Here is a 144,179-nt window from a genome sequence, read left to right on the forward strand (position 1 = left end):
GGTACGCACACATGTCACCACAAAGTTGTACTCCTGCTCTCTTGGAAATCTGAAGACTACTTCTTTCTTATAGCAGTCAATACTGGCATAGCTGGTAGCTAACCAGTCCATTCCCAGGATCATGTCTAACCTATGCATATTGAGAACCACCAAATTAGCAAGCAGTGACCTCCCCTGAGTACTAATCGAAAAATTCCAAAGTACCCTCCTACACACTACTATGGTCCCCATCGGTACCGGCACTAATAGACTAACATCCCGTGATTAAGTTTCTATCCCACATAACCTTACAAACTCCCGGGCCACAAATGAATGTGTCACCCCTGAATAAAAAAAAATAGTAGTTTTATATGACATAATATAAATGATACCTATCACCATGTCACTTGCTACCTCTGCGTTTTCCAGGATCAGTGCATCAACTAGTGTTGGAGCGGTATTTCTTTGCTGGTAACCTCGGGGTGTTGGATAGTTTTCTAGGTATGGTCTAAGAATAGGTGCATTGCTCGGAGGTGCACGACAATCTCGCGCTATATGGCTTGGCCGCCCGCATTAGTAGCAAGTGACTACCCTAATATGGCACTCTCGTAAGTGCCTCCTCTAACATCGAGGGCAAGTAGGAGGTGTTGGATTGCCCTGAGGAACTCAATATCCCCCTACCTATCACTGGCCCACATCATGCCTCCTCTGTTGGCCCTGACTAGTGCTCACCTAAAAATTAGGAGGCGCAGGCCTCTTCCTTTGACTTTGTCCTCCTATACCCCTCTATCGACTGGCTTCAGCTACAGTGACTTTATCTACCAGTTCATAAAAATCTCTTATATGCAACAATGTCACCTGCTCATTAATTTCCTACCTCAGCCCTCTTTCAAATCTTTGAGCCTTCTTGAATTCATCTGGTCTCATGAAGGGGGCAAATCGTGACAGCTCCACGAATTTAGCAGCATACTGTGTACTGTCAAATGACCCTGTGTCAAATTCAGTAACTCTTCCATCTTGCCGTCTCTAAGGGAGGAGAGGAAATAGTGATCGAAAAATATCTTTTTAAATCTTCCCCAAGTCAGGGCTACTAGTACCGGCCTCTGCTCCTTCAGAAGCCTTATAGCAGACCACCAACGCTCATCCTCCCCTCTCAGTCTGAATGTGGCATTAAGAACTCTTTGCTCATCGGTGCAATGCAATACAATTAGGATCTTTTCAATCTCCTGTATCCAGTTTTCTACCATAATCGGGTCTGTACTCCCTGAAAAGGCTGGAGGATTCATCCTGGTGAACCACTCTATAGTGCAGCCCTAGTCCACTGGCCGACATCCCTACTCCCTAGAATTTCGCACTATCTCAGCCATGACTTACTGAGCAATATTACACAGGACTGCGTTAGAATCGTTGTCGCTCCTACTAGAGGGACCCACATTGTCACCACCAGTATGAGCATTACTATTTCCAAGGTCCTTCCTAAAAATAGAATAAAAACAACTTTAGAATCTTATCATTATAACACGTCTAATGTGTTTATCTATCTAAGAACCAAAACATATGCTCATTTCTAATTTAAGATTCAATCTTACCACTATGAAATAAGAATCGGCGATAGTTTACCATGACTTTCCTGAAATTGTCACCCCAGAAAAATCACGAAAACCACCATTGAATTTTTTACCTCCAAGATGCAAGACAAAACCCTAAATTCCAATCTTAATCCTCACCAAAACTCATTCCTATACTCTGGTATTGTTATCCATTGCACCCTAGAATCTGCAAAACTTAGAAACCTAGGCTCTGTTACCAAACTGTGACGCTCTGGTTCTTTTTTTTTTTTAAATCAAATACCTCTGATACTATAATAAATATAAGGTCAACCAAGTCAACCCGAACCTAGGATGGGGTACCAGGGGTACACCTGTCCACATTCATATATTGTTACACACCGGAAAACACAACACATCCAAGTTCCAGGTACAATACCAGAGTACTACATTCTCCCAAAAATATACAGACCAACACCCGAAAGTCATCACACCCCCAAAGTCTATACGAACATATATCTAGTCCCAAAATAAAAACATACCCTGACTAATTGAAATTTGCTCCTCCTCTAGCACGGAGCTTGATTCGCCTGATGCCCCAAATTTCCTGAAATGTTTAAGATCTATGAGACGGGACACCTCTCAGTAAGTGGGAATAAATTATTATCAGTATGTGGCAATGAGTTTCGGGGTATCATATCATGTTTATAAAAATTTTAATTTAACTAAGGTATCATAGGAATCTGTACTCGTATTCAAAAACATATTTGTATATTTGTAACCATATACTTTCCTCGAAAATATAATTATACTCAATAAATATTTTTATATACAAAGTATCATATTTGTCAATGTACAATCATATGAGTATATCGCGTCTGCAATGAGGAGACCTATTCATATCATCGTCATGTAATAACCTCACATGACTGGATTGTGCGGCCCGAAGGTGGGACTTAACCCTAGTTGGCCTACTAGGCTAATTCAAAATACCTCGTCTGTAGTACAATTGGCCCACTGCAACCTGATCTGGACCCAGGGATAGTCAACATCTCTCCGAAGGCCCAATCGACTTCCAATACCTACACGTTCCCCGAGCTGTGTAGTTACACTAATACAATATCTAGCAACGGTACCGTACTCTCATATCATTAATCAATCAGATTCTCATTTTCATCGTTCATTTTATATAAAAATCTATTTTCCCAAAAGCTTTCATTTCTTATAAACATGCCCAAGCACATGAGTATCCATGTGTAACACATCTTGTCTGTAACTCATTACGCTCAAGCTCATGAGTATCCATGTGCATGCAACACATCTCATCTGTAACTCATGGCTATTCATCATATCTATCAGTATAAAACTATTTTGACTGTGTATATCACATATTATCATATCATGTCTGATAAAAACATGTTTGTACAAATCCCATTTCAACAAATCTGTCCCAAACATATCAGTATATTACTCATATCATCATATCTGTTTATATTCCCACATAAACTCCATTCCCTCATATAAAATATTCATAGATTTATTTTCAGCAATCAAAATTATTTCTCATGCCACACAGATTTCCAATAATATTTAACCACATCATAATTATCCAATAAAACATTGGATATTTCCACAACTACCATTTTACATATATATATATATATATATATATATATATATATATATATACCCAATAAGTTATAAAATTCACATATATTATTTTCATATCATACTTTAATTTAATCCTTTAATTTCTAGAAACTTCTGACATAATTTAATTCCCCTTACCTAACTTACTAAGAGACCTGCTAAAATTCCTAATTCCTTGCCCGTGACGTTCAGAACTCAAAACTGTGATATCATTTTTCCCTAGTTCAATCAATTCAACCCCAAAATAATAATTATTTTAATATTTCCTAAGCCCACACATTCCCAATAACTAATTAAACTTTAAAAATAATTAATGAATATAATTTCATTATTCTTACCCTAGTCTTGAAATAGTGCCTAGGAAACCTAAATTAATAATCTGCTCCGCTTAAAATGACGAGGATCGACACTAGGACCCCGTGGAGGTGCCCGATCGTCGATTTGGCTAAAGATTTGAGAATAATTGAGGAGAGAGAGAGAGAGAGAGAGAGAGAGAGAGAGATTACCTTATCCAGGAGTGGTGCGTACAACGCTCCTATGACAAATCCACTCTAGTTAAAATGTTGGTGGCGGAGAATGAAACCGAGGGGTATTTTTCGTTCTCCGATCGGTGCACGTTTGGCCGAGGAAATTAAGAGAGAGAGAGAGAGAGAGAGAGAGAGAGAGAGAGAGAGAGAGAGAGAGAGAGAGATGTTTTTGAAGGATTCAGATACTTTAAGTAATGTTTATATAAATATATATATTATTTAATTAATAATATTATTTATTTATTTATTTACTTTATTAATTAATTAATTTTTTTTTAAATCACTACAATGGTGATGCTTAATAAATTGATATGGACTACCTCGAAAATGCTTATTGCAATTCTCTTTCGTTAGTATTTACTTAAAATATAAGTCTAATTTGGCAAAAAATTAAAACCTACAATAGGGAGTTGACTACTCACTTATATCAGCCTTAAAAAGAATTTCATACTTCATATTTAGATTTGTATAGACCATTTTCCCTAGTGAAAATAAAATAAAATAAAATTTCATGTTTAGAACCTGAAATTCATATTCCAACCTTATATTTTGAGAGGTATTAGATTTAAATTTGTATTGAATTTAGCTAAGATGCAATATAAAATTGTATAGATATTTATCCAAGTCCATCCAAATTCAAATCCAAAATCTAAAATCTACACTCTCTTATAGAAATCTCAACAACCTCATCACATGTTTTAAAAATTAAAAAGCTTTTATTTGCTTAAAAACATTATTATGCTTTAATTTTTTGAGCTAAGTGTAACTATCTTTGCCCCAATTCCGATGAGTTATTGTCCGCTTTGGCTCACTAGCCTCACATATTTGTCTTATGAAAGGCACCTCACATTATTGGAGCTCAAATCATACTTATAAGCCTATGATTTCCCTAATACACATTCAATATTGGATCGCGACATGTTTTTTCATCCGATCTTTGACGCCCTTGTCAAAGTAACCTACACTTCTGTGCAAGGTCCGCCTAGATGATAGTACCTTCAAAATAGTTATAATACCAAATATAATTGTCTTAGACCCAATTCCGGTGATATATTTTCCACTTTGAATTGTTGGCCTCATAGATTTGTCTTATAAAAGACACCTTACATAATTGAAAGCTCAAACCTTCCTAATAAGTCCAAGATCTTTGTAATACACATCCGATGTTGCACCGTGACACTAAGCATTATGTGAACTCAGATTAAGAAATCCTAGACCAATCTTGCCCTAATATAGATACAACTTCATAAACCAAAGCCCAACCTGTTCCTAAAAATTCTTATATTTGTTAAATACATTAAGATTATGTTTATTAGGCATGATAATCTCATATACCTGTGCTTATTAGGCACCAATTCAATTACCATAAGCTCTATTGGTCAAGATCTAATCCTATACTCCTAGCTCTTGTGCTACTGTATGCGCCTTTAGATTTATCCCATGCCCACATTCAAACTCAAACTCAAATACTCAATTTTCTCATAATCAAAACAAAAACCTCTAAATTCATGTCCTAAAAAATAAAATGAAAATATATAATTTTGTGATTTATCATTAAATGTTTTAACAATTGCCAAATTATAATTTTTAAAATAATTTCAATTATTATGTTAGGAAATAAATTATTTATCAGATGGTAAAAAAAAAATTATGGGAGGAATGGGAACAATAGATTATCAGCCACCCACCAAAAATTATCCGATCCGACCTGCCATAAATTCTCAACTTAACTGAATCGAATATAAACTATAATATCCTCACCCACTAATCACGTTCAATATTTAAAATAAATAATTATTACCAAGAATATGTTAAAAAATTAAGAGTATACATCGTTATTATAGTTATCACGGTGCATCTTTTCTTCCTATTTTTTTTATTCTTTCTTATTTTTTATGTGTTATAAGGATCCTTTTAGAATAAAATTTTTCTTGGAAAAAATAAAGAAAAGGAAAATAAATTTTTTTTTAAAAAACTCATTTTCTTATGTATTTTTCTTCTCTATTAAATACAATCAAAAATAAAATTTTTATTTTAATATGACTAAAAATTAAGAAAAACTAAATATTAATAATGTGTTAAATAAAAAATTTATTGAATGACTTAATATTTTTTTTCTTTCTTATTTTTTTTTTAATAACCAAACATTAAAATATAAATTTCTTAATATTTTTCTTTCCTTTTCCTAATATTTTCTAATTTGCACATAAAGCCTAAATAATCACTCACACCAAGAAACAGAATTTTAATTATTAAAGGTGGGGTCGTAGTCGTCACGGGAATAAGCCACAATGGAATAAAATTTGTTTGCAAATATAAAATTTTACTCTATTCTATTATATCAAATGCTAAGCGTTAATGAGTTCGATCACAACTTGGAAATTGTCTTTCTCTGAGTTTTTGGATTACCAAAGATTTTCAATCATGCGTATAGAACACACGTTTTAAAAGGAAAATCACATATCAATGGAATATATTATAAAAATGACATATATCTACCTACTTCTCTTCATTTCTTTCCATGGTCCAAAAAATAACTGACACGAAATTTAAATAAATTAAACGTATGGAATAGATGAAAGACTTAAAGTGGCTATGGAAGAATTAATTTAGAGTTTTAGATTTGAAAACGTATAATTAATTTTGAATAAAATGTAATTTAAATTATATTAACCTTATTAAATTTAGGACAAAACCTAAAATCAAAGAGTCATAATTCATGTTCTTAAATACAGCATAGAACCTTTATAATTATTCATCTATTGATGGAGAGGAACAGTGATGCTTAATAAATTGATATTGACTAACTCCGAAATGCTTATTGCAATTCTCTTTCATGGGTGTTTACTTAAAATATAAGTTTAATTTGGTGTAAAAAAAAAAAATGTAAACCTACAATATCGAAGCGGACTACTCACTTATATCAACCTTAAAAAGAATTTCATACTTCATATTTAGATTGTATAGACTATTTTTCCAGGTAAAAATAATAAAAAAAAATTTCATGTTTAGAGCATGAAATTCATACTCTAACCTTATATTTTGAGAAATTTGAAATTTAAATTTGTGTTAAATTTATGTAATATAAAATTATATTAATATTTATCCAAATTCATGTAAATTCAAATTCAAAATCTAAAATTCACACCCCCTTATAGAAATCTTGACGACCTTATCATGTGTTTTAAAAATTCAAAAAGTTTTATTTGCTTAAAATCATTGTCACACTTTAATTTTTTGAGCTAAGTGTAACGATATTAACCCCAATTCCAGTATTGTCCACTTTGCCTCATTGGCCTCATGACTTCGACTTATAAAAAAGACACCTCACATAATTGAAACTCCTTCTGAGTCCACGATCTCCCTATTACACATCCCAAGTCTACAATCTCCCTATTACACATCCGTCATTGAACTACAATATGTCCGTCATTGAACTACAATATGTTTTCCTTGACGCCTTCATCAAAATGGCTTATACCACTATGCAAAATCCACCTAGATGGTACTACCTTCGGAATTGTTCTAATACTAAATATAATAGTCTTAGACCCAATTTCGAGCATATCCGCTTTGACTCATTGACTTCTCGAATTCATCTTATAAAAGACACCTAACATAATTGACCTCTTGAAGTTGCACCATGACACTAAGCATTATGTGAACTCAAATCAAGAAAATTGGCCTGCATTTTTCCTCAGCCAGGCTTGCCCTAATATGGACACAACTTCATTAACCAAAGCCCAGCCCAAAATGTGTTCCCAAAAATTATTATATTTGTTAAATACATTACGTTTGCAACCTTAAGATTTTGAAATTTTATTTAAATTTATGAATATTTCAACAAAACCTATTGTTTTATATTGCATTGTATTCAAAACTATACAAATCTTAATTTAAAATATGAGCTCCAACTATTCAAATATCGTGTGTGTGTGTGTGTGTGTGTGTATTACATTCATAATTTTCTTAAAAAATTATTTCATATGAATCTTGGAGATTTGAAAGCCCACATAATAATTTGTGATTTTTTTAAAAAACTGTTAGCATTGAAAAGTACTAATAACTCTGAAAAGTTTAAATCATCTACTCCTGAACTCATCCATTATATAACCCACTCATTTTCGGCACAATTTTTTAATGAAACAAAATTCTCACTTGATATTTCCACAATCTCTTCAATCAAAAGCACTCTCACGCCTTCAACCAATCATATTAATCCATCCAGCCTGAATAATCTTTATTGTCCTTAATCATACACTTGGTCTTCCTCCAATTGTAAACATGTTAATAAAACCAAGCACTCCTCCACGACTTGCTCCTTACAAGTTGGCGATATTTACAGTAAGAACAAGAGCTCTTGAAAGGGAAATGCTAGAGGCAATCTTATCTTCATTTCTTCATCCAAACACAGTAACGTAAAGAAATGAAACGAGAAACACTAGGAACATCGCATACCTTCAAATGGGCACTTGCACCACCACAGGAAAATAAATGGCAGAAAAATAACAAGGAAATTTCGGACACGGGTAAAAAGCTTCTTCAGCCTACACTCCAGAAGATGTAAGCACCTCCAACGTATAACACCATTGCTTCTTCAGCTGAGCCTTGCTGAATGCTGCTGCTGCTTCTGCTTCTGCTTCTTCCGCCTCCCATATTACCAGAGATTTCACCATAAAAGTGCTTTCCAATAACCTCATGATTCGCTGTCTATCTATTCAACACTAGAGTCAATACATAAATGACTAAACTTGCCTTCGATGGGTTGCCTTCACCCATTCGCAAATAATGAATCTAAGAGTCGAAATGCTAGCAATAGATTAGTCATAGGATGAGACGTTATGGCCAGATGACACCTTCTGCTTCCTGCCATTTCTCTGCCTACTGCCACCACACGCTCTCGAGTTCCCTCTTGCCCCTTTCCCCTTATTAGAATCTTCCCCATGTTCAACCTGTACATGTTAGCTCCATAACATTATTCATCCATGAGATACTAGGAAAATATAGTCACAGCCTTCCTTAATAAGCTTCATTTCAGATTTTTTTTTTCCCTGATCCCCCACCCTTTTTCACTCCAGGTCTTATAAATTACATGCTTCCCATATTAATACTTTTTCTCTGTAATGGGAAAAATTTTTCCCATTAAAGTGGTTCTCATATTCAATAATCATTTGCAAGATACTCAAAACTTCCCGCGAGGAAAATCAGTTCCCTCTATTGAGAACTGCTAAAGCAGTCATACTCAAGTCTCTCAGAATATATATATATATATAACACCTTAATGGAATCTACCGTTTTAGAGGTTCTAAATTTGTTTTTAATACAAAGCAGACCTACTTATAGGCAGGGGCTATCTATCACATGGCGAGCAGGTACAGAAGTACATATTTGTTTGAAAAGGGAATGTAGCCCCACATCCAATAACTTGAAATTTTTTAATAATTAGGGTCCACCAGGCCTTTTTAAAATACAATCGCATGTCTATCATCAAATATAATTTGGAAAAAAATTTATAGCTTATCCTTTAATTCTTAAATGACAAGGTCTAGAAATTGCTTCATTCTTTTATTGAACGGGCCACTCACTCTTAAGTCCAATTCAGCACCTTTAACAAGACAGCAAATTGGCGTTTGTTTTGGGGGGGGGGGGGGGGGGGGGGGTGGGGGTGGTGTAGAGAGAGAGAGAGAGAGATGTTACCAACCCCTAAAGAGAAAGTCTGGAAGTGACCATCAAAATTAGAGGAGCCCCCCACCTTAGTCCTTCCAGAATTCATTTCAGAAGAATTTCGCTTGTTGGCACTGGAGTTCGCACTGCAAGAAACAAACGAGGACGACGAAGAACATGAAGAAGAAGAAGATACTGTGTTAGAGGCAGACCCAAATCCCCCTATGTCCCTCTGAAACAACTCTTCAAACAGCTCCTGCAAGTCCTCAAAGCTCTCTTCTCCATTGCCCTGTCAATTCCACAGTCACTCCAATTATTATAATTACTACTACATTCATTTTATAGGCAAAAAAAAACAAAATAGATTTTGGGATCCTATCTCCGCACAACTGAATTCACACATTATTTTCTCTCATCACATTTTATGGATCCAACCGTCCAGAGTCCACAGTTTAAACAAGCTGTAAAAAGATTGTAAAACCAGCATGGTACAATCTCATACGGCAAGATATCCATCTCAATATAAAGGTCACTTTTGGTTCACAAAATAGCTTAAAGTAGGGATGGAATACAAATTGTATAGGAAAATAATAATTTACAAAAGTGTGTTTGGCACCCATTTGAATGGTCATTTGCTTTATGATGACATTTTTCGCAACTTATTATATCCCCCCATACTACAACCATTCAATTACAAATTTATTCCACCATTTCGAGAATTAAACTTGATCAATTGTTCAAATATCACTTTTTTTCCCGTCATTTTAAAGGAAGAAGCTCCTCAATTCCAAAATATTATTATTACCTGAGATGTATAGAAAATACGAAGTGCAAGTTGCAGAGGATAAGGGCAAGAGCTCCCAGCCAAGGCCCAGCAGAGGGCAAATGACACAGGCCACACAGCCCATGCAGCCATTTGTGCTAGCTGCATGCCTCATGAGAAATCATGAATTGGAATCCAAGATGTACCCCACCCATGGGGTCTCCCAGGACCCCAGACTTTCCAAGCAACCAGCTCCTGTTTCTTTGAAATGACAGATCAATCATATTGCATATCAAGGACAACAGCATTTGTCCCACTATTTTTAATTGGCATATCCAGTTCAGGCCTACCATTGGGTCCACACCGATATGAAGTTCCCCCCACATCAAACAACTTTTTCTAGTATTTGAATGCATGCACGATCACATAATTAACAAAAATATTGAAGGCAAAAAGGTACAAAAGGCTTAAAGCTTACATAAATATATACCAAATCTAACAGTCCTACTAAACACAGTTAGAAAACTATGGAGTATGGTCAGAAGATAGTAGATTAAAGGCACACAGTGTGTTCGAGGGGAGGACACCACCTGCGCTGAGTTTTCAGAAAATTTTACAGCCTTTAGGTAAAAACGAAAAACTGCTTCTAAATAATGTGCATTAGTGCCCCCACAACCCCACATCAATACCAATATTGCCAATACTATGTAAATTAACGCAAAATAATACTAAAAAAAGCCTCTATATAGTTATTTTTTACTCTAAACAATGCCTCTTCCGGTCTCTCTGACACCCTTTTTATCAATTCCTTCCCATCCCAAGCCTCTAGAGAATTTTTCCAACGTGTTGGGTACATGTACCTGACAAACAACCACCATTCATTTGGTGGGTCAAATGTGTCTTGCACGACTAAAAGTTTCCCAAGCTACAAATAATCTATCTTTCAAAACAATAATGACCAAATTATTAAACTTTATGATAGATGTAAAATGTCAAAGAAACTACATATATATTAGATCCATCGTCTCTTCGTAAAGAACCCAACACCATACAAGTATACAAAACCATGTAGAAATATGTACTTGTGTTTCAACTTATGCAAGCACATAAATTAGTGTGTACAACTTGTCACTATTCAAGAAATTTTCTGTGTTCTTTTGTTAGAGGACACAACACCATACAAGTATACAAAACCATGTAGAAATCTGTACTTGTGCTTCAACTTATGCAAGCACATAAATTAATGTGTACAACTTGTCACCATTCAAGAAATTTTCTGTGTTCTTTTGTGACAATACAACTCCTTGAAGCAAGAATTTTCAAATTTGGAGATTACAGATTCAAATCAATTAGGATGGGATAAGCACGAGGAGGGTCTATAAAGGGCTAATCCCACTAATGTTGCCAGCCTCTCAGCTAACCATAAAACCAAAATCACACCCAGGTTTAGGGGTTTAGGGTTTCATCCTGTGATTTAATCCTCCTACTTGTGCCAGAAAATGAAATATAATAATAAAACACATAAGGTGCATGCAACGCATGACAAGTACCAAAGCAAACAGAAATGACGAAGACACGCAGAGAGCTTACGCTTGGCTTCGTATCGCACATCATAGCTGCCATCTCGTTCAAGAAATCTCCCATCCCCTGAACCCAAATAAAACCCATGACCAAATTCAATCTCCAAACGAAAAATAAAGAAATCTTCAATCTTAGTATTCATTTCAACATAAAACAGTTTTGAGCTTCCAAACAGCTCAAAATTGCCTTTAAGATTCAGTAAACAAAGCAAGATTGATTCCAAATTCAAAGGAAGATTCTAAAATGAGTTCCCGTCATCTGACAGCTACACCAGCACTGCTTTTAAGTTTCTGAATGTTGCTTTCACCCATCACAGTTCATGCAAGGTGATAGTAAAGATAAAAACAAAACATGCCCCAGTAAACAGCATCAAGAGGAATTAGACTATACATACACATTCCTACGAGATGTATATATGAGGATCAAAATGTGGTTTATCATTACTTACCATTTGACATGGTACTTACGGAAACGTATGCAGAGGTGGCCGAGGGGCCAAATTCTAAAAGTGCACAAACCCAAAGCAAGGAAAAGACAAAATGAGTGAGAGAACAGTCAGGAGAAGACGAGAGTTGCTATTTATAACCAATCCAGAGTAGGCATGATGAGGTTGAGCACTGACGTGGGCTGGAGCCCATGCGCCGGTACCCAGATTCATTTCACTGTGAAATTTATGACCATCAAGCGGAGTCAGGACTTACGTTTTCGTCATCATCACTATCGTAGATTCCTACGTCGTACAGAAATCTTTTGTTGGCGTCAGATAGAACTGTGTCCAAACATCGAGAATGCATCTCGTGAATCCCATTATTCATCATTCTTTAAAAACCAAAAGATTAGGAAAACTAAAAAATAACTCTTCACCGGCGAGAATCTCCCCGGGAAAACAGATTAAAATATTAGACAAGTTGTGCAATTTGGAATTACCAGAATAGGCTTCTTGTATGGATTGGAATTTCTCCTTCGCTTCTTCCACGAACTTTGAATTCCCCGGCGCTGAACAACGATCTGGGTGCCATCTCTTAAACCCCCAGATAAAAATAAATAAAGAAAGTCAAGAATAAAACTATAGTTACATTTCTACGGGGGAAGAAAAAAACATTCAACAGATAATTTCAGGCTAGAATTCCATATTCCCCCACAGAAAACACTCCTAGTGCTTAAACTTTTTTTTTTAAATTAGCAGGAAAATTCAATTTGAAATTCACTTCTGTATCAAAAAAAGAGAGACCGCAAGATCCACACGATCAGTTTGAGATTCAGAGGGGCGAGGAAGATGGGCCATACGACTAAACTTCAATTTTATGCATCCAGACGGGTCTCAAAAGGGATAAATAAATTAACTCTCTCCTTCAATAGTTACAGTTACCAGAAACCCATTAAATATTTTTAATCAACCAACTGATCTTTGAACATGTCGATTTTTATGAACAGGGTATCCTCACAATCAAGTAATCGAATCAAAGAACTGCGTTCTAACCAGTGCTAGTTTCTTGTAAGCATTCCTGAGCTCCGTGGCAGTGCATTCCTTCTTCAAACCCAGAACAGCATACAAGTCGCTGCTCTTGTCTTCCTCGGCCGCCATTGTTAAATTAATCCCAGCAGATCAAGCCCAGAGGAAAAACAGAGAAAGAACCGAGGAAGAACAGTTCCCCCTCCTCAGATTATCGTATTTAATGTCGACGAATTTCCCGAAATCTCTAAAAATAGACGAAACCCAGATGGGGAAACATCAAATTCTGGAATCGACGCGGACTACATCTTTGCTTTGACGAGTAGAACACGGAACCAGGCCAAGTTTTCCCGAGAATCGAAAGTGGGGGTAGGAGAAAGACAGAAAACAGAGGATGGGACGAAGGAGTCTCGGGAGAGATCGGCTCTCTCCTAAGACGCAGAGGCCCATGGAAGACTCCAGAACCCGGCAGTTTTAAATTGCTCAGGATTATTTTGGTTTTATAATGAAGGGTTTAGATAAGGTCGCGATGGACGGCTGGGATTGAAGATGGGGGCGCTGATATTTTGGGTGCGTCCACTGTCCAGAAAGTTCTCTTTTTTTTTTAGTTTTTAATAACTGTAGAGTCTATTTTGACGACAGTGGAGTACCTGGGCCCACCGGCAACAGCCGGGCTTTCTCTGTAATGGGCTGCGTTACAGCCCAAATCTCATTAACTATGAAAAGACGGGGAATAGGGCCCACTTAGTCAGTTAGGGAAGTGAAGAAAACTTTCTAAATTAAATTTGAGATATGGTCTAACAAAATAACATTAATTTATTATTATATGTTATGATGAAGTAAAAGGAACAAGTTGGTGGAGGCTGATCTTTGGTGCAAACCAGTAGGCATTTGTGAACATTGAACTTCCAAGCTTGGGAGATTGAGCTGTCTGTCTCTGCCAAGTTGTTGCTTTGTTTTGGGTTTTTTTTTTTTTTAACTTTCTTATTATGCCTTTAGTCCATCAAGCCAATAGGAGGCACTGACCATCTCCAGCTCATGTGAATGAGTCAAGTAGTTAACTGTATTGAACATGAGTAGAGAATGGTTAACCAAATTTAGTCTCTCTCAACTAACTAAAAGTTACATGCTTGACGAATTTTATGTCTACGTTGAGGTGCATAACCAGAAAGTTTTTAGGAAATAATTTGTTATTTTCAGCTTATCCTTTTATGTACTTCTACTTAATTATGATAATATAAATTTTTAACTATGTACTTATGCTAAATGCCTTCATTAAAATGATGCCCTCATACAAACAAACCTTGCCAAGAATATATGTACGAGCTTGATTGAAAAGGGATGAAAGGTGGAGAACAAATTCAAAAAGAATTGCCATGAACCTCCCTAATAATCTTGAGATCACTAGGGTTAAGAATCATGCATAGATTTGGCCAATTCAAGTCTTGGATAAATACATACTCATATAAAAACATTCAACTTCATGATAACATGCTTTAAATTAGGGCACAAAGCAAATAATGCTACAAAATCCAATAAAAACACTACCACTCGTTGACCACTCTATGGGTCATTCTTTTACTACTATCAGTGATTTTAAATAGGGGTCAGTTTCATGCTCAGCCTTGTGCATGGAAAAACAAGTTGAATAAGAAGAAATCTTGTGTATTCCTCCTTATAATCATAAGATAAAACTAATTTTTATGGTGACCCATGAAAGCTATAAAATACTTCAAGATAAGGCAAATTGAAAGAAAACGGTTGACTAAGAATAAAAAAGAATTAGAAACTAATAAACCTAGTTAGGTGAGTGAGGAAGATTAGCAAAGCAGATACTTGGTTGAAGAAAACTGATGAAGACTAGAGAAGCTTCAATAACATTTGAATAAGCCTTGAAGCAAGAAGTCACGGGTAACTTAAATGTGGCTTAAATGTGATGGCATTTAATATTTAATATTAAATGTGTTAACATTTTATTCCCTTTATCAAAGTAACCTATCAAAAAGATATTGAGGGGCTATTGTCCTTGAAATGCAAAGGGGTGTAATAAATGAATGTGGATCTTTCTGTGCATGACATGGCTAATAGACGAGGTGAAGACCTTAGTATTCAACTTACTAGTTTAAGTACATTGGCGAAAAGAATTGGCATAATTGACAAACAACCTATAGTAGCGTCTTCAATCTTTCATAAGTGAAAATTAGACAATCTTTTTAAAGGGAAGAAGTACACAAGATAATATTTATTAGTTCAGAGCTACTACTTGGCTGTCATTTGGATAATAATTAAATCACCAAGTTTAGTCCTCAAAATTGATTTGATGAAGGCTTTGTTAAAATATGTCCCACATGAAAGGGTAATATGGACATTATTTGGACTTAATGAAATCAGGTAGTTATTAGCTTTGGAAAAGAGATGCACGGTTACTTGATTAGTGAGGAATAATAAGGGAAGTTATTTTCCTATACTTAGTTAATGAGAAATAATAGGGGAAGTTATTTTCCTATTTACCTACTTTTATGGGGAGTAGGATAATGGTTTATTTTAAAAACGTAGGAATTGTCCTCTCTCTACCCACATCTTCCTTTTCATCAAATTTTCCCATAGGTTATGATGAGGCAAAAGAAAAGGGGTTAAGTGAGAGAAATAATTTGTACAAGCTTTCTTCGAGAAGGAGATTTCATTATGGCTTTATTTCTGCATAAAAGATGATTATGTGGTTTTCATGATAGTTGAAGATTCCTATTTCAGTAAATTAAAGTTTTACACATGGTATCAGAGCATGGTTGAAACTATCATGATTTTCCTTTTAATATAGAGATTGATTTCATTAATATTTTTCGATCTCGCTATTGTTTTATGTGCAATGTTTTGTGTTCATAATGTTTGGAACTCATTGTTCACTGATTTCAAAAATTCCTATAATTTTTGCTGAATTTAATGAAATCTTGATAAAAGCATGTAGTGGCCGAATTTATTGGGATTTTACATTATTGGAATATCATGATTCCATGTGGATATTTATTAGCATGTGTCGGTTTGATTTCATATGAGTTGATTTCGAATTTGTTGGCTACATAATGGTTTTATTTACTCACAATTCAAACTATTGATTTATTGGCTTAAGTCTTGACATCCGTTGGTCATCTTCTTTGTTTTATTGGTCTCACTATTTTGTTGAAATGATTACTTTTTGGTGAGCTTTTGTAACGACCCAGAAAATATTCATATTCAAATATTAAAGAGAGAGGAAAATAGATACAGAAACAGAAGGAGACCGTAGATTTCGTCGACGACATTGCATTTTGGAGATAATATTAAATAAAAATAATTTCAAAAAAATTGTCAAGTTTCGTCGACGAACACAGGGTCTCGTCGACAAAGGTCTTCAAAATTTCGTCAACGAACACAGGGCTTTGTCGACAAGAAAATACCAAGAGGGGTTCTGAGACAGCCTAAATTTAGTCGACGAATACAGGGTCTCGTCGACGAAATCCCCTGTTATATATATATAAACGGAATCCGGGATTCATTTCATTTTAAAAAGTCTCTCTCTCCTCTCTCTCTCTCCCTACGACTTTCTCTCCCTTCTCTCTTCGTTTCCGGCCACACCGGTCGCCGGATCGACGATCCGAGGCTACCATGACGCTCCTGGTGAAATTCCTTACAAGTTTGCTGGAGCAGATCGTCGAGAAAATGAAGTTAGATTTCATCCCAAATTCTGGGTAAAGTCTTTTATTGAGTTTTTGGCTTTATGGTAGTTATAAGAAATGACGTAGGCAGAAAAATAATAATATTTTGTTCTGAGATATTGTGTTTTCAGGAGGTTAATCTAGGAATCCTGCGAGTATAAAGCCAGATTTTTATAGAAGCTTTTCAAAGTTGAGGTAAGGGAAATATGCTATGCTAGGAGTTTTAATAAAGTTAATAGAAATTTTTATAGCATATTTTTATGTCAGTCTATTATACTGTTTTTATAGAAAATGAGCATAAATGTTTGTGTGGCCTAAGTAGACTTTTCATGTGAAGAATGAATTTATACAGTTGTTATGAAACATCATACTATACTAAATACAAAGATATAGATAGTATATACATTTGATATGGTTTTCCAGCATATGAGATTATACAGAGATAGATTTATATTCGTAGAGAAATGTACATGCATATACAGTTTTATATGAATAGTTCATGAAACGGTTATGTACATATATCCAAATACATGTATACAGATGCTCAGATCAGTATTTTATATTACAGTTTATTACAGAATGGTATATACATATATGCAGTGTTATAACATGCCATGTTTTTCCTATTACCATAACATACAGAACACAGACAGAGTATATATATATAGAATACACAGATAGATATACAGAGGTAGCATCAAGATACTACAGATACAGTGTTTACAGTATAGAAAGACAGAGTTATGGTAATTTTGGGAACACGATGAAAATAGTAAAAGAGTATATAGAATATATATATATATATATATATATGTATATAGTATCAGATCTTTAAGGAAAGTTACACAGATAGATACAGATTACAGAGTATGGTACCGTTGCTAGATACAGATAGAGTGCAACCACATAACTCAGATCGTATGTGGGTACCGTCAGCCGTGCTCAGAGAGTATGTAGCTCCCCAGTACACTAGGTTGAGGGGGCCGGTTTGACGAGGTAGTAGCCAGTCCCGAGCTTAAGAGAGGATGCAGTTTGGCCGGGCTGAGGTAGTGTAGAGTATGATGACCTACTGGAGGGCCGACCAAACAGAGTCCCGCCTATGGGCCGCACAATCCTATCATGAGGGGTCAAATCATGACGTACAGAGTCCCAAGGATAAAGTACAGATATTTATATATTTACAGTTTTACAGTATAGTATGATATTACCAGTACGAAAAGTAGAAAAACAGATGATATAATATGTTTTAAATTGTGAAATAAAGATATGTTTTACAGATGATTTATTACATTGCAGTTCAGTTATTATTTTAAAAGTATCCTTAACTTAGTTGTCACACACTAGTAATAGCATATTTCCACTTACTGAGCGTCGACTCACCCCTTTATTCTAACATTTTTCAGGTGAGCCAAATAGGCGAGCAGATCAGGCTCGCGGATAGAGAGAGTGTTTGGTCACCCTGGTTATAGGATGAGTTTTTAACAGAATTGTGTATGTTTTTGGGATAGATGATTCTGGAGTGGCATTTTTGTATGGTCTGTATATTATAAAATCTGGTATTGTACAATTTATGTATAAATGATTTCATGATATATGTTTCCGCTACGAGGAATGTTTACTGTATATATATATATAAAATAAAATAAATGATGATAAGAATTTTGAGGTCGTTACAGCTTTTGTTAGGCCATATAGTTTAATGCATGCAGACCATTTTTTTATTGTTTGATTTCATATGGGCCACTTACATGTTCTATGATAGTAAATTAGTAATGGTGACCATGTTATGGGCTCACTTGTATTGGGTTAATAATTGCATTTATGCATGCATGGGCTTAACTGTTATGGACCGGATTTTACTTGTAATTGAGAAAATTAAAAGATAATGCTAGTATAGGGTTTTGAACTCAGAACATAGTGTTCAAAACAATGCATGCTTACTAATTGAGTTACTTTCTTTCATGATAAAATTTTTATTTTGGGATATTATTTTTCTGTTTTGAAAGTGGACAGATTTTTTCTTGGTTATTTATCAATCAATATTTATATTATGATTAACATGTTGTCACCAAAGTGATCTTACTGGGAAAATTTATAAATATTGAAATGAATTATGACTTTGCAAAATTATTATGGAATGATTATTTGATTATTATGGTTTGACCCAAAAGTGCACCAACTTTCAAGTAGTCATTAAATTAATTAGGATAACTGATAGAATGATAGTGAGATTGGAATGGATGCCCAAAAGGTAACAAACCAATCAAACTTTGAAGGGTTATCAATTATGCCTAGGTGAGTGAAAATCACCATTAAATTTGAATATTAGTATATTACATTAGTTAATCCAAAGATTAAACGCAATATAACTAATGGAAGTAATTTTATCAAAGCATTAATGTTGTGATGATTTTATTACAGTGTCAGTTCCTATTTTGCTTCATTTGCTAGCTTCTCTGTTCCGATTTTTAATAAAACTAATTTCTCTAACTGGAAGGAACAAATCTAGTTTCACCTTGGTGTTATGGATCTTGATTTAGCACTGCTAATTGACAAATCGGATGCTATTATTGAAAACAAGCAATTCGAAGCAACAAGCTTTGTTTAAGTTGTGGGAAAGATCTAACAGATTGAGCATCATGTTTATGCGAATGTGTATGGCGAACAATATTAAGTCAACACTTCTTCAAATTGAAAATGCAAAGGAATATTTCAAGGTTGTGGAAGATCAATTTCGTTTAGCGGACAAGTCCCTTAGATGGAGATTAATGGCTGAACTTACCTATAACGCCCCGACCCGCCACGTGGGCTCGGGGTGTTATTTGTGAAATAAAATAAATAAAATGCTCTGATACCACTTGTAACACCCCCAAACCCAAGAGTGGGGCCTGGAGTGCTGGTTAAAATAAAAACTCCTTGATACCATAATTACTGCAACTCGCCCTAAGAAGGGAATCTCGGGTGCACTTGTCATTACTGATAATAAGTCATACATCGAAAGAAAAACACCTCAATCACATTATCAGAGTTCTAACTGTCCCCAGATACATATATATAAAACTACCTGTCAATATTTTACAACCCAAAAGTAACAAGCATACTAACGGGTGGCTCACCAGCTCAGTCTACCACTCCCAAAAGTCTAATCTCAGCCCCATAGTAATCCTGGAATGGAGCATTGGAAAGCTGTAAAGAAGGTTTTAAGATAACTGAAGGGAACAAGACACTATGTGCTCACTTATCGAAGGTCTGATCAATTAGAGATGGTTGGCTACTCCGACTTAGATTTTTGTGGTTGTGTTGATAGTCGGAAATCAAATTTTGGTTACTTATTTCTATTAGAAAAAGTATCAAACATACTATTATAGTAGCATCTACTATGGAAGCTGAATTTGTGGCATGCTTGGAGGCCACAGTTCATGTTTTATGGTTGCGAAATTTTATCTCGGGACTTGGAATTGTCGACAGCATTGTCAAGCCGCTAAGAATGTATTGTGATAATTCTGCAACAGTCTTTCTCTCCAAGAATGACAAATATTCTAATGGCGCTAAGCACATGAAGCTCAAATATTTGGTCGTTAAGGAGGAAGTTCAGAAACAAACAATGTTTATCAAACATATTAAGACTAAACTCATGATTGCAGCTCCTTTGACTGAAGGGTTAGCACCAAAGACATTTAAAGAACATGTTAATTATGTAACGCCCTAAACCCTTAAACTCGAGTCTGATGCATTATACTTGATATAATCCTGATAATCCATAATTCATAATATATGCAGCGAAAAACATAAACATAATCTCTATAATCCATAATACAGTACTACCACAATACCGTAATACTAGAGTTTACTATCTCTATCTAAATTCCATGTAATTCATCTGACACTTGCATTTCCACAAATACATATATCTCCAAAATCATTTCAGTATTTTCAAAATCATTCATCCCTTAACATCCTTAGACATAAAACGACATAAAACATAAAACATATATATCTACATCCAAAACGTCATCAACATATACCTTGTTTTCTTTATATTCCTAAAAAAGACTCAATACCCTCGAGCTCCCTAAGCTCGATCTCGAGGATGTCCTGAAAAAGAAATAATCATATTCGGGTGAGATACATCTCAGTATGGGAAGAAACATATATATTAAAATAGCGTGTGGCTAATATGAGGTATAAAGATATCATTTTAAATACATTTACAAGTCATTATCATAATATTGAAATCGTTTTCTAAACCTAAACAATCACATGCAAATATTTAACCCATGAGATTACCCAAGGATAGGGGTGATTACCCGCCCATACAAGTAGCACCCATCTGCCCTGATACTTAAGTAACCTTAAGGTCACAACTAAAGCATATCAGGGCGCTCACCTTACTCAGTAAGCCCTCAAGTATTAGATTAATCTCGTACTCACACAGTTTAACAATAATTTACCTGCAAAGGTCCTAAAGATAGGGAAATCTACCCACTCATACAAGTAGGTTCCCTCTGCCCTAGTACGTTATGCAACTACTACCACATCTGAAGCTACTAGTGCACTCGCCTTTCTCAGTAAGCCCTTAGTCGATGAGTATGCCCCACTCAATCATAACATGTTCTACATACATAGATATTTTTAATATCATAATACTTTATTCCTTTTTGTCATTATACATTCATACACATTCATTCATGTTCATAACTTAACATTGCATTGCATTTCACTTTAAGTGACTCTTTCCTATTTGTATCGTTCATGCTTCACATTTCATTTCATTGCATTGTCATTCCATTGTCATTTCATTACATAACATTTTCATTTCATTCCTTCGCACTATAGCTGGTCTTTAGCTATCATCAGTTAGTTCACAAAAAAATACGCTAGAATCTGCTAACAGTTAGTCCACATAGAAATGAGCTAGAATCTGCTAATATGGCTGTCTTTTAGCTGTCTTACATTTACATGGTTGTATTTAATATACACAGGCAACATTGTCTATATCATATTTTATTCTCAATACTTTACTTGCTTAGCATATATATATATATATATATATATATATATATATATATATATATATATATATATGCACAGAATCTCATGCCACACAATTTAATAGTAAATTCATACATATTGATGTAAAGTAGGTCAACCCACATTTAATATTTATATGCTGAAAATACATTCATTTCTTACATAATTCCTAATAAAATACCTTTCACTTTTCATTCTTTTACTTTCACATATACATAGCATATAAACATTCCTACGCTCAGAAAACGTATTTTTACATGGTTAGCATTTTATACCCACATGAAAACATATATATACTTAAATAAAACATAATCCATTTTAATTCATGAAAAATCTGATTTAATACATAAATTTCCCCCTTACATAACTTTCGAATTACACTGGTAGGATCCCTGAACCGATACCCACAGTATTCACTTGGATCCTGAATCCAAAAACCCCAATTTAATTAAAATAAATTTCAACTAACTCAAATCTTAAGAAAAACATTTATTTACTACTTCTTAGGCTCTAAATAACATTATTCATTAAGAAAATCCTAAGATAACTTCCTTACCCTGATTTTGGGATGTTTTCCAAACCTCTCAATCCAATGATCAACTCTTACAGCCTTGCAGAGAATGATCCTACGAACCCCGTGGTGGTTCCGGATCATTAAACTGGGTCAAATTCGGCCCAAAATCAAAGAGAGAAGACTAGGAGACCGTTTTAGAGAGAGAGTTTGCAAGTTCACGCTAAAAATGAAGAACAACCTATTTATAGATAGGGCTTCGTTGACGAGACACGTGGATTCGTCGACGAGGCACTGTAGAGACTTCGTCGACGAGAAGATACCTTCGTCACCGAAATTCAAAGTTCCAAAAAAACTCTCGCGGGATTCCTTCATCGATGAGGAACTGGTGTTCGTCGACGATCTTAGAAGGGAACTCGTTGATAAAGACAGGACATTCGTTGACGAGGCCTGCTTTTCTTTTAAAAATCCCTTCCTTTTTCCTTATTATCCATTGATCCATTTCATTTATTATATTTCCTAATTATTTAATTTTCAGGTCATTACAGATCGCATGGGTCTTTGTTGCAATCCCTGAGGTATGTTTGTTGATCTTTATGTTTTTGTTCTATAACATCTATAGAGATATCACTAATTGTGTTTCTGACATTTTTCCTACTTATCATCAATTATGTAATTATGAAGATGGATTATTGATGACAGGGATCATCTTTGACAAAAAAAATTATGGTTTTATGGATTATAATTAAGTGATTTGCTGGCATTGTAGTGTATGGAAGGGAAGATGTCGCTTTATTGATATTTGCCGTCATGACTCATATTGGTAAATTATTTAATTATGATATTATTGTAATCTCACTAAAATGCGAATAAGCTAATGTTATACGCATATTATGTTTACCTTGTCAATCCAAATAAGTGTCATTCATATGGGTCAAGTGAAAAAATGTTAAAATATGTCCCACGTGAAAGGGTAATAGGAACATTATTTGGACTTAATGAAATTAGGTGGTTATTGGCTTTGGAAAAAAAATGCACGATTACTTAATTAGTGAAGATAAAAAAGGAAGTTATTTTCCTATACTTAGTGAGAAATAATAGGGGAAGTTATTTTCCTATTTACCTACTTTTATGGGGAGTAGGATAACGGTTTATTTTAAAAACGTAGGAATTGTCCTCTCTCTACCCAGATCTTCCTTTTCATCAGATTTTCTCATAGGTTCTGGTGAAGCAGAGAAAATGGGTTAAGTGAGAAAAATAATTTTTACAAGTTTTCTTCGAGAAGGAGATTTCATTATGGTTGATTCCGATATGCTTTATGAAACATTTATTTTCACATAAAAGATGATTATGTGATTTTCATGATAGTTGAAGATTCTTATTTCAGTAAATTAAAGTTTTACGGGCTTTTAATTTAACTCACTAGGGCTTTTGAATTCAACTATTGGAATGTATTTACAAGCTTTGTAGGTTGGACAAGATGGTGTATTTCTACACCTTTATATAATGTCATTATTAATGCTTCAGTTGAGGGTTTTTTCAAAGGAAGAAGGGGAATAAGACAAGGTGACCCAATCTCACCCTGCCTATTTATAATGACCATGGAAGTACTGATAAGATTGCTTCATATACTGCTCTACATGGTAAACTATCCTGCCATTCTAGATATAAGGAGATCAACTTTGTAAATCTATGTTTTGTTGATGATGAGTTACTAATTCAATCTAAATTTTTGTTTCACTTGGAAATATTGGAAGTGTCCTTTATGTTTTTCATATGATCATTGATATGAAATGCAATCTTTTGAAGTCTTGAGTTATTTTGTACTGCTTTAACTAATGAAAAGATGCAGGAAGTTGCCTTTGTCAATATTTTTCTTTAAAAGCAGATTTGGTTTTAAATCCTAACAAAGCAATTGAAGATAGTTGGTGCTAAAAATATTCTCACTCTGGTAAATTCTCTTCTTAGATAGTATGGGATAACATTAGAGAAAAAAAGAAACTAGTTACTTGGTCAATAATCTTATGGCCTAACAAAGCGTGCCTAAACATTGCTTTATGTCATGGTTTGTCATTCTAAATAGACTTATCACAATGAATAGAACTGCTAAATGGGGAAAAAAGTATTGATTGTATTTGTGAGATCTACGATTTATATTATGAAACTAAATACCATATGTCCATGGATTGCCAAAATTTGCGGCAAACATATTTAGCAGCATTATCAAATATGAATTCGTAGATGATGTCTTTTCAGTTGAAATGATAATTTAAACTAATTGTTGGTATGAGAAATAATATTCAAGAGGATAAGTATAAATTGGTTTTGTCTTCTGCTAAATATTATTCAAGGAGAGTTAGAAATGAATTATTCTTTGAAAGAAAAGAGTTCAATTACATAATCTTAATTAGACAAATTAAATGTTTAATTAACATTAATTTGGAACAACATATAGGTTGTTGATGATGATCCTATGATTTAATATATATATATATATATATATATATATATATATATATATATATTGAAGGCATATCTATTAGGCTTAGATTGCACAACAATAGATAGCTCATCTCCAATTTGCATACCTTCCAACATAGAAATGCAAACAATAATTATTGAATTATTGAAATGTCTGCTAGAACATTCCAATTATTTAATACTTTTTAAATCCAATGGAGGGATCATCAACATCCAAAAATAGAAAAGGAAGAAAACAAAAGAACCATAATAACTAGACATCATGTGTCAAGTATTCGTCCCACTAATCACTTTGGCTCAAAGTAATGTTTATGATTTTAATTGGACATAGTTTAGGAATTGATGTGAGAGAGTAAGGTGTCGGACAAACTCTGATTAGTGGGACAAATACCACTAATCATAAATGTAATTTTTATAATTTTTTTTCTTCTAAAAATTTGTAATTGTGCTTTTGATGTGAGAGGGAGAGAGAGAAATTACCCTGAAGTATTCTAATTTTCACAATTTTTTTTCAAAATTTTGGATCTTGGTAAGGAAAAAAAAAAGGACTTGAACATAAAAAGGCACTTGAGGAATTATGTGAGAAAAAAATTAAAGAAAAAAACATTTTGAAAAATATTAATCTTAAAAATAGTTTATTTTTGAAAATAAAGAAATGATCTATATAGGTGTTTTAGGGGAGGTCAGTGGTGAGTAGCGATGGAGCAAACTGCAAAAGCAGGAGCTGCAGCCGCAGTCCGGGTGCGTGACGTGTCACGCGCGATACAAACAACTCTGACAAACGCAAAGTTTGGGGGGTGGGACCGCCCACGTGATTTGCAGCTAATTCGCATTTGAAGCCACGTGAAAATCATGTGCCCCATCCATGCAGATGCAGACCCCCTAGTAACGTGCCAACCACGTGCCTAACTCCCTCGCCACTTCGGACTCCCACATTTTCCTATAAACGAACTCGAAGTTAAAAAATACAAAGATGGATGGGGGAACAAAAAATAGAGTGAAGAAGATAGAGTGATGGCTCGTTTGGTTTGTCCAATAGTTGTAATTAGATGGAATATGTTTAAATTTTTAAAATTAAGAATATAATTATTATTATATATTTTTAATTATTTCATTAAATATATAATAAAAAATGAATAGACATTGTAAGATGAAATTTGGGAATAGTTATTTTTTATTTATTTCTTATTATGGACTCCTAAAATACTTACATTATTATTATTATTTTGTCCTAATAACATAATTTCTTGTATAATTAGTTAATCATAATTAATCTACTAAAATTAATATATTCTTGAAAACAAGCATTCGTAAACCAAACATTACATAAGTGACAATGATGTGAGAAAAATGTAATGCCTAAAATAAGTTGTTAGGGGTCTGAAAGAGTATTCTACAGTCCATTCAAATATTACCATAAATACTATAATTCCATTACAAGAATCAATTAAAATAGCAAGAATTAGAAAAGTAAAATGATCCTAAAATTGCTGTCATAAATCTATTTTAAAAATTATAAAAAAATTATTTAAGCATTCCGGGACATCTACTCCTTACTTAAATGATTCAAATGATAATTGTGATGCATTGTAATTATTGAATTTCAAATTGTGTAAGAAGGGTACCTTACAGATATTTTTTTAGCGACAGGGCCTCATGGGTCCATCGTAGTCAGTTGTGTCGGCATTGAGTGTGAGGGCCGACATAGCCGCCAGAGGCTGGGATGCCGCCTTGCACTTGCAGCTACCGCCACCACTGCCCCGCCCCCTCTTCATTCTTGAATGAACTCCTACCGAGCATAACTATCCCATACATACAAATTTTTCTTCAATCCATGTTTAGATTTAATAGCAATAATGGTAATGAGTGTGAGGGCATCGAGTGTGAGGGCCGACATAGCCACCAGGGCGGCAGGTTGAGGACGAAAATGGTAATGTGTGGTGGTGGCGGCCTCAACTATGGAGTGTTTTCACGTTTTAACCATTTATTTTTTAAATATATTAAATAATACTTTTTCTGGAAAAATATTTTTCGGAATAATCTTGACGTAATCTCGCCACGTGTCATTTCCATAAAAAATATATTATTTAATATATTTTTTAAAAAAATGATAAATCGAGAAATAAATTATTTTGCGTAATAAATTATTTCTCGATTTATTACGCAGAAATTTTTTTTTAAAATATATATTTTCATATTAAATATAAAGATAAATATATATATTTTTGAACAAATCTCAAAATTTTAAAATATATATTTTTATATTTTTCACTAAATCTCAAAAGTACTATCTTCTATTTAAAATTTTAAATTAAAGTGATTCACATATTATTTTGGATACCACAATTTAATTTTTAAAAATTGCTAACAAATGATCATAATTTAAATGTCTTGTTGATAATTAGGCGGAATTATATTTAATAAATAATAAATTAACAAAATGTAAAGAGAATTATTTAGAGTTTGAAATGGTTTTTATTTACCGTCCCGCGACAAATCTCCAAAATTGTCACCGATTTTCTCTCCTCTCTAGAAAATCGTCACCTATTTTTCTCCTTTCTCAGCCAAAAATCTATTTTTTTCAATTTCTTTTATTTATTATATTTTCTGGGTATTCACACCTAATTCTATACCTTTTTTATATGTATATTCAAAATATTTTTTAAAAAAAGCTAAATTTTATAACTTTTTAAAATTTTAAATATTAAAAAATAAAAAATATCTTCCACAACTAAGCAAGTCTTTAACATTTTTTTTTCTCATCTCTTATAATAAAAATAATTCATCTTTACTTTGTATAATAAATGTATACATAATTATCATATCTTAATCTTCTCTCATTTTTTTTAATTAATTGAACAAAACAATAAGTGAAAATACCTAAAAAGTAGTCTTAGAAAGAGTATCCCACATAATTAGAATTCACAAATAAATACATTAATTATACAAATCTTTGACTTAAGAATATTTAACCTCAAAAAAGGCAACACACTTTTTCTTTTTTCTTTTTTTTTGTTTCTTAAAAAGAATCAACTTTTTACTTTGATTTTTTTTATTCATCGATCATAAAAAATCAGTTAATAATTAAAATAAAAAATTATATTTGAGAATTTGAATTTGAGAGTCAAATTTAAATTTGTAAAATTATAAAAAAAATATTTATTTTTTACACAAATACATAAAAATCATATTCATAATTTAAATTTCAAACTCTAAATATATATTATTATTTTTAAATATTTTTTAAAAATGAATAATATTTTTGAATTTTATATTTTCTGTCCCTTTAACAAACTGTAGTGTATATATACATATATATATATATATATATATATATATATTAATTTCAGGTATAATTAAAATTGGTATTTTAAAATAAAGTTCAAATTTTCAATTTATTATACAATAAATTTTTTTAATATATATTTTTAAAAATGATAAATCGAGAAATAAATTATTCTACGTAATAAATTATTTCCTAATTTTTATTTTTAAAAAAATATATTAAATTAATTTTTTATGGAAATGACACGTGGCAAATCTCGCTACTCCAAGTAGCGAGATTAAGTCAGGTTATTCTGAGAAATATTTTCCCAGAAAAGGTATTATTTAATATATTTAAAAAAGAAAGGGATAAAAAAAGGAAAAAACTCCTCAACTATGACTATAGTGTTAGGAACGAGGACTCCATGCGTGGACTTGATACATATGAGTGAATACCAACTTGACCCAAAAGTTTAAATCTATTGGGTCTTAATTCCAACCATGTATATAAGCAGCCATCATCCACTCAATTTTTTCAATGTGAGACAAACTCACAAGTGGAATTCTGAATAATCTCCCCCTCACTTTTGTGTTCCAAATGCTCCAACTTAGATAATCCTTATTGGTCTCGGTCACACACTTGGTCCTCCAATTTTTAGCACGTCAGGAGAATTAGTTTTATATTTCAACTTTTTTACGATGATACTCATCCAGAGTTACGAACCAAACCGTCGGCTTTGATACTACTTGTTAGGACCGAAGGAGTCCATGAGTGGGCTCGATACACATGAGTGAATACCAATTTGACCCAAAAGCTTAAGCCTATTGGGTCTTAATCTCAATCATATATATAAACACCCATCATCCACTCAATTTTTTCAATGTGAGGCAAACTCACAAGTGGAATTTTCAACATATAGTAGGTAGTAACCGTACAGTAGTAACAATTATAACAAAGATGACATATCGATAGTGGCAATGATGATGACGATGAATAAGCTTGAAAAATGAACTTTAAAAATGTGAAAAACATTAAAAATATATTTTTCAAAACCTAGCATAAAATTGAAAGTGAAGATTTAAACATGAATTTGATTTTAATTTTTATAGAATTATTCTCTAATTTTTTCATAAAAATAATGTGTGTATGTGTGTGTGTTTTGAACATGGCCTTGTAAGATTAGTTGAGCCAAACAACTAGTAAGTAGGGGTGAGCATTTGGTTCGAAATTTTTTGGCTAAAAAATCTCATTAATCGAATCGATCAAAATTTTAGATTTAATCAAACTCAAAACCGACCGAATCGAATTTCGATTAAATCGGTTAGCTGATTTAATATTCTAATATATATATATATATATATAATATAAATTATATATATAATAAATATTTTAATATATAATATATATAATTTTTTATTATTAACTAAACCAAAAAATCAAATCAAAAATCGAAAATCGAAAATAGTAATTTAACAAAAATGAAAACCAAACTAATCTGAATAATTTTTTACTGAATCAAATTGATCGAATTTACTCGATTAATTTGATTTTAACTGAATCATGCTGACCTAATAAGTAGAATTATAGAATAAGCTTGGGCTTTGGCTCCATGGAGTCCTTCAAGTGGAGGCTTTGATGGTAGGAGAAGGGGCAGTTATGGGCAGGATTTGTAACTTGAATATCCCTCTTAGGCTAATGGAGAAAAAACAGTTGGACGTGGTAAAAAAAAGATTTTTTAATTGAATTATTTTATATTTTTTAATGAGTGTTGAATGTGAATTAAATAAAACTTGATCACTAAAAGATGACATATTTATATAATTTTAGAAGGAGCGTACTAAAAATTTTGTTGCACGGAAACTTTTTCTAGTAAAAATAAATAAAAATTAAAAAATTTTATTGAAGAAATTACTTTTCTTCTTAAAAATAAAATAAAATAAATAAAAGAATAAATACGATGCTGCTTTGTCTCCTAAAAGATATCTCATCTCCCTGGTTTAAATTTGAGGTTCAAATTTGAAATTTTATTTTTTCATACTTGAAAGGAAAGTGGTGTTGGAAATATAATAGAAGGAAGAATATTTACTAATAAAAATAATATTAAATAAAAACACAAATATTTATTGGAAGCTTAGGTGTAGAAGGACCACTGTCCTTGAATTGAAATTTGTGTCTACGAAAAACATCTCTTGATGCATATAGCCATTGCATGCATGACCTCTAGGATTACTTAGGTGGCTCGATTGTGTGTATACTCACAAATACCAAAACTATATGAGATGTAGTGTCATTTAATTGTCAAACAAAATATAAATCTCGAAAAAGAGTGAAAATAGAGTTGTTTTGAAGAAGAAATATCTTAAAATGAAGTTTGATCACAATTTATATGGATAAAATGAAGTATAACTTTCGGTATCATAAATACGAAACAGTTAAAATAATAGTTTATCTTTTAAAAATATTAGAATTAATATATTAAATTTAATATATAATTAATTCAAATAAGATCGCGACTATTACGTAAAATTTAGTAAAAAAAAATATTTTTAAAAAATTTAAAACATTGAACATTAATACAATAATACTAAGAATAGGGACGAGGTTTGATCCATATAATATGGAAAAAAAACAAACTGTCTCCTTGTTACTTTAAGCTCACTCTGTTGGGAATATCTTTAATTCATAAAATCTAATAATTCAAGATCATCATGTTATTCAATTAAGAAAACTAAATGTGGAATAAATACTTGGATTCTTACAAAATGTGGAATAAATACCTGAATTCATAGATGTGTCTGATTTGATTGTCCAACAGTTTTTAGCGGAGAGTTTTGATCTTCCACAGTCAAATCCCTAAGGATTTCCCTTGTGTTCTTATCTTTTGATAAGAAAAAGAATGAACGTGAAAACTATTTTTGATCTAACTTTCGGGGACCATAACCCTATTATATTTTTTTTTTATATACTAGGTCAATTTTAGAAGTTCATCAGTCCGAAATTAACTCAGTATTTGGTTTCTACACATTGCAAAAGTCATACCCAATAGATGTTAAAATAACCCAATAAAATAATTGTTCTTAAATATGTGAGCCCATAATAGAAAATTAAAATTTCCTAATAATCTCCCACTTGAGCGACACATAAATATCGAAAATAATTATATTACCCAATCCTTAAATGTACACAATATGACTATTATCCTTATAACATCTCCTTAATTCAATCTTGTTCATCTCATATATTAGCATGGGATCAAAGCGGCATTCGTTACACTCATATTCGCAACTAAACCCATCAATGGTCACCACACGAATACACTCAGTGGCATAAATCGAGTATAGATGTGTAGCGTGGTAATATGCATACTCATTAACCTTAACATGCATATCTCAACTGGTTTTACCTTATTCCTTATTATTAGCAGATAATATATCCTACAGCCTTCATCACACAATGTTGCATTTACCAGAAACAACATTCAGCAGAGCACCAGAGCAGTAGCTTCCATCTCTTCATCATACAATGCTGCAACAACCTTTTAGTTACCAGCAAAACCAATTACCAATTACTGCAGCAGGCAGAAACCAATTACTAGTTACTGTAGCAGCCTGCAAGAGCATTTTTTCAGTTAGCAAAACAAAGTTCCCGCATTCAACCTGCTACATATATATTCAGTTGAAGATTTGTTATTATGTTAATATTTTATTCTTTCAGTTAAACATTTTGTTATTATCATGTGTATATAAACATCTTTTGTAATACTCTTCGTGATATAGAATTTGAAATTCATTTACACTTTCAATATGGTATCAGAGCAGATCTGAAGTTCTTCCGCATTTTATTCCTGAAGCTTTCTTGAAATTCTCATGGCTCCTACCAATTCTTCTTCATCCAATACTTCCTCGAATTCATCAACTGTAGAAGATTCCCTCAATCCTTATTTTCTGCATCATGGAGATAGTCCTGGTGTTGCTCTCATTACAACACCGCTCATTGAAACAAACTACCATACATGGAGTCATTCCATGATTACATCTCTTCATGCTAAAAATAAACTCTCATTCATTGATGGCTCTCTTCCACAACCTGCCATTAATGATCCTCTTCATTTTGCATGGGGGCACTGCAATTCAATGGTTGTTGCTTGGATTACAAATTCGTTATCAAAAGACATTGCATCCAGTGTTTTATTTTCTGATAATGCAAGAAACATATGGCTAGATCTGCAACAAAGGTTTTCCATGAGCAGTGCACCACGAGTTTTTCAGTTAAAGAAATCAATCTCAGATCTTTCTCAAGGTCAATTGTCTATCACTCAGTATTACACTCAGCTGAAGACTCTATGGGATGAACTCCAGACTTATCACCCTGCTCCTTGTTGTTCTTGTTCACCATCTTGTTCTTGTGGAGCACTTCAGAAAGTATTTGAACGTGAGCAATTTAATTATACTATTCAATTTCTTATGGGATTAAATGATTCTTTCTCAGCTATACGAGGTCATTTGTTAATGATGGATCCTCTTCCAACAATTAACAAAGCATTCTCATTACTGCTTCAAGACGAAGGCCAGCGACAGCTTACTTCAATTTTAGCTCCGATCTTTGATTCAGCTGCTATGGCTACAATTAAACCTTCATTCAATGCTGCAAAATCTTTCAAGAAAGACAAGATTATTTGTTCTCATTGTGGAATTTTAGGTCATACTATTGCAAAATGCTACCGTCTTCATGGTTTTCCACCTGGTTTTAAATTCACCAAGTCAAAGAAAGAAAATATTTCTGCAAATCAGGTTATCTTGGACAATCCTTCTTTACCATTTACCCAAGAATAGTGTACTCAATTGTTGGCTCTTCTTCAACCTTCACCTCCATTATCTTCAGCTTTAGCAGCCTCCACTATTCCCAATGGTAGCTCCTTCTTAACCTCAATGCATATGACAAGTATGTCTTCATCAGCTTCATCTTCCATTTTTGCTTCTAGTTGTTTTTCTTCCTTGTCTTCTTCTACTCCTTGGATCATAGACACGGGTGCAACTGATCATATGGTTAGTAGTGTCAATTTTTTAACTTCCATTACATCTTCTGTAAAAGCTTCTGTAAATTTGCCAAACGGAAATTCAGTTTCTGTTACTCACATTGGTACTGTTTTTCTCTCTTCTTCTTTAATCTTACATGATGTTCTTTGTGTTCCCTCTTTCAAATTCAATCTTATTTCTGCTAGTAAACTATCATCTTCACTAGCATGTTGTCTAATTTTTTCTTCATCTTTTTGTTTCATCCAGGACCTGCGGCTGTGGAAGACGATTGGACTGGGCAGATTATCTAATGGTCTTTATCATCTGTTTTCTTTTCCCAATAATAATTGTTCTTCTGCAAATACTGTCAATAACAGCTTTTCTTCAAACAATACACATAAGTCATTTGATATTTGGCATCAAAGACTAGGCCATCTTTCTTCTGAACGATTGTATTTGTTACGTGATCATATTTCATTTTCTACTTCAAACAAACATACATGTAATGTTTGTCCACTTGCAAAACAACATAGACTTCCATTTCATCATAGTAAATCTGTATCCACTTTTATTTTTTAATTAATTCATGCAGACATTTGGGGTCCATTTGCAACTCCTTCATTACAAGGTTTTCATTATTTTTTGTCCATTGTTGATGATTATTCCAAATGCACATGGATTTTTCTTATGAAATCAAAATCTGAGACTCATATTTTACTTCAATCTTTTTTTGCCTTCGTTCACAATCAATTTCAGTCAACTGTTAAAATAATAAGAACTGATAATGGTTCAGAATTTAATATGACTGAATTTTATCATTCAAATGGGATTATCCATCAAAAATCCTGCATCAATACTCCTCAACAAAATTCTGTAGTGGAACAAAAACATCAACATTTGCTTAACGTTGCAAGATCAATTCGTTTCCAAGCTCATCTTCCATTAGCCTTCTGGTCTGACTGTATTCTAGCAGCAGCATATATCATCAATCGTACACCGACTCCTCTATTATCAAATAAAACTCCTTATGAACTTTTATTTGGTAAATCTCCTGATTATTCTCACATAAGAGTTATTGGTGCACTCTATTTTGCTTCCACTCTTCCTTTTAATCATCATAAATTTGATGCTCATTCTCGTCGTTGCATCTTTCTTGGTTATCCATTCGGCATCAAAGGCTACAAACTGTTTGATTTACAATCTCATCAAACATTGTTTCTCGTGATGTTATTTTTCATGAAAATGAATTACCTTTTGCTTCCTTACCTTCAGATTTTCTTATGTCACCATCAATTTCTGATATTGTTCTACGTACTCCTCAAACAAATTGTTCTCCTGATATTTCACATTTTTCACCAAACACTCCATCTGCATCAAACAGTATGCCATCTTCTTCATCTCAATCATCTGATTCTAATTCTCTTCCTCTTCGAAGAACAACACGTCCTAGCCATCCACCTTCTTATCTTCGTGATTACCATTGTTCTCTGGCCAATAATTTTACATCAATCCCTTCTTCTCTTCACAGTTCAGACCTGCCATCTTCAGGTAATCAGTATCCTCTATCTTCGGTTTTATCATATTGTAATCTCTCTTCAGCCTATCATTCTTTTATATTGAATGTTTCTGTTCATACTGAACCACAATATTATCATCAAGCTGTTAAAATTGTTGAATGGCGCGATGCCATGGATAAGGAAATATGTGCACTCAAGGAAAACCAGACTTAGTCTCTTGCTAAGTTACCTCATGGCTACAAAACCATTTGATGCAAGTGGGTCTATCGCATTAAGTATAATTCAGATGGATCCATTGAACGATATAAGGCCCGATTAGTAGCCAAAGGCTACACTCAACAGGAAGGCATTGATTATTTTGAAACATTTTCTCCAGTAGCCAAAATGGTTTCAATACGATGTGTATTAGCTGTTGCTGCAATCAATAACTGGTTTATTCATCAACTTGATGTTAACAATGCTTTCTTACATGGTGATTTATCAGAAGAGGTCTATATGAAACTTCCTCCAGGTTATGGACCAAAGGACAAAACTGATTTGGTTTGCAAACTTCATAAGAGTCTTTATGGGTTGAAGCAGGCTTCCAGACAATGGTTCTCTAAGCTTGTCAGCACATTACTTACTTATGGATTTTTTCAATCCAAATCTGATTCCTGTCTTTTTACCAAGACTTCTTCTTCGGATTTTACTGTACTTCTAGTGTATGTCGATGATATTATAATTGCCAGTTCCAGCATTGCTTCTATCACTACCATCAAACATTTTCTTCATCCCACTTTTCAAATCAAGGATCTTGGTTGCTTACTGTATTTCTTGGGACTTGAAGTTACTCGATCTTCCAACGGTGTATATCTTTGTCAACGTAAGTATACGTTGGATGTTTTGCAAGATACAGGTTTTCTTGGTTCTAAACCTGTTGCTTTCCCCATGACTCAATATCTTAAACTTTCTCGATTTGAGGGTGATTTGCTTTCGGATCCTTTACAATATCGCCGTCTTATTGGAAGATGATTATATCTCACAATTACAAGACCAGATATTGCTTCTTTACAATATCGCCGTCTTATTGGAAGATGATTATATCTCACAATTACAAGACCAGATATTGCTTCTTTACAATATCGCCGTCTTATTGGAAGATGATTATATCTCACAATTACAAGACCAGATATTGCTTTCTCTGTTCAAATTCTTGCTCAATTCATGGATACCCCACGGTTACCTTATCTTCATGCTGCTCATCGTGTGCTTCGTTATCTTAAATCTTCTCCTGGTCGAGGAATATTTTTTCCTACTCATTCATCCCTTAAACTTACTGGTTTTACTGATTCAGACTGGGCTAGTTGTCCTAATTCTCGTCGATCAGTTACTGGATTTTGTATTTTTCTTGGTAATTCTCTTATCTCGGGGCGATCTAAGAAACAAACCACTGTCTCTCGGTCTTCTGCTGAAGCTGAATACCAAGCTATGGCAACTACTGCTTGTGAATTAACATGGCTTGTCACCTTACTCAAAGATCTTGGTGTTTCAATTTCCTAACCTATTTCTTTATTCTGTGATAATCAAGCTGCAATGCACATCGCCTCTAATCCTATTTTTCATGAGCAAACAAAGCATATAGATATTGATTGTCATTTAGTTCGTGATAAAGTTCAAGCTAGATTTCTTCATCTTCTTCACATTCCAACACATCATCAGTTAGCTGATATTTTTACAAAAGCATTGGGTTCTGATGCATTTCATTATCTCTTGTGCAAGATGGGTATGTTGAATATCCATTCCCCATCTCCATCTTGAGGGGGCATATTAGTAGATAATATATCCTGCAGCCTTCATCACACAATGTTGCATTTACCATAAGCACCATTCAGCAGAGCACCAGAGCAGTAGTTTCCATCTCTTCATCATACAATGTTGCAACAACCTTTTAGTTACCAGCAAAACCAATTACCAGTTACTGCAGCATGCAGAAACCAATTACCAGTTACTGTAGCAGCCTGCAAGAGCATTTTTTCAGTTAGCAAAACAGAGTTCCTGCATTCAACCTGCTACATATATATTCAGTTGAAGATTTGTTATTATGTTAATATTTTATTCTTTCAGTTAAACATTTTGTTATTATCATGTGTATATAAACATCTTTTGTAATACTCTTCGTGATATAGAATTTGAAATTCATTTACACTTTCAATACTTATGAGATCAACCTTAGTTCCTTAATCCTTAACTCTTCCAAAATGAAGATAACTATAACGTAAGTGTATTAAAATAATAATAATAATAATAATAATAATAATAATATTATTATTATTATTATTATTATTATTATTATTATCATTATATTAATTAAATAAATAAACAAATAAAATGAATAGTATTATAATGTTAATAAAAACTTATTGGAATAAGATATATATATATATATATATATATATATATATATATATGTGTGTGTGTGTGTGTGTGTGTGTGTGTGTGTGTGTGTGTGTAAACTAATGAATCTTCTTCAAGAAGATTCAATTTCAATCCAAATTCATTCCCCCACCCGCACGGTTTTCTCTCTCTCTCTTTCCTCAAGCTCTCTCTCTCTCTCTCTCTCTCTCTCTCTCTCTCTCTCTCTCTCTCTCTCTTCAATTTCTCAGCAGTTCTCCACCGAATTGAAAAACGAACACCATATCCAGGTCCCAACTCCGCTCCTGAACGTTTTAATCAGAGTGAATTCGTCGTTTAGACGTCATAGACACCACTCCATGGCCAAGGTAAGGAAAATAGATTATGTCAGGTTTACTTTAAAAATATTTCCGATTAAATTTGAGTACTTGAATTTAATTAAATTTATGTTAAGTAAAATATGTCTGATTTAAATTGAGTATGTGAAATTAATTATATTTATGTTTAGATTGTATTTTAAAAATATGCCTGAATTAAAATAAATTGCAAGGATTTGATTAAATAAGATTTTTGGAAATATTTTGGAATTAAATTAAGCTGCAGAGATGTGATTAAATTAAATTTTTGGGAATATTATGGAATCAAATTAAATTGCAGAGATTTGATTATATAATATTTTTGGAAATATTTTGGAATTAAATTAAACTGCAAAGATTTGATTAAATTAGATTTTTGGGAATATTTTGGAATTAAATCAAACTATAGGGATTTGATTATATTAAGTTTTCTTGGAATATAATGGAATTAAATTAAATAGGTGAAATTAATCATACCCTTATTTTCAGCAAAAAATATTTTTCCCCAAACAGATTATTAGATGATTATACCATTATTTTTCAGTAGAAAAATATAGTTATCCCAGACAGATTATTATATTATGAATTATCACTCAAATTGTGTGACATGAGGAATAATTATGATATGAAAGTTTTATTCTAAGATACGATATGACAGTTATATTCTGAGACACGATATGACAGTTATGATATGACAATATTACACTGATCTATGAATATGACAGGTTTTATACTGATTATAAAAATGACGGTTTTATACCGAATTATAGGAATGATATCATATTATTATTTTTATTATATAAATTATATTATGTGGTATTATATGATGACAGTTGTGATATTATATTGGTTTCTTGAATGATTGGGAATACTATGGTAATTGCGTTGTGAAGTTCTTACTGATGTCAATGGAGAGATATGCTCAGTATGGAAACTATGTTGTGAAATTCTTACTGATGCCGATGAGGAGAGATGCTCAGTATGTATTTCACAATTAAATGTATGGAAACTTTGGAAATTCTGTCGTATTATGTAAGATACATATATGTAGATTTATGTAAAGAAAGAAAATTTATTGAACCAAAGCTTGTTTTGAGAAGGAAATATGTGTTTTCAAATATATAGGTGTGAGTACAGTTTTATATGATTTCACAGTTAAATTAATTAATTAACTTGTTTTTACTATACTAAAACTCATTTGTCACACACTGATAATAATCTATTTTGTCTTAGTGAAAGGTGTCTTACCCCATCAATTATCTAATATTTTTTAGATGCCATGAGGAGTAAAACAATAATCAGAGTAGTGCAATGGAAGCGTGGGTGGGATAGAAGTTTTTATTTAAAATATATTTTTATTAAATTATGTTTTTGATGTATTTAGAATTTTAGAGGTGTTAATTGTAATGTTGGAAACGATATTATTATATTGAGATAATTTCGTACTCTGATAATTATTATTAAGGTCTTCCGCTGTATGAAATATTCAGGTCATTACAGGTAGTATCAGAGAATTTTAAACGAAATTTTCCGGATCGTCACAATAACATTCTGAGTCACAAATACATAAAAATGCATTCCTTTATTACTTTATTTCTTCAGAAAATAATCCGAAACAAGTGTCTACAAGAAGGAACATAAAAATAAATAAATAAATACAAGCTCCCACTAAACTGCAACATTGCCAAACAAGACGACACTCATACGAGTAGTGTGCTCATGAAACACCTAGGGCAGTAAACCCTTGGTGAGTGGATCTATAACTATGGAGTTTGTCCCAATATGTTCTATCGACACTTGGCGACTCTGAATCCTTTCCTTAACCACTAGAAACTTGATGTCAATATGCTTTGACTTGGTGGAGCTTCTGTTGTTATTTGAATACAACACCACAGACTTATTGTCACAATAAATCTTGAGCAATTTTTCAACCCCGTCCAAGATATGCAGCCCCGTGACAAAATTCTGCAACCCAATTCCTTGATTAGATGTCTCGTAACATGTTATAAATTCTGCTGCCATGGTTGAAGGAGCTATGAGAGTCTACTTAACACTCTTCCAGAAAATAGCACCTCTAGCCAGCAGATAGATATAACTCGAAGGGGATCTCTTGCGGTCTTAGCATCCAGCGAAATCATAATTAGAATACCCAATGACCTCAAGTTGATCTAATTTCCTATAGGTGAGCATGTAGTCTTTTGTTCTCTCAAGATACCTCGTAACCAAGGTCTTAAATTTCGATTTCAACTCAAATTTCGAAGCTCCAAAAGTACAAAAATTTCAATTTCGATGTCGATTTGAAAAAATAACAGAAACTAGTAGTAAAGCATGAAATTCTTTGTGAAGCTTTAGAAATGATTAACAAACATAAAAATATAAGTTTTAAGTATAAAGACCCGAAAAATTTAAATGATTAAAATAATTAGGAAAAAATAATAAATAAAATTAATTAATTAATTAAAATTATTAATCAACTAATTAGTTAAATATTATTAATTGATGTATTAAATAAAAATAAAAATAAAAAGAAGTGGTATGAAAGAAATAAAAAAAAAAAACTAATTGAAGTAAGATATATATATATGTAAAGGGGTTAACTTCCTGGAGCAAAAGCTTAAGGAAGAATTCACTTTCTGTAGAGACGCACGTTGCACGCCAACCCCCCCCCCCCCCCCGGAATTGTTTTTCCTACATCAAATTGCTTCTCCGTCTCCATCTCTCTCTCTTTCTCTCTCTCTCTCTCTCTCTCAATTTCTCGATGAGTTTGTGGCAGATCGCAAAACGGAATGTATCGTTGGGTTCCTAACTTCGCCACCGACATTTCTACTGGAACAGATTTGTCGTGGAAACGACTTAGGTACTACTCCTGGGAAAAGGTAATTTTTTTCCATTTTCCTAATTTCTTTGTAAATATGTTGTTAAATCGACGATGAGGCACTACCACGTAATCCTAATCGCGGTTGTCGTCATTTTGACGTGATTAAATTTTCAATTGGGGTTTTTTAGGTCCCACTCCAAAGGAAGAGTGGGATTTGAGAAATTTGATAATTTGGTTATATTTAAGGGTATATTTATTTATTTAGAATTTATGGGTTTAGGAAATATTAAAATAATATTTTATTCAGGATTAATTACATGAAATTAGAATTTTTTATTCAGGATCCGGATGAGTGCCACAGGTATTTTTCCGGAGTCCCTGTTGGCGTAGTTCAAGAAACCAGGTAAGGGAAAAAATATATATTATATCAAAAATTTTTATGAATTTAATGTAAAATAAATTGTACTATATGTACGTGTATATATTTCGGTATGGGTAAAATGCCAACAATTTAAATTATATATTTTTTTTTAGTTTAGGGTTGTTTATTAGATACGTATATGCGAAAATGAACTGATAAAAGTGGGAAATATTTTCAAGATAAATATGTAAGAAATGAAAGGTATTTTCAGTATATAAACATTAAATGTTGGTTGGCTTATTTTACAGAAATTGTATGAATTTTATTACTGAATTGCGTGACATGAGTAAATGTAAATTTTGTACAAATATACGTTAAATGTACGAGATGCAGGTTAAGTAAGTAATGCATTGTGAATAAAACATGATATGGACTATGTTGCTTGTGTGTGTTAATGCAACCATGTAAACAGCTGAAAAATCTTGGGTAAAACAGTTGAAAGATGTTGAGTAAAATAGTTGAAAGATGTTAGGTAAATGTGTAACAGTTGAAAAATGCTGGGTAAAACAGCTGAAAGATGCTGGGTAAATATATGACAGCTGAAAAATATTGGATAAAACAACTGAAAGATGTTGGGTAAAATAGTTAAAAGATGCTCGATATGAAATGAAATAAAATGAAAAGAGAAATGAATGAAATGGAAATGAAATGTGAAATGTGAACAATGTAAAATGGGAAAGAGTCACTTAAAGTGAAATGAAATGCAATGTTTAAGTTATGAACATGAACAGATGTGTATGATTGAATAATGATAAAAAAAGAATAATGTATTATGATATTAGAAGTATTTATGTATGTAGAGCATGTTACGTTTGGGCGGGGCGCATTCTTCGCCTGAGGGCTTGCTGAGTAAGGCAAGTGCACTAGTAGGTTTAGATGTGGCAATAACTGCATAACGTATTAGCGCAGAGGGAATGTAACGACCCAAAAAATATTGATATTTAAATATTAAAAGAGAGGAAAATGGAAATAGGAACAGAAGGAGGCAGTAGACTTCGCGTTCGTCGATGACATCGCATTCTAGAGATAATAATAATAATAATAATAATAATTTTAAGAAATTTCCAGGACTCGTCGACGAATACATGGGTTCGTCGACGAATACAGGGGTTCGTCGACGAGCGCATAAGGAAATTCGTCGACGAATACAGGGTTTCGTCAACGAAGGTCTTCAGGACTTCGTTGACGAAGGCAAGATTTTGTCGACGAGAAATTACCGAGCGAGGAATGGGCTACTCTGAATTTCGTTGACAAATACAGGGTTTCTTCGACGAATTTAATGAAGGACTCATTGACGAGATGACGTGTCTCATCGACGAATTTGGCCTTATAAATAAGGAAAAACCAAATTTTTATCTCATTTCAACGCCCCTCTCTCTCCCCTATGACTCTCTCTCCTTCTCTCTTCATTTCCGGGCCTGTTTTTCACCGGATCGAAGATCTAAGGCTACCATGACGCTCCTGGCGAAGTTCTTTGCAAGTCTGCCGGAGCTGATCATTGGAAAAGTTGGGTTGGATTTTGTCCCAATCTCAGGGTAAGACATTTTATTCAGTATTTGTTTTTCCCTCAATTATAAGAAATGATGTAGGTAAGAAAATACTGATATTTTATTCTGAAAAATTTCGTTTTCAGGATATTGAGTTAGGAACCCTACGGGTATAGAGTCAGAGTTTTATAGAGGCTTTTCAGAGTTAAAGTAAGGGAAATATGTTATGTTAGGACTTTTCATAATGCTATCAGAGATTTCATAGACACATATTTATACGAGTTTATTATGCAGAATTTACAGAATATGAATTTAAATGCTTGTGTGGCCTGAGTAGATTTTCATGTGATGAAGGAATTTATATAGCTTATATAAAGTATCATACTATACTAAATACACAGATATAGACAGTATATACAATTTATATAGTTTTTCCAGTATATGAGATTACACAGAATATACAAATATAGATTTATATTCACAGAGAGTATACAGAGAAATGTACATGCATATACAACTTTTATATGAATAGTTTCATGAAACAGATATATATATATATATATATATATATATATATACATACACATATACATGCATACAGTTTTACTCAGATCAGTATTTATATTACAATTTTATACAGAATATTATATACAGAGTTATAACATGCCATGTTTCCTATTACCATAACAGACAGAGTATATAAACAGAGTATACAAATAGAGATACAGGGATAGCATTAAGATGCTACAGATACAGTATACAGAGATTACAGTATTTACAGTACAGAAAGATAGAGTTATGGTAATTTTGGAAACATGATGAAAACAGTAAAAGAGTATATATGAATATATATATATATATATATATATATATATATATATAGTATCAGATCCCTGAGGAAAGATTACAGACAGATACAGATAAAGATTACAGAGCACGGTACCGTTGCTAGATACAGATAGAGTGCAACCACATATCTCAGATAGTGTGTGGGTACCGTCAACCGTGCTCGGAGAGTATGCAGCTCCCCAGTTCGCTAGGTGGAGGGGGCCGATTTGACAAGGTAGTAGTCAGTCCCGAGCTTAGGAGTGGATGCCGTTTGGCCGGACTGAGGTAGTGTAGAGTATATTGACTTATGTGGAGGGCTGACCAGATGAAGTCCCGCCTACGGGCCACACAACCCTATCATGAGGGGTCAAATCATGATGTACAGAGTCCCAGGGATAAAGCACAGTTATGTATATGTATACAGTTTTACAATACATGATAAGTATAGTATGATATTAGCAGTATGAAAAGTAGAAAATACAGATGATACAGTTATATTTTAAATTGTGAAAAGAAAGATATGCTTTATAGATTGTTTATTGCATTACAATTTAGTTGCTATTTAAAAAAAAAAAAGTATTCTTAACTTAGTTGCCACACACTAGTAATAGCGTATTTTCACTTACTGAGCATCGACTCACCCCATTACTTTAACATTTTTCAGGTGAGCCAGTTAGGCGAGTAGATCAGGCTCGCGAATAGAGAGTAGTTTAATTACCCTAGCTATAGGGTGAGTTTTTGACAGAGTTGTGTATATTTTTGAGTAGATGCTGCTGGGGGGGTATTTTGTATGGCTATGGTCTGTATATACTGGATTCTGATATTGTATAGTATATATATGTGAATGGTTTTATATTATGTGTTCCCGCTGCTTAGGTATGGATGTAGATACACAGATATATAATAATAATAATAATAATAATAATAATAATAATAATAATAATAATAAATGGCAAGAATTTTGAGGTTGTCACAGGGGACCTACTTGTATGGGCGGGTAGATTTCCCTATCCTTAAGGCCTTTGCCGGTAAGCTATTATTGAACGGTGTAAGTACGAAATCAATCTAACACTTGAGAACTTACTGAGTAAGGTGAGTACCCTGGTATGCTTTATTAGTGATCTTAGGGTTACCTAAATATCAGAGCAAAGGGGTGCTACTTGTATGGGCGGGTAATCACCCCTATCCTTAAGTAATCTCGTGGGTTAAATCTTTTGCATGTAATTGATTAGGTTTAGAAAATGATTTCAGAAATTATGTTAACAATTTTCAAATGTTAAATATTATGTTGTTATAAACTCATGTTGGCCACACACTCTTTTAATATATTGTTTCTTCCCTTACGGAGATGTGTCTCACTCGAATATGAACTAATCTTTTTCAAGACCTCCACGAGATCGAGCTTAGAGAGCTCGAGCAGTTATAACACTCTTGAGGGAAAAGGGTATAATTTTGATAATATTTTGAGATGTAAATATTTTATGTTTTATGTTTTCTGTTTTAAGGTCGTTGAGTAAGGAATGATTGTGAAAATACTGAAATGTTTTGGGAGTTATGTAGATTTATGGAATGCAGATGATGGATGATTACTATGGATTATAGATAGATTTAGAAAAATTCTGGTATTATATTTGTTGAAAGATTGTAGTTATGTTTTCCACTGCATAAATGATATTAGAATGTGGATTATCAGGTAACTGAGTGGATTAGTAGCACTCTGGGCCCACTTAGGGGGTTCGGGGTGTTACATTAAGATTAATATATTACAAATAAAATACATCTATGTTTTGTATGAGGTGGAAAAGTTGTAAAATAGTATGTGAATCAAACATGTTTATAAGATACTGTACATTAAACATATTTAGTTAATGCAAATGAAATTCATAAATCATTTAAATATTATTCATTATAGAAATATTGATAATTTAGACATGAATGGTTAAATAAAATATTACTATAAGTTTATTTTTTCATATAATTTCAAAAGCACTTGTGATAACCTTTTGTTTCAATAAAATAAATTAAAAGAGAAATTTCACTTCACTCGCAAGGTTTCGATAAATTTTGACAAATTTCACTAAAATTTCGAGGTTTCGATAAATTTCGGATGATTCGTTGAGTTTTGACAAAAATTATGTACGACGAAAATCGACTGCCATTTCGATTTCGAAGGTAACGGAAATTGAAAATTTCGACGGAAATTTTGACAGTTTTGGGGAAGTTTAAGACCATGCTCATAGCCCTTTTAGCTGCCTTCTAATGGTCCAATCTTGGGTTACTCAAATATCTACATAAAATTTCAACTATGTATGCCAAATTCGAACGCGTACATACCTAAGCATACATAAGACTCCCTACAGCTGATGTATAAGGAATCTTCTGCATTTCTTCTTTTCAACCTCGGTCTTGGGGCATTGACTAAGATTAAATCTTTCTACCTTAGTTGTGGGTGTATCTCCTGGGTGACAATCTTTCATGCCAAATCTAGCAAGTGCCCTTTCGATATAGCTCTTTTGTGATAACCCAAGTATAGCTCGAGAGCGATCTCGATGTATCTAAATTCCTAATACAAAATAGGCGTCCCTAAGATCTTTCATCTCAAATTTTTTGGTCAGAAATCTCTTGGTTTCATGCAATAAGCCTATATCACTACTCGCCGGCAATATGTCATTGACATACAAAACCAAGAATATAACCTTACTCCCACTGACCTTATGGTATACACAATCATCAACCAAATTTACCTTAAAATCATACGAGATGATTACTTGACGAAACTTGTGATACCATTGACGGGAAGCCTGCTTGAGCTCATAGATGAATTTATTTAATTTACAGACTATGTTTTCTGGATTTCCAAAAATAAAATTTTTCGGCTGCACCATATAAATCGTTTCATTAATGTCCCATTGAGAAACGTTGTCTTTATATCCATCTGATGAAACTCTAAGTCCAAATGAGCCACCAATGCCATTATAATCCTGAAAGAGTCTTTCGATAAAACCAGAGAGAAATTCTTTTTATAATCAATGTCTTCCTTCTGAGTGAATCCCTTGGCAACTAGACATGCCTTATATCTCTCAATATTACCCTGTAACGTCCCTCAATAAAATACAACAAAATACATCAATGGTCAACCCGAACCCGTGGGTAACGGGGACACCTGTTATACACAGCGGAAAATCTAGCAGCAGTAAACATAAAAATCCATACATCCATCCATAAAACATAATACCAGAGCTTTTATAACATTATAACACTGTACTTCTATACATCCTCATATACATCAAAATATCTCTAGGGTTAAACACAAAATAATTCCAACCCTGGTACCAAAATCTTACCCTCCTCACGGGGTAATCTCACTAATCTCAACGGCGGCCTTAACCCGCCGGTCTCTCTGGGGCTCCTGAAAAATTTAATAATATTGGGAGTGAGACACTTCTCAGTAAGGGAAAGTAAACTAAATACAGTTGTGTGGCAATATGAATATTTAGTGCAATTATACATATACTGTACATTTCATAAGTCGGAAAACATTCGTCATATCATTCGAAATAATCATACATTTTCATATATGCTAATAATTCGTAACGTACATAAACATCTGCTATAACTATAATACTGAAAATCAACCCAGGATGAATACCTAGCTAATGTCATGTATTACCCCCCATGACGGGTTGTGCAGCCCGAAGGCGGGACCCGACAATGGCTGGCCGACCACTGCCAAATCGAATATGTCTGTAAGTACGATGGGCCCTCCACACCTTGGTCCGGACGTCTACACTCTACTGAAAGCCACATCGATTATCCATCTCCCATCCCTTCATGGAATGGTTAGCACTAATACGGCCTGGTGCCAAATCTGAACTACCCATAGCTACGGTACCGAGCTCCTGGTCTGAACTAAACTAACATCCTGGTTGCAATAACATATAATACATGAACATACGTAACATCCACATAGCCTCGTGCCGAAAACATAGATACGGCCTCGCGCCAAAATCGTACGTATGGCCTCGTGCCAAAATCATAGTAAATATATATATATGGCATCGCGCCAATAACATCAATACGGCCTCGTGTCGATAGCATAATAAATACGGCCTCGCGCCGATAACATAATAATACGGCCTTGTGCCGATAGCATAAACATGGCCTCGCGCCAAATACATTTCAGGTATTTACATTTGAAAATAACTTATTTATCATATATTCATCAACTCAATATAACATAACCCATCTTTCCAAAATACCTAAAAATGTGTTTTACTCGTAAAAGCATTCATATCTTATCTCATTTCACGTAAAATAATATTCATGCCACACATGCTCTATTAAAAGTCATACTTCATATTTTAAAATCATGATTTTCTGACATCTCATACATACATATACTTTTTAAGCATCATAGCCGTATTTTCCCAATCGTACATTTCATTCATAATAAACAAATATATCATATGTTCTTCTGAAAATAAAACTACTCATAATCAATAATAATTTGCATGGAAAAGAACTGCTTTAGTTTACTCCCTTACCTGGCTACTGAGAAAGCCCCCCTAAAATCCTAGCCTGACTCCCGTAGGATTTCCTACTCAATATCCTGAAACTCAAAAACTCCCAGTATTAACCATTAGTATTTTCATGTGTACATCAATTCTTATAACTATCACAAAGTCTAATTTGGCTTAAAAAGCCTTACCTCAACTCTGGGATGATTTCCAACTCCATTTTCCCTACGATCCGCTCCGGCAAACTTGCAGGAAACTTCGCTAGGAGCATCATGGTAGCTTCAGATCTTCGATCCGGCGTAAAACCAGCCCAAAATCGAAGAGAGAGAGTGAGAGGGCCGAAGGGGAGAGAGAGGAGAGAGAGTAAAGCATGAAAAGTCATTAAAAATTGGGTTTTTACATATTTATACAGGGGATTTCGTCGACGAGCCCGACCTTCGTCTACGAGTCCTTCACAAATTTCGTCGACAAAATCTACTCCTCGTCGACGAAATTCAATCAGCTCAAAAACCCCTCTCGGCATTTCTTCGTCAACGAAGCCCTGTGTTCGTCGACGAAATCCTCTAAGCCTTCGTCGATGAAACCCTGTGTTCGTCGACGAATTCAGGCAATCTCTTTAAAATTATTTTATTCCCCAAATGCATTGTCGTCGACGAAGTCTACGGCCTCCTTATGTTTTTGTCTCTATTTCCCTCTCTCTTTATTACTCAAATTTCCAATTTAAATTCGGGTCGTTACATACCCCTTGAATCCCTCTTGGTGTAATGTCCCAGAAAATGATATGCTTGAAAGTGTAAAAAAAATTAAAATTAAAAATAAAATAATTAATTAATTAATTAAATTATTATTGATTATATAATATAATATAATATATTAGTATATTAATATAATATAATATTATTATTTTATATATATATAAAACAATTCTGAAGCTTCTTTAGGAATCAAAATTTCCTAGGAAGCTCAGGCTCTTTTCTGCGCCAGAGAGAGCTCTCTCTCTCTCTTTCTCTCTCGTCATCTCTCTCTCAGTCTCCTCAATTTCTCGAAGAATTTTGGGCTAATTCAAGAAAAGAAAATACCACCGAGTTCCATTCTCGGCCACCAACATTTTCACTGGAGTGGATTCGTGACTAGGGCGTCATAGGCACCACTCCCGGGATAAGGTAATCTCTCTCTCTCTCTCTCTCTCCCCTCAAATTTTTCCTTAAATCTTTATCCAAATCGACAATCGGACACCACTACGGGGTCCTAGCTCCGATCCTCGTCATTTTAATCGAAGCAGATTTTTAATTTGGGTTTCTTAGGCACCACTCCAAGGCTAGGGTAAGGATGGTGGAATTATATCCATTAATTATTTTTAAATTTTAATTAGTATTGGGAGTGTGTAGGACTAGGAAATGTTAAAATAATTGTAATTCTGGGGTTGAGTTAATTGAATTAGAGAAAATGTGATTTTAGGGTTTTGAGTTCTAAAAGTCGCGAGCGTGGATTTAGGGATTTTAGCAAGCCTCTCAGTAAGCAGGTAAGGGGAATAAATTATAACAGTTATTTTTGAAAACTACTGGTTGAGTAAATATGTGAAAATGACCTTATGATATATTAACTGTGATAATTATAATATGAATATCAAGTGAAAAATTGTGTGGCATGAGGAATTTTGAAATAATAAATTTATACTGGGAAAGTGTTAGAAATTGAGAAATGTGTTTTGTACTGAGAAATGATACTATGTTATAATATGGAAATGTTTTACTCAGATGTGAAAATATGAGAAACCCAGTATTGTGTTATATATATATACATGTGTATTTTACTGAGAAATGATGAAAGTGATATATTGATGAGTATTTTCTGAGAAATGATGAATTATGAAATAGAGGTGTATATATATATAAATATATATATATATATATATATGTGTGTGTGTGTGTGTGTGTGTTTAAATGAAATGATGAGAGATGTGTTATATAGATTTGTGAAATGAAATATACCAGTATGAGATGAGAATTGTGTAGAAATGATGAAAATTACACAGGAATGATAGAATGATATTGAAATGATGTGAACTATACTAACATGTTAAGATATATTGATATAAGGGATTGAGAATATTGAAATGTGTAAATGAGAACCTTGATAGACCAGAGTAATTATGAGAGGACGGTACCGTTGCTAGCATTGTGTTAGTGCAACCACACGACTTATATAGCATGTGGCATGGTTGTCGATTGGTCCAGTGTGAAGGGTTGTGTTGTCCCCTGGAGTCCGGACTAGGTGTGGGCAGACCAATCGTACTACAGACATGTTCACTATTTTGATCTAACAGGGTAGGCCAACCGCGGTTAGATCCAGCCTTTGGGTCGTACAACCTGGTCATGTGGGGTGAATACATGATGATGTGAATATCCTCAGGGCAGTCATGAGCTAGAGACATGACGTGTAAAATATATTGGTGGATGCTCATGAGCTAGGGAATGTTATGAAAGTGAAAAGTGGAATGAACAGTCATGGGTTACAGACATGACGTGCTATATGCTGGTGGACACCCATGGGCTAGAAAATGTGAATAAGAATATGAGAAATGAAAGAATGTGAATTGATATGAGAAATGTATAGTCGTGGGTTACAGACATGACGTGCTATATGCTATTGGACACCCACAGGCTAGGAAATGTGAAAATGAATATGGGAAATAAAAGAATATAAATATGAATATGATTATGAAGAATGAGAAAGTACGTAAATAGTATGAGAATGAATAAGTACGTATATAATATAAGAAAGAAAGAGTATGTATATGACATGCGATGTGAAAGTATACAAATAAGAAATGAGAAATGAAAGTATATGTATATGATTATGAAAATGATATGAAAACTAATGAAACTATGCTTTACATATGTATATGATTATGAGTACATATCTGTATATGTTTTCCCAGCTAGTATATTTATAAAAATGGAATGTAATATGATATAATTGAACTCATATGCCACACACTATAAATAATTTATTCCGACTTACTAAGAGATGTCTCACCCAAATATCTAAACTTTTCAGGGAATCATGACAGACCAGTAGATAAAGCTCCAAGATAGAAGGGGAGATCGTACCCTAATAGACAGGATAAGTGTTTGAGTTGGGAAATGAGTTTTTTGAAATCTATTGGGATATTTTGGTGGAGTTGTAGAGATGTATATATGTATGATAGATATATAGTACTCTGGTATTTGTATTTAGAAAGGTACGTTAATATCGACTTCCACTGTTAGGTATGGTTGTATGAAATAAACTAAATACCCGGTACCCCACTTCAGGTCGGGTTATGTTAATACGGTATCAGAGTTTGTGATGTGGCAGATGCTTGTTTATTATTGTTTATTGTGAAAAAAATGGTATAAAAAAAAATCAGGGCGTTACAATCTTAAATATCCATTTGCAACCAATGAGCTTCAGTGACCCGGAGAATAATGGTATTTAAATAATAAAGGGGGAGGAAAATAGAAATAGAAACAGAAGGAGCCAGCACGCTTCGTCAATAAACGTTTTGCGTTTGTCAACAACATTGCACTTTGGGTGTAATAACCCAGGAATTTAATCAAGGACTCATTGACGAGGGTATGTTTCGTTGATGAGAAGATACTGAGAGGCTGTTTTCTAAATTCTGAAATTCATCGATGAGGAGATAGTGTTCGTCGATGAAACTTCTTCGTGACCTTGTCGACGAGATGACGTGGCTTGTCGACGAAGGCCGCAGTATAAATAGTGTTAAACTTAGTTTTTACGCAGAAATTTCACCTAGAATCTCTTTTTCTTCTCCCCTACAGCTCCTTCTCTCTCTCTCCTCAATTTCAGCCCCGTCCACCGCTAGATTGATGATCTGAGGCTACCACAACACTCTTGGGGAAGTTCTCCCTAAGTCTGCTAGAGCGGATCATCGGTGGGACGAAGTTGGATTTCATCCCAAATTCAGGGTAAGATTTTTTTATTGAAATTTGGCTTTCCAACAGTTGTAGGAAATGCAGTAGACGTAGAAATAGTAATATTTTGTTTTGGGATATATAGTTTTCAAGGTGTTGAGTAGGAAGCCTCGCGGGTGTAGGACCCGATACAGTAGGGGGTTTAACCAGAATCAGGTAAGAGAAATATGTTATGTTAGGAAAACCTGCTTTGATTCAGTATAAATTATATGTTTTTCAGCAAATTATTATTCAGATTATTTATGCAATTTTATAGCCTGACAATATTATTGTTTAATTGTGTGGCATGAGTTTATTATTTCCAGTACACCGTTTCCATAATTTTCAGAATACGATAATTTTCAGTATACGTACAGAAACATGAAATTTACAGTATTTTTTAGAATATGATGATGTACCTATTTCAAAACCATAACATTTAATTTATACGGTTAATCAGGAAAGTCAATTATCCAGTTATGCAGACATTTCAGATATCCAATTATTACAATTTATTCAGCTCAGAATATATAATGTTATGGTTATTTCAGTTATTGCCAAATCATGGTAAAAAACAATATTTTAGAAATATCAATTATTTATATATAGTATCAGACCCTGATGGACCATATTCAGCAGCAGAGCACGGTATTTAGTTCAGAGTGCAACCCCTATTCACATAATAGGTGGTATTTAGAAGTCGATCCTGCCTATGTTGTGGACAGGCTCCCCATCAGATATGGGTTGAGGGGACCGATCTGACTATAAGAGTTCAATTGACTTACTCTAGTCGGCCAGCCAGGTTGGGTCCCGCCTACGAGCCGCACAACCCTGTCATGAGGGGTTAATTCATTACTTCAGTTATCCATCCAGAGAATTTTCTCAGTTTTATTATATATGTATGATCAGATTTTCATAAATTAGTCCTACCTAGATATTTTAGAAGTATTATGAACAGATTGTTCAGAAAAACTAGATTATGTTAAACAACCTAGGTGTATGTTATACTGTAATAGACATGTGAGTTTTCTACTTCTATTAATTATGATATTTACTTAGATCAGATTCTCCAAGTATATGACTCACTTGCTACACCCTAGTAATAACATGTGTTCTTCTTACTGAGCGTCACATCATCCTATTTAACTTATGTTTTTCAGGTGATCTAACGAGGCGTGCAGATCAGGCTCGCAGATAGAGGGATTTCAGTGCTACTTGTAGTTAGAGTGAGTTATTTTTTGGAAAGGTTTTCCTTGTATAGTTCTAGTCTCATATGAGGTTTATTTTGGGAGATACAACTGTGTATTTATACCGCGGGAGCATGTTAGCACTCTGGTATTGTATTATATATGTATGTGGTTGTGATTATATGATTTCAGCTTCTCGTTGCTTAGGTTGATTGTTACATTAATTATATAAAATATAGCAGGTCTTTACATTCACACCTTTGGGTAATTTTACAAGATCCCAAACATCATTTGCTTTCATAGAATTCATCTCATCATTCATGGCATCAATCCACTTCTAAGAATTAGAACTTTGCTTGATTTGATGGAAGTTGATTGGATCATCTTCCACCACACCTATTTCAAACTCATGTTCTTGGAGAAAGACAATATAATCATCTAAAATTGCACTTCTTCTTTCTCTAGTGGATCTCCTTAATGGCATCACTTCTTGGGGTTGTTGAGTTTGCTTTTCTAAAGCAATATCCTCATTTTGTGAAGGGAGTACAATGATATTGTCTTTTATTGTTTTTTGAACAAGTTCAATAGCAATACTAGGAAGAGAAATAAATTCCTCCTCAAAGACAATATCTCTAACCTTATCTCCCCCCATAAACTCAACTTCCTCAAGAAACCTAGCGTTTCTCGTCTCAAAGAAGGTCCTTGTCGAGGAATCATAAAATTTATAACCCCTTGACCTTTCAGCGTACCTAACAAAGTAGCAGCTGATTGTAATTAGGTCTAGTTTCTTGTCATTAGGCCTATAAGGCCTAGCCTCGATCAGACAACCCCAAATGTGTAAATGCTTAATATTTGGCTTTTTGCCAGTCCAAAGTTCATAAGGAGTTTTAGCTACCGCCTTGCTTGGCACCCTATTCAATATATATGCTGCAGTCTTTAGTGCTTCTCCCCAGAGAGATTCTAGTAAATAAGAATGACTAATCATACTTCTTACCATGTCCTTAAGCGTCCTATTTTGTCTCTCAGCAACACCATTCATGCTAGGTTTCCCTAGCATGGTGTACTGTGGGACGATACCGCATTCCTCTAGGAATTTAGCAAAGGGTCGTGGACGTTGTTCTCTTGATCCATTATATCTACCATAGCATTCACCACCACGGTCAGATTAAACAGCCTTAATTTTCTTGCTTAGTTGGTTCTCGACTTCGGCTTTGAAAGCCTTGAACACGTCCAGAGATTGTGACTTCTCATGTATCAAATAAAGGCACCCATAGCGCGAGTAATCATCTATGAACGTGATAAAATACTGTTGTCCATTCCAAGAAGCCGTAGGGAATGGACCACATATATCAGTATGTGTCAATTCTAAGACACCTGAGCCTCTATTGGCACCTAAATTTCTTTTGTTTGTCAGTTTCCCCTTAATACATTCCACACAAACTTTAAAGTCTGTTAAGTTAAGGGATCCCAGGATTCCGTCTGACGCGACTTTTCCATTCTCTATTTAGAGATATGTTATAACCGCTTATGCCATAAGGTAGCAGAATCCTCCTCAATTAATTTGCATTTAGTACCTCGTGAACTAACATGCAAGGACTCATTATTAAAGGCAATAGTAGCCAACATATATAAATTGTCAACCAAAGATCCCGTTGCAACCATATTGGAATATTGAAAAATACAAAATTTATTATTTCTGAAAGAACAAGAATAACCAAATTTGTCCAATATAAAAATTGAAACCAAATTCCGCCTAAAAGATGGTACCACATATGTCTCTTCCAAATTCAAAATACAACCAGATCTAAATAACAATCTAAATGTCCCAATTGCCTCAACCTCAACTTTATTACCGTCGCCTACATAGATGAATCTTTCAGTATCAATCGGCTTTCAGCTTCTTAGGCAGCCTTGCATTGACACATTTATGTGAGTAATAGCACCCGAATCTACTCACCAAGTATGTAGAGGTACTATAGCCAAATAAACTTCAGAACAAACTAAAGTTAGAAGCGTACCTTTTTTTTCCCTCTAAGCGGCGTAATTGGGAAAGTCCCTCTTTAGGTGTCCTCCCTTCCTGCAGAAGTAGTAGACAAATTCTTGATTTGATTTCTTTTACAGTTTTCCTTGGGATGTCCCAACTGCATCATCCTTATCCTTCTTCCTTTTGTTATCCTTAGAGGAAGTTTCTAAGTAAGCACTTTTTGTCTTCTCTTGCTTAACCCTTTCATTTTATTGCACACAATGAGCAATGAGCTTATTTAAAGTCTACTTATCCTTCTGAGTGTTATAACTTACAATGAATTAACTGTATTGTGCAACAAGGGAAATCAAAACTAAATGCATGAGCAAGTCATCAGGCAACTCTAACTTAAGTGCCTTTAGCTTTGAAGCGATGTTAGACATTTCCATAATATATTCCCTGATATGACCTTTTCTTTTATACCTCATTGAAAATTGACTAGCCAAAATGTTGCATGTTTCAGCATTTTCATTTTTTACAAAATGTTTCTATAGTTCCTTAAGGAATATCTTAGCATTATCCTCATCGAACATTGCTCCCCTAAATGCTTCTGGAATAGAGTGTTTCATATTCATTAGGCTCATGCGATTAGAATGCTCCCAGCTCTCCAAGTCCCTCTTCATTTCAGAGGTACTTGTATGCGTAAGGGCGGGAGGTCGTTCTGTCCGTAGCGCAAGATCCAGATCCATACAACCTAGAACAATCATGACGTTCTCCTTCTAGTTCTTAAAGTTGGAGTCATTAAGCACTGAAATGGAATTTATGTTGGCAAAAATTGTAGTAGCTGATGTAGTAACTGAATGCAGAACAAAAACCCAAACAACATGCTCGGTCATAATATACAAGTTATATTAAATTCCTAAATCAGTTCCATATATACATGACAAGTATATTAACAAATAAAAGTGGGTTCCATCTAAAGATACCTAGTACAACATTAATGTTTTATCTTTGGATAGAAATATTAACTTGTTAGTGGTATCCTTCATGTAAAGATTAGATACTTACAATAAGTCCTATCAAACAATAAGACTTTCTTTGGACCGACTTATTATTCACATGGATAACTTACCAATTGTAATGTATTTATCACCACAAGTATACAAGTTGTTTGGCATAGCAATGACCTTCCTTTGGGCCGATTATTACTCATACAAACTGTTAGCTTTGGTGCAATCCCAAGAGGGGGGTGAATTGGGTATTTAAAAATTTATCTCCTAAGTCTAATTAACCAGAAATAGTATTACACAAACCTAGGATCTTTCTATATAATTATAAAGTCAATCAACACATGTACAACATATAATGAATTAAACGTAAAACATACATGTGCTAAAAATAAAAGTGCGAAAAATAAATTATGAAAATATAAAGTACACGCACGATATGTTATCGGGGTTCGTCTAATACTGCCTACATCCTTGCCTTGGCTCACCAGCACAAAGATTCCACTAATGTTCACTTAACAGGTGGAGTGGCACTGGTTACAATGAGGTTAATTAACAGGGCTGACCTTAACCTACAACTGCACCTTACCAGGATGGTGCACCTAACTTTCCTAACCGGGTCTAAGTCAATCCGAGATTATTCAACAGGGCTAATCTCCCACTTCAGGCCCGCGCCTAGAATACAAAAATCAATATAATTTGGCATACAAATAAATGCTTCTTAACTAAGCAAACTATGTACCGATTCAACACAAGCATAATCAATGCACATCAATAGATAGGAACTATAAGCTCAGTGCAATACGTGTGCAATAACACTCAATCTAATATCAATGTTCAATCAAGCACAAGAGTGCATTAACAAGCTAATCTTTGGAACTAAGTAAAGATAAATCTCAATCAAGGTTTAGGGTTTCAAAGATTCAAGCCAATGGAAATTTAGAATATCTTAAAAATTATTTTTTCTCAATATCAAAGCACAAATAAATATTCAAATATGATTTTGTAAAAATATTTTTGCACACACAAAATGCAAGCCCTAATGAGTCTTGCAATGATAATGCAAAGACCCACTTAGCTTTAAGAATTTTCCCAACCAAAGATTTATCAAATAAAATCATGGGGAAAACTCATTTGCTTAACTCTCAAATAAAAATCACGAGCACAAGAGCAAGTGAGGGTTTCTAGAAATATAGAATAATCAATAAAACACTCACAAGGCTTTGATTTTCCAAGAGATTGGAAGTATTAAAGTGTAATGCCCCGAACCCTTAAACTCGGGTTCGGTGCGTTATACTTGATAAAATCCTGATAATCCATAATCCATAATATACGCAACGGAAAATATAAATATAATCTTCATATATAATACCATAATACAGTAATACTAGAGTTTACTATTCCTATCTAAATTCCATATAATTCATCCATCACCTACATTTTCATAAATCTACATAACTCCCAAAACATTTCAGTATTTTCACAACCCTTTCTTATTCAACATCCTTAAAACATAACGACATAAAACATAAAATATTTACATCCCCAAAATATTATCATGATATACCCTTTCTTTTATAGTCCTCAAAAATGCTAAAAATCCTCGAGCTCTCTAAGCCCGACCTCGAGGATGTCCTAAAAAGGAAATAATCATATTCGGATGAGACACGTCTTAGTAAGGGAAGAAATAATATATTAAAACAGCGTGTGGCTAACATGAGGATATAAATATCATTTCAATAATATTTGCAAAACAATATCGTATACACTAAAATCATTCTCTGAACCTAATCAATCACATGCAAAAGATTTACCCCATGAGATTACCTCAGGATAGGGGAGATTACCCGCCCATACCCTTTGCTCTGATACATTTGGTAACCCGAAGGTCACTACTGAAGCATATCAAGGCACTCACCTTACTCAGTAAGCCCTCAAGCATTAAATTGATCTCGTACTCACACAGTTCAACAAAAGTTTACCAGTGAAAGCTCTAAGGATAGGGAAATCTATCCGCTCATACAAGTAGATTCCCTTTGCCCTAGTACGTTATGCAGCTACTGTCACATCTAAAGTTACTAGTGCACTCGCCTTACTCAGTAAGCCCTCAGGCGAAGAGTACGCCCCACCCAATCATAACATGTTCTACATACATATATACTTCTAATATCACAATACATTATTCTTTCTGTCATTATTCAATCATACACATTTGTTCATGTTTATAGCTTAAACATTGCATTGCATTTCACTTTACGTAATCTTCAACATTACATTGTTCACATTTGTCATTTCATTCCATTGTCATTCATTTGTCATTTCATTGCATTTTCTTTTCTTTCATCCGTACTACATCCGGTCTTTAGTTATCATCAATTAGTCTATAACTCCTTTTAGTTGTTATCAGTTAGTCTACATAGAATGTGCTAGATCTGCTAACATGACTCTTTTCAGCTGTCTTACATTTACATGGTTGCATTTAACATACACAAGCAACATAGTCCATATCATATTTTATTCTCAATGCTTTACTTACTTAGCCTGTATCTCATACATTTAACATATATTTGCACATAATTTACATTTACTCATGCCATACAATTTAGCAGTAAAATTCATACATATTCTTGTAAAATAGGTCAACCCACATTTAACATTTATATGCTGAAATACATTTCATTTCTCACATAATTCCTCAGAAATTACTTTTCACTTTCATTCGTTTGCTTTCACATATACATAACTATATAAGCAGTCCTAGGCTCAGAAAACATAATTTTACATTGTTGGCATTTTATAATTCACACCAAAACATACATATAAAGTAACATAATTTATTACCTTTAATTTCATAAAATCTGATTTAATATATAATTTCCCCTTACCTGACTTCTGAACTACACTGGTAGGATCCCCGAATAGATACTCACAGCATTCACTTGGACCCTGAACCAAAAATCCTATTTTAATTAAAATAAATTCCAACTAACTCAAATCTTAAGAAAAACACTTATTTACTACTTCTTAGGCTCCAAATAACATTATTCATTAAGAAAATCCCAAAATAATTCACTTACCCAGATTTTGGGATGTTTCCCAAACCCCTCAAACCAACGATCAGCTCCTACAGTCTTGCATAGAACGATCCTACGAACCTCGTGGTGGTTTTGGATTGTCAAACCGGGTCAAATCCGACCCAAAATTGAAGAGAGAAGGCTGATGGAGCCATTTAAGAGAGAGAGAGAGAGAGAGAGTGTGTGAAGGTTCCCGAATTTCTCGCTGAAAATGAAAGAAAACTCAACTTAAAGGCAGGGCTTCATCAATGAGACACGAGTGTTCGTCGACGAGGCACTGTAGATACTTCATCGACAAGAAGATACTTTCGTCGGCGAATTTCAGAGTTTCAAATATACTCTCTCGGGATTCTTTTGTCGACGAGGGACTGACTTTGTCGACAATCTTAGAAGGACACTCGTCGACGAAGGCAGGACATTCATCGAAGAAGCCTGTTATTTGTTCTAAAAATCCTTCCTTTTTCCCTTATTACCCATTAATCCATTTTATTTATTGTATTTCCTAATTATTTAAAATTTATGGGTCATTACATAAAGTGTATGAGGTTTGTATAGGAAAATAGGGCTTAGGATTTTTCAGAGAATTTTTCTTAATCTATTTTGCTAATTCTTGAAAAGTAACCCATATATATAGAAGAGGGCTAAATTATGACCGTCGAGGACATATGGGTCATTATTAAATTTGTTTTAAACTTGTTTAGTAAAATTAACCTTATTTAACCCTATTTACCTCGTTCAAAAATTGGACCAATCTGAGAGTTTCGGGCGCCCGACTTAAAGTTCGGTTGCCCTAACAGATACAATCAGAAAAGTTATTTTTGAAGCTCGGGTACTCGAATATGGACTCGATTTTCTGAACCGAAGGCGATTTCCAAAATACCACGGTTCGATCGCCCAGTCCTGAGTTCTGTTTGCCGAACTCATGTGTTCAGTAGCTCGAGGCCTTTTTGAACGTATAAGTTCGGGCTGCCGAGTTGGTGGGAAAAGTCAGAGTAATGGTTCAGTCGCCCGTGGACGCTACGGTCAAAATGGTTCAGTTGCCCGAAACCAAGTCAACCTTCTGACTGGTCAAGGGTTTGGTCGCCTGAGGTGTTTTGAACACTAGGGTTTCAATCGCCCGAATCCTCATAATTTTACCCTATAAGTCCAGTTTTACTTCAATTAATTCCCCTAATATTATAAGTGATTATGGGGACTGTCCTAAGTGTAAGGGCAAGGACTTAGGGTCATTCTAAGGTCTTTGAGTTAGTCCCAAAAACCTAACATCGGTCGACCGAATCCCTAAGGTCACTCTATGGTCTTGAGCTTATTAGTTCCTATCATGCATGATGCACGTCAATTATTACAGACCATTTCCTATATTACTATTACAGACCCAAATTAAGATAAATATATAAAAATACAACTTAAAAACAAATATCGGTCTTCATGCACTGCTCCTTTGCAATTTCATGGAAAATGTCGGGGTATGCTCGTTTAAGTGCTTTTCAGCTTCCATTTCTCATATGTCATCCATGTTTTATAAAAATAAACCTGTTTAAATACTCAAAGTACACAGATGAGATATTGTGGTTTGTCATAATCAAAATAGGAGACGGACTCAAAAAGTCATCACAAACAACACACATACGTTCCTAATGTTTCAATATAAATGCATCTAGATAATAAAGGTTACTTTAGCAACTTATTACTTCAATATACTTATACTGAAACAGTAGGCATACACAAATTACCTTAGAATTTTTTTTTTTTATATGCTAGACCATGGATAATTTATCAATATTTCAAAAATGACGTTTTTACTTTCTAAAACTTATGTCAATGCACTTTATATGTAGCACCCCAAATCCGGTGGGGCCCGGAGTACTATCCTACTTACGTATATCTCTAATACCATAGTTATACTGACCTGTACCCAGAGTGGGGTACCGAGACACTTGTCCATAAACTCATATAAAGCAACATGGTGGACGCATGCATATATATATATATAATCCCAAAACACATACCAGAGTTCTAATGTCATCATAATTACGTACTTAAATCCCCAAAATCCATAATACATCCCATGATACACAAAACATATTCATGTTTCACCAATACTTACTCTGAACTACAATATCTAAGCCCTGCCCTAGAGCTCTCTAGGTTTGGTTCCTTGGATTTCTTGAAATGTTAAAGTTATTGGAGTGAGACACCTCTTAGTAAGACAGAATGGATTATCGTTAGTGTGTGGCAACATGAGTTTTAGTATATCATAAACATATCCTATAAATAATTAACTTTAACTGATAAATCATGTAAAACTGTACTCATATATGTATGTATATATATATATATATATATATATATACATACATATATATATATATATGTTTGGAAAATACATACTTTTCAACAGAAGCATACTTTATCGTAATAAGTTTCTCTGTATATGTAAATCATCTGTTATATCTATGTATAAAAGAATTTTCCCCTGAATAGACAATCATATAATATCATATAATAACCCCACATGATTGGGTTGTGCGGCCCGTAGGTAGGACTTAGTAATGACTGGCCTACCACGCTAAGCTAGACATAATGCGTCTGTAAGTACAATTGGCTACCCAGCCTGGTCCGAACTACCAAGGGGGTACTCTACTCTTCTCTGACTCAATCAACTATTCATACACCAACACTTCCTGAATAGTGTGGTAGCACTAACTATATCATATTAACTACGGTATTGTGCTCTAAACATAATTGGTCCATCAGGGTTCTTATACCATATAATCTTGTTCATATATATATATATATATATATATATATATATATATATATAATAAAACTGTAACTTGATCTCATTTTCATAAATCTGACTGAATACTGTCATATCATAAATATGGCTGAATACTGTCATATCATATTTCTATCTGAGTACTGTCATATCATAAATCTGGCTGAATACTATCATATCATAAATCTGGCTAAATATTGTCATATCATAATTTTATAATATTCATAACACTTTCAGAAATCATTATAAAATCATACTTGTTCTATATCATCATAAAATATTCTAATAGGTTTATTTATGTCGTAACATATTCATTACTCATGCCATACAATTTGAATGATAATTCATAATATAATAATCTGCCTAAGAAAAATATATTTTGTTAAGAAATAAACGTATAATCATTTTTAGGATTTACTTAAACCCAAAATACATGTTTTTCCAAAAACATACATATAATATTAATTCAAAATTTCCATTTTCATATGTCTGAATATTCAGAAAAACATATATATTATATTCCTGTAATCACATCCTACAATTTAATCAGTTAATTTTTTCAAAACTAACTGACATTATCTATTCTCCTTATCTTATCCCTGGAATGGTGCCTAGGAAGTTCAAACCACGAATCTACTCTGATTAAAATTTTAAGGATCGAAGCTGGGACCCTGTAATGGTGTCTGATCATCAATTTGGCTAAAAATTGGGAAGAAATTGGAGAGAGAGAGAGAGAGAGAGAGAGAGAGAGAGAGAGAGAGAGAGAGAGAGAGTTATAATTTTCCTTAAAAAAATGAACTAGGGTCTATTTATAGGCTACTGCTCTCAAACAAAATCGTCGACGGTTTTCCTGAAACCGTCGACGGTTTGGTTTTTCGTCAACCCAATTTTCACCATTTTACCTTTACTGAGACTCAGTAATTCAAAATCATCGACAGTTTTCTCTGAGCTTACCAAACCATCGACGGTTTCGTCCTACACCAAACCAATTTCTCTTTTTTATTATTATTATTATTATTATTCTGAGTCTCTACATTATACCCCTCACAAGCAGCAAAAGTGCTTCAAAAAATGCTAAGCGATCATTACTAACTAAAAAATGCTAAGCAATTAATTATCCATATCTTCATTTTTTATTTTCTTTCCATAGGACGTGTGAGAAATTTGTTGCCCACCTGTTGTTTATCCCTTTCATAAACACTTCACAAACACTAGTTTCCCAAAGAAACATTACACAAAATAGGCCAATTCACCAGCGTGCAATCTAGCATATTTGCCACTTTTAGCCTCAAATCATTATCAATAGCTTGAAATTCGAGAAATGCAAAAGTTCAATGACACAACAATCATAAAATCCAAAACCCTAACCAAGAAATTTCCTTTTCAAATTGTAATTTTGCTGTCCATACCCAGCACGTCTCCCTAATTTAGCACCGACCCAATTTTCGCGAGAGTGAAGATCCAAAAGTTCACTCAGTTTAGTCACTGTCCCATCGGAAATCAAATCATACCAATACAATCAATATCAAGATTTTCTTTAAATTTTATCATTCTTAGATCAAATCATGCACAGTTTCTTAATCAACAACATGATTAGGTTCTAATACTACTTGTTGGGAATATCTTTAATCTATAAAATCCAATAACCCAAGATTATCATATTATTCAATTAAGAAAACTAAACGCGAAATAAATATTTGGATTCATACTAAACGTAGAATAAATACATGGATCCATAGATGTGTTTGATTTGATTGTCCAACAGAGTTTTGATTTTCTACAGTCAAATCCTTAAGTGTATCACTTGTATTCTTCCCTTTAGATGGAAAAAAAAAAAAACGTGAAAACTATTTTTGATCTGACTTTTAGGGACCATAACTCTATTATGTTTTTTTTATATAATAGGTTAATTTTAGAAGTTCATCAATCCTAAATTAACTCAGTATTGGGTTTTTACACATTACAAAGCTCATACCCAATAAATATTAAAATAACCCAGTAAAATAATTGTTATTAAATATGTGAGTCCATAATACCCTGGTCCATCTATATATATATAGATAAAAATATAATATCATGCCCATCACATAGGGAAGAGAGAAGAATAATAGAATTCTAACTATGTTATCTTCTCTTCTTTCATGACATGGGCCCTCATCTTCGCGACGAACACTATGACAGTGTCATTAAGAAAAATAAAAAGGCAATAGAGAAGTGTCTTACAGTATTTGATTATACGAAATGCTCCATTTGACAAGACGCACTCTTCATAGAAAAGTTCAACATCGACGCTTCATCTAAAAAAGAAAGAGGAGAAATGAAGTATAATTTGGTGGGGCTTAAACAAAAGCATGTCGCCCACAGAAAGTGCTATGCTAATTAACAGTAATCCCAACCGTCCTATGCCTGTAATGAGTGGATCACACGACTCACAAGCAGGCAGCTGCAGTTGATAAGGAAAGCCTCATTTCTATTTCCTGATTTGGTGATTTCAAAGAACGGGCAATTTGAAAGGTCCTCGTCTGTAGTGCTGAGTGCTGCTGTTGATCACTATCCCAAGTCCTTTTTTCTTCTTTTTTTTTTTGTTGGGTTGAAGTCATAATCCTGGCTAGCTCCAACCACAAGCTGCGACGTAGTCTTCAGATGAAGATAAAAAAGGGAAGATGGTCACTTTTATTTGACATCCACTTGTTGGTGATGTGGTTTCTCCTGCTTTTGACTGCTTTCTATGGGGAAGGAGAGAAGATTTTGCTGCAACCTATAGCTAAGCAAGTGGGTGAAAACGATACGGTGCTGAGTAATTAAGATATAGCTATAGCTAAGCAAGTGGGTAAAAACGATACGGTACTGTGTAATTAAGAATACGTCCTTTTGTTCTTCTAGAAGGAAAAAAAAAATGGTATAAAAGTTTAGTAGTGGGGGAGAGTCATGTTAATGTTTAATGTTCTTCCTATTACTTTGTTTTACAAAAGTTGTATTGGGAGTATGAATTGCACGTATTAAAATTAGGTTTTTGTCCAAGATCATATAAATTTCAACTTAATATTTGAACTCGAGCCAAGTGTTGATGTTCAAGTTTGATTGATGTTATATATATAGTAGACATTTATGGTCGGTTTAGATTAAAATTTTTGATGGGAGAAAGAATGAAAAATAAAGAGAAAACTCTTTTTATATATATATATATATATTTTCAATTAAATATTATCAAAAATAAAAATTGTAGTCCAAATCCCTAAAATTCAATTTGCAAATAGGCCAAACTCACTCAGTTGACTAAGCTCCTTAAACAAGCTCAAGCCAATAGCACTCTTATCTTCTGAAGCTCCCAATTATATGTAAACTTATTCCTAAGCTTTGCATTATTTGTAATTACTATTATTACTTTTTGCATCTTGTGTGAATGTGAGACTTTATGTATCCAAGCTCAAGCTTCCTCAGTTCTTCAGCTCGAGTTTTAAACATGCAAATCGTGACCAAGCTCAAATCAATCTCAACTGGCTGAAATGAAACCAAATTTTTATTTCACCATGTCAGCACAACATGGATCATTATAGAATGAAGCTGAATTTAGGATAACTTTCGAACCATGAATCAATCAACCAAACACACATGCATCAACTGATCAAATCTCAACCAGATGAGAAGAAAATGTCATCCACAAAAAACATATTCTTCAAATTGTTAAGGACAGCATGCAAAAGGTCAAAAATGAAAGCTTTGGAAGGTTTACAATTATAGCTCGACCCCTGCTTCAATGGCTCCATAGGAAAGATGACTAGCTCTACAGCTTTTAGTGCCCTATCTTCCAAAACCAAGTTGTGTACTGTTTCAGTTTGCAATCCCTACAACATCTGCCTTTAAGAGATTTACTATATTCCGTATGCTTCAAATAGCATAAGATGTGTAAGATGCCATTTTAATTCCGGAACTACCAAATCAACAAATGTTTATGCTGCCTTGGAAATCAAATTGAAAAGAAAATAGAAATTCTACTGCTTTAATGGAGAATTGGACAAAATCAATATTCAAATTCACAGGTCCAACTTTCTTACTTGCCTCTGAAGTCCAACCAACAAAACTAGCATTCCGGAAATAAATATACACTACCACAACCCCCCAAAAATGTTATGATGACAGTGTCTTGGGGCTCTGGTGTTCACACTTTGTACACAGCTGTATGATTTATTATATCTCTGCTCTCAGGGCCTTGATCCAATCAATTTCCATTCTGAAATCACCTGGTCCTGATCTAGCACCAGGGACACCCCCTTCAGCATTAACAGAAAGAGACATGCCGACAATACGAGAAGGATTCATTTCCAGATTTGCTTCTATGACATTTCCTCGCCATGTGGGTAAGTATCGAACAAGAGGAATCTGAAATTTTGTTGAAATGTTTAAATGGAAAAGAAGTTGGTTTATTTATTTGTTTACATAAATAGCTGGACAAGTAGCATGATGTTTCATTGTGTTGGTGTGCTGCATTACATTCCTTTCTCACACCATTGGCAAGTCAAATATCCCAAGAAGGAAAATCATACAAAGGATATAAGACACTCCTTCAATTCAAATGAAGATTAATGGCTAGTTCTTCTCCTTTCTCTTCCGTAAATAAGAGGATCTCAAAAGCAACTCCCCTCTATAGATGCTACTCTCCAAAAGAAAAAACAGCTTAGCAGCCCTATAAATGCCGTTTTCATCATATATCATTAATCTATCATAAAATTCAATCATGAAACTGGTAACTTCACAATCATAATATTCTATGCAGTTCTTTCCATGATTTCCTAAGTTCTCATCAAGCAAAAACAGTCTTGAACTTCCTATTTTTTTTCTTATTGCCTATTAGATGGGTCTTGTTTCCTGCACTGTTGAAGATCATTATTTGGCAACTTCACAATCATAATATTCTATGCAGTTCTTTCCATGATTTCATAAATTCTCATCAAGCAAAAACAGTCTTGAACTTCCTATTTTTTTTCTTATTGCCCATTATATGGGTCTTGTTTCCTGCACTGTTGAAGGTCATTATTGGTAACGTGAAACACACGATGACAACACTAGAGAAGTGACAGATTTTATTTTATTTTCTTTCCCTCCACATTTGTGGTTCTGAAACTGAAGTAGCGACACTTTGCTACTCAAGCAAAAACAGTCTTGCCAAACTTCCTATTTTTTTCTCATTGCCCATTAGATGGGTCTTGTTTCCTGCACTTTTGAAGGTCATTATTGGCAACTTCACAATCATAATATTCTATGCAGTTCTTTCCATGATTTCATAAGTTCTCATCAAGCAAAAACAGTCTTGAACTTCCTTTTTTTTTTCTTATTGCCCATTATATGGGTTTTGTTTCCTGCACTGTTGAAGGTCATTATTGGTAACTTCACAATCATAATATTCTATGCAGTTCTTTCCATGATTTCATGAGTTCTCATCAAGCAAAAACAGTCTTGAACTTCCTATTTTTTTCTTATTGCCCATTATATGGGTCTTGTTTCCTGCGCTGTTGAAGGTCATTATTGGTAACATGAAACACGTGATGACAACACTAGAGAAGTGACAGATTGTATTTTATTTTCGTTCCCTCCACATTTGTGGTTCTGAAAGTAAAGTAGCAACACTTTGCTTCTCTACTTAATCGAGTCAGCTGGAGTGTTTCCTTGGGCTGTGTATTTCTTTTCAGTCTAAAGAGTCATGATGGAAACATGTCTCTATGACCATTTAATGGGTGCTATAGACAGCTCTGCCAATAAAGACGGGAGTGTTTTTAAATTGACCCTCCCATGTCAAAAAAAAAAGTCAAGGGAGTAGGGAACTTGCCTTGGTAATATACCAGTTGTCTTTAGGTACATAAACAAAAGCCTGCCATGAATTATCTTCCTGTTGAGCAGGTGAATTCACCCAATTCTCTGTATATATCTGTAATAATATTAAGGATGGCTCAGAACAAAATAAAGTTTGAAAAGAAAATATACATAAGAAAAGCCACAGCATAACAATACAGGCCCTGATACACTTCTTTTTTTCATTTCATGTATAGAAGAGAGTGAACTCACAGTTGATATGTAGCACCTTCCATCTCCTTTAAGCTTTAGTGCTATTGTATCATAGGAATCTAAATCTATGAAGCCATCAAACTGCAGAATGCAAACAAGGGAAAATGTTGCTTCAATGATACTCTTTTAGATCAAGATATGAAGAAAGTTGGCCACGAATGGGAATTAAGTCATTCCATTTTCGCCACATTCAAAGCATATATTCATGCTAGCAAGTTATTCATAGAAACACACACAACTCAGCAAATTGATCATCGGAGAACTTTTGTCTCATAACTACAATCCATGTACAGTTGAAGTTTGAAACTCAAAGGTCCCAAATAGCATGGCATAAACTGGGGATCAGGGAAGGGGAAGAAAACAATACTTTTAATACTGATATACCACAAACAAAATGATGCTTTTACTACTGATATAGCACAATAAATGAAATAATTCGGTTGTAAAACAACCAACAAAAATATTGGTTCTGAATTAAAAATAACATTTTCTTTACAAATTTAATAGAATAGTCAACTTCAAACAATTGGAATCATAAATATTTGAAGTTGCTACAGAACAGCAGCTAAAATCAATTCAAATATCTCAATTACATCTTTCCATAATCAGTTCTATTCTTGATTGATAGATTGCAAAGAATGTGAATAAATCGTTCACCTCAGACTGGCTGCCAGAATGTGGACATAGGGTTTACCTTTTTTGATCGCATTCCACAAAAGCCACCCCTTTTGATGTTCCATTTTGAACCCTCAGTCACATCCAAAGAAAGGTTTCCAGAGAAACTTCCTAGCAGATAAATCAAAAGAAGTCTTGCATTCAGAAGTAAACAATGACCAATTGTAAAGGATTTTTTTTTTTTTTTTAAATCATTTCCAGAACTTAAACAATGAATTCTACTCTCTTGAAGCAAATTTCTTCATCACAAAAAATACTTTTTTCCATTAAAGAGCACATAAATATAAAAATTGACAACCACATGAGACCAAAAAAAATAATCAAAAAAATATGTAGGTGGCCCAAGAGGTATCTAGAAAAAAAAGGCTATGGTTGTAACAAAAAGCTTCAAGGTTTATAAATATCTTCTCCATGAACCTACCCCATAGTGATGCATACAAGACCACAAGTCTATAAAATTCACAAAATACTATGTCTAAATACAAAAAAGAGAGAAAAAAAAAATTGAATAGGTAGGTTTGAAAAATCAAGTACAGGTTTTCACCACCTCAGTAAGCCTATGTAAAGTTAGAGATGAAGGCGAGAAGAGGAAAAGAAGAAAGAAAGAGAAAGGGGGAGGCAGCAGTTTCTTGGAGTTGCGTTCAGCTCCAGGTCTGCCCCTTTATATATCATAATAAAAAAGCTTGAAAGACAAAAATACCCCTACTTACACCAAATAATAACTAAAATAGCCTACTTCTAACACTCCCCATTGAGCTGGAGGTGTATAAATATCACTTAACAACAGCTTGTTACAACCACTGGAAAAGGTAGGCTTAAATAAAGCCTTTGTAAAAGCACTGCCTAAATGATCTATAGATTTCACAAATGGAGTCCTTGCAACCTTCTTCAACACAAAATCCCTCATAAAATGACAGTCAACTTCAATGTGCTTTGTCCTTACGAAACAATGGCTTGCTGGCAATATAAATAGCAGTTTGATTATCATAAAACATATCTCTGGGCTTCTTAACCAAGAATCTCATCTCTGGCAAAAGAGACTTCAACCACATAAGCTCACTCACAATATGAGTCATAGCTCAGTATTCTGCTTCAACACTAGATCTAGCTGCAATAATTTGTTTCTTGCTACACCAAGTAAAAAGATTACCCCACAAATGTACAGTATCTGGTAATAGACCATTGATCAACTGAGCCAACCCAATCTGCATTAGAGTATCCCATGATCTCCCAGTTTCTATTACATTTATATATCAAACCTCTACCAGGATAGCCTTAGAGATACCTTAGAATCCTACAAATAGCATCCCGGTGTGGTTGCTTGGAATTTTTTGCAAACTGACTCACAACCCCCACCCCCATAGCAAAGGATATGTCAGGTCTAGTGACAATCAAGTAGATCAACTTTTGCAACCAATTGCCTATATCGACGTTAATCTTCAAGATCTAGTCCAACATCCCTTGACCAACTTCACATTGGGATCCATAGACTAGGGGTAAGCATAGTTCGATTTTAACCAAATTAACCGACCAAATTTAGTCGGTTCGGTCAATTTGTAATTTAGTTCAGCTCGGTTTTATAATTAGGTAAATTCGGTTCGGTTATGGAGAAAGCAAAGTTCGGTTAACCGAATTAACCAATTTATCTAATTAAATAATAATTAAATATAAATTATATAATTTAGGATTTTAGATTCCAGTTCCCACTTACCTTCCCAGTTCCCACTTCACACGCAATTGGCTCGGCAGTTCGCATTCCATATTTCGCACTTCCCCTTCGACTTCCACCTTCCAGTGCTTCCACAGAGCTCTAATTCCCTTTCCCTGTTTCCCAACTTTGCACTACTCCTTCGGCTAAAGCACTTGAATCCACCGATTGCATTTGGGAATTAGGGTTCCCAAGTTTCCATTTGGCCAGCGAGTCAGCAACAACTTCCCAGAATCCCAGCCGTCCAAAGACGACTCAATGATTTTTCATATTTCTTTGCTCCTTTGTATTTCCTCAAGTATCTTGCTCGAGCGAAAATTGTTTGCATACGTTGGATATATAATGTCTCATTGTTTTGATTAATTGTTGAGCTAACAAATAATTAAAAGAAATTATGGTATACCTTAGTGGTCCGATGAGCAAAAGAAAATAGAAAATTAGACACGTTTACTGTCCCCATCAAAAAATATAAAATCACACAGGGTTTGGGTTTGACATTGTTTTTCTGCTAGTTTTTTCAACTCCTTTAGATACATATATAAGAAACATTGTTTTCATTGATTTTATGTTTTCAATCCATTATTGTTTTGTCAATTATGTTGATTTTTTCCTATTCCCAAATAGGCAGGCATCTAATTAGCCTCGAGACTAATTTGAGATTTTCTGAAGAACAGTAACATATTTTTTTTTCCATAATTAATTATAATTTAATTCGGTTAAATTCGGCCAACCAAATTAACCAAAAATTCAGTTCGGTCGGTTCTGTTCGGTGAAAGAGTGCAATTCGGTCGGTTCGGTTATGATAGAGAGTTAACCAAAAAAATTCGGTTAATTCAGTTAATTGGCCAAACTAACCGATTGCACACCCCTACCGTAGACTATCAATCGGTTTAGATCCCAACATACCAATCTCACTTAGGAAGTCCAAGGTATATTTTAGCTAGCATAGATTCAACCATTTGTTACACCATACAATCTCAATACCAAGAAAGCAACGCAAAGTACCCAAGTCCTCGATTTGAATTTTTTTTAAAGCCACTGCTTGACATCTGCAATCCCACTTTGGTCATTGCCAATGATGATGATGTCATCAACATAAACTATTAGAAGCACCACACCTGACTAGTGTCAACATCATCACTCTTTGATGCATCACCCATTTTTTCTTCCTTTTTCCTTCACTAACCCTCCCAACTATATTGCCCCCTTCTGACCACTCAAAGTTTCCACAATAGACCAACTTCTTTCAACATTTTGAATTAAGATTTTTTTCATTCTCCCATCAAAATCCCCTTACTTGGAATTAGTACCTTTTCCCATGTCCACAAAAGCCTCCTCAGCTTGCCTACAGACAAAAACCTTATTGCCACTAACATCTTCACATATCCTTCCCTTCACAATAACCTTATACCCCACATCATCTCCTTTACTCTTAAAATCCTTGATGGGGATCAACATGCACCTCGAGTATCTTTCGCGGATATTGTGACACGTGGACGACCACCGAAGTCCACCATTGATGTGAACTTTATTTGCAGCAATTGAAGCTTCTCTTAGAAGCTAGCTTGGAAAGAGGATGACAACTTGCAAGTCAAAGAGTCTAGGATTTTCAAGAAGCATTTATTTCATTTTAAGTTCCTAGACTCCATTATCATAATTATTCTAGTTCCTAGGCAACTATTTCCTATGACAAACTATTTCCTAGGAACCTCATTACCCATGTTTTAAATGTTTTATTTTACTTTTGTATTTTCTTTAATCTTTTAAGAAGCCATGTGCAAGTCATGTGCATGTAAGGCTATAAATATGCCATCACTTGTATTGTAAAAGGCATCTTGCATTATCAACTTAAAAAAAAAGAAGCTTTTGCTTGAACTTGTGAATCTTGTTCCTCTCCTTATGAGTGAGTAGTGTGAGGCTACGATCCGTCTCTCCAGAGATTGGGTGGTGAGAGACCATGACAACATCAACGTCATCATCAACACTACACACCCACACCTCTTTCATAGCTCACGGCCACAAGCACCTCAAGCTTCATTCTTGTCTCAAGATTCCTAAGGATCAACAAGTTTGTTCATGGTGCGATTGAGTACTCGTGTGTCTTGGTGTTTGACATTCTGAACCTTTTTGTAAGCTCGTTTCAATTCCCTGTTTGTGATCATCTAAAACAGCCCCTAAAAGTACCTTGTAAGCCTTGAAACTCTACCTGAAGCCTTGATTGAAAAACCTTGTTCATTCTCTTTGAATCTTCCTAGATTTTCAACATGAACATGTTTGCTAGTTCCATGCTTAGGGATATTTGATTTGTACGCTAGGACTTGTGATTTAAGACTTCTAATATAACATCTTTTAAAGTGAACTTGATTACTTGAATGAAATGATCAACTAAGGGCTTTTGAACCAAATCATATATGTTTTCAAAATCTCAACAACTTGTGATCATTAGAATATGTTTGTGATGTTCATGCTTGGTTAATTCAATTCTTCTCATAGATCGTGATATTGTGTGTGTTCTACAAAGAGGGTCAACCGTAGGACTAGGGCTACTTAGAACTGTCCTACATCAATCCTCCTCCCATCCTTCATGAACCTTAGTCAAAACCACCCAGCATCAGTCATTAATGGCTGTTTCCCAGCCCTTGTCATGGCAGAGAATCCCTCTTCCAGAGTAAATAGAGACTTCAGCCAGCCTCCCATATTCACCATTAACCCTGTCACTAACCCTAGTCTGCAAAGATGAAGTGCTCATATTCTTCTCCATGAATTGGAAGCTTCCAAATATAGTCCCTGACCCCTGCGCTATATCATCTTTCTCCTTACTAACCCCATTCACATCCCCAGCACTCTACTCTAATTAACTAGAGTATTGTGCCTAATTAGGACACCCATCAATTTCTTGGGCTCGTTCCTTCAAAGCCTCAGAATGGGCCTCCACTTTATTACCTTCCAGACTACTCCCTTGAGACATATTCTGATGCCTGCCACAAAATGGATCAAAACGACCACACCCTTTATTCAAAATCTGTTGGGCATGAGCTTGTGCCTAATCATAACTAGAGGCATTTAGAAATTGAGCCTGCTCACAACTAAAAAGACATTTGGGGACTGGGCCGGTTCACTCAGCCGACCCACCTCAATACCTTTGCTGTTCCAGACCTAGTCCAATGTAATCATCAAACATCCCGGTCCACTCCACCCCATCTTCAACACACTTCCATCTCCCAACAAAACACTAGCCACCTCAGCTATAGTTGCTGACAGTGATGGTTAAAAAGGCTGTTTTGTGACTGTTGCTGCTGCCTCTGCTTCTTCACCTGCAACACACAACCACATTTTTCACAAATCTCATTCTTCTCTACAATCACTACCTAGCTCAATTAGGAGTGTGCAATTGGTTGGTTCGGCCAATTTGGCCAATTAACCGAATTAACCAAATTTTTTCGGCTAACTCTCCATCATAACCGAACCGACCGAACCAAATTTTCGGTTAACTCAGTTAACTGAATTTAACCGAATTAAATTATAATTAATTATGGAAAAAAAAAAAGATCTTCTTCTTCAAAAAATCTCAAATTAGTCCATTGGCTAATTAGATGCCTGCCTATTTGGGAATAGGAAAAAATCAACATAATTGGCAAAACAATAATGTATTGAAAACATAAAACCAATGAAAACAGTGTTTCTCGTGTATGTATCTAAAGGAGCTGAAGAAACTTGTATGTATCTAAAGGAGCTGAAGAAACTAGCAAAAAAATATTCTCAAACCCAAACCCTGTGTGATTTTCTATTTTCTGATGGGGACAGTAAACGTGTCTAATTTTCTATTTTCTTCTGCTCATCAGACCACAAAAGTATACCATAATATTTTTTAATTATCTTTTAGCTCAACAATTAATCGAAACAACAAGACAATATATATATATATATATATATATATATGCAACAAATTTTTGCTCGAACAAGAGACTTGAGGAAATACAAAGGAGCAAAGAAATACAAAAATCGTCGAGTCGTTAGCGTCGTTGCTGGATGGCTGGGATTCTGGGAAGTCGTCGCTGACTCGCTAGCCGAATGGGAACTTGGGAACCCTAACTCCCAAATGCAATAAGTGGATTCAGGTGCTTCAGCCGAAGGAGTAGTGTGAAGTTGGGAAACAAGGAAAGGGAATTAGAGCTCTGTGGAAGCACTGGAAGGTGGAAGCTGAAGGGGAAGTGCGAAGTGCGAACTAAGAGTGGGAATTATGAAGTGCGAACCACCGAGCGGACTACGTGCGAAGTGGGAACTGGGAAGGAAAGTGGGAACTGGAACCTAAAATCCTAAATTATATCATTTATATTTAATTATTAATTAATTAGATAAATCGGTTAATTCGGTTAACCAAACTTCACTTTCTCCATAACCGAACCGAAAATCGAATAACCAAATTTACCCAATTATAAAACCAAACCGACCGAATTTGGTCAGCTAATTCGATTAAAACTGAATTATGCTCACCCCTAGGCTCAATGAACGCCTTGCTGTAAGCCTTCACCTGTTTTGCCATTACCTGTATCGAAGACCTAGCCAATGTGCAGAATTCTTTCATGAACCCTCTCCACGCATTCCCTTTTGATCCACCAAGAATGAACACTGAAAAGCATTTTCCTTTCCATCCCAGCCTTGGCTCCAAGAATTTTCCAAGTTTTGTTGGTCAAATCGCCCATCAATATCTCACACTACCAACTCTTAACACTTTGAACTCCTAACTTGCCAAAACCCAATGCCAATGCCTCCAAAAAACCACTTCGTCACCACCCAAGAAAGCATCACCCACTGAATATATCTCAGATCAAGTTCGAAAAACAAACAAAAAATAACCCTTACCCACTTTATTCAATCTCACATCGATCTAGATGGATAGAAATCGATCTCCTCCACTCACTGCCTGCAGCATCCACAATGCCTGTGAGGGTTTTACGAGAAAAGAGAGAGGAGAGAGTGCATGTTCTTCTTCCAATCATACTAGCTCTTGTGGATCATGTAAATTGGCGAAAAAGATTCATGTCGGCGACCTCACCCAGTGGGACTTAAGGCTTATTGTTATTCTTTGTTATATCTATTTCTCGGTGATTTTTCAATCAATTATGAAAAATAAAACGATGAAATGGCATAAATTCATAACATTCTAAGAATGTGGCTCCATCATCCAAACAAATGTTTCTTTATCAAAGTATTTTTACCACAATCACGTCATGACTCATGCAATGTCATAATCAAACATCATTACTCAAAATGAAGTCATTTGTTGACAACCTTGCACTGCATTTTAGGATGAAATTTAGGATAGTGTTCAAATACTATTAAAGTGGTAGTCAGAGCATAAGCATCCCACAATCACAAACCAAAATCATTGTGCAGCAACCATTGCAAGAAAATGTAAAGCATATATAGAATACTACCACTCAGTCCATTTCCAGCATCTTTGATCTCCAAGGAAGCTGACGACAAACCTGAAAATAAGATAAAGCAATGACACAATCATATCAGTCGCTTTTCAGTCTGACTTTTAAACAATCTATTGCATAACTGTAGCATACATGATTTTTCAGAATGTAACCTGGAAATGAAGCAATGTAGTCCCACAAACCTACACTATAAACATAACGTTGTGCTTGTTGAAAATCTAAAGGCACCAAGAATAAAAAACAGTAACAAATGAACACATATATACCTCCAAATTCAGAATCAGAATAGAGATGCCATTTTTTTAGCTCTTCTTTTGAATTGAAATTGAAAATATATCTTTCACTGGGAGGCATCAAGTCTTCAATATTCCACGTGAGAGCTACAGGCAAAAAAGAGCAGGAATTATGGCCATACATATAACTGTACATTGCCATGGGAAAAAAATAAAGTTGCCTATTATATTTTGTTTACGGGGCAATAAAGTGTATTTATCAAAATAATAGGTCAAGCCATTCTAAAACAAATAACAATTGCCAAAGAATGACAAACAAGAAAAGGATTCACATAAAGTGAACAACAATGCCAATGATTTATTAAACTCCCCAAAAAGAAGGGGGAAAGGCGGGGAGGGAGAGAAGAATTAAAAATTTAAGGAAACATTATGTTCTGCCTTTTGATGCTTTAATACTGCATTCTTGGTCCAGTTTCAATCCAGTCTAGTAAGAAATATTCATACAAATGGAGTAATAGAAATACTTATGTTGAAGCACATTTGAGTTCTCATCTTTCAGTCATTGTCATGCATTTTGATGTGCATGCCATGATTACAGGTTCTCAATTCATGAAGTCCGGTTATGTACCCGCTAAATTTTGTTCCCTATTGATAAATTAAATCACCATGATGTATTGTCAATGTCAGCTAAGCCCCTCTTGCCTATTGGCTAGAAATATGGGAGTGAGATGCCATCCATATTTAAAGAAATAAACACTGAACCAAGGCTCCTCATGGAAGCATCATCAGGCATAGGAAATTCCTAGCTCTAATGTATGGATAAAATTAGTGGCTGAACACAAATCATATCTTAATCATGTCAATGTCACTAGAGGATAAGAAAGGAATTTTTTAGCAGAACTTCAATAGGGATTCATCATTGCTAACCTCCTCCAATGGAAATTTTTTCAATGTTAAGGGTGTTACATCAAAACCTAAACATGTTAGTGGTTCTCCAAACATGGAGAGAGGATTGCATACATCTCACCCTCCCCAGACCCCTGATGGCATGGAAGCATTGTGCAGTGGTAGTTACATTATTTTTTAGAGAATCTTCAACCTATACATAGGTCGCCAAAAAAATTTCACCATCAACTTGGCGCAAGTGACATTATGAGTGAAAAAGCCTGGCACATTCTTTTCCCTTTAAACTGGTATTCATCATGATGATTTTTTGAGATGATATAAGAATTTATAAAGGAGTTTTTCTCTCTTTGATGTAGAATCAATTGATAAGATGAGAAGACAAAGTAAACAGAAGGGAAACAACTAGGCAAGAATAAAATTGAAAAAACAGAAAGGGAAAAAATAAAATCAGAGGAAAACCTGAACTAAATCTCAATTCTCAATCACTCAAAAATGTCCTAACATCCACAAGTTTATGCATATGTAGGCAAATAAAACAAACAAAACTTTAGAAGATAAGTCTATAGGTTTGAGCTGACAAACCCATTAATACATCAAAACCCAAATTCATTAAATTGATAAAAACTCCTTATATATAAGCTAATAAAGTCCTGAAATATATATATGCTAATTAAATGAAAGTGTTAGATTACCACTTTACCAAAAAACTTAAGCTATTAGGTTATGGGCCAACAATGAACCAACAACATGTGGAGAGATAAACACATGATAAATAACACCCCCATGATAGGGAACACAATAATTTATTTTTAGACACCACACAATAAACGCAGGCAATAAGACTAGAACCCAAGAGCTCCTAATAACCAGCTCTGATATCATGTTAGATTACCACTTTGAAATCAAAATAGGTTTTCTGTATTTCTTGAATGAAACATTGTACAAGCCGATACACTATACTTATAATATAATCGAGTATGCTAAAGATGGAAACAATCTCCTAAAATAATCTCTCTCAATAATAGACAATTCTCTACATAAATATCCCCTAAATCACTCCAAGACACTTGGGATTTCTACACTCCCCCTCAAGTTGGATCATAGATATTGATCATATCCAACTTGCAGATAAAATCATCAAAACTCTGTCAGGTTAACCCTTTGGTAAAGATGTCAGTTGTTTGTTCCTTGGTAGGAACATAAGTCATACAAATGGTTCCATCTTCAACATTTTCTTTGATAAAGCGTCGGTCCACTTCTACATGCTTAGTCCTGTCATGTTAAATTGGATTGAGAGAAATATTGATGGCTACTTTGTTATCACAGTAGTGTTTGATAAGGAATTTCACCATGATCTGTAGTTCTTCCAAAAGTTTCCGTAACCACAATCTTTCAAATATCCCTTGTATCTTCCGCTGATCCTGCCCAATCAGCGTCTGTGAAAACTTCTACTTCCTTGCTTTCACACTTCTTAAAGAAGAGTCCTTCGCCCAGAGAACCCTTGAGATACCTAAGAATTTTGTACACGGCCTCTAGGTGAGTCTCCTTTGGTGAATGCATATGTTGGCTTACCACACTTACTACAAATGCAATGTCGGGTCGAGTATGTGATAAATAGATTAGTTTACCAACCAATCTATGATACCTCTCCTTTTCAACCGATATTCCACAATCTTCAACTCTCTTTACTGCTTCAATGGGGGATTCACTAGGTTTGCATCCAAGCATGCCAGTTTCAGTTAGGAGATCAAGGATATACTTTCGCTGAAAGACACTGATACCCTTTTTTGATCTAGCAACTTCCATTCGCAAGAAGTACCGCATTTGTCCCAGGCCTTTAACTTCAAACTCAGCAACTAGGACTTTCTTCAATCTTTCCATCTCCACTGTATCATCTCCAGTTAGGATTATATCATCAACATACACAATCAGAATTGTTTTCTTCCCACTTTCAGACTGATGGAAAAACATAGCGTGATCTGATTGCCCTTGTCGATATCCTTGGTTCCTTATCACCTTCGCAAATCTATCGAACCATGCTATAGGAGATTGCTTAAGTCCATACAGGGACTTCTTGAGTTTACATGCTCTATTTTCTTCACCTTTCTTACTGAAACCTGACGGTATTGTCATGTAGACTTCTTCTAACTCGTCATTTAGAAATGCATTCTTAATGTCAAGTTGCTAAAGTGGCCAATCCAAGTTGGCTGCCAAGGACAGGAGAACCCGAACTATATTCAATTTTTCCACCGGTGCAAACGCCTTCGTGTAGTCAATGTCATAGGTCTATGTAAACCCTTTTGCAACAAGACGGGCTTTATACCGTTCAACTGTCCCATCAGCTCTATATTTCACCACTGGCTTCTTCCCTCTTGGCAAATTCATAACATCCCAAGTTCCATTCTTTTCCAGTGCCCGCATTTCCTCCATGGCAGCTTCCCTCCATTCAAAAATCTTCAAGGCTTCCTGGATATTCTTCGGAATTTATATCCTGTCAAGGTTAGAGGTAAAAGCATGACACCCTATAGATAGAATTTTATAAGACATGAATTTTGAAATAGGATAGAGAGTATATGACCTAGTTTGTTTTCTAAGAGCAATGGGTAAATTGATGTCATCAGGTGCAGACTTATCAAAAGGAAGCCCATGGCCATTTGGATCTATTACCTGATCGGGATTGGGCATGGACTCATGGTAGCTCGGAGCTATCACCGGTTCCAACTCTCTTGGTGCCTCAGCTATGAGATCCTTCCTGTTATTTGATTTTGGGTTCCTTAAGTAAACAAGTATCTCCTTGTTATTTTGCTTTTTCTGCATCTCCCCCTGAGTTTAAGTGGTCTTTTGTACATGACAGATCAGGGAATGGTGTAATGATAGTGGTGGTGACAGACCCAGTGTATAGCACGGATTCATCAACATAGAAATTAAAGAACCGATCTTCACTTCAATTCTCCCCTTGAAGAGAGGGCTTTTGGAAGTAAGAAGTGGTTTCAAAGAATGTGACATCAACGCTAACAAACAATTTTTTTGGGACAAGATCATAACATTTGGAACCTTTTTGAGTAGGAAAGTAACCAATAAAAACACACTTAATGGCGTGAGGCTCCAATTTATCCCTATTGTGAGCATGAAAATGTACAAATGCAATACACTCAAAAATTTTTAGGGAGAGATTGGAGTTGAGCTGAGAGTTGAGAAAACATTCTTGGAATTTTTGGAGAGGAGTGGCAAAAGAAAGAACCCAACTAGGCATTTTATTAATGAGACGTGTAGCTATTAAAATGGCATCTCCCCAAAAATATTTTTTCATATTTGTAGTGAACATCAATGTTTGAGCTACTTCAAGAATATGCCTATTTATGCATTCGGCAACCCCATTTTGTTGAGAGGTATTTACATAGGAACTTTGATGGATGATTCCATTTTCTTGAAGATAATTTTCCAAGATATTATTGAAATATTTGGTACCATTATCAGTACGCAAGATTTGAATGTGAGTTTGAAATTGTACTTAAATCATGGAGTGGAAATTGATAAAAATAAAACGGACTTCAGTTTTGTCTTTCAACAAGTAAACCCAACAAATATGAGTGTGATCATCGATAAAAGTAACAAACCATTTTGTGTGAGTGCGATTAAAAGAGTGTGAGGACCCCCATAAATCATTATGAATCATTAAAAAAGGTCTGGATAATTTGTATGTGGATTTTAGAAAGGAATTACGTTGGTGTTTTGCAAGTTCACAAATCTTACACTAAAAATCAAAAGAAGTCTTATTTGAACAAATGGAAGGAAATAAACGTCTTAAGTATTGAAAATTTGGATGACCCATCCTAGAATGTCGTAACAAAATTTCACTATCCCTAAAAACAAATGCAGAATCACAAATAGCAATTTGACATTGTTCACTCATATTCGCCTCCTCAAAGTAGTAGAGTCCCTCACACTCCTTAATATTGCCAATCGTCTTCCCCGATGATAGGTCCTGGAAAACACAGTGAGAGGAAACGAATTTAGCAGAGCAATTGGAATCTTTTGTCAACTGGCTAATGGATAACAAATTGCAAAACAACATGCCTAGGGACGTGTATGACAGATTCTAGAGTTATAGAGTCAAAGATTCGAATACTCCCTTTGTCTGCAACAGATGAGTGATCAATCTGCAATTTTAACTTTCAAATTTCCAGCACAAGGTGAATAGGATGAGAACGGATAATAGGAATCAGTCATATGATTAGAGGTACTAGAATCAATTATCCATGGTGATTTGTAATGAGAGATGGCAGTTAAGGCTGTCAAAAAATTACCTCAATTGGCTAAAGAACCAAAAGGAATACATGTGGAAGACTGACCCGATGCTTGAATGGTAGAGAATATTTTATAAAGTTGCTCCAACTGTTCTAGACTGAATGCGCCACTTGAAGTGGAATTATTATTTTTCTCAACTTGTGGTTTCTCATCTAGGTTAACAATAGCAGCTTCGTAGCCACGATTTTTGGGACTCTGTCTTGGCTTCCAATCTGCGAGCTTCCCATGTATTTCCCAACAATTATCTTTTGAGTGGCTCAGCTTGCGGCAGTGCTCATACCAGGGTCTTCCTTTCTGCGTTTTTTGGCTTTTCCTAGCAAGAGTTCCTCTTGAAATGAGGGCAGACATTTCAGGCCCATTGTTTTCGATTAGAATCGGCTCCTTCAACATCACTTTGTGCCAGTTCTCCTCTCGCCTCACCTCCAAGAAAACTTCCCGTGTCGAAGGCAGAGGACGTCGGCCGAGAATCCTCCCTCGCACCTCATCCAAGTCTCGGTTGAGTTCGGCCAAAAATTTGAAGACTCGTTCATTCTCGAGTCTTTTCTTGTATCGGGCACTTACTCCAGGGCATTCCCATTCTTCCTCAATGCGTAGGTCGAGTTCTTGCCAGAGATTCGTCATCTCCATATAATAGTCTGTGACTTCTCTTTCTCCTTGCCGCATCTACCATAGCTGAGATTTTTATAATCCTAGGGTATCAGAGCTAGGGTTTCTATAATCCTAGTTAACGATGACAAAAGGAGCCGTCAACAGCAGAGGGTCGAGCACCTCTAAAGCTCTCAACGGCGAGACTGAAGTCACCTCCACCTTGAATTCGAATGGGCTAGACAGCTTGTCCTTCCCACTCTCAGTGGAGAGATTGGACAGAAAGAATTTCCGTGAATGGGCTCAGTCAATCAAACTCATGATTGACGGAAAAGGAAAGTTAGGCTACCTTACCGGCGAGAAGAAGAAGCCCACCTCAACCGACGCTGCAGCTCTACAATAGTGGAAGTCGGAGAACTCCATGGTGACTGCGTGGCTAGTGAACTCCATGAAATCTTTAATCAGCAAGACATATCTGTTCCTACCGTAGGCGAAGACATCTGGAATGCTGTCCGAGAGACATACTCAGATGTTGAAAGCTACTCTCAAATCTTTGATATCAAAAATCGGGGTTTCTACACACTTTACCCAAAAGCTTAAGCTGTTAGGTTGTGGGCCAACAATGTATATCAAGTTTTAACAGAAAGTAACCCAAATTTTCCATTCATTGCCCTCGTTAGTCTTAGTTTAGTTCTTCACTAGTAGCAAAAGGAGACTAGCAATGCCTGATGCTAGTCTTCATTAGTTTAGTTCTTCAACGTGACGTCACCCACGACGTGGCAGGATGTGGTTGGTTTTGGGATTTTCGCATGAATCGCTAACATGGCAGCGATCCGGCCGTCCAAAGAAAACACAGATTGGACGGCCAAGACCGTGCCACACCACTTCCCAAACGTATGGTCCTAAGCGTGCCACGTGTCATCACCCGTACGTTGACACGTGTCCCACTAGTATATATAAAAATCGCTTTTTTTTCTCTCTGCTTCTGTTCTTTCCCTCTATTCCTCCTCTTTCTCTCTGCTTTCACTCTCTTTCTCTCGCACGAATCTGTATCTTTGCCTCTCTCTCTTTCTCTTGCATGAATCTGTCTCACTCTCTACTCCACTTTCTCTTTCGATATGTTTTCTTTTTCTTTCTCCTCCAATGATCTTTTTCTTCTCTGTTTTCTGATTTTGTTTTGTTGTTTTTCTTTCTTCTCAAATCTCACCCTCTCTTCTTCATTTTGCAAGTCTAGATTGAAACGGAAGCACGAGCAAAGAGCTTTGGGTTCTCAGCTTTCAAATCTAGACTTAGGTGAAGAAAAGTTTTCTGATTCTTTTTTTTTTTTCTTATTTTTATTTGAATTTTCTGGCTGTTTTCCCAAGTTTTACTGGCACTTTCCCATAAGCCAAACAAGATGAGGGTGAGGCTTTCAATCTGGGTTAGGTTAAACGAGGGTTAAGACTGGGCCGTACTATTGGGCTTAGATTAATTTTGGTAGAATTGAACTTGGGTTGAAGTCAAACCCAAATGGGTTGTGGGGTTAATTGGATCTTGGGCTAACTTGTTTGGGTTAAGCCTAGTTTGGGCTTAGTTTGTGTTTGGGTTGAATTGTCTCAAACCCAATTGGGCCTCAGCCTAGTTGTGTTAGCCTCAAGTTAGACCAGTCCCAATTGGGTCGTGGGGTTGAAATTAAGGATGGGCTAGCTTTATTTTAGAGATTTGGGTTGGTTTTAAAGGTTAACTAATTGGGCTTAAGTTTAGGTGGTTTAGGTCAGAATCAAAGGTCAATAAACTTAAGTCAAAGTTGGACCTAGGTTTTGGGTCTTCAGGTCAGCTGATTAGGACCTAAGTCTAGTTGACCCAGATCCGAGTCAGATCTCCAGTAATTGAGTATAGGTATTTGGATTTGGGTTCGAGTCTAGGCATTCCAAATTCAAGTCAAATTTCCAAATCCTATTTAGAATACTTTGAGAAAATTATTTTCTACTCTATTTAAACACTAACTACAGAATTCAAAATTCAGCATTTACTAGAAAGTTTAAAAGAAATAATGCAAAATTAACCAGTAGTTACCTTTGCTTTTGAATTCTTCATTCAGCAATTTCTTCTTTTTATTCGAGCCTCCAGAATTTCCTTCTGCCAATCCTTCAACTTCTGCAATTCAAGCCTCTGAATCCTTTATTTTCTTCTCCATCTCAATTTCAAAGTCTTCCAACTTATCTTCCCGAACCTCACAATTCCTTCTCAAAATTCTCAATAAACAATTTCTTTTCTTTACTCTCTCTATGCCTCAACCTCTGTTTGTCCCCACCCCCCTTCTGAAGCTCACCATTTATAGGCTTGAGGGATCCAATTCAATCAATTCTGATAGCATTTAACTGATCAATCTAATTTAAATTGGTATCTTAAATTATGCTTGCATTAAACTTACATTTTAGCCACATGTTAATTGTGCAATCCCACATTTCTAACTCCTTTTCCTTTTGCTTGCAAGTTTAAAGATGCTAGCCCACGGGATTTTCTGCTTCATTTTTTTAGTTTCCGTTTTTTTATTTTTTATTTTTTTCATTTTCAACGTAATCAATTTTTCTTCATTTTCCATGTATTCAGTTGTTTTCATCATTTTATTGTATGAATAAATAATCTCAAAAAAACTGAACTAAGCAAAGACCCAAATGGGCACTGAAATTGAACCTACAAACCCAAATTTTCTTATATAAGCCTCGGACAAAATGGGGTGTTTACAATTCCAATGAACTAAGTAAACTTCCATCAATTTCTCCACTTTAGTCAGTTGTTATTTGTTTCTCTGCTTTATCAAATACATGGATCTAAAGTATTTTGGAGTGATGACGTACTTACTGCTTGCTATCTTATCAACAGAATGTCATCCTTTGTTTCTTAGTGGTAAAATTCCCTACTATGTTCTCTTTCCTAATTCACCTATATTCTCTCTATCTCCTTGTATATTCAAGTGTGTGTCCTTTGTTCATCAGCTTACTCCCCCGGTGAATAAGTTGGATCCTCGTGCAATAAAATGTGTCTTTCTAGCCTACTCTTGCACTCCAAAGGGATATCACTATTATAGTCCTACTCTGCATCGCTTCTTTTTTTTGGTCAATGTTTCCTTCTTTCAGTCTACAACATACTACACTCGGTCCTTGAATGCTTATGATTTCAATAAGTCTCTTCCTCTGCCTAATCCCCCATATTCTAGTTTGTTATTCTTACCCAATCATCCACCTATGTCTCCATGTAATTTATGTCTTTCTCATAATCCCATCGTCCTAATTTGCAAGTGTACTCACAACAATGCCTCAAAGGAAGAGTAGCTTCTACTACCACGCCTTTGGTTTCCTTGTCTAAAGATCATATTTTCCACAATGTTGATCCTCCCATTGCTATCTAGAAAGGTAAACACACATGTACACAGCATCCCATCTCCCACTTTTTTTTCTATGACTGCTTATCACCCTACTATTATTGTTTAGTTACTACTCTATCATCTGTTGCCCTTCCTAAATCTGTTTCTAAAGCCTTGACCCACTCAGGGTAGAGGAATGCAATGGTTGAAGAGATGAATGCTTTACATGACAATGATACTTTGGAATTAGTATCTCTTCCTCCTAACAAATCTATGGTTGGTTGTCGTTGGGTATATACTATGAAAATCAACCCTAATGGCTTTGTGACTTGTCTAAAGGCATGTCTTGTTACTAAGGGGTATACTCAGGTGTATGGTTTGGATTATTCTAACACTTTTTCCTCGGTTGCCAAACTTACATTAGCACATTTGTTCATCTCCTTGGCCACTAGTTGTCATTGGCATCTGCATAAGTTAGATGTGAAGAATGTCTTCTCACATGGTGATCTTAAGGAGGAGGTATATATGGAGCAACCACTTAGGTTAGTTGCTTAGGGGGAGTTAGGCACACTTTGTTGGCTCAAGAAGGCATATATGGTTTAAAACAATCTCTTAGAGCATGGTTTGGTAGAATCAATGTTACATTACTTGAGCTTGGCCTTCAACAGTGTGCAATGGATCACTTTGTATTTTATAGTCATACTTCATTATGTAGAATCCTTCTAATTGTATATGTGAATGATATTATAATTATAGATGATGATGATGATCGAGGCATTCAACACCTAAAACATTTTCTACAGACTGAGTTTCAAACCAAAGATTTAGGACCATTAAAATACTTCTTGGGTATAGAAGTATCCTCTTGTATGGAAACTATTTGCCATAGAGGAAGTATATTCTTAATCTTTTGGATAAGACTAGATTGTTGGGACGCAAACTGGTTGATACACCCACAAATCTTAATAGCAAGTGTATGATATGGGTGATTTGTTGCCCAATCTTGGATGATATAAGAGACTTGTTGAAAAATTGAATTATCTAACAGTCACTCGCCTGGATATATCTTTCACAACAAGTGCTGTAAGTCAATTCTAAATTCTTTGAGGACAAGTCATTGGGATGGTAATTTGCACCTTGAAATATCTCAAAGGTGTACCTAGGAGAGGTCTCTTTTATCGAGATCAGGGTCACACTAATATCAAGGACATATTGATGTGGATTGGGCCAGATCACCTTCAAACAGAAGATCCACAACCGGGTATTGTATCTTTGTTGGTAGTAATTAGTTTTTCTGGAAGAGTACGAAACAAACTGCAGTGGTCGGATCAAGTGCCTAGCTAGAGTATGCTCAATATAGGGCCATGGCTCACAATACATGTGAGCTTGTATTGGCTAAAAAGCATGTTGGAAGAATTGGGCTTTCCACATTCTTAGTCTATGGAGTTGGTGTATGATAATCAAGTTGCTTTTTTTATCGCCTCCAACCCGATCTTCCATGAGCGAACAAAACACATTGAAGTTGATTGTCATTTTGTTCTCGAGAAACTTGTGCAAAAGCTCATCACCACCACTTACGTGAAGTCCGATATGCAGCTCGCTCATTTGTTTACCAAAGCTTTTGGGGGCATCTTGTGTTAAATTTATTAGTAACAAGCTAGGCGCATATGATATCTATGCACCAGCTTGAGGAGAGTGTTAATATTATTAGTGTGTTAGTGTTATGTTAATAAGTGAGAGTTAGTAGGGTTGTTATGATCATTAGAATGTATTATAAATAGAGGAAGAGACCTATCATTATGTTACATCATTCATTTAACCAAAAATTTCAACATTTATTACTAAAAGTGCACCAGGTCAGCCAATTTTGCGAGAACAAAGAAATGAGAATGATTTGAAAGGCCAAAGTAGGAGCCCTTTTAAAAAACCAATGAATACAAAAATTAACAATTCAAAATGTTAATCATAAGAAGACAGCCAATTCCAAATATTTCTGCATCCACATATATACCAACTACAAGCTTCAGAATTTTTCAGAAACACAACCTAATAGCCCTATATATGGCAAACATCAATCAATACACTTGAAAGAACAAAATTAAAAAAAAAAAAAAATCAAGTTCAGAAGTACACAAGAATAAGTTGTTGCTTCACATTAAAAAAGCATAATCCACAAACCTTAGATGCATTTTTGAAATTCTTTCATGACCTTAGAAATGAATGATTCTTACAACATACCTTTCTTGGTAGCATTCAAAGAAGCTTGCCAGAATGCTCGAAACCTGGACATTCCTCTTCCCTCACAAATTTCCTACATTATATAAGGAGCTAATTTATTTTTTTCAAACCCTTAGGCTATGCTTACACGAATAAATCACAAAGAAAAAAGAGCAAAAATTGTCAAAAGAAAACACCATTTACACCTGACATGATTGCATCTTCATTAGTGGTAGATCCAAGAACCATAGTTGGGGGGGCAAAGTATTTGCATAAAAAATTAAGAATGTTTTAATATGTTTCCAATTATTATAGCTTTCATTGAGTTTTGGCTAAATTATCTACTGTATGTATATATAACATGCAAGAATTAAAAAAGAAAGGTTTCATTAATTAGAATCATGAGTAAATGCAACCTATTAAAAAAAAAAAAAGAGCAATATATTATATCGCTATAGGCATTGCAAATGATAAAAAATATTTATCAAGATCAACCATAAACCAATAATCAAACTTGATAATGATCCCATAATTATCAACAAATTCTTAAGAACGGAAAAGTATATCCAGAGAGAAGGGGCATGCTCGAAGTCTAGTTTGTAAGGGAATTTTACATTAAACAACAAAGATACATATAAACAAATTCTCAAGAGTGGGAAAGTATACCAAAGAGAAGGGCAGGTTTGGAGTCTATTTTTCAAAGATTTTACATAAAATTAACAAATATAATATCAATAAATTCTCAACTCTCAAAAATGAGAAAGCACTAGAGAATGGAGGTACGTACGTGCAGGCTTAGAAAATTAGCATTCTTAAATTTATATCCTCACCAATTCACCATCAATTAATCAATACAACAAACAGCAAACTCCTTCCAAATAGGTAACTACACAAAGTCAACAACAAAGAAAAAGTAAAAAAGAATTAGAAATATGCTAACACATCAGAAATCAAATGACAAGTAAGAATTCAAGCTCAACTCTAGAGTCGAGTCTGAAAAATCATAAATCAATATATTAAATGAATGAAATGATTAAAAATTTAAAAAACAAAAGCAGAAGCCAAGCATATAGACAGTAACAACGAATAAAAAAAAATGAATTTTCAGAATTTTACTAGTCTTGGTTTAGTTTAATTATATTTCCATATTTGTGAAATTATTGTGCACATTCACTATTAAGTATTGTCCCAATTATTCATCTTCCCCTTAATTCTTATCTCTAAATCTCTACTCTTAACAAGAACTTGGAACTTGGAAAAATATAATTATAAAGTCAACTTGCCACAATGACCATAGTCAATTAGCTTTTACCTAGTTGTATGTTCATGCTTTTGAGGGGAAAGGTGAAGGAGTCAAGGTGAAAGAGCAAAATGGAAAAGTGAATAAATGATTACCAAAGAGGATATCTTGGTACATATCCAAGAGTTATTGAAAAATAGAAAATGTTAACCATTGTTTTCTCAATCTATAATCTTGCGAAGAATGGCATAAGTCTATAATAACATATCTACATTCACATAGGAAAAACTGCAAGGTTGTCTTTGAGAGCATAGATCTTTTAGGCCTTGGATTTGGATTTGGGTACAACACTCAATTATTATTTTGTACTATATGTTATATTGTCATCCAAATCCACATAAATTCAAATATAAAGTCCAAATACAAAGCACCCACACTAGGTAAAGATAATTTTTTGAGCTGTTGGATGCGATTTCCTTAAAAACATGTCAGATATTTGATATGTTTTATATTACCATATTGTTTGTAAGTGGCGGTTAGAGCAATGGACCCTATTCAAGTATTGATACTCAATTTTGATTCTTTAATAGTTTAATTCAAAAATCAGAAAATCAAAATCTAAGTCATATGATATGAATCTAAATGGAATGAGGGGAAGAGAGTCAGTCAGAGAAAAGTGGGAGGAAGCACAGGGAGAGGAATAGAGCCAGAAGCCCAGAGAGGTACCACTGTATGGTCCATACCAGGAGGCATTCAGGCAGCCAAACAGGTTGTGTCGTATTCGGCTATGCAGGAGCAAAGCAGGATGATGATTGTTGTCCTTGAGGGGTGAGGGTGAGGGCCGTGAAACTAGCTAGGGCTGGCTGACGGCTCACCTCTGATCAAAAGGGAGGGGGAGGAGATTTTTCATTCTTGAAACAACAAGAAAACCTTCCCAATTACTAACTAACCCCCGCCCAATCCAGAACAAGGAGGGCTTTAGCTAATAAAAAAAATTATAGGCATCCGCAGCTGATCTTCATGAAAGAAACCCAACTCAAAGATTAGGGTTTAAGCGTTAAACCCTCAAAGGAAATGCTCCATTTCCATGTTAGAGATAATCCTGACTTCTCAATAGAACTGAACTCAAGAGTAATAGAGCGCAAGAACAATAATAATAATAATAATAATAAGGGTTTACAGATATCCGTCAAGCGTGCCCAACTGGATTTCTTGGAAGAAGATTGCGATGATCGATGAAGCTCCACAACCCAACGCCTGATCTTCCTCGAGTGGCTAGCTGGGAGGGCGCAGGACCCTGGTGACGATGAGGAACACGGGGGTTTCTTGGATGGTATGTGTCTGGAGACGCATGAAACTGTTTAAAATACAATTTCTAAGACTGCGTTTCGCAAAGACGACTTTATCATTGGAGAAAATCACTTTTTCTACTCAAATAAGTAAATCTTGAATGAATTTGAAATATTAAGCTAATAGTAGTTTGGGTTCAAGTAGTTAGGCAACAGTTGATCAAACGATGGGGATATTGCTTTCTCTAGGATTAATGCCAAGTGACTTACAATCATTTTGGATGGACATTCCGTTAAATACAACGTCTATTTGGAATTCAAAAAACACTAAAAAAAAAGAAGAAGATAAATATCAAGAAATTCTATTTTCATATTTAATTATTAAAAAAGTGAAAAAAAAATTAAAAATATACCAAATCTATAAGCAAAATTTTGATTTTATATATCATTAATATTTAGTTTTTTAAAATTTTTAGTTATATTAAAATAAACTTTCATTCTCGATAGCATTTAATAAAGAAAAAAATATAAGGCAAGATGAGTTTCCTCTTTATTTTCATTTTCTTTCCCCAAGCAAAATTCTTGAACCAAACTGATCCTAAGGAAATTAATATTGCAATTTTAGTTTCGAGTTCTTTGTAATATTTGTTCAAGTTAAGTATAATTATTTGCTTGTTTATAATTTGGTAATTCAAGTTGCTTTCAATTTTAAATTAATTTGGTTGTAATTTTGTTAAGATAAGTTCAAGGTAGCTATGGTTAAGTTGTAATTCTAGTTCAAGGTAGCTATAGTTTTTGCTTAGATGAGTTGTAATTAACCTTAATCCGAGTGAACTATAATTTCATTTGAAACAGTTGTAATTTTAATTTATTAAGTTGTAGTTCAAGTTCATATGTATTATAATTTTTAATGTAAATTTTCATTTAGCTCAAGGAAGTTGTAATTTTATTTTAAGTGACTTGTAATTTTATATTTTAAGTCCATTTCAAATTAGATACGATTTTAGTTGAAGAAAGTTACTATTACATATCAATTAAGGAGTTAAGTGCCCCATGATCCATAAACTAACTTCATCAAATAGACACTAGGACATTATAAGGCTATGTTTGGTTAGTAGAAAAGTTTGATAATTCACAAAAGAAAATGTGTTATTAATTATCGTTACTAGAAATTAATAGGACCTTAGGAAACATACTAATTGTCAAGTAAGCTTTCAAACTGCAATTTAGTTAAGGGACTTATAACTATTTTAATTCAAATGCAGTTGTAGTACTTGTTCAAGTCATATTATTATTTCTTGTGATCCGTTAAGTTTAGACATTCTTTTCCTTTTGATATTTTCTTTAAAACTAAATTTCACTAAAATTTTTTCAATTTAAAATTATTTAGTATATGTAGTTATTTTCTCTCCAACTCTGATTTTTCCTTGTCTATCCACTTAATCTTTTACTATATTTTCGTATTAGTAGACTACCAAATATGTTATAGATGTCTCCTAAATACAAGGTTTGATCTTCCAAAGAATTGAACTCAACATGTTAAGAGTTTGATGTATGGTTTGCACTAGCCAAATATATCTACTTGGTTTTTTTTTAGGGGGTGGGAGACACTGGTCCCACTAAGATTTATGAGAATATATCTTTGGACCCTTTAGTAATTTAACCGCACATTAGTTTTTTAGAAAAATTACGCCCATTTTTTCTATGACCTTTTTTTTTTTTTTTTTATAAATTCAATGCACGCATTTTATTTTTTTTAACTTTTATGCTAAATTTTCATGTCATAAGTGATATTTTGGATACTTTAAGTAACTAATCGGACACGTGCAAAGATAGACATTTAGTTAAATAATAATTGTATCTAATACATTTTATTGAAGACATTGACTTTAAAGCGAGTGATGCATGTAAACATGATTCTTTGATCCTTCTTGCGTATAATTTGTCCCGCTCGAGGGGAAAAAAAATTTTACATCCATAATTTGTCATTGAAGTATGCATATAAGATAGTGAATATGAAAGAAAGAAAAACAACAAGCACAGTTCCGTGTTTTGGTCATGACATGTGGACCTTTCTAGTTTCGAAGTGTAAATATGTATATTTTATCATTATTATTATTATTATTATTATTATTATTAAAATATAAGGTTTAATTTCCTGAAAAATAAACCTATATAAGATGGTGGAATTTGATGTATGGATAGTTCCAAAATCCTCTTGTGGGGGGTTTTTCAATTAACTTGACAAGCACTTTTAAAAAGTAACTATATTAGTTCTCACTGTATTCCATTTTATATTAGTTCTCACTGAATTCCCATTTTATTCCTAAAATCAATTATTTCATGAACCAAACATAATTGAAATGAGTTAGAGAATAGTTTTGACATGGAGATTTACCTAGTAGGTTACTAAGTGAGTTATAATTTTTTTTGCATATATAATTCGGTTGTAGCTTTGGTCCTAGTGAACTATCACTATCCCACGATCAAAGTTTATTAGTGTCAGCTCTCAAATTATAGGATCTTAAAAAGCATATCAGTTGCCAAGTAAGCTTTCAAATTGCACCCGAGTTAAGGGACTTATAACAACTTTCGAAGCTAGCTGTAATACTTGTTCAAGTTATATAATTATTTCTCGTGAGGGTCCAATAAGTTTGGACACTCTTTTCTTTTGATATTGTCTCGAAAACTTCATTTTGCTTAAATTTACTCAATGTGTATATTTTTTTAAAAACTTTTTTGCTAAATTTTCACATCAAAAGTAATATTTTGGATACTTTAAATAATTAATCGAAACATGCAGTGACGGACATTTAGTTGGATAACAGTTGTATCTAATAGATTTTATTTTATACATCGACTATATAGCATCTATATATTTGAGTGATGCATCTAAACATCAACTCTCTAATCCCTCTTGCAATGGTTGGGTGGATTTGAGAAGAGTGGCTCATCCTGCCCTGGTGACAGATTTTTGCTTCCAACCTTGAAGTTTAGAAGAGATTCTATCCATGGCAACAGAGTAGAACGGGTTCTTGTTTCAGCACGAGATCGTGGAAATAGCTGTGCTTACGGAAGGAAATGACACCATTTGATTAAGGACTCTAAAAGTGTATCCAAATTGCCATGCATGACTGTAATTTTGGGTGCTTATATCCAAAAGCAATGCCTGTTTGGCTTTCTAGCACAAGTTGTTTTGATACATTACCACTATTCATTTGGTGGATCACATCCCTATTTGTATCAGATTGCAGGTCAATACATGTACAGGCCAGCATACGCAAGAATTTCTTTTGCTTAAAGGATTGAAAATGATGTCATTCTGTTTCCATATCACCTCTGAAGAATACCCGATTTTGGAAAAAGTAGGAACAATAAAAGATAGCACACTTACTTTCAAATGTGAACGCTACCATGATAAAAGGATACAATTCAATTACCATGACCAATGTCACCTGCCCAGATGGCATCACAGTGTTGTGCCCCCAGCAAAGACTTGACAACCTGGGATTTTATCAATCCTCTTCACAGAATTATTCACAAAATTATCTGGATTAATTCCATACAATACAAGGATATCTTCATTGGGAATTTGAGATAATTTGAAGTAGTAATTGATGTATTTCAGATAAAGAAGAGAGGCCGCAAAGGAGAATTTTTAAGTACCTGATGATGCTTAGATTTGAGTCCCCTGAAAGATCTGTCTCCAACAGAAGCTCCTAGCTGAGTAGTTATTTCCACTTCAAGTTCATGGGGACATATTGTTCCACAAGCAATGTTCAGGGCTTTATAGATGATGACAGATTCTGAATTTACTCTAGGGAAATGAAGATTGCCTTAATTTGACTGCCAACCTCCGAACCTTCATTCAGACCATGTTAAACCCACGCAACGTGCATCGAGTCAATGCCAGATGGTTAGAGTAAGGGCCAGTCAAGCTGAGTCACTGGAATTGCATTAATGATGGCATAAAAAATTCACTGTCTATATATGCATTGCCTCTAGAGCTCAACATTCTACTTCAATGAATTTTTGCCTTGCTCATTGATGAGGCCATATTGAGTCACTGCCACACAATACTTCAAAGAGAAATGTCAACCACCTGTCATTGCTAGTCCAGGCAAGCTGAAATTGGGAATTTCATTCCATCTCATAAATCAAATGGTTCAAAATCTCTTCAATGGACAAATCACATCACTAAATCTGAAACTGAGCTTTTCCCTGCCACTTTTGGAGGTTCCTGGGCTACCATCAAGCCTCTTGCATGTAGAACATCATCCCATCTTCCTGCATCAGCTAAAATGTTTGAGGAAATGACACGATCTTCAGGTCCATGCAATGTCTTCAGTTCTGTGAGCCCTCTCACAAAGCTTAATCCCAGATCAAAATTGCAATGAACTCTACAAGCATTAATTAACATCCTCCAAACAACTGCATTTGGTTCTACAGACATGTCTTTAACAAATTTATAGGCCTCCTCCAACATTCCAGCTCGTGCATGCATATCAATGATGCATCCACAGTGCTCAATATTAGGCTCGACATGGTATGTCCTGCACATGAGATCATACATGTTTAGGCCGTCATCAACCAATCCAGCGTGGTCACATGCTAACAGAACTCCAATAAATGTGACAGGGTTTGGCTCAATTTTCTCAGCTATCATTTTCTGAAATGCAACAAGGGCTTCCTTTCCCTCACCATTGGTGGCATAACCAACAATAATAGATGTCCATGAGATTACATCTCTCTTAGGCATCCAATCAAACAGAGCTTTAGCTCGGCTCATGCTCCCACACTTTGCATACATATCAACAAGAGCATTACATAGAATAGTACTCCCATGATGATTGCTATTCTCAATAAAAGAATGTACGTGAATACCTTGTTGCAATTGCCCAGAATTCCGGCAAGCTAGGATTGACCCAAGAAATGTTATTTCATCTGGTTTGAGATTGCTAGATTGAATGACATTGAAGAGCCCCAAAGCCTCATTGTAATACCCACATTCAATATAACCAAAGATCATGGAGTTCCAAGATGCAATATTTTCAGCTGGAAGTTCATCGAAAACATTCCTAGCAAACTCCACGATTCCACATTTAGAGTACATGTTTATCAGTGCAGTCCCAACAGTAACAGTGATTGCCATTCCACTCACCTTTATATAGCCATGAACAACCTTTCCCATGTCAAGATCTCTACTATTCACAGATGCTGAAATCAAATTGATCAGGGTTACCCTATCACATTCTATATTCCTAATTTTCATTTCTTTAAACAAAGAGAAAGCCTTTTTACAATCATTATTATTAACATACGCACCAATCAAAGTATTCCATGATACCAAATCCTGCTCGTGCATTTCATGAAACACTCTCACTGCCCCACCCATACACCCAAATTTTGCATATAAGTCAACAAGCGCATTGGATACTTCAATTCTCATTCCCAAACCCGTCTTGTGACAGTACGAATGGAGCAACTTTCCAACACTAAAATCCCCATACTCAGTGCACCCAGAAATTAATATCACCAAGCTGACATAATTCGGTTTCAAAGTCAAATCAAAAGAACAACCCAAAACCCGATTGAACAAATCCACCCCCGCATTGAAAAGCTTGTTCTTCATGTACCCAGAAATCATACAATTAACTGTAACCACTGTTCTCTGAGGAATTTTATCAAACAAAACGCAAGCACAGCGCACAGAGTTCGCCAAACTCGAATAAAAATAAATGAGGGCGTTCATTACATTGACATTATAATCTAAACCAAGCCTAAGAACACGACAATGTATTGATTTACCTTCTCGAAATGCTGATAACTTGTCACAAGCCTTGATAAAGGAAGCATATATGAAAGGGTCATCAAGGGGGGAATTGGGTCTTACACTAAACATGGCTCGGAATATAGAGATGGCCTGAAAAGGGTTGGTCTCTGAAGCAAGTCTTCGAACCATGGTAAGCCATTCGGCTGTAATGGGTTCCTGGCTGTGGCAAAAAATGGCGGCTGCATGATACAGAGTGGAAGGGTTTGACAAGCAGAGATTGAAGAGCGAGGCAACATATAGGTGGTCGGCGTGCAGGCCTGTTGTGATGAGTTGGTCGTGGATCTGGAAAAGGGTTTTAGCACAGAGCGTTGTGGTTCTCTGCTGGATAAGATGTGCCAATCTGTGAACTTGAACTGAGGATTTCATCAAAGAGAATTGCGTAGCATCATCTGGCCCGTTTGTCCCAAGCTCTCAGAAGCATGCAGCTTCCTTTCCAAAATTGTTTGATTTCTTTTCTTCTGGCTCTTTCTTTTACCAAGAAGTATACACGTTGTTTGGGCTATTCCATTTCCAATATTTTTTTGCTTATTTAGTATATCTTGACTACGGATGCAAAAGAGTAAAATCGAGCGAAGCCAAGCCTTGATTCGGGCTCGAAAAGTTGGACTCTAGCTCGACTTGAGATTAAAAATATTAGCTTTGACTCAAATTCAAGCTATTGTTCGGAAATGTCATTTTGAGGCATTAAAAGCTTCCTCTAATAAGGATTTATGGAAAGAAAATATTTTATTCCTTAGCACATTCAAACATAGGTTGTCGAAGAAAGTCTAGCCCAAACTGTGGATTAGTTGATGCATTTAATTTTGAACTCTATTGGGAATAGGAATTATCCATATTTTTTTTATGATGTTTCAATATTAAGGAAAAGATACTCAAATGTCAGTTTTATGACCTTACACATTATGTTGCTAAATTATTTAAATACTATGAAAAGAACCCTCCCCTCCTATTATTATTATTATTATTATTATTATTATTTATTACATAGGAACTATAGCTACCAACAAGCTCTTCGGACCCCCTAGTGCGGTACCAACCTACGGATTAACATCCTCTCCCTAGGTCTCGTTGATCAGGTAAAGTTCGGAGTACGGACACAGCTTTCGTGCATCAGTTGGACGTTCAGCCAACCCGACCTCCCGAACACATTTCCATTACCATTCACGATCCCCGCTAGCTCACAAAGAACTCTTACCATCTACGGTTCCCACTGGTTCACAGAGTGAACTCTCACTATCTACGGTTCTCATTGGCTCACAGAGTAAATTCTCACCATCCACAGGTATCGTTGGTTCCGTGAGTGTATCTACATGGAATTGAACATCTGATACTCCTTCTTACGTGCCGATACTTTTCCACCGCGCCATGCCCGTGAGGGCCCTCCCCTCCTATTATTGAACAATAACGTTATTGTTTAATCCCTATACAAGCATTATTTATATGATTACTAAAGACAAATAGTAGTATAATCAATAACTTTGTTGTTGGTATATGTGAATTTCAATATTTAATTTTATATATTCGTATTTTACAAATGTATATTACACAATGTTTTATTTTATATTTTTTTCCTTATATATTGTAACTTGTTTGAATTAAAGATTTTATTTTTAAAAAATAAAAATATAAGAAAATTAAGCTTCTGTTATATTTTCTCTCTTATATTAAACATCATTAAGAGCGAGAATTTATACCTCAAAACACAATCTAAAAGAAAATAAGTAATAGAAAATTAGAAATTGAAAAAAAAAATGAAAGATTTAAAAATAATAAAAATAGGGAATTGAAAACTTCTTTTTTGCTAATAAAGACAAGATACACTTGAATAAGAAAAATGTATATTAAAAAAAATCAAAATATTCAAGTAGAGTCTTTTGAAACGCATCAATAAGCTAAAAAAAATCCATAAAATGATAAAATGAAATTATAGGGAACAAAAAACATAGAAAATAATAATGGAGCAGTGGGAAGGAAGGGCAAAATAAAGTTAGGGTATTAACTTGAAAATTCATCTATAAAATTATCCTAATAAATATAAAATTTATTATGTGCAATATGAGATGTGCTAATGTTGTACACTAGGTAGGAAGAAAATGCATCACTACTAATTTTGAAAATGATAAGCAAAGAGGGTGATTTGGTGGCAAAACAATCAATTGTTGTGATTCTATGGCTATTACTATCATGACCTTGTAAATTCTACTATAAAAATGCTATAATACCACAATAATAATTATAATAAAATTGACCTGTACCCGAAGTGGGATAACGAGTATACCTGTCCATAATCCAGTCTATGAACCAAACAGCGGAAACACATAAAATCTCATACACAATACCAGAGTTCTAAAACCATCATTCATCACATAGTATCTCCCCATAAACATAAATACAAATCATGATGTGCTTTCACTATATACATATCAGTACTCGCAGGCACTTACTTTCAACAAAATTATCTTGGTCCCTCCCCGGACCACACTATCCTTGATTCCTTGGGTTTCCTAAAATGTTAAGATTCTTGAGTGAGACATCTCTCAGTAAGAAGGGATAGATTATCATCAATGTGTGGCAACATGAATTATAATATATTATAAACATATCTTGTAAATAATTAACTATAACTGATAAATTGTATAAATCTGTATTCATACTTATATAAGTCTAATAAATACAAACTTTTCAACATAAACTTACTTTGTCATAATAAATTTCTATATACATGTAAATCATTTGTTATAACTGTATAATACTGAAAGTTTACTCCTTGATGGATAGCTGATATCATGTATTACCCCCACATGATTGGATTGTGCAGCCTTTAGGCGGGACTTAGTAATGGCTAGCCTACCACACTAAACCAAACATAACGCGTCTGTAAGTACAATTGGCCACCCCTACCCTCGTCCGAACCCAGGAGGGTATCCTGCTCTTCAATGGCTTAATCAACTATCCAATCACCTACACTCTATCTAAGAAATGTGGTGGCATTGATCTAACATAATAGCTACAGTACTGTGTTTTGAATCTAAACTAATCCATCAGGGTTCTGCTACCATATAATGCATTTCATATAATATAATTGTATCATAATCTCATTTTCATATTTCTGCATAAAAATCTGTCATATCATAATTTCTATATAAACTGTCATATCAAAATTGATCACAGCATAAAGCCGACTAAACTATCATGACACTAGGTCGATTAAACTGTCACGACATTAAGCCGGCTAAACTGTCATGACATTAAATGGTTGAACTATCACGACATTAAGTCGGCTGAACTGTCATAATATACTGAACAATATCATAATTTCTGTAATATTTATAGCTTTTCTAAAAATCATTATCAAACTGTACTTGTGTTGTACAATCATAAAATAATCTGACATGCTTATACATATACAGTAAAAATGTTTATACTCATGCCACACGATTTAAGTATTCCTCTATAATATGCTAATTGCCTAGGAAAAATATATTTTGTTAATAAATAACATTAAATCATCTTCTAGGGTTTACTCAACTCAAATGTCTGGTTTCCCAAGAAAAATATACATTAATTTATAAATACCATTTCCATATGCCTGAATATCCAGAAAATCATATATATAATTTCTGTACTCAAATACTACAATTTAATAGGTAAATTTTCAAAAAAAAAACCTGACATAATATATCCACTTACCTGTCTGCTGAAAATATGCCTATAGGGATCATAAAATGTTGCCTGCAGCGTTCGCACAACACCCTGTATTCAAATACTTTAGTTTAATCAGCTCAACCTTGAAATAATAGCTATTTTAACATTCCCAGACACACACACTCCGGTTAACCAGTTAAATTTTAAAAACAACTGTCATAATTTATTTTTCTTACCTCAGCCTTGGAGTGGTGCCTAGGATCCCCAAACTAGGAATCTGCTTCGGTTAACTTGCTAAGAATTGCACTCAAGACTCCAAAATGATGTTTATCATGATTTCTATATAAAATGTCAAATCAAAACTGATCACGGTATAAAGCCGGCTGAACTGTCACGACACTAGGTCGGCTAAACTGTCACGACATTAAGTCGGCTAAACTATCACGACATTAAACCGGTTGAACTATCATGACATTAAGCTGACTGAACTGTCATAATATACTGAACAATATTATAATTTCTGTAATATTTATAGCTTTTCAAAAAATCATTATCAAACTGTACCTATGCTGTATAATCATAAAATAATTTGACATGCTTATACATATACTGTAAAAATGTTTATACTCATGCCACACGATCTGAGTATTCTTTTATAATATACTAACTGCCTAGGAAAAATATATTTTGTTAAGAAATAACATTAAATCACCTTTTAGGGTTTACTCAACTCAAATGTCTAGTTTCCCAAGAAAAATATACCTTAATTCATAAATACCATTTCCATATACCTGAATATCTAGAAAATCATATATATAATTTCTGTACTCAAATACTACAATCTAATTGGTAATTTTTTAAAAAAATACCTGACATAATCTTTCCCCTTACCTGTCTACCGAAGATATGCCTATAGGGATCCTAAAATGTTGCCTTCAGCATTCGCACAACACCCTGTATTCAAATACTTTAGTTTAATCGACTCAACCCTGGAATAATAGCTATTTTAACTTTCCTAAGCTCACACACTCCCGCTAACCAGTTAAATTTTAAAAATAACTCTCATAATTTCTTTTCCTTACCTCAGCCTTGGAGTGGTGCCTAAGATCCCCAAACTACGAATCCGCTCTAGTTAACTGTCTAAGAATTGCAACCAAGACTCCGAAATGGTGTTTATCCTTTAATTTGGTTGAGTTCTGGGAAAGAAATTGAGGAGAGAGAGTGGGAGAACCACAGCTTAGAAGAGAGAGAGAGAGTAAGAGGAAGATTTTTCTATAAAAAAAAAAAAAACCTTGGAAGCCTTTTATAGGCTGCTATCCCTGAGCAAAACCGTCGACGGTTTGGTTTTTAACCAAACCTATTTGTATCGCAATTCTACGTTTAACAACCCTTGGTAACTTGAAACCGTTGATGGTTTTCCTAAACTCACAAATACCGTCGATGGTTTTCCTAAGACTCCCTCAAACCATCGACGATTTGGTCCTATACCAAACCAAATTTTCCCTTATTATTATTATTATTATTATTATTATTATTATTATTATTATTATTATTATTATTATTATTTTTTCGTGTCTCTACATCCTCCCCTCCTTATATAAATTCTGTGCTCAAAATTTGCTATCTAAAACTTACACCAACTTTTGAGAAATTTGCTGAAATTTTATTAATTTCCCTCACTTGTGGTGGAGGAATACCATGGTTACATAAACAATTCTGGGAGATTACAACAACCAAATCAAAACTCTCCCAAAACCACTTAACATAAAAACCATCACATTTAGATTTACAATTAATTACACTCAACTACTTAACCTGCACTAAACTTGCTTACATACAAACGAATACTTACCTGAACTTTTGCATTATCTGTCTAACTCTGGGCCCTGCTGAACAAGTGTGGGTACCTCTGACACATTTCCTCCTCTAGTTCCCATGAGGTTTCCTCAACTGCGTGATTACGCCAGAGCACCTTTACCAGTGGGATCTTCTTGTTGTGTAATTCCTGCTCTTTTTGGTCTAAGATCTGAACCAGCACTTCATCATATGATAGAGTATCTCCAAGATCCAGTGCCTCATAACTTATTACATGTGACAGATCTGGAATGTACTTCTTCAACATAGACACATGAAATACGTCGTGGATCTTGGATAATGTTGGGGGGTAATGCTAGCTTGTAGGCAAATGGACCAATTTTTTTCTAGTATCTCAAATGTCCAATATACCTAGGAATCAATTTATCCCTCCTTCCGAATCTCATAACTCCTTTTATTGGTGCAATTTTCAAAAATATGTTAACTCCTACACCAAATTCAAGTGTTCGTCGACGGATATTTGCATAGCTTTTCTATCGACTTTGAACTTTTTTAATTCTTTCCTTGATAAGCCTGAATTTCTCATAAGTTCGCTGTATAATTTCCGACCCCAAAATCTACCTTTCACCAGCTGTATCCCAATATAGTGGATTTCGGCACCTCCGACCATACAATGCTTCATACGGTGTCATCTCAATACTAGTATGGTAGCTATTATTGTAAGAAAACTCTACTAGTAATAGATATTGAATCCAGATGCCCCCAAAATCTAACATACAAGATCGCAACATATCTTCGAGTATCAGAATGGTCCTCTCTATCTGTCCATTGGTTTGGGGGTAAAAAGTCATGCTAAAAGTCAACTAGGATCCCAAATCTCTCTGTAAGCTCTTCCAAAACTGAGATGTGAATCGTGGGTCCCTATCTGATAGGATGGACACTGACACACCATGAAGTCTAATTATTTCCTAGATATATAACTCAGCCAAGCTTTTCATGAAGTAGTTAGCCTTGATTGGAAGAAAATTGACAGTCTTCGTTAGACAGTCAACGACTACCCATATGGCATTTTGCCCATGCGATGCTAGTGGCAATCCCATGACAAAGTCCATGGAGATGTGTTCCCACTTCCATTATGGACTTGCATGGACCTCCTTCTCTAAATTTGTACCCTTGTATTCCTCTATAGGCTCGTTTCAATCACCATGGCCTTATTTACTAATTTTGAGTTCTAGACCTGGAAAACTACTACCTGTTCATAAATACCCTGTTTCAAATCTCTTTCAAATATCCTCGCGTTCTTTTCCTTATCAGGCACCATATATGTGGTAAAACGGGACAGTAAAGACTCGAAAAAATAAAATAATAAAAATAATTGGAAAAAAAAGGATTTTTGGCTAAAGAAGGAGAAAATCGGCGACAATTTTCCGGAGAGGAAGAAAATCGGCGACAGTATGGAATTATCACGGGTCAGTAACTAGGTAAACGGTAAAATAGGGCCGATTAAAGAGAAAATCGGCGATCATTTTCTAGAGGCCTGATAAAACCGGCGACAGTTTTTTGCGCAGGGGGGATATTAAGGAAGACCTGCGTGCATATTTCAAAGGAAATTAAAATTGCCTCTTTCTTTCTCTCCAAAACCCTACAGTTTCTCCCTCCATTTTCTTTGATTCTCGCTCCATTAAGGTTCATTTTGACGATCCGAAAGCACCACGAGGTTCGTAGGATCGTTATCTGTAAAGTAGCCGGAGTAGATCGTTAAGTTGAAATTTTGGGGCATCATTCAAAAATTAGGATAAGTAGGGTATTTTTAAGTATTATTATTAATATGGAATATATAAGGCCTAGGGAACGATAAAATGGCGTTTTATTGCGATTTGTGTTGATAAACTCGGGTTTTTGAATTAGGATTCGGGTGAGTGCTGCAGGCGTCATTTTGGGGTTTTTGTGGGTGTAATTTAGGAAAACAAGTAAAGGGAATTAATTATAGTAGGATTTTATTAAATTTTAAACTAGTTAATTTGGGTATACAAAATATATATATATATATTGAGGTATGATTTATTTGAATAGTTGGCCATTTGGAAAATATTGACCTTTGATATAATTTATATATATGGAAAAGAAATTGTGTGGTAGGAATACAACTTTCACAATTTAATTGGTTGATGTGAGTACAAAATGATGAAATATACTGTTGGATTGTGAACATTGGTTAGTTGTGAGTACGGTTATTGGTGAATAATGATTGTTTGAGAATACTGCTGCTTGAGATTGCTGTGTGACAAATAATGTGATGTGTGTATATAGGTCATTTTGTGTGGTTATTCGTGTGTATCACAATATTACGTTCGTAGGTCCAAGGAGTTCGTTATATTGCCTAGATGTAATCATGATATACGTTGACATGGTTGAGGAGTTCGTATATTGTCATTAGATATTGGGGTAGAGCATTGGTAGGCTTGAGGAGGTTGTTCTACTGATATACTAATGATAGGTCATGGGGATTGGTACTAGTGGTTGGTGGTGCCTGTGTGGGCCACGATATATTTCTGTGAAGATGTTAGTCCTGTGTGGACCATGTAATATATGTGATGTTAGTCCTATGTGGACCAGTCCTGTGAGGACCGTGTATTCTGTGTGATGTTAGTCCTATGTGGACTGTGTATTCTGTGTGATGTTAGTTCTGTGTGGATCGTGTATTCTTTATGAATGAGAGTCTTGTGTGGACAGTGTTATCCTATGTGGAATGTGGTCTGATAAGATAAATGGTATGTTAATTTAATATGTATATTTATGGCAAGGTAAAACTTTCTGCCAAGAGCTTGTTGAGAAAAACGAGTACCCTGGTATTTTCAGTTTGGTACTAGAGCAGAGGGAAGCTACTTGTATGGGCGGGTAACCTTCCCTATTCTTGGAGACTTTGCCGATATATATAGCCCAATGGCTTACTAAGTAAGGTGAGTGCCCTAATATTAGTATTAGAGCAGAGGGAAGTTACTTTTATAGGTGGGTAATCTTCCCTATTCACGGGTATTATTATTAAAAATATTTATGAATGCGTGTATGATATCAGAAGATAGTATTGTTGTTAATAATGCGCTTTCTCAGCTGTTGTGGTTAGAGAAACACAAATGAATATATATTCTGTATTTATTTTAACTCTTTGCCGCACACTGCTATGATTTGTTCTTCCTTACTAAGATGTGTCTCACCCTAGTGGATGATTATTTTTTCAGGTCCATCAGGTGATCAAGCTTTGGGCTCTAGCAGGGTAGCATTTTGGTAATTTTGGGGAGTTTGTAAAAATAGCTTATGTATAGTTTATGTTTTTAAATACTGATATATAATATAAACAAATGGTGATAGTTGTTTAAGGGATACATATATAGATAGACTTTGGTATTTAAATATTGGTTATTTACTTTTTCGCTGCATGATTGTGGTGTAAGGTATCAGAAACAAACAAATGAAACACGTAACCCTCGGGTCCCACTTGGCAGGTTCGGGGCGTTACAGTTGGTATCGGAGCCTAATGGTCTTGCAAACTTTAAGGATAATTAATACCAGAGCATAGGTTCGAGTTAGGTTATGAGTGGGTAGGTTAGGAGGAATAGTGGTCTGGAAACTTGGAGGCGGTAATCCCTTAATGGTCTTCTGTATTTTTCCAAGGGTGACGATTTCTGGAAAACTATGGCAAATCCATTAATTATTTTATTTCTGGGTTGAGAGACCGGAACTTGGGGAAGTAAGTTGGAATGGTAGGTTGGTTGAGCACGTTGTGGTGTTGGTGTTATGATTCTGTAGTAAGATGGTATGAATGAATTGTGGATTAGAACTTATATGTCATAGTAATTTTTCGTGTTAAAACTTGTTTCAAATATGATAAATGAGGGATTATAAGCTTTTTTTTTTTTTTTTTTTTGTATTCAGGATGGATCTTAGGAGAAAAGATGTTGATACTGGAGGAGATATACACGTGGATACCTCTAGTGAGGATGATGTTGATGTCTCGGCTGTAATAACCTGAACTTAGAAAAAATAAAATAAAAATAAATAAAAGAAAAAAGGGAAATTGAAGAAGGGGAAAAGGAATGTAAAAAGGATAATAAGCAGGCACTCGTCGACGAACCCGATTTTCTCATCGACGAGCGATCTACTGAGTCTCGTTGCCAAGTAGGCATGTCTCATCGACGAGGATGTACCAAGAGAGGTTCTCATATTTCTGAATTTCATCGACGAGCGCCCAGTTTCGTCCACGAACGATGTGTTTGGGCTCGTCGACGAGTCTAGATGTCTTGTCGAGGAGGCCACGTGGCAAGTTGCCTATAAATAGGCAAACATCTGAATTTCAGCGAAGGAATTCATTTTCTTCTATTTCTCTCTCTAAAGTTTGGCCCCTCTGCCTTCTTTCAACGATTCCAGCCCTGTTTCTCCTCGGTTTGATGATCAAAAGCTACCACGTTGATTCTGGGGAGATTCTCTATAGCTTAATCAGAATAGAATTTCAGTTTGAGGAGTTTGGGAACCATCCCAAAATCAATGTAAGTGGTATATTTTAAGTTATATTGTTAATATGGAATGTATAGGGCCTAGGGAGTGATAAAATACCATTTTTTTGAAGTTTGGGTTGATAAATTCGGATTTTTGAATCAGGGTCCGGGTGAGTACTGTTGGCGTCGTTTTGGGGTTTTAGCAAGCATAATTTAGAAGAACAGGTAAGGGGAACTAATTATAGTAGGATTTTTATTAAATTTTAAACTGGTTAATTTGAATGTATAAAATATATGTATTTAAGTATGATTTATTTGAATAGTTGAACATTTGGGAAAATAATGTTTTTGATATATGTATATATATGGAAAAGAAATTGTGGGCAGGAATACAATTTTCATAATTTTAACTAGCTAATATGAGTACAAAATGATGAAATTACTGTTGATTTGTGAACTATTGGTTAGCTGTGAGTACAATTAATGGTGAATATTGATGATGCATTTTCTGTAACGCCCCAACCTAGGTCTGTCAGGGAGCACTGCATCTCTCCTCCTCCACTTGGACCAGACAACAGGGGGTGGGCCTTATCGGACTAATGACTGGCCCCACAGATCAACACGTGTCCTTTTCAGTGTGTTTTGTCCTCACTCACACACTTCCTGAGAAAACTTCCTAGGAGGTCACCCATCCTAATATTGCTCCAAGGCAATCATGCTTAACCTTGGAGTTCTTATGGGAAAGCTCCCGAAAAGAAAGGTGCACCTTATTGATATGGGTAGTAACATCTAGTATTTTTAAGTCTTTCATCCATGGGGTATCACATTCTCCCCCACTTATAGAACGCAACGTCCTCGTTACGAACCCACATTTCCAAACCCAGGCGATGTGAATCTCAACACACTTCCGGTTGGGTGTTGGCTCTGATACCATTTGTAATGCCCCAACCTGGGTCTGCCAGGGAGCACTACATCTCTCCTCCTCCACTTGGACCAGACAACAGGGGGCGGGCCTTATCGGACTAATGACTGGCCCTACAGATCAACACGTGTCCTTTTCAGTGTGTTTTATGCTCACTCACACACTTCCTGAGAAAACTTCCTAGGAGGTCACCCATCCTAATATTGCTCCAAGGCAAGCACGCTTAACCTTGGAGTTCTTATGCGAAAGCTCCTGAAAAGAAAGATGCACCTTGTTGATATGAGTAGTAACATCTAGTCTTTTTAAGTCTTTCATCTATGGGGTATCACATTTTCTCAGCAGGGTTAGTGATGATTGACAAATGATAGTATGTTTTGTAATATTTAAACACTCTACCACACAATACTATAATTTGTTCTTCCTTACTGAGATGTGTCTCACCCTAATGGATGATTATATTTTTAGGTCCATCAGGAGATCGGGCTTAGGGCTCTGGCAGGGTAGTATTTTTGGTTTATTTGGGAAGTCTGTAAAAACAGTTTATGTAAGTTTATGCTTTTTTTGTTAATACTGGTATGTAATATAAACAAATGGTGGCGAATGTTTATGGGGTATATATATGTATATAGGTTGACTCTGGTATTTGAATTTGACGTTATATGTTTTCATTTCGCTGCATAATTGTCGTGTATGGTATCAAAAGCAGGTGAATGTAACACGTGACCTCCAGGCCCCACTTGGCAAGTTTGGGGTGTTACATCAGTGATGCTGTGTAGCATAACACATCATGCTAGGAAGGAAGCTCGGGGAGAGCACGGTCAGCCACTGGTAGTTGGGGGTTGCACATTTCAGCAGTTCACTCGAACAAGTCTGCCGATTTTTGAAGGAGGTGCAAATACGATCGTAGCTAAGGACTGGATTCAAGTGATGGAGGAACTCCTAACTATTCTACACTATACTGGGGAGCAGAAGGTACAATATGCCACCTTTAAGCTAGTTGGGGAGGCCAAGAGGTGGTGGAGGTCCGCAAAACTGGTGGAGGAGCAGCTCCAGGGTATACATCTACTACCTAGAGCCGTTTCAGGGAGGTTTTCTTCTGCAGATACTTCCCGTTTGCCACCCGAGAGGCGAAAACATAGGAGTTTCTACATTTGTCCTAGGGTTCCATGACTATGCAGCAATATACGTCCAATTTTGTGGAGTTATCATGTTCGCTCCACACATGGTCCTAGACGAGTCGCTAAAAGCCCGGATGTACTAAAATGTATAGGGATCTGCGAGAGTATTTCTGGTGGAGTGGTATGAAGGGAGAGATTGAAAAATTCATGCAGTAGTGCTTGACGTGCCAGCAGGTTAAGGTTGAGCACCAGAGGCCGACAGGGCAGTTGCAGCCACTGTACATCCTTGAGTGGAAATGGGATCACGTATCCATGGATTTTGTTACTGGGCTACCGCCGGCACCGCATGATCAAAATGCCATCTGGGTAGTTGTTGATCGGCTGACGAAAACAGCCCACTTCCTATCTATTAAAGTTAGTTACCCTATGAACAGATTGACAGAGATCTACATTCAGGAGATTGTTCAACTTCATAGAGTGCTAGTATCTATAGTCTCGGATCGTGACCTACGTTTTACATCACGATTTTGGAAGAGCTTACAGGAGGCTTTGGGGTCTCAATAAGCATTCAGCACAGCTTTCCATCCTCAGACAGATGGTCAGACAGAGAGAACAATCCAGGTACTTGAGTATATGCTGCGAGCGTGTATATTGGACTTTGAGGGTAGTTGGACTCAGTATTTTCTACTAGTTGAATTTGCCTATAATAATAGCTATCAGGCCAGCATAGGCATGACACCATACGAGGCGCTTTATGGTAGGAGGTGTTGTTCTCCTTTATACTGGGATGAATTAGGTGAAAGGCAATTTTTGGGGCCAGATATAGTGCAGTAGGCGTACAAATAAGTCCGACTTATTCGAGATAGAATTAGTGTAGCACAGAGTCGGCATAAAAGTTATGCAGATACTCACCGCCGAGAATTGGAATTTAAAGTCGGTGACTATGTATTTTTGAAAATAACACCACTGAAAGGAGTCATGAGGTTTGGAAAGAAAGGTAAGTTGAGCCTTAGGTTTATTAGCCCATTTGAGATACTTGAGAAGGTTGGGCCAATTGCCTATCGACTAGCTTTATCACTCGTTTTGTTCAGAATACATGACGTATTTCATGTTTCTATGTTAAGGAAATACGTCCCAGACCCTTCCCATATTATCAGTTACGCAGAATTAGAATTCAGTGATGCTCTAACATATGAGGAAGCTCTGGTGCATATCTTAGATAGGAAAAAACAGGAATTGCACAGTAAGAAGATACCATTAGTAAAAGTCCTGTGGAGGAATCACACGGTGTAGGAAGCTTCTTGGGAATTTGAAGAGGAAATCAAACAGAAATACTCACACCTATTTAGTGGGGTATAGTAGGAATATATAAGTTTAAATAATGACAGTTTTAATTTGATTTGTACGGTGTAATTGTAATTTAGAATATAGGTTAGGTTGTGTTTTTTTTTTTTTTAGTTTTGGGAGAATTTTCTTCATGGTATAATTGTAATCTCCTAGAACAGCTTGTGTAACCACGGTATTCCTCCGCCACAAGTGAGGGTAAGTAATAAAATAAGTAGCTCATTTTATTTAAGGGATGGTGAATCGCTCAAATAGTAATTTCGAGGATGAAATTTTATAAGGAGGGGAGAATAAAATGACCCAAAATAATTATGGTATTTAAATAATAGAGGAAGGAGAGAAGAAATTGTAAATGAAATTCAACAGCGTTCGTTGACAAAGTGGCTATTTGGGCTCGTCGACGGGGGCGTGTTTCGTCAATGAGAAAATACCGAGAGGCTATCTTTAGCCTTGAATTTTGTCGACGAAGAATAAACATTGTCGACAAACTTCCTTCGTGACCTTGTCGACGTGGTGACGTGTCCCGTCGACGAAAGACAGTGTATAAATAGCCCTAAATCTAGATTTCAGCGTAGATTATTCAAAAAATCACACTTTCTCTCTCCTCTTCGATTTTCATTTCTTCTCTCTAAGATTCTGGGCCCATTCTTCGCCGGATCAACGATCCGAAGTCTCCACGACACTCTTGAGGAAGTTCTCTTCAAATCTACTAGAGTGGATCGTTGGTGGGGCTATACTGAATTTCTTCCCAAATTCAAGGTAAGACTTTTAATTCAGTATTTAACTTACTTACAGTTACAGAAAATATAGTAGTCAAAGAAATACTGAAATTTTGTTTTGGGAGATGTTGTTTTCAGGGTGTTGAACGGGGAACCCTGCGGGTGTAGGCCTAATTATTGTAGGGGCTTTCTAGTAGTCAGTTAAGAGAAATATGCTATGTTAGGAACTTTAGTATGATAGTTAGTAGAAATTTTATGTTTTACTAGATTATTATTATTCAGATTATAATGAATAGATGGAGGTGCCGCCCTTTTTTTAAAAAAAAGAGATTATAATATATATATTTGTATAGTAGAAAATACAGATTTTAGAACAAGTGGATTTATTTATTTAAATTGTGTGGCATGAGTTTATAGCAAATTAGTACAATATTTATAGAGTTCACAAATACCATGTTTTATCGTGTATTCGACAGAAAATATCATGGAGTAAATATATGTTTTATAAAATGATGATTTTCAGTATTTATATACAGATAGAATTTTTACAAAATATTTAGAATACCATCATTTTAGTCAGTTAATCAGGTATATAGACATTGAATGTTCAGTCAGTTATTCAGATTAGCAGTTCAGTTTTACAATGTTTTAGTTATTATAAAATCATGGTAAAACAGTAATATAGGTATATCAGTTACATATGTATATAGTATCAGACCCTGATGGACCAGATTCAGACAGCAAAGCACGGTATTGTAGCTATATTCAGTTCAGAGTGCAACCACATTACTCAGATAGTATGTGGTATTCAGAAGTCGATCATGCCTATGTTGTAGATAAGTTCCCCTTCAGATAAGGGTTGAGGGGGCCGATCTGACTGTCGGAGTTCAGTTAACTTACCCTGGTCGGCCAATTAGGATAGGTCCCGCCTACGGGCCGCACAACCCTGTCATGAGGGATTAAATCATAACTTTTAGTTATCCATCTAGGGAAATTTTCTCAGTTATTATATATATCTATATTCAAGTTTACAAAAACCATAGATATACCTATGAATATTAGAAGTATTATGTTTAGAAAATTCAAAAAAACAGTTTATGTTAAGCAGCATAGGTAAGCTATATTGAAATTTCTTTATGTGTTTCACAAACTTAATTATTTATGGTATTTCCAAATCAATTTTATAATATGAAAACTCACTTACCACACACTAGTAATAGCATATTTCGTCTTACTGAGCGTCGTCTCATCCCAGTGATTTAACATTTTTCAAGTAATCCAAGTTAGGCGAGCAGACTAGGCTCGTAGGTAGAGGGGACTACAATACTACCTGACTGTAGGGTGAGTATTTTTGGGTGGTTATCTTGAGTAGTCCCTAGGTCTAGATAAGGGTATTTTGAGTACTATTGTGTATGTATATTTTGGAAAATATTTTTGACACTTTGGTATTATATATATTGGCGTGGTTGTATGTATTTGGCTTCCCACTATTTAGGTGGTTTATTGTGTCTCAGATTCCATGGGTCCTATGAGGTCCGTGATGAGGGTTTGATTTATATTAAAAGGTATCAAAGCAGTGAAATTTCACAGTATATATATTTATTAGAGAAAAAAAAAACAATAGGTCGTTACAAGTCTTGTGTGGACCGTGTATTTTGTATGAATGAGATTCCTGTGGACAATGTTATCCTGTGTGGATTGTAATGACCCGAAGAATAATGGTATTTAAATAATAAAGTGGGAGGGAAATGGAAACAGAAACAGAAGGAGGCAGCACACTTCGTCGACGACGTTGCACTTTGGGCTCGTTGATAAGTAGATACCGAGAATATATTTGGGCGACTCTGAATTTTGTCAACGAGGGGAGAAGTTCGTCGACGAGTTGCCTTCTTGACCTCGTCGATAAGGTGACGTGGCTTGTCAATGAAGGCCAGTGTATAAATTGTACCAATCTCGAATTTTTACGCAGAAATTCTCTCTCTCTCTCTCTCATCCCTACGGTTCCTCTTCCTTCTCTCTTCGATTTCGGCCCCTCCATTTGCCGGATCGATGATCTGAGGCCACCACGTCGCACCTGGGAAAGTTCTCCCTAAGTCTGCCGGAGCGGATCGTCGGTGGGGCGAAGTTGGATTTCATCCCAGATTCAGGGTAAGGCCTTCTTGTTAAAATTAGCCTTTCCAGAAGTTGTAGGGAATGTAGTAGACGTAGAAATAATGATATTTTGTTATGATATATTTGGTTTTCAGGGTGTTGAGTGGAGAACCCTGCGGGTGCAGGACCCATGTCAGTGGGGGATTTTTAGCAGGAATCAAGTAAGGGAAATATGTTATGCTAGACAAATCTATTACGAATTAGTATAAATTATATGTTTTCAACAAATTATTATTCAGATTATCTATGCAGGATTAGAGCCTGATAATGTTGATATTTAATTATGTGGCATGAGTTAGTATTAGCTCAGTACAAGGTTTCCATTATTTTCATAATACCATGATTTTCAGCATACATGTAGAAACTTGTATTTTGCAGTATTTTCAGAATATTATGGTATATCTATTTCAAAACCATAACATTCAGTTCATATAGTAAATCAAATATTTCAGTTATTCAACTAAGCAGATATCTCAGAAACTTAGTTATTACAGTTTACTCAACAATCTATATGATATTATGGTTATTTCATATGTTATAGAATCATGGTAAAAACAATATTTTTTTAAAGAAATATCAGTTATGTATATAGTATCAGACTCTGATAGGCCATATTCAATAGCAGAGCACAGTACCATAGCTATATTCAGTTTAGAGTGCAACCCCTATTCAGATAATAGGTGGTATTTACAAGTCAATCATGCCTATGTTATGAACAGGCTCCCCATCATATATGGGTTGAGGGGGTCGATCTGACTGTTGGAGTTCAGTTGACTTACCCTGGTCGGCCAGTCAGGTTAGGTCTCGCCTTCGAGCCCCATAACCCTATCATGAGGGTTTAATTCATGACTTCAGTTATCCATCCAGGGAATTTTCACAGTTATTATTTATACATATTATGATCAGATTTACAGACGACAATTATTCTTAAAAGTATTATCGGTATTATGAATAGAACATTTTAATAATCAATTTATGTTAAGCTACGTAAGCTTGTTTTATATGATAACAGGTATACAGGTTTTCTCAGTTTTGTTATATATGGTATTTTTGTTTAGATCAGATTTTCCAAGTATATGACTCACTTGCTACACCCTAATAGCATGTTTCTTCTTACTGAGCATCACCTCATCCCATTTAATTAATATTTTTCAAGTGATCCAATTAGGCGAGCAGATCAAGCTCGCAGGTAGAGGGGCTACAATGCTACCCTCCTAGTAGGGTGAGTGTATTTGGGAAAGAGGGGTATTTTTGTGTAGCCCTAATTCGGTTATGTATGTATTTCATTTGGAGGTATTTAGCACTCTAGTAATGTCTTGTATATGTATATGGTTGTGGATACTTGACTTCAGCTTCTCGCTTCTTAGGTTGATGTTTTATTTCATCTGGAGTTATCAGCGCAGTTTAACTTAATACATAAATATATAGAATTTGAGTTAATACATAAATATATAGAATTTGAGCAGGTCGTTACATGGATAGTTTGTGTGGAATGTGGTTTGATAAGATAAATGGTACGTTAATTTAATTATATGTATATTTATGGCAAGGTAAAAGCCCTGGTATTTTCAGTTTGGTAATAGATTAGAGGAAAACTACTTGTATGGGCAGGTAACCTTCCCTATTCGTGGAGAATTTGCCGATATACATAGCCTGAGGGCTTACTGAGTAAGGTGAGTGCCCTAATTTTAGTATTAGAGCAGAGGGAAGTTACTTTTATGAGCGAGTAATCTTCCCTATTCTCATGTATTATTATTAAAAATATTTATGAATACGTGTATGATATTAGATGACAGTATTGTTGTTAATAATGCGTTTTCTCAGCTGTTGTGGTTAGTGAAACACAAATGAATATATGTTCTGTATTTATTTTAACTCTCTACCATACACTATTATGATTTTTTCTTTCTTACTGAGATGTGTCTAATCCTAGTGGATGATTATATTTTCAAGTCCATCGGGCGATTGAGCTTAGGGCTCTGGCAGGGTAGCGTTTTGGTAATTTTGGGGTGTTTGTAAAAATGGCTTATGTATAGTTTATGTTTTTAAATACTAGTATATAATATAAACAAATGGTGGCAGTTGTTTATGGGATACATGTAATGACCCGAAGAATAATGGTATTTAAATAATAGAAAGGGAGAGAAAAAATGGAAATATACAAGAAGGCGGCAGCAGACTTTGTCGTCGAACGCTTCGCGTTCGTTGACGATGTTGCACTTTGGGCTCGTCGACGACGGTGTGCTTCATTGACGAGAAGATATCGAGAGGATATTTGGGTGACTCTGAATTTCGTCGACGAGGGGGAGAGTTTGTCGATGAGTAGCTTTCTTGACCTCGTCGACGAAGGTCAGTGTATAAATAGGCCAAACTTCATTTTTTTTTTTTTGCTGAAAATCGACGCGACGAGTCTCTATCTCTCCTCCCTTCGTTTTCCCTCCCTTCTCTCTAAGTTTTTGGATCGGATTTACGCCAGTTCGATGATCTGAAGCCACCACGACACTCCTGTAGAAGTTCTCTGCATATTTGCTAAAGTGGATTGTCGGTGGGCTTAGTTTGAAATTCATCCCTAGTTTAAACTAAGACCTTTTATTCAAAATTTGGTCTTCCCATAGTTATAGGAAATATTATTCACGGAAAAATAATGAAGTTTAGTTCTAGGAGTTGTTGTTTTCAAGGTGTTGAACGAGAAACCCTGCGGGTGTAGGACGAGTATGATTTAGGGGGTTTCTTCTCAGAAATCAGGTAAGGGAATAAACTAAAACAGTTATTTTTCCATGAAAATTATTATTAATTGATTACTAGAATTATATTCAGGGAAGCACGTATTATATTTGAATATTATTGAGAAAATACATATTTGAGAAAATACTGCTATTATACAGGAAATATGATTTTAGAATGAAATGTATGGTTTTATTCAGCATCGTGTGTCATGAATATTATTTTACAAGAAAAAGTATTATGTAATGGCAAATTTTATGAATGAAGTATGTTTTCAGAAATTATGCAATAATGCAGTACATTATGGTTTTAAAATACATGATAAATGAATTATTTATTCAGAATAATAAGTATGAAATATTCGGCGTAAGGTCGTGATTGATAGTTGGTGTAAGGCCATATTTTACGTATGATTTTGGTGCAAGGCCGTATTTATGAATGTTCGGCGCAAGGCTGAAGATATGAAACAAACTGGAGTTAGGTCATATGTATGCATGTTATTTTAGAAAATGCTATCAATATATTTATGTTAGACAAGTATATTATCATGTATTATATGTTATCAAAATCCGGATGAGAGTTTAGTTCAGTTACAGAAGCACGGTACCGTAGCTATACTGATAAGATTATTATTATGTTCAAACTTGTGCTAACAACCCTTGCAAGTAGAGGGGGTAGGAGATGGATAGTCGATGTGGCTTTTAGTGTAGAGTTGTAGACGTCCACCTGGTAGTCTGGACCAGGGTGTGGCAGGCCCATCGTACTTACAAATATTTTTGACTCGACAGTGGTCGGCCAACCATTGTCAGGTGATTATGGGTCAAAACTGCATAATTGGGCATCTTAAACCGGGTTTTATGGCTTATATTTTTAATTAAATGTCCAATTACATCCAATATTATAATAAAGTGCCAAATTTATCATTTTCGAATTTTATTGCATAATTTATGATTTTTTGGTAATTTTTTATCGCAGGAAAATTCATAGGAATCAAAACCGGCACATGTTTGTAATCTGTGCGTAACTCTCTCATCCGAGCTCCGATCGACACGATTCAAAATTTTGAGGAAAACTGAGAAAGAGCTCTACAACTTTTGTGTTTTGAGGTTTGAAAGATACGAACTTTAGTGTTGACCTTACAAGGTTTAAAATCTTATTATCTTGTTTTGATGCTAACAAACAAGTGAAATTTAATGTATTTGTGTGAGTAATGATATTTTAGGGCTCATATATGAGAAAATAAAGTCAAAGTGCTCTCAATGATTAAATGAAGTTTAAAAGGGGGAAAGCATGGATTTAAAGATGATATATTAAACCTTGAAGAATATGAGGACATGAATGAGTTGTTGAAAGCCAAGGAATATTAAAGTCAAAAGAGCCAAAGAAAGGCAAAGTGAGAAAGCTCAAAGAATATGAAAGCTTGAAGAAAAGATGGACTCAATTCAAGCACAAAGCATGAAGACTCAAGAACTTAGAATGTTAATGTCTTAGAAGTCTCATGTAAGTGCTTTAATGTTTAAAATATCGTTCGAAATATTTTGAAACTCTTAGGTTAACTTCTTGGACCTAGATAACTTTTAACATACTTGGACATACCTGGAAAATATTTTTATAAGGTCAAAAATTATTTTAAAAATGTTAGAATCATTTTTGGAAAGAAAAGCACCAAAAAGAGTTCTTCCAAATGTTGTCAGTTTTTATATATCCGAATTGAGATGAATTTTTCTCTATTAATATCTCATTATTTTAAAATATGTTCAACATTAAAGTTGTAGGATTTTATCTTATCTTTCTTTTGACACTAAGAACACCTAATTTGGAGTTATACAGAAAAATTTATGGTCAAAACACTGAAGTGGGGTCACTGCTGTCAGACATTTGAACACTGTTCATGGGAGGGACTTCAGATGACTGAACAGCACACAGAACGACCTCAGACATCTGAACTCGACACTTCAGACGTCTGAAGATTTTCTAGAATAGATTTAAAGAGGCAGTAGGTGTTCAGACTTCTGAATCCGGCACTTCAGACATCTGAACCCAACACCTTAGACGTCCGAACCCTCTCTTCAGACATCTGACCCTGTGTCCAGTACATTTTTAAAGGAGTTTCAGGAAATTCATACATATGAACTCGAATTTTCAGACATATGAATACTGTTCAACAGGAAAATTTTTTAAATTCTAATATTTTAAAATATAGCCGTTTGAGCTCCAAACTTTCTAAAAACTTGGGAAACTCTCTAAGGAAACTTTTGCAACATGGAAACAAGTTTGAAAGCCTATATATACATGGATTTGCAAATCAAAATACATCCAAGAATTGAAAAATCTATTTGTAAAGCTGAAAGCACTCTTGTTCTTCCAAAGCTCTCTTGTTCACTCATTGCAAAACTCTTTTGCTAAGATATTCTAAAGTGCTGATCTTTTTCCTTTGAATTCCTACTGCTAATCCTCTTCAAAGAAGCATATTAGTGAATTCTACACTTGAGCTTCATTCTATTTCTTATTGATATTTTACATTAAAATATATAGTGCTGAAATTGTACTAACTTGCTCTTTGAGAGAGTATATTTGAACACAGATCTTATCTTGTATTTCTTGTAGTTCTTTGACGTTCCAAGGATTGTTTGGATGGTTGGCTAAGCAAGGGGATATTGCTTAGAGAGGCGGGCTCTAACCTAAAGGAGTGACCGAACGAGGGGACATCGTTTGGAGAAGGCGTCTAGCCTTAACAAAGGAGTGTTGTAATGGTTTGTTTCACCCGTCAACGGAACAGGTTTAGTGAATCCTTTGGTGGTTTGCCAAAGGCAAGGACGTAAGTTGTGTTGAAACTGAACCTCGTAAAAATCCCCGTCTCACTCTCTCTTTTCCTATTCTTTATTTTCAGTGCATATTTAAATTGCGTGGATGGTTTAAATTTGAAAATCATATAAACTACGTATATTTGGAAATCAAACAAACTTAAAATTTAATTTTGATTTGGGTTGCGAAAACCGAAAGGGAGTACATTGGTTACACCATATTTTGCAGAAACCATACGAGAGTACGTTACTTAGTTAACATCCCAAAGATAAATTTACCAAGAGTTTATTTGAATTCTAAATATTTGAAAAGAGTGATTGGATTCATCTATACAGGGCTTTACATTAGCAAACATAAATTCTCATATAGGGCTTGGTTCAAACAAACAACCATCTTGAGTTGTTATATTACATAAGTGTTGTGTATTGGTTTGTTTGTTTACTTTCTAATTTTAGTTGATTGGTTTGGTTGAATGATTGGATGTTTGTATGGTTAAAAATTAAGTAAAGAAACTAAGTTCTTGAGTGCTTGACAAATTAAATAAATTAGTCACGAATTGGTTAAAAGAAATAAAATAAGTTTAAGAATTCTAAAAGGAATTAAAAGAAAATTTTAAAAGCCAATTCACCCCCCCTCTTGGGAAGCTATTCCTAATTTCATTTAGTATGGTCAAAATAAGGCTTGTGCGAGGTGGAACAAAGAAAAAAGAAAAGAGAAGAAATAATTATTGGGTTATATTTATGTTTAATTTCAGTTCATTTGAAGCCCTTAATTATTATTGTGTTTTAGTATGTTGTTTTCCATTTAAGTAGTTAAGATATTGAGTCTATTTTTGTTCAAATTTATTGTTGGGTTGATTTTAATTTCTATTTAAATTATTGAGTGGGTTTTTGTCTTCATGTGAAGTTGATGTTGGGATATGAGATTTGTTTAAGTTAATTAGTGTGCGAAGTGTTTAGTTGAGTTAATTTCATTATTAATATTAGTACACCTTCACTTAGGGTTAATGTTGAGATAAAGTCGTTTTCAATTAAAGTTAGAGTTGAAACTTAATGATTGGTCGGTTTTAGTGTGTTAATTAGTGTGTTGAAAATAAATATTTGTTTAAGTTAATTGAGGTTTTTGCTTTGATTTATTATTTGAATGTTTAATTGGTGAGTTGTTGGTTGATTTTGTGCGTGTTAGGTTCATAGTTTAGATTTGGCTTGTTTCAATTTCGTCACAAATATTTCAAAACCCCAAAGAAACCAAATCTGAATCATGTTCAGTGAAATTGTTTTCTTATTTTCTTTTCTTGTTTCGCGCTAGTTAAAACTAATTTGCATTCCCCGTGGAGACGATCTGACTTATTTGGATTAATTATTACACGATGTAACTCCTATACTTGGAATAGCCTTAGTGCTACTCATTTTTAGAAGTGAGTCATCGGGTCCCGTCTTCGGACTGCACAACCCGTCATGGGGAGTAATACATGACATCAGCTAGCTATACATCTTGGGTAAATTACAGTATTATCAGTTATATCTGGCATTTCATGATTAGTATGAATTATTAGAAATTATGAAAGTATAAGATTATTCAGTATGTTATGATGAATGTTTTCTAGCATATAAAATGTATTGTATACGTATTATAGCACTCAATATTCATGTTGTCACACAATTGTATTTAGTTTATTTTCCTTTACTGAAAGGTGTCTCACCCCCAACATTAAATAATTTTCAAGGAACCCAGAAGGATCGGCGGATCGAGGCCACTATTGAGATAGATTGTTACTACCCCGCTAGGAGGGTAAGTTTTTTATCTAGGGATAAGAAACTTATGTAATGAGTTCTTAGATATGTATATATTTTTGTATTTTTGGAGATTGTATATAAGCACAGTACTTGGGAATGTAGTTGACTCTAGTATTATACATTTTATGGTTGTATGAATGTCGATTTATATTTACTGTTGCTTAGGTTTCTGCTGTGAATGTCAGATGTGTCCCTGTTACCCATGGGTTCGGGTTAACTATATTATTAAATATGGTTTATTATATGATAAGATAAGCAGGTCGTTACAATACATATATAGATAGACTTTTGTATTTTAATTGAGGTTATTTACTTTTCCACTGCATGATTGTGGTGTAAGGTATCAGAAATAGACAAATGAAACATGTAACCCTTGAGTCCCACTTGGTGGGTTCGGGGTGTTATAGGGACAACTCAACAAATTTAGCTGCATATTGCTTAACTATCAGGTGCCCCTAAGTCAATTTCAAAAATTCCCTCGCTTTAGCATTTCTGGTAGTAGCGGGAAAGTATCTGTAATGCCTCGACCCTTAATCCCGGGTCCGGCGCATTATACCTGATAACATCCCTGATAATCCATAATCAAATATATACGCAGCGAAAACATAAACATAATCTCCATATAACATAATACCAGAGTTTACTAATTCTAACTACCAACCATAATAAATTAATAATCCACCAGTATTCAAATATATACATGTCTCCAAAACATTATCCACTAATACCAATATGTTTCACAACTATCCTTTCATAACTGAGTTAAAACATAAAATATACATATCAGAATTAATATAAAAAAAAAATACCCTTTTTCTTATATCTTCCAAAAATGTTATAAAATCTTGAGCTCTCAAAACTCGATCTTGAGAAATCTTGAAAAAAAAACGAATTCATATTCGGGTGAGACACATCTCAGTAAAGGAAGAAACAATATATTAAACTTAGCGTGTGGTCATCATAAAATTATACATATCATTCTATAATATTTGTAAATCATTATCATAATTTCCTGAAACCATTTTCTGATCCTAATAAAAAACATACAAAATGTTTAACTCAAGAGATTACCCAAGGATAGGGGTGATTACCCGCCCATACAAGTAGCACCCCTCTGCTCTGATACTTAGGTAACCCTAAGGTCACAATTAAAACATACCAGAGCACTCACCTTACTCAGTAAGCTCTCAAGTGTTAAATTGATCTCGTACTCACTAATTCAACAATAGTTTACCGGCAAAGGCTCTAAGGATAGGGAATTCCACCCGCCCATACAAGTAAGTTCCCTCTGCCCTAGCGCGTTATGCAGCTATTGCCACATTTGAAGCTATTTGTGCACTCGTCTTACTCAGCAAGCCCTTAGGCGAAAGGTACGCCTTACCCAATCGTAACATGTTCTATGTACATACATACTTCTAATATCATAATACATCATTCTTTCTATCATTATTTAATCATACACATCTGTTTATATTCATGGCTTAACATTGCATTGCATTTCACTTTAAGTAACTCTTTCCCATTTTACATTGTTCACATTGCACATTTCATTTCCATTTCATTCATTTCCCTTTTCATTTCATTTCATTTCATACCCAGCATCTTTCAGCTGTTATACATTTACCCAGCCACTTTCAGCTGTGACACATTTACCCAGCTGCTTTTAACTGTGACACATTTACCCAGCCACTTTTAATTATTTTACCCATCAACTTTCAATTGTTTACCCAACATTTTTCAGCTATTTATATGGTTGCATTAACACATACAGGCAACATTGTCCATATCATATTTTATTTTCATGATTTTACTTAACCTACATCTCATACATTTAACATATATTTGCACATATTCTCATGCCACACAATTTAATAGTAAAATTCATACACTGCCTGTAAAATAAGTCAACCAATATTTAATGTTTATATACTAAAAATACCTTTAATGTCTTACATAAATATTTTGAAAATATTTTTCCGCTTTCATCAGTTCATTTTCACACATACATATCTACTAAACAGCCCTAAACTCGAAAAAAAATATAATTTAAACAGTTGACATTTTACCTATACCGAAACATATACACGTATATATAATACAATTTATTTTTTCATTAAATTCATAAAAATTCTGATTTAATATATATTTTTTCCCTTACCCATTTCTTGAACTACGCCAACAGGGACTCCGAAAAATACCTGCGGCGCTCACCCGGACCCTAAAATTAAAAATTCCTAACTCCAATCAATTATTCCTGAATAAAATATTATTTAAATATTTTTTAGGGCCATAATTCCTGAATGAATAAATATACCCTTAAATTTAGCCAAATTACCAAATTTCCCAAATCCCACTCTCGCCTTGGAGTAGGGTTTAGAAAATCCCAATTAAAAAATTACCTACTCCAAAATGACGACAATGACGATTAGGACCTGGTGGTGCTGCCTGATCGTTGATTTAACAACAGATTTAACCAAAAATTGAGAAATTGGAGAAAAATAATCTTTTCCCTAAGACCAGTACCTAAACCATTCCCACGATAAATCTACTCCAATAGAAATGTCGGTGGCGAAGTTAGGAATCCAACGGCACCTTCCGTTTCCTGATCCGACGCAAACTCGTCGAGAAGTTGAAAGAAAGAGAGAGACGGAGACAGAGAGGCGAGACAGCAGCACACAGAAGTTAAGAGAGAACTGAGTGTAAGGCGAAAGTCCAGAAAGATCAGATTTCAATTTGATCTTCTGCAATGCAATCTTACATATCCATTTATTATTATATTAATGTTATATATAATACTTTAACTTATAATCATTATATATATGTGTGTGTGTGTGTACATATATAATTTAATATACATATCTTTATTTTAATTTTTTTTCCACAATATTCATTTTATTTGTTTATTTAATTAATTATTCAATAATAATTAATTTTTTTTTCATTGTTTTTTTTTTCATACTATTTCTTTTTACTTGTTTATTTAATACATTAATTTAAAATGTTTAACTAATTAATTGATTAATAATTTTAATTAATTAATTAATTAATATTTTTCGGGTTATTACAGTATCGGTCAAAGAAGATTCCCTTGAAATGACTCCAGGTCATGGCGGCGGATGCTGGCCTTTGCTCGTCTAATAACCTCACTAATCTCCACCAGCATTTAGCTTCCCCCATCATCTTGAAAGTAGCAAACAGAACTTTCTTCTCCTTAGTGAAAGGGAGGACTGCCAATATCTCCTCAATCTCCTGGACCCAGTTCTCTGCCAGTAATTGGGCGGCTCCTTCTAAGAATGATGAGGGATTCATCCGAATAAATTACTCGATGGTGCAACACTGGTGAGCTAGTGGGTAGCCCTGGTCCCCTAAGTTTCTCGTTATCTCCGCCATAACTTGCTGGACTATACTGCGCAATACCGTATTTGAATCACTACCACCCATGTTGGAAGGCCCCGCATCGTTACCGCCACTAGCATTTGCATTGCTACTCCTTATTCTTAATTTAAAATTCTGCCTTACCACTCAGAAACAAGAACCGACGTTAGTTTACCATGACTTTCTTGAAACAGTTGTTTCGGGAAAATCATAGAAACCACTAAGGAATTCTTGTTTCCAGGCTACAAGACAAAATTCTAAATTCCAATCTTAACCTCTAATAATGACTTACTAAAATCCTAGTCTACCCATTTCCTATCCGCGTCAGGATCCATTCCTATACTCTCGTATTGCTATCCGTTGTCCTCTAAAGTCTACAGAACTTAGCAACCTAGGCTCTGATACCACAATTGTCACGACCCTGTAAATTATACTATAAAAATGATTCGATACCATAATAATAATAATATTGACCCATACCCAAACTGGGATAACGGGTATATTTGTCCATAATCCAACTTATGAACCAAACAGCGGAAACACATAAAATCCCAAATACAATACCAGAGTTCTAAAACCATTATTCATCACATAATATCTCCTCATAAACATAAATATTGGCCTTACGAGACTTAAAATCTTGTTTTGATGATAACAAATCAGAGGAACTTAACATATTTGATTAAGTGATGATATTTTAGGACTTAAGTATGTGAATACAAGGTCAAGTGCACACAAGAATTATTGAAAGTTCATACTCCAAAGAAAGAAGATCTCATAAAACGTATACTATTAAAACATGGATTCAAAGATGATTTGATGAAACTTAAAGTTAATTGAAGTTGGAAGTCAAGATAGACTCAAAAGATGGAAAAGCATGGTGACTTAAGTGCTTAAAATGTAAAAGTCTTAAGAAGTCTTCATGTAAGTACTTCAAGTGATTTCAATGTGAATTCATGAAACTCTTAGGTTTAATTACTTGGACCTAGATACCATTTAAAATACTTGGAAAATATTTTTATAAGGTCAAAAGTTATTTCAAAATGGTTAAAATTATTTTTGGAATGAAAAGCACCAAAGTAGGATTTTCCAAATTTTGTTATTTTTTATATATTCGAATTGATGAGAATTTTTCTCTACCAAAAACTTCTTATCTTAAAAAATGTTCAACGTAAAAGTTGTGGCATTTTCTCTTAGATTTCTTTTGATACCAAGAACGTATAATTTAGAGTTATATATAAAAAGTTATGACCAAAATACTTAAGGGTAGTTGAAGCTAACAACAGCACTTCAGGCGACTGATCAGGCGCCTAAACAGCAGACAGAACCACTTCAAGCGACTGACCCTTGTCAGTTCAAGTGCCTAACCTTGTACTGACTTCAAAAATACATTGAATTTCAAGTTCAGGCGACTGACTCGATGAGTTCAGGCGCCTGAACCTCGTAATGACTATTTTTTAACAGCTAATAAAAGTTTTCAAAAGTGATTTCTTGGGCTTTAAACTTTGAGAAAACTTGGGGAATACTCCAAGAAACTTGGGCAATATGAAAAATACTCTTTAAACTCTATAAATACATGATTAAACCCAAGGATCAAACACACCAACAACCTACAAGCAGCAAATCAATCAAATTCTTTCTACTCTTCAAAGCTACCTTGCCTATACTCTTGTTGAATTACTTGCTACGATTTTGCTGAGAAAAGCTTACGGGTCTTCACATTTTTACTGAGTTATTCAACCTAGGAAAGAACCCCAGTGATATGTATACTTGAGTTTCATCTTTCTATATTGTGATTTTGATTGAAGTATATAGACTTCAATTGTTCTAATCTACTCTTTTGAAAGTGTCATTGTACACCAAATTGTTTCTTGTTTTTCTTGTAGTTTTTGATGGTTTAAGGTTGGTTGAATCGTTGTACCGAGCGTGGGGTATCGCTTGGAGAGGGGGCTCCACCCTAAAGGAGGGATTATAACGGTTTGTTCCGCCCGTAAAGGAACTCTATAGTGGAATCCTTAGGTGGTCTTACCTAAGGCGAGGACGTAGGCTGGGTATAAATTGAACCTCATAAAAAACTTGGTCTCACTCTTTTTCCCTAAACTCTCTTTAATTTTCTGCACATATATAATTGCGTGGTTGTTAATTTCAATTTTATAAATTGTGTGGATTGGATATTAAATAAACCAAAAATTAATTTGACTTTGGGATTGCAGAAACCAATCGGGAGTATATTGGTTGATCAATACTTTTTGCGGAAACCATAAGGGAGTATGTTGATTGATTAACACCAATGACTCATTAATTGTAAGTTTATTTAAAATCTGAGTTTTAGAAGAGTGCTGGAATTTTCAATTGTGTTTCATATAAAACAAGGCTTTTATCAAACTCTACTTTGAGTTACTCAATCACTGAATCTTGGAAGGTTTGCTAAATTCATTCTTTAGTGTGAATCTTGTTTTGGTTATCTTATTGAGAGGATTGAATTATTCAAAAGCTGAAAGCATTACATTGTGAATCATTGGTTTGTGTTGATTGAAACAATTTATTGGTTGGGTGTTAATGACATTGCTGTAAGATCAAGTTGATTTACTCATTCTTAAAGTTTTAAAAGTGAATATTGATTTCTAACTGATATTGTAATTCAAATTATCCTTGTTGGAGTACTATTACAATAAGTTGTGAATCTATAAAAGGAGTTAAAAGAAACTTTTAAAACCCAATTCACCCCCTCTTGGGACTACACCTTACTTTTCAATAAATACAACTCATGGTGTCCTAAACATCACCATATACATATCAGTACTCACAGGCATCGCTTTCAACAAAATTATCTAGGTCCCTCCCCGGAGCACTCTATCCTTGATTCCTTGGGTTTCCTGAAATGTTAAGATTCTTGGGTGAGACATCTCTCAGTAAAAAGGGATAGATTATCATCAATGTGTAGCAACATGAGTTCTAATATATCATAAACATATCCTGTAAATAATTAATTGTAACTGATAAATCATGTAAATCCGTACTCATACTTATATAAGTTTAATAAATACATACTATTCAACGTAAACTTACTTTGTCATAATAAATTTTTATATACATGTAAATCATCTGCTATAACTGTATAATACTAAAAGTTTACCTTTAGATTGATAGTTAGCTGATATCATGTATTATCCCCATATGATTGGGTTGTGCAGCCCATAGGCGAGACTTAGCAATGGCTGGCCTACCATGTTAAGCCAAACATAACACGTCTGTAAGTACAATTGGCCACCCTTACCCTGGTCCGGACCCAGGAGGGTATCCTGCTCTTCAATGGCCAAATCGACTATCCAATCACCTACACTCTATCTAAGAAGTGTGGTGGCACTGATCTAACATAACAGCTACGATACCATTCTCTGAATCTAAACTAATCCATTATAGTTCTGTTACCATATAATACATTTCATATACTATAATTGTATCATAATCTCATTTTCATATTTCTGCATAAAAATCCGTCATATCATAATTTCTATATAAACTGTCATATCAAAACAGATCACGACATAAAGCCGGCTGAACTGTCATGACACTAGGCCGGCTAAACTATCACGACATTTTGTCGGCTAACAGCATTAAGCCGACTGAACTGTCACGACATTAAGTCGGCTGAACTGTCATAATATACTGAACAATATCATAATTTCTGTAATATTTATAACTTTTCTAAAAATCATTATCAAACTGTACTTGTGTTGTACAATCATAAAATAATCTGACATGCTTATACATATACAGTAAAAAATTTTATACTCATGCCACACGATTTGAGTATTCCTCTATAATATACCTAGGAAAAATATATTTTGTTAAGAAATAACATTAAATTACCTTCTAGGGTTTACTCAACTCAAATGCCTAGTTTCCCAAGAAAAATATACCTTAACTCATAAATACCATTTCCATATGCTTGAATATCCAGAAAATAATATATATAATTTCTGTACTCAAATACTACAATTTAATAGGTAATTTTTCAAAAAAAAATACCTGACATAATCTATCCCCTTACCTATCTACCGAAGATATGCCTATAGGGATCCTAAAACGTTGCTTGCATCGTTCGCACAACACCCTGTATTCAAATACTTTAGTTTAATCGGCTCAACCTCAGAATAATAGCTATTTTAACATTCCTAAGCTCACACACTCCCGTTAACCGATTAAATTTTAAAAACAATTGTCATAATTTATCTTCCTTACCTTAGCCTTAGAGTAATGCCTAAGATCCCCAAACTACAAATCTACTCCGGTTAACTTGCTAAAAATTGCAGCAAAGACTCCGAAATGGTGTTTATCCTTCAATTTGTTTGAGTTATGGGAAAGAAATTATGGAGAGAGAGTGGGAGAACCGCAGCTTACGAGAGAGAGAGAGAGAGAGAGAGAGAGAGAGAGAGAGAGTAAGAGGAAGATTTTTCTTAAAAAAAAAAAAAAAACCTTGGAAGCCTTTTATAGGCTGTTGTCCCTGAGCAAAACCGTCAACGGTTTTCCTGAAACCGTCAATAGTTTGGTTTTTAACCAAACCTGTTTTTACTGCAATTCTACCTTTAACAACCCTCGGTAACTTGAAACCGTCAACGGTTTTCCTGAGCTCACAAAAACCGTCGACGGGTTTCTTGAGACTCCCTCAAACCGTCGATGGTTTGGTCTTGTACCAAACCAAATTTCTCCTTATTATTATTATTATTATTATCATTTTTCTAGGTTTCTACAATTACAATTGCACTTCTTGTGGAAGCTTTAATTAGACTTTTTGGGCAAGTATTTGAACTGAATTAGCATGTTGGATGATCATAAAAGAAGAAGAAGAAGAAGAAATGAAGAATCAACACAAAAATGGATGCATGGAAGAAGAAGAGACCTCATTTATAGTTAGGTGGATGACTATTCAAATTTTTTGGATACTATGGAAATAAGTTTTGAAAAAAATATATTTTTAAGGGTATTACGGGCATTATAAAATTTGTCACATGAAGACTACCATGAAAATAACTTTTGGCTTTTAGTAGTAGTTTAATAACAACAATATGAAGATTGCCGCATTTGTAGTATTTTACGACCACCTATGACAATGTGTAACAGAGGGGGAAGGAGGAGTTGAATGGTCGGGATGTAGCAAGGGGGGGTGGGGTGGAACTGGAAGTGATATTCTGAATGTTGAGTAGTTGGGAAGTGTTTGGGAGACACAAGTATACTTTTGAGAGATGAAAGGGAATAAAAAATAATTGCTTGCTGTGCTAAGGCGAGATAATAAAATATTTTCCCTTCCAAACCAATGTGTTTGGGAGTTGATGTTTCAAAACAAAACCCACTACAGAAGCAAGGTTTCCTTCAAATTTTTAATGAGATCCTTTTCACAACTCTTCTCCACCAAATTAAAACTCCCAACAAAAAATATATATAACTATACATGTAAGTAAGTGAAAGTGGAAATTTTTTTAAAGGAAAATTAAAGGTCATGGAGAAAACAAAGAGGCTAATAGGGAAAAAAAAATAAAAATAGAGGAGTTTGAAGAGAACTATAGATTCATTTGGGAATTGCAAAAGGTAGGGATGTAATCGGTTCAAATTGATTCAGATTTGGCCAAAACCAAAACCTAAACCGAAAAGATTGGTCTTCAAAATCTCAAACCAAAACCAAACAGTGCATTGACGGTTTAGTGTAACCGTAAATAGAAGTTTTATGGCTGGGTTCGGTTTTATCTAGTTTTTAATGCAATATTTTTATTCTTAAAAAAGAAAAAAAATGAGAAGGCTTTGCAACCGGAAAGGACTTGCTAGCCCAAAAGAGCGCAAGCTCAAAACAAGCCCATCTAAAATGTAGAAAAGCTTGACCCATCAACACAAGTTAAATGAATGGGCTAATCCATGCAGGAAGTGGGAGGTCCAGATGGACTTTTATAGGAGGGGGAGGGCCCTCGAATTCTTCCTCCAACTTATGTGACAAGCATTCCCAACACAAAAGCTAGGATCTTCCATTCTCTACTCCTCTCTTGTCCCACACCGCCAAAATAAAAAAAATTTAAGGAGCTTTGCTTCTTATATAAAATCCCTCCCTAGTCCCCCTTTTTCATCGTAAAACAAGTTCAACAAAAATTCAAACTTGGTAAGTCAAAAAAAATAATTAATGAAGCAAAGTATTAAATGTTTTCAATAACTTTATATATATATATATAACAATTCACGTATATATAATATTAAAAATAAGTATTTTTAAATAATAATCAGTTTTTCAATTTTTCAATTTTTTTGGTTTGACTTTTTAGTGAAAGAAACCAAAAGTTAGTTTTTATGAAATTCAAAACAGAAACCATAATTATTGAACCAAAGTATCAAAAGGTTCAATTTTGGTCCGATTTTTAGCTTTTTGGTAAATTTTGTACACCTCTAGAAAACGGTTAGGAGTATTTCATAGATTAATCAAATGAAATGTGAAGAGTTGACATTCAATTTTAGTTTTTGGGACATATATGAAATTACTAACTTTATGAACTTATAAATGAAGGGTAAATTTGAAATTTTAATTTTTGTCACTTGAAGGACTACTGTGATTTTTCCTTTAACCTTTTACGAGTAGTTTAATAATTAACTTGACAAATACCTTAAAAAGTAGTGTATTATTCATATTCAACTCATGGGAGCACTAGCTCAATTAAGATTTATGAGAATATATCTTAGGGCCTTTTAGTAATTTAACCACGCCTAAGTCTAAAAGAAAAAAAAAATTACTTATATTTTTCCATGACTTTAATTTCTTGTGAATACAATGTGCATAATATCTTTTTGAATTCTTATTCTAAATTTTCACGCCAAAAATGATATTTATATATTTTAATTAAATAATTAATCAGACACGTGCAGAAATAAACATTTAATTTCACAACAATTATGTCTAATAGATTTCACAGCGTTTTATTGTCATACATAGACTTTAAACATCACTTGCTGATCCCTTTGTGCATATATACACTTCGACTCATTCAAGGAAAAAAATTCTATACCGGGTCACAATTACTTTTCAAGCATATATATATATATATATATATATATATATATATATATATTGTAGAATAGTAAAAATAATAAGCACGATTCTGTATTTTTTGGTGACAAGATATAGATTTCTCTAATTATGATATATAAATAAGCGAATCTTATTATTATTATTATTATTATTATTATTATTATTATTATGTGTCTTTGTAAAAAAAAAAAGTCTTTTTATGTGTGCGTGTGGAAGCAAAAGAAGTGTGAAACTAGCACATTTTGCAACGGGTGTGGGCCCAAAATTTTCCAGTTAATTACCCTTTTGGTAGTTCTGGCAATACGTATAATGAATGAACCTAGACATTTGGCTTAATGAAAAATGGCTACTTGTACCTGCAGTGAAACATTTCCAACTGTTAACTGGCCTTCTCTCTTCTCTCTTCCAGGAAAGCTAGGCAGTGGAATTTGCCAGCTAGCAGGCTTGTCATCATTCAATTTGACCGACTTCAAAGGAGATTGCCAATTGAATGAAAAGAGATTTTCTCTGCGCAACTCCATGCATGCATGTCTACGTGCATCTCTTCAGTTGGACTAAGGGAACTCGCATCCAATAAGCATTCTGGCCCACACGCCCTTTCCAACTCGTAAGCTTATGTGTTTATATACGCACGCACATTCTGTATTTTGTTTGCTTCTTCAGTTCTGTGCTCAACTAATTCTTTTTATGCCTATGGATTCATCGCATATACATCAAGTTGTAGTCAAGAATATCTAAACAAAACCCAGTTACGTGTGAACCTGTGGGCGGCGACGCAATTGATCGGAGACAGGGCCTGCACACACATGAGCTGGCTGCTGGCCCTATGCACCAGCATCTAAATCCCGATGGACCCCTTTAGTCACTGCTAAAATGTCCTATCGCACTACGTAGCTAGCTAGCTTCTGTTGTTTTCAAAGCTTGGAGGGCTTGTCTTCAAGTTGATTAATATTGCATTTTATATATTATAGTTCTTCACTCATTCTGGGATACTACCATGCTAGTGAAACATATATATGCAAAGGTGTGGCTAGCTAGCTACTTGATCTTCACAAAAATAAAGGCATTGGGATCGATCACAGAAGAAGCTGGCCCCTATTGTGATATCACATCAAGCGTGAATTGAAAGGTCAATCTTGGTTGTATAAGGATATATAAAGTTTTATTAATCCTAAATTAGCTTATGAAGTGATTTGATTGTGAGGTAGAATTTTGAGGCTAAAGGCATTTTTTATAAGCAAATTGATTATTATGTGACTCTGAGATATTACTGTATATAGGTGAGATTCTAGAGTACTTGAATTTCATAAAATTATTATGTTATTCATTTATTCACAATGATCCATGCGCAATGTAATTGTATTTTGATCCACCATCTTTTCAATTATTTCTTATTTTTTAATTTAACAGGTCTAACAATTTTGTTCCATAAAATATAATTCTCAATTATAAAATCAATCTTAACTAACATCTCCATATATAGCATACCTACTGACTTGATCAAGTAGCAGCCAACCAGCCATAATCCGCACCATAGGTCCCTCCTGTATGTAGGGAGATGAAGTTTCAACCTTAAATTAGCTTGTGAAGCTAGAGCCTTTTAATTACGAGGTAGAATATAATTGTGAGACTTAACCAACTTACAAATATTTCCTTCCTAGAGTTGGGATAAAAGGTAAGTTTACACACCCTCTTTAATCCCCTACATGTGGATCCTACATCAACGTGCACACGAATTATTTGAACAAGAGAGTGTTAGAATATTGACTAGTTACCGTTGGACTAGGACGAGATAGATGAAGGTATTAGTTATGACCGATTTATAAAACAAAATTGGTAGACCCCATTTGACTCAAAAAAATGAGTGATAACTCTTGTGAGTTGGACAAGAAATACAATCACACGGCACACCATTCATTCTAAATGGATGAATAACATGATGAGATCTGTAGATCAGCACAAGCACAATGGCCGTGATGACTCGTGAAAGAGCTAGCTGTGCTCAGAGGCTTTTACCGACAGCTAAGAATTGAAGTCAGTAATTGCGTCTCCCAATTCCCACAGCTGCACCTGCACGGATGGGTGCATACATGGGTCATTTTGTGAGACTCGGGCATTTTAATCACGACCGCACGCCTCACTTTCACATGCAACCTGCGCCCGTATGAGCATGCAAAACGCCGAGCAATGTTTGGCTTGCCCGCAATTAATTTGCAATTACGCCTACCCTTTTCCTTAATAACTAGGTAGCTAGCCATCATATACATCTACATAAAATTATAAACAAAGAATTCAACAGCTATATCTGCATATTCACCTTTTACAGCTCTTTGCTATGATGCATACATGGACTTTAATTAGTTGGCGCTTAAATTGACACTTAAAAAGAAAAATAATTAAAGGGCTTCAATCAATTTAATTTCTCGGTTGGTATGAGTTGGGGTGGTACTGTTGTTTTTTGGGGGTGATTTTTTAATTAGCTGGATGGTGATGATTGTTTTGAAATACGCACGCATATATATAATATACATATATTGCTAGTAAGTCATAAGAAAACATCTTTAAGTTTGATAACACACGTCTTTTGTAGAGACTGAATAATTATCATAATATAATAATAGGAGAAGGAGAAAAGAAGAATTTAAAATTTAAAAAATTAAATAGGGTCTCGTTGACGAACAAGGAGGATTCGTCGACGAGCACACATGATGGGCTAATCGACGGGGACATGTCTCGTCGACGAGAAAATACTGAGAGGATATATCGCAGTTCTAAATTTTGCCGACGAGAAGTAAACATTTGTCGACGAATTTCCTTCTTGACCTCGTCGACGAAGTGACATGACTCATCGACGAAGGTCAGTGTATAAATAGCCTAAACCTCATTTTTCGAACTAAAAGTCATGCACAAAATCCTCTCTCTCTCTCTCTCTCTCTTTCCTATTTGTTTCTCCCAACTTCTCTCTAAGTTTTCAGGCCGGATTCTAGCCGGTTCGACGATTCGAGGCCACCACGACACTTCTGGGGAAGTTCTCTTCAAGTCTATTGGAGTAAATCGTTGGTGGGACTGTCTTGGATTTCAACCCAATTTTAAGGTAAGATCTTTTATCTAATATTTGACTTTACCATAATTGAAAGAAATGTAGTACACGAAAAATACTGAAGTTTTGTTCTGGGGGATGTTGTTTTCAGGGTGTTTAACAGGAAATTTTGCCGGTGTAGGACCAGTCATACTAGGAGCTTTCTAGTAGTCATGTAAGGGAAATATGCTATGTTAGGGATTTTAAAATATATGTCAGAAGATTATGTTTATGTATATATATCAGCTTATTGATCAGTATTTTCAGAATATTATTGTTATTAGTATTACAGTAGAATTACAGAAATTGAGCATGAAATTTTGATTACTCAACTGTGTGACATGAGTTTACTACATAATAGTATGATGATTAAACAAGTTTGTAGATATTCAGTTATACAAATATTAGCAGAAAGTATGATTTTTAGTAATTTTCATAATGACATGATTTCTAACACCATAACACTCAGACAAATTATACAGATATTTTAGACAGATAATACAGATATTTCAGACAGATATTACAGATATTTTAGACAGTTATTATTGATATATTAGTCAGATATTTCAGTTCAGATTTATAGTGTTATGGTTATTTCGAAATCATGTTAAAACAACAAGATAAATATATATATATATATATATATATATATATATATATATATATCAGTATTACACAGTATCAGATTCCTGTGGAAATTTCAGACAGATACAAACAGCAGAGCACGGTACCGTTGCTATTTCAGATAGAGTGCAACCACATAACTCAGGTAGTATGTAGATTCCGTCTAACTGCGCTAGGGGAGATTGCAGTCTCCCCAGCGAGCAGGGTTGAGGTGGCCGGTTAGACGAGATAAATTTGGAGATTGCCCGGAGAGACTGCAATGGGCGAGATTGGCGGTTGATAGCAGATATAGATTAACTTACCTGGTACGCCAACCAGATTAAGTCCCGCCTACGGGCCGCTCAACCCTGTCATGAGAGATTAAATCATGACATACAGATTCCAAGGTATTATCTCAGAAGTTCCTTTGTACAAATATATCATACAATATCAATTATATTATAATATTAGAAGTATGTATGAATAGAAAACTCAGTTATACAGTTGTATTTTAAACTATATTACGAGAATTTTGTACAGTATACCAGCATATTTATTTTATAGTATCAGTGTTATATCTATATATTAAATGTGTAACTCAGTTGTCATACACTAATAATAGCATATTTCTTTTTACTAAGCATGGTATCATCCCAGTGACTTACTATTTTTCAGGAGATCCAAGTAGGCGAGCGGATCAGGCTCGCGGGTAGAGGATTGCTTACGCTGCCCTTTTTGGAAGGGTAGGTGTTCTTTGGTACCAATGGTTTGGGGTAGATCCCAAGTTTTGATGATGTCTTTGGGTATTTTGTGATGTATGTATACATGTATTTTGGGATTCACAGTTTTCTGGTATTATATATGGATGTTTGCAGTTGCTTGTACATCGCTGCATAGGAATGTATGGAGTACAGAGTTTCCTCAGTGCTCTTTTGGGTCTGAGATGTTTTTAGAAGTATTACAGGTAGACTGATTTTATGTTATATTATTAAAAAAAATTATATAAGTAGCAAGTCGTTACATGTTTGATGTCCTAAAAAATTATACAAGAGATATCTCTCTTCACATATTCATGTGGTTATTTTTTAAATTCTAAATATGTTAAAAATTAGTCTTTCTCTTTATATATATATGATATTAATGAGTGTAGGATAAATCTTATAGGAGAGATCCCCTAGTTTCATGTGTCCGCGTGCCTATTTTTTAAATTCTAAATATATAAAAAATTGGTCCCTCTTTTTAGTCTTTTCATATGTATGAATGTAAAATTAATTTATCTCATATTTAATATTCAAAATACAAGCACACAGACACATAAAGTGGAGATAACTGTCTAATTTTTTCATGTTTAACATATAAAAATACAGACACACGGATGCGAGGAGAAAGAGGTTTTCCATATAACTTTTCTAATATCCCATGTTTAACTTCTAAAGTATAGATATACAACTATGTAAAGGAAATAATCCCTCCGTATAACTTTCCTAATGTCTTAATTTTCTTATGTATTGTAAGAGCCTTGTGATGATCTGGCCTATATATATATATACATATATTTGCGTGTGTGTACGTGTGTATACATTTATTCGTGTGTGTATATGTGTGTACACATTTAAAGTGTGGTTAATTAGTCAATTTACTTATTTTTTGAATTATTTTGACTCTAGCTACAATATTCTAATGAACTGTGATCTAAACCCTATTTATTTTTCTTTACTCACTTAATCATTTGTCCATAAAAGCTTATTTGGTTAATGTTGACTGTCACATTAATACGAAGAATTTTCAAATATACTATTTTACCATTGTCAACTGTTTAACTTCATTCAAATACACTATTTTACCATTGGCAATTGTTTAACTTCATGGGTAGCTCTTGAGAGGAAAAAGCATCCACAAAAGCTAATATACAATTTGATGTGATTACCATTTTAAACTCTTAAATCTCACTGAGAAAAACATTTAAAAATTGTAAGACTATTAGTCAAAAGTAACAATATCTCACACTGAGTAGATCACACAAGACAAACTCACCCCCATCAAGAGCTCCAGCGTCCTAAGTAGTGTTTGAAATATAATTTATATTCAACTAATTCATTGAAATAATGAGTCGATTCATATATTTTTCTCTACTTAAATATCAAAGTATAAGCCGTAATCAAATCTCAAAACTCAAACCCTTATATTTTAACTAGAGAGTCTTGAGTTTATCTTTATTAATTTATATCTTTAAAAAATATATGTATAATTGTCAGTGTTTGTGTGTGGATAGGTTAGGGACATTTGATTGGACGTGGTGGGTAGCTAGCTCCAAACCAAGAAGCTCTGTTACATCAAAAACAGAGCAATGTTTAAGCAATTAGAGCAAAACAGGGCAGGTGCCGAACCAAAATTTTCATAATGTGAGCAGTGCAGTATTATCCAAAGTGGGGATTCAAATCCTACGAAGCAATGAGGACCACAAGAGCTTTCAAATTCAATGGACGGAGGCACCCAATTTTGCCATCCTGTCTTAGTATTAATTAACAACTATAATTTCAAGAATCTTAAATAACACATAATTAATTAATATTGGAGAATGGGTGAGCCATTTTTTCTATGGTGCATCAGAAAAGTGCATAAAGAAATAATTTTTTAAAATTATTTCTACATGGTTCGTCAAAAGTAAAGACATCAATTGACTCGAGAGAGATCCTCTGTGTAAGATTAAATGATAATTTCTATTAGAAAATAACTTATAATTTGTAGAGATCTTGAGAGGAAAACCGAATAATAGATTGAGATTAGACAGTATTCTGGTCTAAAATATTTTTTTGCTACCTAGTAATGCATGGTATCGTTTTAAATGAGTACTATATTTTTGTTTATGAATTTCAGCCAATCAATGAGTTGAACAACTGTTGAGAAGGGAGAAATTGGGGAGGGATGGGAGAGATTCTTTATGTCCCTACCCCTAATTCTTTTAAAGAGGTCTAACAAGTCTCGCGTATCATGTTATCATCAAGATTCGATTTGAATTATGAATTTTCTGAAAGAAAATTAAAAATGACTTCATTGTCTCTATTTTCACACAATTTTCTCAACTCCCCTTTTTCTTTTCTGATCTAATAAAATGTTTTATCCTTTCCTAAATTCAAGTCGAGACCTAAAAAATAAAATTTTCAATTCTCAAATTAATGTTAGCCAAACTAGCACAAATTTTGTTTAAGAATTTTGCACGCTAATTTAAATGAAATATAACATTATATCATATTGAATAATTTTGAAATCCACGCAAATCTAAATTTCATACTTCAAAAAAATGCTTGCAGGATTTTTAATTAATATAAACACTTGTAACCCAAATAAAATATTCTTTATACAAATTAGTATAGAGAATTTTGAAATCAAAGTAATAAAAGGAAACTCATTTGTATAGCTGGATCATAACCAACACCCATTGGTCATCATCCAAGTGGACTCTTTCCCGTCACATGCTCAAAGAACCCAACAAAAATAAATAAAGAAATGAGAAAAAAAAAATTTCCTTCGAAAAGCGATGATATAGGAGAAACAAGATTTAATAAACAGAGTCGCAGATGAAGACAATAATTTCTTTAAGGAAATATTACAAACACTTGGTGATCATCACGCAGTTCCCGTGGATGATCATATTCAGGTTTAATCCCCCTAATTGACATGATCAGTACAGGCTGTACGGGTTAATCCTCGATTCATCCAATTGATAAATGACAGAGAGACCCAACTAACACACAAACTAGGCCTACTTCTCCTCTGCATCTCCTCGCTATCCTCGAATCAAATCAATTCAAATTCCTAGCTTAGCTACACCGCTCATCATTATTAATAATTACCTCCTCGAAATTTACACCTTGGATCCTTTTTGGGGGACTTTCAGCCGGCGATCGACCGCACAACGCCGGGAGAATCAGCAATGGTAGAACTCGACGAGCTCGTCCATGGAGGACTCCATTGGAGCGTCCCCGTTCTCCAGCATCCACAGTAGGTGCTCGAACAGGACCACCTCACACGCCACGTCCATGCCCTCGGACTCGCCGGCCGACCGGTGGGCGAGCTCCCGGAACAGAGGGTGCTCGAGGACGTCGGGGCCCACCAGGTACCGGCGCCGGGACTTCCCCACGTACACCGGGTGGAGCTCGCCAGCGCCGACCTTGTCTGCGGCGAGGAAGTAGGAGTCCTCGTCGGCGACGGCGATGTGGGAGCCGCTGCTGGGGGAGCGGGCAAGCCTGCCAATGGAAGGCCACCTCTTGATGAGGGCGGACTTGAGCTTGGTGCCGAGCCTGTTGGATTTCGCCATTGATGGGTTATAGAAGGAAAGCGGCGAAATAGGTATGGGGGGGAGAAAGGGGGAGGAAGGTTCGTATATAAGAGGAGAAGGAGGTGGGGGTGTGGGGGAGGAGATGGGGCCCAAAGGTTGGTTGTGCAGCAGAGCGGCGGGAGGATTCAGGCAGGCAAGGCGAAAAACCAGCTGCGCGCTGTTTGGCGTGCGATAGTTTTGTTTTTGGGAGTGGTTCCTGCCTGCTTGGTAGTGGTAGATAGCAGCTAGCGGGTTGGTTTACAGTTAGGCTCTTTTTCACTGTTTTTTTACTTGGATACCCTTGAATTTCTTTCCTTTTTTCCTTGGGTTTATTTCTATTTTTATTTATGATTTAAAATTTTAAATAGTCAAAATAAGAACGATTGTCTTTAGGAGGATTGATAGCATAGGCGATTGCATGGTTCGGAATGTTGGACGACAAAGAAATATAATATCCAAAAAGTAAATGTTGTTGAAATGAAAATACTTATATGAATAAGTGGTAAAATATTGAAAGATAAATTAAAGAATGAATGTATTCGTGGTAAGTTAAGTATAATTCCTATAAAAGATAAGATGAGGGAGAGACGACTTAAATGGTATGAACACTTATAACATAGGCCACATAGTGCACCTGTGAGGAATAGTGACTTAGTAACTGTGAAGTAGTAGAATGGGTAGGGGTAGATCTAAAATAATTTGGGAGGAGATAGTGAGTAAGGATATTTTAATTATATAAAGGAGAAGTTGAGAGAAGAAAGGAATAATTTTAAAATAAAATATTATTATTTTTGCATTTTGTTACATTATTTTATTCTTGTTGTTATATTATTTTTATAGTAAATAATATTATTTTTTATCTTAGTTATTATTAGCATTGATTATTATTTTTTACTATTTTTATAACAATTATTATCCTTAAAATAATTATTATTATTTTGGCCTTTTATTATTATTATTATTATTATTATTATTATTTAGCATTACTATTTGTTATTGTAAGAAAATGAAGAAGAGGATGAATGTGCAGAGAAGAGAAAATGTGCAAAGAAGAGAAACCCAGGAGAGGGAGAAAAGCTCTCTGTATATTAAATTGAAAAATATGTATACAAGGGGCCGTTTACATACAATTGCTGAAAAAGAATCTACTAACAACCTCTTGTAGTATAACTACATTTATACCTTTTGTACAGCACAACAAAGAATAAAAGTACAGAAAAATATGCTAATACCCCCCCCCCCCCGGAGCCGCAAGATGGAGAGTGGAGGTTGAGAAATCCCATATTGGATAAGTGATGATGATGGACAACGGAGGGTAGAGCCTTTGTGGAAGATCAACTAACTGAAGAGAACTTGGAACATAACATGTGGAGACACTACCCTCTTGAATTTTGTCATGGATTAAGTGGCAATCAAGTTCGATGTGTTTAGTTCTTTTGTGGAAAATAGGGTTGGCGGCTATGTGGATGACATCTTGGTTATCACAGTACAATAAAGTAGCTTGGGGATGAGGCACTTGTAGTGTAGATAAAATGAAGTGTAGCTAAGTTAGTTCAGAGTAGGTGGTTGCCATTGATCGATACTCTGCTTTAGCTGAGGATCGAGACACAACGGACTGCTTCTTTGATTTCCAAGAAATCAAAGATGAACCAAGGAAGATGCAGTGCCCAGTGACAGAACGCCTGGTATCTGGGAAAGATGACCAATTCGAGTTGCAATATGCTACAAATTGAAGAGAGGATGAGCTAGGGAGAAGTAACCCTTGACCAGGCGCAACCTTAAGATATCTGAGAATTTTCTGAGCAGCTAACAGATGGATATCAGTGGGTTTAGCCATAAATTGGCTCAATGTTTGAACACTATAGCAGATGTCAAGCTGAGTGATTGTGAGGTACAAAAAGCAACCAACTAACCTTCTATACACACTTGGGTCTCATAAGAAGTTGCCTCTAGACTGAGCTAACTTGAGATTTTGTTCCATGGGAACCTTAGTAGGTTTACAGCCCAAAGTTCCAAAATCTACCAAAATGTCCAAAGTGTATTTTCTTTGGCACGAATGAACACCTTTTGAAGATCTTGCAATCTCAATACCAAGAAAGTATCTCAAAGAACCGAGATCCTTTATGTTAAATTTGCTGTCCAGGAAAGCTTTTAACTAGGTCACAGAAGTGAGATCATTGTTGGCTACAAGTATATCATCAACATACACTGGTAAAGCTGTGAATGGACCATTATTTTCCTTGGTGAAGAGGCTATAGTCAACCTTTGATTGAGAGAAACCATATTCAAGCAGGGATTTAGAGAAGTTAGAATACCATTGCCTCGAAGCTTATTTGAGGCCATATAAACTCTTAAGTAATTGACATACTTGGGTTAACGTTGTAATCCCTTTCGTGTAGCCAAGGGGTTTCCTCATGTAAATGTCCTCATTTAAGTTCCCATGTAAAAAGGCATTGTTGACATCAAACTGATGTAAATGCAAACCTTTAATTGAAGCAATGGCCAAGAGAAATCTCACGGTTACCAATTCGGCAACAGGTGAGAATGTCTTATGATAGTCTACCCCTTCAAGTTGTGTGTAGCCCTTGGCTACTAAATAGGCCTTCAATATTTCAACAGACCCATTGGAGTGATATTTCACTTTATAAATATACTTACAGTCAATTGACACTTTGCTTGGAGGTAAATTTATAAGTTCCCAAGTATTATTGGCCTCTAAGGCAGCAAGTTCAATTTCCATGGCTTGACACCAACCTGGGTGTTTGATGGCTTGTTGATAGGTTTGTGGTTCAAAGTGTGTGTGGAAATAGCTGTAGAGAATTCTCGGTAGGTAGGTGAAAAAATATGATAATATAAAGTATTAGCAAGTGGAAATGAAGTACCTGAGAGATGGTCGAGTTGCTTATGCAACAATTGGATTGAAGGAGTGAGATATGTCTATTGACAATGAAAAGCCTGCAAGTATTTGGGTGCATTCCGAGTTCTAGTTGATCTGCGAGGAAGGGGGGGGGGAGATTATGGGGGTGAAGAGGGAAGAGGATAATGATTAGAATCTGAATAAGAAGGGGAATTAGGAGAAGGAGCAGTATAGGACATCTCGGGACAAGATGGGGCAGAATTGAAAGTAGAGGAATCCTGAGATGAAGTAGGTGGGGAAGTAGGAGGGTTTGGAAAGGAAATGTGAATGGAGTAGGAGGAATAAGAGGGACAGGAGAATTATAAGGTGACCTAGAAAAACACAACATCTCAAGAAATAAAAAAAATTGTTTAATTTCCAAGTCTAATAGTTTACAAAATTTCACTCCAAAGGGGTAACTTAGAAAAACACACCTTCTCCCTCGTGGAGCAAATTTCTTTCTCCCATGGATTAAAGTGGAGGTGAAACAAAGGGAACCGAAAATTCTCATGTGGTGGTAGGTGGGAGGCTTATGAAAAAGGCTTTCATAAGGGGTTTTGTTATGAAGTAAGGGGGTAAGAGTCCTATTAATTATGTAAACAGCAGTCATAACACAATCATTCCAAAATTTGAGAGGGATATTGGATTGAAACTTTAAGGCTTGAGGCATGTTCATGATGTTTTGATGTTTTCTCTCAACTATCCCGTTCCATTGGGGTGTTTCAACACAGCTTGTTTGATGGATAATACCCTTGGAATTGAAAAAGTCTTTCATATGAAATTCCTTCCCACTAACACTCTTGAACAACTTAATTCTGGATCGAAATTAAGATTCAATTAAGTTTCAAAAACTTTCAATACAAGGCCTTGCATTAGATTTATTTTGGAGCATATAGACCCAAGTGGTCCTTGAAAAATCATCAACAAGTGTAAGGAAAAATATGGAACCATTGATAGCAATAATAGAGTTTGGTCCCCAAATATCACAATGCATAATATCAAAAACATGTAGAGATTTATTTTTGGAAATTGGGAAAGGAAGAGGATGTTGTTTGGCTAAAGGACAAACACAACAAGGTGATTGGTTAGTGAGACTGAGATTCTGTTTTACAAGAGGATCAGTAATTAAAAGCAATCTAGAAAATGAAATGTGTCCAATACGACAATGCCACAAATCAGAAACTGAATCCTTGTGACTAACGGAAGCACTAAGAAGCTGGTCTTTATGAAGAAAAGTTGGTAAAACATCAACCAAAGCTGAGGACAACACACCAACACGTAGTAGGTGATATAGACCATATTTCACTTCACCCATCCCAATCGTTGTTCAAGATGCTAAGTCCTGTACAAAGCATGAATGAGGGAAGAAAACAAGGTAGCAATAAGAATGAAGAGCAAACTTTTTAGCATAAATTAAGTTGAAGTTAAAAAAGGGCACACAAAGCACATTTTGAAGCACCAAGTGCACAGTTAATTGCACAACACCAATGTGGGTGACAAGAACATCTGCACCATTAGGTAACCTAACCAAGGAAAAAATTGTGATCGTGATAGATGTATAGAAGGAGGGGCAATGGATTATGTGATGTGCTCCTATATCAATAATCCAAGGAGTGGTGTGTGTTATGGTGGATAAGCAAGTAACCATACTAGAGACTTTAGATGTATTGATATGATTAGAAGGGGATGGGGAAAGATGGTTGAGCCACAGAAATAGTGGCCATGGCCGAGTTGGTGTCTTTAGGTTGCAACAAAGCAATTAGTTGATTGTACTGACTCTTGGTTAGAGCCATGGTCTCCGCTGGTTCATCATCGTGGTCATCACTGGAACAAACCCAAGAAGGAGTGACAACAGTAGCAAAACTCTTGGACTTGCCATGAAGCTTATGACCAGTGGGTAGCCGTGTAGTTTGTAACACTTTTCAATGGAGTGGCCAGTCATGTTGGAGTGAGTGCATAGGGGAGGTGAAGCATTCCCTATTTTGAAGCAATTATCAAGTGAGTACCCTTGAATTTTGCAATGAGTGCAATAAGGACATGCTGATTCATGGCCTCCAAAGTTGAAAGGTTTTTGGACAGATTTAGTGAGATGAGGGTTGGTCTTAGCCATTATGGCCATGAGGTAAGAATTGGGTGATTGATGAAGCATTTGGTGTTGTCGTTCTTGCTGTTGAATCATAGAAAAAACTATGTTGGGGGGGGGGGGGTAAGGGTTCAGTAAGCATGATCTGATCCTTGAATAAGAATAAGAAGCAGATAAGCCCATAATAAATTATATAACACACTCTTTGTCATAGCGGTCATAAAGGTTTTTAACTTGCCACAAGTACAATCAGGTAGAGGGTCATAAACAGCCAATTCATCCCATGAAACTTTCAAGCAATCAAAGTAAATACTGACAAATTCCCCATCTTGAGAGATGCTAGAAAGATCTAGTTTAAGTTGAAGAATACGAGGACCATTTCGTTGGGTAAAACGATCCTAAAGTTCTAGTCAAAAGACCCTAGAATCATCAACCAAGGCGAGACTGGTTTTGATAGTAAGACCTACTGAATTTTGAAGCCAAGAAACAACAAGATCATTGCAACATTCCCAAGCTTCAAGAAGTGGATCAGCAACTTCACATGGTTTAAGAATAGTCCCGTTGATGAAGTCAATCTTATTCTTGGCTCGAAAGGCACAGCTAACAGCGCGAGACCAACTGACATAGTTATAAGTAGTCAATAAATTTGAAGCCAATGCAGCAACGAGATTATCACCATTGTCAATGCGAAAAGGATTGAAAAAAACTGAAAAATTGAGAAACCTTTCATTCGGTTTTTTATCATGAGGTGAATTGGGAGAATCCGCTTCTTCAATAACGGTTGTTATGGCTGGCTTGGATTTAGGATCAAGGGGAGCTCTGATACAATGTAAGAAAATGAAGAAGAAGATAAATTTGCAGAGAAGAGAAAATGTGCAAAGAAGAGAAACCCAGAAGAAGAGGGAGAAAACCTCTCTGTATATTAAATTGAAAAATATGTATACAAGGGACCTGTATATATACAATTGATGAAAAAGAATCTACTAATAACCTCCTGTAGTATAACTACATTTATACCCTTCTGTAGCAAAGAATAAAAATATAGAAAAATATGCTAACTGAATATACTAACAAATGGATGAAAATCATCCTTCTTTAGAGTTGTGGTTGTGTGTGGATGGTTGTAGTTCATGTTCCAATAGTTCTTATTTTTATAATATTTTTTTTATTATAAAATGAGTTTGATTTCATAGAATGAAAATAAACTCTAGTTCATCTAGACTGCAGTCATAATTTTGTCATTTGTAATAATTGTATTTCGAATGGAATGCGATTTTGTTCTTGGTTCCATAAACCAAACATAGAAAGACAATTTCATTCTTAAAATTTGATTTAGTTCTAGAGTTGATTCTACAAACCAAATTGGGTGGATTTGGACAATTTCAATACAATTTTATATTATATCTTATTTAAATTCAAGACTTCTCCCAAAAAAGTAAAACATGTAACAAATCAACAAACAAAAATTAATTTCACATATCATTAACATTTGAAAATTCATAATATTTAGTTTTTCTTAATTTTCAACCATATAAAACCAAACTTTTGTTTTTAATAGAATTTATGATTCGTTTGGAACTTAGAAAATACTAGGAAAAGGAAAGGAAAATAGGAATGATTTCATTTTTTTTTTTTTTTATGTTTGGTTAATAGAGAAAGTGAGAATGAAAATAAAAAACAAACCAAATTAATGAACAAAATTTTAATTTTACACATCATTAACATAAGCTCAGGTGGTAAGAACTTGCGTCAGACAACCTTAGACAAAGGTGAAATCTGGGGTTCAAATCCTACCGTTTGTAGCGCACATCCGCGATTTACCTCCTATGTGTTGGTCGATGGCACGGCTGGCTAGGCGTGGGATTAGTCTGGTGCGTAAGCCCAGGAGACCTGGCAATATAAAAAAAAAAAAAAAAATTT

General features: G+C 34.8%; 4 protein-coding genes and 1 long non-coding RNA gene across 11 annotated transcripts; all 5 read right to left on the reverse strand.

The window, feature by feature from the left end:
• Positions 1-8,063: 8,063 nt before the first annotated feature.
• LOC131167111 (uncharacterized) lies at positions 8,064-13,656 on the reverse strand. 3 transcript variants are annotated; one of them, XM_058125925.1, is made up of 6 exons: positions 13,192-13,656; positions 12,639-12,732; positions 12,413-12,480; positions 11,721-11,777; positions 9,405-9,656; positions 8,064-8,655 (listed from the first exon to the last, which is right to left on the reverse strand). In XM_058125925.1, exons 1-6 carry the CDS (start codon positions 13,294-13,296, stop codon positions 8,524-8,526), a joined length of 708 nt encoding a protein of 235 aa, XP_057981908.1. In that variant the 5' UTR covers positions 13,297-13,656; the 3' UTR covers positions 8,064-8,523. The 3 variants fall into 3 exon arrangements, with proteins under 3 accessions (XP_057981908.1, XP_057981909.1, XP_057981910.1); XM_058125926.1 differs by having other exon boundaries at positions 9,456-9,656; positions 13,192-13,655; XM_058125927.1 differs by having other exon boundaries at positions 9,401-9,656; positions 13,192-13,655.
• A 7,036-nt stretch (positions 13,657-20,692) lies between these two features.
• Positions 20,693-26,846, reverse strand: LOC131167112 (uncharacterized). The gene is made up of 2 exons (XR_009139992.1): positions 26,505-26,846; positions 20,693-20,951 (listed from the first exon to the last, which is right to left on the reverse strand). It is a non-coding gene; the product is annotated as an uncharacterized LOC131167112 (long non-coding RNA).
• Positions 26,847-65,435: 38,589 nt separating this feature from the next.
• LOC131167113 (probable complex I intermediate-associated protein 30) lies at positions 65,436-89,435 on the reverse strand. Of its 5 annotated transcripts, XM_058125928.1 has the most exons (10): positions 89,366-89,435; positions 87,776-87,831; positions 87,152-87,166; positions 86,967-87,039; positions 75,617-75,730; positions 75,345-75,395; positions 68,218-68,309; positions 67,524-67,604; positions 67,288-67,386; positions 65,436-65,843 (listed from the first exon to the last, which is right to left on the reverse strand). In XM_058125928.1, exons 3-10 carry the CDS (start codon positions 87,164-87,166, stop codon positions 65,652-65,654), a joined length of 717 nt encoding a protein of 238 aa, XP_057981911.1. In that variant the 5' UTR covers positions 87,776-87,831; positions 89,366-89,435; the 3' UTR covers positions 65,436-65,651. The 5 variants fall into 5 exon arrangements, with proteins under 5 accessions (XP_057981911.1, XP_057981914.1, XP_057981913.1 ...); XM_058125931.1 differs by lacking the exons at positions 87,152-87,166; positions 87,776-87,831; positions 89,366-89,435 and adding an exon at positions 88,929-89,359; XM_058125930.1 differs by lacking the exons at positions 87,152-87,166; positions 89,366-89,435.
• A 4,228-nt stretch (positions 89,436-93,663) lies between these two features.
• On the reverse strand, positions 93,664-95,673 carry LOC131166553 (pentatricopeptide repeat-containing protein At4g33990-like). Its single transcript, XM_058125146.1, has one exon. The coding sequence runs from the start codon at positions 95,671-95,673 to the stop codon at positions 93,664-93,666; it is 2,010 nt and encodes a 669-aa protein (XP_057981129.1).
• A 40,833-nt stretch (positions 95,674-136,506) lies between these two features.
• LOC131167115 (auxin-responsive protein SAUR78) lies at positions 136,507-137,502 on the reverse strand. The gene has a single exon (XM_058125933.1). The coding sequence runs from the start codon at positions 137,278-137,280 to the stop codon at positions 136,891-136,893; it is 390 nt and encodes a 129-aa protein (XP_057981916.1). The 5' UTR covers positions 137,281-137,502; the 3' UTR covers positions 136,507-136,890.
• Between the last annotated feature and the right edge of the window lie 6,677 nt (positions 137,503-144,179).

This window comes from Malania oleifera, chromosome 10 (assembly GCF_029873635.1).
Source record: "Malania oleifera isolate guangnan ecotype guangnan chromosome 10, ASM2987363v1, whole genome shotgun sequence".
NCBI lineage: Eukaryota > Viridiplantae > Streptophyta > Magnoliopsida > Santalales > Ximeniaceae > Malania > Malania oleifera.

Excerpts from the sequence above, each read along its gene's own strand:
- LOC131167113 (XM_058125928.1), bottom strand. Across the intron at positions 75,731-86,966 it reads TTTGAATGCTACCAAGAAAG|CTCTCACGTGGAATATTGAA; the intron begins GTATGTTGTAAG and ends TTTTGCCTGTAG. Across the intron at positions 75,396-75,616 it reads TTCTGATTCTGAATTTGGAG|GTTTGTCGTCAGCTTCCTTG; the intron begins GTATATATGTGT and ends TCTTATTTTCAG.
- LOC131166553 (XM_058125146.1), bottom strand. The coding sequence starts at position 95,673 with ATGAAATCCTCAGTTCAAGTTCACAGATTGGCACATCTTATCCAGCAG.
- LOC131167111 (XM_058125925.1), bottom strand. The coding sequence starts at position 13,296 with ATGGCGGCCGAGGAAGACAAGAGCAGCGACTTGTATGCTGTTCTGGGT. Across the intron at positions 12,481-12,638 it reads CATACAAGAAGCCTATTCTG|TTCTATCTGACGCCAACAAA; the intron begins GTAATTCCAAAT and ends GTTTGGACACAG. Across the intron at positions 8,656-9,404 it reads TCCAGACTTTCTCTTTAGGG|GTTGAACATGGGGAAGATTC; the intron begins GTTGGTAACATC and ends TAACATGTACAG.
- LOC131167115 (XM_058125933.1), bottom strand. The coding sequence starts at position 137,280 with ATGGCGAAATCCAACAGGCTCGGCACCAAGCTCAAGTCCGCCCTCATC.